Source organism: Lithobates pipiens, unplaced genomic scaffold (assembly GCF_037356315.1).
Source record: "Lithobates pipiens isolate NorthernLeopardFrog02 unplaced genomic scaffold, aLitPip1_a1.2 Scaffold_27, whole genome shotgun sequence".
NCBI classification, from domain to species: Eukaryota; Metazoa; Chordata; class Amphibia; order Anura; family Ranidae; genus Lithobates; species Lithobates pipiens.
The window spans coordinates 10687196-10802050 of NW_027507788.1; the positions used below are offsets into that span (position 1 = coordinate 10687196).

The following is a 114855-nucleotide window of genomic DNA, read 5'->3' on the forward strand; positions in this document are numbered from 1 at the left end:
CATCTGCAGATGAAGTCAGTTTAAAGCAAACTGTTTTTTTTTGTTCACTTTTATTTTTATAAACAATTAATAATTAACAAAGAAAAAAATTAGTTTGCTTTGTTTGTTAATATTTTTACACCTTTAACATATATTTACACGTTTCACATTGAAAAAAAGCGCAAAAATAAGAAAATGATACATTTATTTCATTTGTAAATAACTTTTCAATGCTTTGTACCATTGCTGACAGCTGAAGTGTAAACAGTTGCAGTAGGTATCGGTAATTGGTATTGGCGAGTACTAAAAGAGAAAGTATCAGTACTCTTAAAAAAAAAAATGGTACCAGTGCATCCCTTTTTTTTTTATCACATAGGGGACAAAAAGTCTGCATTTGCCGTTGCTGGAAGAAACCGCCATTAAGGCGCCAGCCAGCCCCCCCCCCCCCCCAAGAACGAGGTTTAAAGCCAGAGCCTCTGCTGTCTGGAGACCACTTCACCCCGCAGAATTAACGCCCGGGCGCCATCCAGTCATGCCAGACACCCAACCCAGCTATTGCATGGGCCCCCCCCCCCGCCTCAGAGTGCCCTACAGCAGTGGTTCTCAACCTCAGTCCTCAAGTACCCCCAACCCGGGCACGTTCTGGGAACTTTCCTTAGATAAAATAGCTCTGATCAATACCGCGGCATTGATATTGATTTAAAGAAGCTGTGCAAAGTGTGCGATTTTCGAGAAAAAAAATTCGTACGAATTTCCTGAAATTCGTAGGAATCCGAAATACGAATTTTTATGCATACGAATTCCGTACGAAATACGAAAAATTTCATTTACGAATTTCGGATCCAAATTCATAATGGAAATTCGTAATTGTTAGGAAAAGTTAATGAACCTAAAAGTTAAAACCCCAGGAAGTCTGCACAGCACAGGGATGGTGAGAACCCCTATGGGGAATTTCTATGCTTATGAATTTCATACAAAATCCGAAATTTCGTTAACGAATTTTCGGATCCAAATTAACAGAAACATGACTGGTGTTTTGTTCACCAATCAGAGGAACTCAGCACAGGGATGGTGGGAACCCCTCATAATGGGCACAGCGGGTGTACAGACTCGGGAACTCAGCACAGGGATGGTGAGAACCCCTCATAATGGGCACAGAGGGTGTACACTCAGACCTGGGAACTCAGCACAGGGATGGCGGGAAACCCTCAAAATGGGCACATCAGGTGTACAGACCCGGGAACTCAGCACGGGGATGGCGGGAAACCCTCAAAATGGGCACATCAGGTGTACAGACCCGGGAACTCAGCACAAGGATGGCGGGAAACCCTCATAATGGGCACAGCAGGTGTACAAACTTGGGAACTCAGCACGGGGATGGCGGGAAACCCTCATAATGGGCACAGCGGGTGTACAGACTTGGGAACTAAGCACAGGGATGGTGGGAACCCCTCATAATGGGCACAGCAGGTGTACAGACCCGGGAACTAAGCACAGGGATGGTGGGAACCCCTCATAATGGGCACAGCAGGTGTACAGACCCGGGAACTCAGCACAGGGATGGTGGGAACCCCTCATAATGGGCACAGCAGGTGTACAGACTTAGGAACTCAGCACAGGGATGGCGGGAAACCCTCATAATGGGCACAGCAGGTGTACAGACCCGGGAACTCAGCACAGGGATGGTGGGAAACCCTCATAATGGGCACAGCAGGTGTACAGACCTGGGGACTCAGCACAGGGGTGGTGGGAACCCCTCATAATGGGCACAGCAGGTGTACAGACCCGGGAACTCAGCACAAGGATGGCGGGAAACCCTCATAATGGGCACAGCAGGTGTACAGACTTGGGAACTCAGCACAGGGATGGTGGGAACCCCTCAGAACGATAAATTCATCATAACGAACTTTCGTTATTTTAATGAAAGCTTTACGAATCTAATGAAAATTCGTACGAATCCGAATTGAATTTCGTACACGAATTACGAAATACAATTTTTTTTTTTTTGTACGAAACAAAACAAATTTTTTGACGGTGCCCATGTCTAGTGCAAAGTAAAGGAAAACCTGAAAACATGGTCCGTTGGGGGTACTTGAGGACTGAGGTTGTGAACCACTGCCCCCACAGTTCACTCACCCAGACACCCAAACTGGGAAACCACTCAGTGCCCATTCTGATCCTTGTCAATGGGGTGTGCTGCTACCAGATATAGCCTTTGCCAGGCACAGGAGAAGGGGAAACCAAGCCACCTCCTATCCATAGGAAGGGACATGGAGGGCAATCTTGTAGAGATTCCAGGCAATGCCTCTCCTCTGGTCAGAGGAAACAAAAACGGACTGGCTCAGCAGAAGGGCTTCCTTTTAAAAAGTGCATTTGGTGGTGTGTTCCCTGTTCCTGTTGGAGGAGGTGCCAATAGCTTACAGGACTTGACAAAGGGGGGCATGCCCCCGAAAAATGTTGCTGTGCCAATATCCTACAGGACTTGACAAAGGGGGGCATGCCCCCGAAAAATGTTGCTGTGCCAATATCCTACATGACTTGACAAAGGGGGACATGCCCCCGAAAAATGTTGTTGTGCCAATATCTTACAGGACTTGACAAAGGGGGGGTGGGGACATGCTCCCGAAATAGGTTGTTATGCCAGAGTAAATCAAGTTTTTTTTCTAGGAGGCTGGTCTTTCCTTTTGCTGCTGAGTGTGCTGGTGGGAATTTCCTTAGCCGCAAATGTAGCTCTTTTATAGAGGCCCTGACTTCTCTGTGATGTACTGTATCTACACATGAGGCACCACGGGGGGGGGGGGGGGGCGACGACCCTTACCCCAAAGGATGGCAGCTTCAGGCGCCAGTGCACACAGTCTTGCCACAGTGTATGTCGGAGGACCACCCTGCAGCTCATCCACAGGGAGTGACACTGCTGTTCCCCTAGAGGGGCTGATTCTAGAAGGTGTGTTTCTAACCAATTTATGTATAAAGAGAAAAAGTAAAGTCCATCCACTGACAAGCACTATTAGCAACTCCACGCGACTTCACGTCTCACAACCGAGAAACCCGGCCCTCCTACAATATTGAGTTGGCCCACCCTTTGCAGCTATAACAGCTTCAACTCTTCTGGGAAGGCCGTCCACAAGGTTTAGGAGTGTGTCTATGGGACTGTTTGACTATTCTTCCAGAAGAGCATTTGTGAAGACCTGGCTTGCAGTCTCCACTCTAATTCATCCCAAAAGGTGTTCTATCGGGTTGAGGTCAGGACTCTGTGCAGGCCACTCAAGTACCTTCACCCCGAACTCGCTCATCCATGTCTTTATGGACCTTGCTTTGTGCACTGGTGCGCCGTCATGTTGGAACAGGGAGGGGCCATCCCCAAACTGTTCCCACAAAGTTGAGAGCATGAAATTGTCCAAAATGTATTGGTATGCTGACACCTTAAGAGTTCCCTTCACTGGAATTAAGGGGCCAAGCCCAACCCCTGAAAAACAACCCCCCACACCACCAAATGATTTGGATCAGTGCACAAACCAAGGTCCACAAAGACATAGATAAGCGAGTTTGGGGTGGAGAAACAGGACTGGCCTGCACAGTGAAGGGAACTCTTAAGGTGTCAGCATACCAAGACATTTTGGACAATTTCATGCCCCCAACTTTGTGGAAAAGTTTGGGGATGGCCCCTTCCTGTTCCAACATGACTGCGCACCAGTGCACAAAGCAAGGTCCATAAAGACACGGATGAGCAAGTTTGGGGTGGAGGAACTTGACTGGCCTGCACAGAGTCCTGACCTCAACCTGCTGTCTCCCCACCAGGAGAACACAGCGATTACTGCTAGCGGTTATATTGGCCACTACCAATAATCGCATGCGATATCGTGATCCTTTCAGCAATATACTTCTTGTACTGCAGTGACACCACTCGCCGATTGTCCTTTATTTGTGGAGGAGCAGCGTTGTCAGCCCAGTACAGGGCTAGAGAACAGCTTCCCCTCTCCATAAACCTAGAGGGGGAGGTTTTCTGTAGTCCTCAGAAAAATAACTATCCAGGGTTCATTAGGATTCCACCGCAATGGAGGAACAACCCAGGGTTTGAATGAAATGGTGGAGTTCCACTTTAAACATAAAAATAACAAAATAAAAAAAAACATGTGGTCCACATGTGTTTTATTATATAAAGTTTTTTTTTTTTTTTTAGCAAATTAATTTAAAACAAAACACGTATAAAGTTTTTTTTTCCCCCTCCAGAGCGCTTCGGCATTCGCCTCCTTCACAGAACAGAGACAGCGCAGCGGCCGATTGGCCAGAATTAGCTTATTCTGCGGCTTCCTCAGTTGCCGTGGACAAGACTGACGAAGAGGGTGAGACAGCTTAAGGACAGGACACCGGTGACCACGGCTTTCAGGAGGAGGGCAGTCCAGCTGCCCAGCAGGAAGATGTGGACAAAGCAGCTGCAAGGAAGAAAAAAAAAAAAAAATTTAATCAATTAAAAAACATATAAAGTAAAATGATCACAAACAACAAAATGTAAACAAGGGTACTGCACCGATTGTGGCTGCCCTCCCCCCCCTGCACCGATTGTGGCTGCCCCCCCCCTGCATATGAGATTTAAATAAATAGAGAAAGCTTTTTTGTTTGCAAAAAGCTTCATTGCAACTTGGATACATTTACAAAACTAAATCAAAGCCCATAGTTCTCTGTCGGACCCTGCATCTTCTCCTCCATCAGGGGGGCCTTAGACCCCTTTCACAGGCTTTATTCGCTCTGTCAAGCTGAGGATCCCCCCTGAATTCAAGCCAAAACAGTCAGTTTTGGGACATCCATTCCCCGTTCCGTTTGTATTTGCATTTTGACAGCGTGTCCTGTGATGGGTTCATGGGCGGCCAGATGTTAATGAGCTGGTTTTCAATTACATCAGACCCCCCCTAATCTATCCTGTCCATAGAGCTGCATGGAGCTTCTGACCGGGTCTGCCTGAAAAAAACCCGTGTGAAAGGGGCCTTCGTCATAAAGAGGTAGAAGAGAAGAAGGATAGGTGGCGGGGGGAGCAGTTCTTTGATGCGATTTTGTAAATGTATCCAAGTTGCAATAAAGCTTTATAAGCAATAAGCTAATAGCGCCAGCTGGCCTTCTCTTTCCTCCCTGCGCCAAGTGGGACCAGAAGAGTCATTGGTGTGCAAGAATTAGGTCAACCCCTCCTGGAAATTATGCCCAGCGGCCCTCTGGTCAACTGTCGTCACTTCTGGTTCAGAGGAAATGCTCCTTATCCCAGGCTGCCTGAAACCTATGCTGCCAAGGGGGGATGATAACGCTGGGTGTGTCCCTCGCTGGGCGCCAAAGGGAGGCCGGTGTGGGTCTCGTCCCACCGCATGCAAAGGAGGGAACACCACAGCTGATTCCTCCTTTACCAAAGACAGTCTTCCCAGGAAGGTGCACCACCTCCAGAACCGCAAGGAACTCCTGAGCCCACCGAGACTAAAACAGCCCTTGAGAATTGGAGTCCTCAACTTACAAAGCTGGTTCCTCAGGCAAAATCTCACCTCCTCCGGAGAAAGGAAACATAACTGACCATGCTCCTGAGGTGATGTAAAGGTTCGGGTTTATTTTATTGATTTTTTTTTTTTAAACACAAACATGTCATACTTACCTCCTCTGTGCAGATGGTTTTGCACAGAGGGGCCCGATCCTCCTCTTCTGGGGTCCTTCAGCGGCACCCTCCTAGCTCCTACTCTTCTCGAGTGCCCCCACGAAGAGCCATCCTCCCTTGGGGGATGGGGGCCACTCCCGAGTCCTATTGCTCCGTCCATTGACGGAAACAGCAGAACTCTTCTTTCCCCCCCCCCCCCCCGCGTCATTGGATTTGATTGACAGCAGCATTTGCCAATGGCTGCGCTGCCATCAATCTATCCAATCAGGACCCGAGACACCGGCTGGAGCGCTCGTCCCTGGTGTGAAAAAAAAGAGAGGGTTCAGGTAAGTAAAAATGGGTCTCAGTAGGGGTGCTGCATAACAGGAGAAGGTTTTTCACCTAAATGCATAGAATTCATCAAGATGTTAAACCCTCAAGGGTTTACAACCCCTTCAAGATCTGGTGGTAATGTGATTCTTGCCCCGGTGGGAGGCGCTCCATCTCTCAAAGGCTGTCCTACAAGATGACTGGGTGGGGGGGGGGGGAACGGACGGACTTGATGAACGGGTGACTTCCTCCATTTGAATTGAGAATAAATTCAACTATAACAGCTGTCGCTGAGAAAGGCGTCAATAATGAGATTTCCCCATGGGGAGGTTGAAAAAAAAAACAAACACACACACGTCCAACCTATGCGTGTGATTATATGTCAGTATTACATTGTATATCCCTGTATGTTGCGGTTGTTCAGGTGCTTATCGAATCGTTTTTTTTTTAAACCATCGATGCCCAATCCCCCCCCCCCCCCACTGAGACCACCGTCTGTGGAAGGGAATTCCACATCCTTGCTGCTCTTACAGTAAAGAACCCTCTACGTAGTTTAGGGTTAAACCTTACTTTACTATCTCTGTGACAACTATCAAGCAAGACAGGAAGTAAGGGGGAATCTCCTGGATTAAGTTACAAACAAACAAACAAACAATCTGTCAGATGTCCTTCAGCCCTAGTTCAGATTGATGCCACTTTGAAATCACGCTATTTCACTTGAAGTAGCGCGACTTCAAAAGTAGCAAGGTCAGTGCAATTTCAGGTGCTACTTGATAGACATCTGTGTGGCTTCATGCACAGGTATCTACTGAAGTCGCACCTGAAATAGGCAAAAGTAGTACAGAAACTACTTTTGCAAGACGGTGCGGCGCCGCAAAAAAATATATGAGGATAGAGAGATTGGTGTCACGCTGATTGAAACAGTGCAACTGCCTTCAACAGGCTGTGACGTCTCATAAGATTTGATATGTCAAATCGCACGACAAATCGCTCCAATGTGAACCTAGACTAAGTGCGATATTCAAATAATAATAATAGTTACATAGTTAGTAAGGTTGGAAAAAAAAAAAAATTTTTAAAAAACACGACACCAGTCCATCCTGAGTGAGTGTCTACAATTGTCCCTATCCCTGTGCATTGCACACTCACATCGGTCCCTACCCTCAAGGAGCCCCCAATCCAAGGTCCCCATTCATATACTAGGGGCCAATTTTGGACAGAAGCCAATTAACCTACCTGCATGTCTTTGGAGTGTGGGAGGAAACCGGAGTACCCGTCGGAAACCCACGCAGGCACAGAGAGAACATGCAAACTCCAGGCAGGTAGTGTCGTGGTTGGGATTTGAACCAGCAACCCTTCTTACTGCTAGGCGAGAGTGCTAACCACAACACCACTGTGCCGCCCAAATACTTTGATATGTATCCTGCTCCCACTTCCGTGAGTCCACGCCGTGACATCACCATGGGGCATCGTGACATCACCACGGGGCTCCCCCCCTCGCCGAGCCAGTAGGAGAGAGGAGCGGGGCCTCACGCATGCGCAGTAGGGTTCCTAGCACGAAGCCGTAAGGCTACACTGCTGGATTCCCTCACCCGCAACAGCACCCAACAGCTATTGGTAACATCAGCTGCGGTGCAGACATTGTTGGACTGCAGGACAGGTAAATGCAGCCAGCAGCTGCAGTATGTGTAGCTGCTGGATTTTAATTTTTAATTTTTGTGGGTGGACGTCCGCTTTAAATAATATCAGATAATACTCACTCCATGAGGAAGGCTTTATACATGCTGAGTCCCAGGAGAACCGTTACGGGAAGACGGAAGTGAGTAGGGAGGTCGTACCGCGTCCACATCCATACAAGAGCGGCTACGGCCATGTAATGAACCTGAGGACACAGGAGAAGGTCAACAACAGCAATCCGAGCGTCAGCCGACCACTAAAAACGGGGAGGAGAAGCCCCAAAAGAAAGGGTTATGCCGTACCAAACTGATGTTGGAATCGATGCTCATCTGGATGTATTTCCAATCGAATTCAATTCCTCGAGCACCAACCCACAGAGGTAGACATCTGAGAAGGAAACAAAAAAAGGAACTAATTTATAAATTTTATTGGTTGAACTAGATCGGGGGAGGGGGGAGGCGGAACCTTTTGAAGAGCGAGGGTCACTTAAACTGGATGTAAACCCAATAACATCCTTTCTAAACTACTGCCATAGTGGTTATCTATAAGGATATACATGGCTCCTGCATGCATCTTTACCTGTCAAATGTCTCCCCTCTGACTGTTATGAGCCCCGAAAAACTGCATATTCTGTGGGTGGGTCTGTTGTCTGGAGCTCGGTGGGTGGAGTCATGATGTCAGTAGACTCCCTGCCCACCTCTACACTCCCCTTGTCAATATGCATTTTCTCCTGTGCATTTCTTACGCTGAACTTCTGCTATGATCTCTAACATCCAGTGAAAAGACAGGAAAGTAACCACATGACTTTAGCATGCCCAATCATGCTGAGGTGGGGGGACATCCAATCCTGGCAGAGCAGCAGAAGGAAGGAGTGGGAGGGAATTAAAAAAATATAAAATTAATGCATGTCTCTTAGGCTAGTGCACGAGATATGTAAATCACCCGTCACTCACAGCAAGGGGGAGGATTTGACAAAGTTTTTCTCTGTCAAGATTTATCTCGCTGAACAATAAAAGAGGATTGCTCAGAGCTGGATTAACTCTTTGTGGCAAGACTGGGCTCAAACGATAGGAAATCTTATACTCTACATTATGACATAAAAAAAAAAAAAAGGAAAAGAAGTTTCATATTAAACCCCAAATAGGAGTGTAACATGATACATGGGAGGTTATTTACTAAAGGGCAATCCACTTTGCATTACAAGCGCACTTGGAAGTGCAGTCGCTGTAGATCTGAGGGGCACACGCAAAGGAAACTAAAAAAGCATTTTTGCTTGCACGTGATTGGATGATAAAATCAGCAGAGCTTCCCCTCATATCTACAGCGATCGCACTTACAAGTAGTGTAGTGCAAAGTGGATTTGCCTTTAGTAAATAAAACCCCCATGGTATCAAAGTTGGAGAACACCTTACTGAAGGATTAGCAGCCACTTCTTTACCACAGAGGCTTCCATACAAAAAGGCTCAGTGTGGCTCCCGAAACTCTCTGAGACTCATTAATGAAGCAAAGAAGAAGAGAAGAGTCGTTGTAGATTTCTCACCTAGACATGACGAGCTCTGCAGTTGCCCATCCCATGGCTGCCACCATTATCTTATACTCTCCTTTCCCGGCATTCCTGGACATCACTAAATGCAGCCCCAGGAGGTCCGCCAGGTCAACCGTGGCCTTCATAAACTCCTAAGAGAGGGAAAACAAAAAAAACATTCACATCAAACTGAAATTTCGAGATAGATAGATAGAGATAGAGATAGAGAGATGACAGCCAAAAAGAAAAAAAGAGGACAATTTCCACTCTGAGGATGTTTGTCTATTTCTGGAGAGCTTTTTGAAAATTGATTTTCTATTTTTCCCTCTTTTGAGAGTAAATATCACAATATTTTTAATAACTTTAACAAAATATTGTTAAAGTGACCAAAAAACGGGTGAGCACAGAGAGGAGAACAGAAGAGGATGAATGGAGGGGATAAGAGGAAGAGAGGAGAACAGAAGAGGGGAGGGGCTGTTGTCTCACCCCGATGAAGTCGTACGCTCCCACCGCTCCTTCCCATGTTGGGAAAAATGTCGCCAAGAAGAGCATCTGTAATACAGGAGAAGAGATTCTTACCTATGAGTCAGTACAAGTGATGGGACATCAATAGTGAGCCAAAATGACATTGTATCCGACCCCCTCCTGTATCCTGCCTGCGGTCTCCGACCCCCTCCTGTATCCTGCCTGCGGCCTCAGACCCCCTCCTGTATCCTGCCTGCGGCCTCAGACCCCCTCCTGTATCCTGCCTGCGGCCTCAGACCCTCTCCTGTATCCTGCCTGCGGCCTCTGACCCTCTCCTGTATCCTGTCTGCGGCCTCTGACCCTCTCCTGTATCCTGTCTGCGGTCTCTGACCCTCTCCTGTATCCTGTCTGCGGTCTCTGACCCTCTCCTGTATCCTGTCTGCGGTCTCTGACCCTCTCCTGTATCATGTCTGCGGTCTCTGACCCTCTCCTGTATCATGTCTGCGGTCTCTGACCCTCTCCTGTATCATGTCTGCGGTCTCTGACCCTCTCCTGTATCATGTCTGCGGTCTCTGACCCTCTCCTGTATCATGTCTGCGGTCTCTGACCCTCTCCTGTATCATGTCTGCGGTCTCTGACCCTCTCCTGTATCATGTCTGCGGTCTCTGACCCTCTCCTGTATCATGTCTGCGGTCTCTGACCCTCTCCTGTATCATGTCTGCGGTCTCTGACCCTCTCCTGTATCATGTCTGCGGTCTCTGACCCTCTCCTGTATCATGTCTGCGGTCTCTGACCCTCTCCTGTATCATGTCTGCGGTCTCTGACCCTCTCCTGTATCATGTCTGCGGTCTCTGACCCTCTCCTGTATCATGTCTGCGGTCTCTGACCCTCTCCTGTATCATGTCTGCGGTCTCTGACCCTCTCCTGTATCATCTCTGCAGTCTCTGACCCTCTCCTGTATCATGTCTGCGGTCTCTGACCCTCTCCTGTATCCTGTCTGCAGTCTCTGGGCTGCACAGCGCCCCCTCCTGTCAGTCGCACTGTACTGCCCCCTCACCTTGCAGAGTTGTACACAGAGGTAGGTGGCTCCGGCCTGCACACATCTCCAGAAGGCGTTGTACTCCGACCTGTAATACAGAGAGAGCGTCAGTCAGGGGCCCCTCACCCACCCCGGGGCCCCACCGCCACCTCCCCTCCTCCACTCACAGGCCGCTGCACTTGTAGGTGATGAAATAAGGGAAATAGGCCAGAGCGAAACAATTCCCGAAATGGAAGAGCGTCATGGCGACCCCTCGCTACAGCCCGTACCGGCCACCGTCCCCTCCTGTCACCTTCCGTCCCCCACCGCGCCTGCGCCGTCCCCTCCTGTCACCTTCCGTCCCCCACTGCGCCTGCGTTTTACCCCACGTGTCCTGTGCGACCGAGTGAGCAGTGCGCCTGCGCGTCAATGTGACATCATCTGGTGGCGTCAGGGAGCGCGTCACGGGACAGCGTCCACGGCTTGGAGCTGGTTGCCGGGCAACCCCGGCTGTCCTGTTCAGCCAATAGAAAGCCGGTCGCCTCCCATAACACCGTCCATGACACCTTAAAAGGGCATACCACCTCCACCTCTGTGCCATGTATGGCCCAATGAATGCCATTCTTATTTGTGCCTTCCTGTCCTGCACTGTGATTGGTCACATAGGATAGCAGGAGCACTGCCAGTGTGCCCTGTACTGCAATTGCTTTTATTTCAGCACTTATTACTGACTGGGTCAGATAACACACAAGTGATTCCAGTGTGGCCTACGCTGCAGTTGTTTTTTTCTCAGCACTAATTCTTTACTGGCTCTGGCTGGGTCAGAAAGGACATAACTGTGTCCAGCGTGGCCTATGCTGCAGTTGGTTTTATCTCAGCTGCCGTTCTTTACTGATTGGGTCAGACGGGACACAAGTACTTCTCCTGTGACCTATCCTGGCTAGGGCTGCCACCTTTTCTTCAAGTCAAACCCGAACATTTTAGTGGCGCACAGCAATTGTTTTTTATAGTATAAACTATACATATATTTTGCTATTAAATAACATTTCTAATCATATGAAGTTAATAACAAGAGTCCCCCCTTTACATCAGAGTCCACAGAGCTCCCTTTTTACATCTGAACTCGCAGAGTTCCCTTAGACTGTAAGGGGGGGGACTCTGCAGATTCTGATGTAAGGGAGAACTCTGGGGACTCTGACATAAGGGGAAATACGGAGAACTCTGATGTATGCAGAGGACTCTGATATAAGGGGAACACTAAGAACTCTGATGTACGGAGAGGACTCTGATATAAGGGGGAACACTAAAGCCCCGTACACACGAGAGGACTTATGTCTGACAGACTTCCGAAGGAGTTCCGTCGGAGTTCTGCTGGAATTACGACGGAGTTCTGACAGACTTTTCGGCTGAGCGGACTTGGCCACACACGATCACACTAAACTCCGACGGATTCGAACGTGATGACGTACGACTGTACTCGAATAAGGAAGTTCATAGACAGTAGCCAATAGCTGCCCTAGCGTCGGTTTTAGTCCGTCGGAGTAGCATACAGACGAGCGAATTTTTCGAAGGGACCGGGTCCGGCGGAGTTCCTTCTGGAAAAATTTGAAGCATGTTCCATATTCTAAAGTCCTTTGGACTTTGGCGAGTCAAAAGTCCGTTGCAGCCCACACACGATCGGATAGTCTGACGGACTCAGTCCTTCGGACTTTGGATGTTGAAAAGTCCGCTCGTGTGTACGCGGCATAAGAACTCTGATGTATGGAGAGGACTCTGATATAAAGGGGAACGCTAAGAACTCTGATGTACGGAGAGGACTCTGATATAAGGGGGAACACTAAGAACTCTAATGTACGGAGAGGACTCTGATGTAAGGGGGGAACACCTGTAACCTCTGGTGTAAAGGGGAACTCTGATGTAAGGGGTGCTCTGAGAACTCTGATTTACCTTAGTGTACTCACTCAGAGGCAGGAGAGAGAAGGGGGGAGACTTCAATCAAATACGGGGATGGATGGTGAGCTCACTCACCCCTTGGCACCTCTCATCCAGATGTATCTGAGGCTGCTTGACTTCAAATTCCTGGCCCCCACTTTCCTTTTCTGAGGCACAGCGCTGGGGATTGGAGTGTGGGCAGACACAGAGGGGTAGGGGGGAGAAAGAGGAGCGGATTGAGCCATCTTTCCTCTCCCATCTGTATGTGGGGGGGGGGGGGGGGGATTGTTAGTGTTGGCTTTGGGCAGTGTGACAGACACTCTCAGCTAACACAACTGCAGCAATCAACCCTGCTGGGAAGCCCTAGTCCAGTCTGAGTAATGTGTCCGGGCTTCAGGCAGTCTGAAACCCAAACGCATGATTCCAAACCCGAACTGTCCGGGTGAAATCCTGGACAGGTGTCAACCCTAATCCTGGCACCAATTTTATGTCAGCAGTTACTTTTTACAGTTCTGTTGCTGTGATTGGGCACATAGAACAGAAGGAGCTCCTCCAGTGCAGCCTATGCTAATTAGGATGAGAGAAGATTCCGGACAGCTGCACTCCAAAAACGAGACTTTATTTATAAAGATATTAAAAAAAATACATGCCACAGCAGAACACAGGGCAGAGGAACTGACGCGTTTCACACTATCAAACAGTGCTTGATCATAGCTGTGTGGCCTATGCTGCCATTGATTTTTATCTCAGCAGCCATGTTTTACCAGTCCCGTACTCTGATGGGTCCGACGGGACACAAGGAACAATTACAGTGTGGCCTACGCTGCAGCTGGATTCATCTTAGCAGTTTTCCTTTACTGACTGGGTCAGGCAGGGCACGAGTGCTTCCAGTGTGGCCTACGCTGCAGCTGGATTCATCTTAGCAGTTCTCCTTTACTGACTGGGTCAGGCAGGACACGAGCGCTTCCAGTGTGGCCTACGCTGCAGTTGTTTTGTTTCTCAGCAGCTATTCTTTAATGTGCAGGTCAGAAAGAACATAACTGTTTCCAGCGTGGCCTATGCTGCCATTGGTTTTATCTCAGCAGCCATGTTTTACCAGTCCCGTACTCTGATGGGTCCGACGGGACACAAGGAACAATTCCAGTGTGGCCTACGCTGCAGCTGGATTCATCTTAGCAGTTTTCCTTTACTGACTGGGTCAGGCAGGACATGAGCGATTCCAGTGGGGCCTACGCTGCAGTTGTTTTTTTCTTTTCAGCACTTATTCATTACTGTGCGGATCTGAAAGAACATAACTGTTTCCAGCATGGCCTATGCTGCAGTTGGTTTTATCTCAGCAGCCATTCTTTACTGAATCATGCATACCTCCCAACATTTTGAAATGGAAATAAGGGACACCTACCAGCAAACGTATGTAGGCACAGGACACGCCCCCCCCCGCCACACCCCCTTAAAGGAGAATTAACCCCCCAAAAAAAAGGTTAATTAAATTCACAAGCGGCTTTTTTTTACCACTACTATTCCTTTATACGGAGTTTTAAAATTTACAAATGCAGCAACTTAGAATTTGGATTAAGGGTTTAGCTCTGGGAAACACTTTTTGATAGATAAAAAGTGCATTTTATATACAACTATATAGATCAGACCAAAATGAGGGACAAATGAAAGGGACAGAGGGACATTCCTCCAAATCAGAGACAGTCCCTCCAAATCAGGGACAGTTGGGAGTTATGCTGAATGGGTCAGGCGGGACACAAGTACTTCTAGTGTGACCTATCCTGGCACCAGATTTATGTCAGCAGTTACTTTTTACAGTTCTGTTCCTGTGATTGGTCAAATGGGACACAAGGAGCTCTTCCAGTGTGGCCTATGCTGCCATTGGTTTTATCTCAGCAGCCACTAGACATGTGCGTTTCGTTTCGTAGGAATCTCAAATTCGTACGAATTTTCCAAAATTCGTACGTTTGGGAGGATCCGAAATACGAATTGCCATGTGTCCGAATTCTGTACGCAATACGAACTTTTGTTTACGAATTTCGGATTTCAGTTGTCGTCGCATCAACAACTCAGTCATTATGCTTATTATGAGGGGCTCCCACCATCCCTGTGCTATGCTGACTTCCTCCTGGGGCTGCTTATTATGAGGGGCTCCCACCACCCCTGTGCTGTGCTGCCTTCCTCCTGGGGCTGTACCTCTGCTGTGCTCATTATGAGGGGTTTCCACCATTCCTGTGCTGTACTGACATACCGAGCACAGCAGGAGTACAGCCCCAGGAGGAAGTCAGCACAGCACAGGGATGGTGGGAGCCCCTCATAATAAGCAGCCCTAGGAGAAAGTCAGCATAGCACAGGGATGGTGGGAGCCCTTCATAATATGCACAGCAGAGGTACAGCCCCAGGAGGAAGTCAGCATAGCACAGGGATGGTGGGAGCCCCTCATAATAAGCAGCCCCAGGAGGAAGTCAGCATAGCACAGGGATGGTGGGAGCCCCTCATAATAAGCAGCCCCAGGAGGAAGTCAGCACAGCACAGGGATGGTGGGAGCCCCTCATAATATGCACAGCAGAGGTACAGCCCCAGGAGGAAGTCAGCACAGGGATGGTGGGAGCCCCTCATAATAAGCAGCCCCAGGAGGAAGTCAGCATAGCACAGGGATGGTGGGAGCCCCTCATAATATGCAGCCCCAGGAGGAAGTCAGCACAGCACAGGGATGGTGGGAGCCCCTCATAATATGCACAGCAGAGGTACAGCCCCAGGAGGAAGTCAGCACAGCACAGGGATGGTGGGAGCCCCTCATAATATGCACAGCAGGGGTACAGCACCAGGAGGATGTCAGCACAGCACAGGGACGTTGGGAGCCCCTCATAATAAGCAGCCCCAGGAGGCGCAGGTGAAAACTGGACCAGCGGTGCATGGCAGACAATCCGCTTCTCCCTTTCTCATCTAATGAATTGAAAATTCATATTTCGAATAGGAAATTCTTCAACGGAATTTCGTATTTTGGATAAAAACCAAACTTCCATCAGCATCGACTGTCATATTGAGGTATATTTTTGCCTTTAAATTCATCATAACGAACGTTCATACAAATTAACGAACCTAGCGACAATTCGTATTTCGTACGAAACTAAACGGAATTTCGGACACGAAATACGAAGTACGAATTAATTTTAATACGAACCGTAACAGAACAGAACGAAACAAATTTATTGACGGCGCCCATGTCTAGCAGCCACTCCCTGTCATGTGGCTGTTTGTGCTTTTCCTTCCTCTGTCAGCCTGTGAGTTTTTTTAGAATTCTTATTAAAAAACAATAAAAAAAAAGTATCAATACGAAAATAAATCTTATATTCTAGGCCTCCTTTATATTTACAGTTGGGGGGGGGGGGGGGGGGCACATGTGCTGAAAACCATCATGGTGTTGTAAAATGTTCCCCCCCCCCGTCACTCATAGGGGTAGCGCCACAAATGGGTGCAGTGCAAATGTTGCGCTGTGTTTTTTGTTTTTTTTTAGGGGTTAATACATAGCTCCTTCCCATCAATTGCCCTCTGAAAACCAATCTACTGCAAATCGCTCTTCAGAGGATTGGTGCCAGTGTATTGTCTGTGCAACCTGATCAGCAGTGTCAGCTCCTCTGGTGCAGAGACTGGTGTGACTGTGGGGGAGGGGACATTAGATGTGACTGCCTCAGTGTTCTCTGTACAGCGCTGCGGTATATGTCAGAGCTATATAAATGTATAATGATAATAGTGTGTGACTGTGGGGGAGGGGACATTAGAGTGTAAGCTCCTCTGGTACAGAGACTGATGTGACTGTGGGGGAGGGGACATTAGAGTGCAAGCTCCTCTGGTGCAGAGACTGATGTGACTGTGGGGGAGGGGACATTAGAGTGCAAGCTCCTCTGGTGCAGATACTGATGTGACCGCGGGGGAGGGGACATTAGAGTGTAAGCTCCTCTGTTACAGAGACTGATGTGACTGTGGGGGAGGGGGCATTAGAGTGTAAGCTCCTCTGTACAGAGACTGATGTGACTGTGGGGGAGGGGACATTAGAGTGCAAGCTCCTCTGGTGCAGAGACTGATGTGACTGTGGGGGAGGGGACATTAGAGTGCAAGCTCCTCTGGTGCAGATACTGATGTGACCGTGGGGGAGGGGACATTAGAGTGTAAGCTCCTCTGTTACAGAGACTGATGTGACTGTGGGGGAGGGGACATTAGAGTGTAAGCTACTCTGGTACAGAGACTGATGTGACTGTGGGAGGGGACATTAGAGTGTAAGCTCCTCTGGTGCGGAGACTGATGTGACTGTGGGGGAGGGGATATTAGACTGTAAGCTCCTCTGGTGTTCTCTGTACAGCGCTGCGGTATGTGTCAGAGCTATATAAATGTATAATAATAATTTCAATAATAAATACAAGCTGCCAAGCATTAGCCGATTGCTGGATCTGTTTATAATCCAAGTCAAGGCGTCGAGCGTTAGCAGAACGACCGGAGTTATTTGTAATCCGTTGCCGCGCTTGCCTGCTGTGGTTGCCACGGGTGACAGCACATGGTGAAACGGTTCCCGAAGTTGCAGGTTTTTAGCATCCAAGTGTCCATCCCGGCTGTGGTTGGGACAAGTGGGCGAGCAGGCAGCAATAAAATTGAACTCGAAAGGCAGCTCCGGCTGGTTGCTATGGATAACAGCACTAGTTACTATAGCACTGAATAGCAGGCAGAGCACATATGTCCTTCCCCAAAGTTTAATTCCTTGCAGAAGGCCGAAACGCGCCAGGCCTTTTTGGATGCTGTTATTGCTGTAATGCCTAAATAAATATTTTCTATGAAGAAGCTGTCGGCCTGTACTTTCTATGGATCTTTTGTGAGCTTAATTAGCCAGAGCACCGACTACTCCACACACCAACTACACTATATATAGTGGTAGAGCTTGGGTGAGTTTTTCCCAGAGCACATATGTTCTTCCCCAAAGTTTAATTCCTCAACCGGAACAAAGCACAGTCCCCCGGCTTGATCAACTTCAACTTCAATCGCTAGGGGCAACGACTGGCAGGTTAACTGTGAACAGGTGATCCCGGACGAGCCCCCAAATGTAGCCATGCCCCCCTGCAGGAGCTGCTGAATATTATGGTTTCACCCGTCACCCTGCCCAGCCTGGCGTCCATCTCTCAGGCACTCAGAGACATAGAACAGTCCATAAGCTTTGTTTTTTTTTTTTTTGGTGTTTTTTGGAGGGGAATGAACTTGGTTGGGAATGGGAAATTATGGGATGCCCATAAAGATTCAGTATAACTTGTTTGGGACTACGATATACACTCCTGTATATACACGCCAGCACAACTCTTGCTTGAGACCTCTTTTCCTTCACTCCTCCAGCACTTCACGTGCTGAGGATTCCCGGACCAGCTAGCACCATATGGTTAGGCCTGACACTAACTCAGCTAAACCTTAGTGAATTGCCTTTTGCAGGCAGGGGCCCCCGGGCCTTGTGATGTAGAAATAGTTCCGGTGCTAACTGTCCTCAGCTCGGCTACTGATCTCAGTAAAACCTCTTTAGGCCCTGCCAGCCCTCTTGGCTGCAGCTGCCTCTTTCCACTTCCCCCTTTTACCACAGTCCACTCTTTTGTTTCTGCACCCATCTCAAACTGCAATTTCCCAGTTCTCTCAGGTGCACATTCCCCGTCCTCCCTGCTGTCCTTCACTCACCAGCCCTCCTGACTACGACTGGTTGTCTTCCCTCTCAGCAGTGCTCTCTTCCCCTGTCCTCTCATTGCCCTCTCATGTGCCTCTGTTCTAGGATCTCTTCTCTCCTCCTGGCCACACCGAACCCCAGGCCCAGGGTCACCCCCCCCCCAGACTGGGGAGCTCCCCATGGGCCCCGACAGCCTCAGCACTCTCTTAATTCATCTCTTCCACCCAACAACCCCCCCCCCCCAGCTGGGCTGACCCTGGGTATTTGAGGAGGCCTGCCCCCTACCAATCCAAGTTGGGGATTGGTCAGGGCTCCCCAGAACACGCCAAGCAGCCCCACCTTTCCTCCTCTCTTTCTAGCACCTTCTAGTAATAAGAGGACTGTGACAGTGATGCTACCTGTGAGTCACCCAGCCCTGCCCTGAGCCACCCAGCCCAGAGTGAAGCAAACAGGCCTAGCCACCAGCTAGGCCTGCCTAAGTTTTCCTACACTATAGAAAAATCTAACCTCTAGCACCTAACCAAATAGAATAATAATAGTATGTGACTGTGGGGGGGGGGGCATTAGAGTGTAAGCTCCTGTGGTACAGAGACTGATGTGACTGGCTCAGTGATCTCTGTACAGCACTGCGGTATATGTCAGAGCTATAGTGTATAGCAGTTAGGATGCTTATTGAACAGACGCCAAACAAAATGATAGCAGGAAAATAACTTTATTGCTCCAGAACAGGAAGACAGTCTTTTCTTTTTTTCTGGAAAAGCCCAAAAATTAAATGAAGGAACTCTGCATCAAACGGCCAGGAATCCTCAGAATATCACGCAGACTCCAGGATCGCAGATCAGCTTTAGTTGGATGCGATGGTCTGAGAAAACCAGGAGAGAACAAGAAAATGTTAAAATTTAAATTTTATATATTATTTTTCATTTTTATTATGTCTTCTAGGTGGATTACCATTCGCTTACTTTAGGATCTGTTGTCCCGATGAAGCGGAAGCCGCACGAAACACGTAGATGGATAGAGCTGATTTGTACACTTTACTTTGGATGAGGAGATTTTTTTATTTTTTTTTGTAACTGGTTTTATACTGTATATGTGATAAAACAGCTTTTAATAAAGTATAAATTTCCTGCCAATTGCAGTTTATATACTACTGGCAAGGCATATTAACTGCTTCCTGTCCAGCCCATGGACAAATAATGGCCGAGCGGGAGCCATTCCAGGTAGACATCACATCTCCCAGTCACGTGCTTCACGCACACGCCCTAGGGACCACACTGTAGCACAATCTGTAACCAGACACAGCGTATGATAGATTATGGTACCCGGACCGGCCCCAGTACCATGTGATTGCTGTGACCAATCAAAGCAATCATATAACAGTTGTACACAATAAATGGCTTTCATTCATCACCATTCATTGTGTACTATTGTGACGATCTCTGTGATTTGGTCAGACAAAGCCAATCACTGTGCATCTGTACCATGCGATGGCTATGGCCAATCACAGCTATCACAATAGTACACACTAGGGTTGCACCAATACCGTTTTTTTATCTGCAAGTACGAGTACCGATACTTTCAGTCAAGTACTCGCTGATACTGAGTAACGATACTTTGCGGTGCGATTTGCATCAATACGAAATTTTTTAGCAAATCACACTGCAAAGAATCACATGTGATTTGAACAGGAATGCGGTGTGATTCTTGTCTGAATCACAAGCGATTTTCCCCACTGCTCCAGTGTGTGTATGTATATAGAAAGGGAAAATCGCCACCTAGTGGGCAGTTTATTAAAAATGTTAGAACTCACAATAGATATATGGCCATATCCATATCCGGTGTCCTGGTTCCGCCGATGATGGCAAATCAGGGCCGCTGGAGGTGCTTACAGGGCTGGAGGAGAAGTTCTGGGACCCCATGGGTATTTGGCGAAGGTGATGTCAGTTTGGGGGCAGACCACCTCTGCATCTCCTACAGCCCTGTGAGCACCTCCAGCCGTGATTTGCTATCATTGGCAGGACCGGGACACCTATGTAGATTATTCTGCATGTGGCCAGATATGTACTGTGAGTGCTAACATTTTTAATAAACATAGAGATGGCGCTTTTCCCTTTCTATACAACTACAGGAAAGGAGCTAGGGTTGCCACCTCGTCCGGGATTCACCAGGGCAGGTTTTTAGGCCAATTCAAACTAGACATGTGCAATTCGTTTGGTTTCAAATATGTTTTTCCAATCCAATCCAATACCAAGAGTGGCTGCGCATCAGAAATGTCCTCTTGATATGGATCGGAAAATAATTCCTGTGACTCAAGCGGAAGGTATGTGGTGGTGGTGGTGTTGTTGGTGGTAGTGTCTTTGGGGGTGCACATAGCAGAGAGTGAAGAAGAGGGTGCAGATCGAGAGGATGAGGAGGGTGCAGAAGAGTAAGGCTGAGCGAGCCACTCAACCAAGTCTGGTGCATCCTTTAAAGTAATTGAATGCACCTTCTGCAACTTCCCACTTTGGCTCAAGCCTGTTGCTCCTGCCCTACCCCTACCACCCCTGCGGAAGGGCCTGCCTCTTCCTCTGCCTGTCATTTTTTGAATGACCCTGAAGGACTGCTGCAGTATAGGGCAGCGGTCAGTCAGCAGTAGTGCACCTCAACCCTATGTATTGTGGACTGATACCAGTCCTTATAGAATAGCAGACTGTATCTCACTCAACCCTATGTACTGTAGTACCCTATACCTTACCAGTCCTTATAAGGACTTTTGTGGACCAAGCAGGTTGCGTGTGAGTGATTAGCAGACTGTACGTCAGTCCCTATACCGATGAAGGACTGCTGCAGTATAGGGCAGCGGTCAGCAGTAGTGCACCTCAACCCTATGTATTGTGGACCTATACCAGTCCTTATAGAGTAGCAGACTGTACCTCACTCAACCCTATGTACTGTAGCACCCTAGACAGACCAAGTTAACAGTCCTTATAAGGAGGTTTGTGGAACAAGTGGGTTGTGAATGATTAGCAAACTGCAGCAGAAGGGCAGCAGTCAAGTATAATATTCTTTCTATATTTGGAAGAAAGAATATTATACATGTACAAGCCTATTACCATACCACTGATACCAGTCCTGAAAAGAACCTTTGTGGAACTAATAGTAACAGCTACTGATTAAACTGACCCTCACTGCCTGACACACTGCTTCCTGCCTGTCCCTATATAAACTGACAAAACAGAGGCTACTGGAACAAAAACTGGAATAGCACTTTTGTGGACCTGATAGTAACAGCTAATGATGATGATGATGATGATGATGACTAAACTGACTCTCCCTGCAGCAGACACAGCGTCCTGTCCCTTTCTCTAAACTGACAAAAGACACTCAGGCTGCTGCAACAATCAGTAGCACAGCAAACCTATATACACCTAACACCTATACCAGTCCTGAAAAGAACTTTTGTGTACCAAATAGCTAGCGATTTATCTCTCCCTACTCCACGCAGCAACCTCTCCCTATAGCAGTGTTTCTCAAATCCAGTCCTCAGGCCCCCCCAACAGGTCATGTTTTCAGGATTTCCCTCAGATGAAACGGCTGTGGTAATTGCTAAGGCAGTGAAACTGATCAAATCACCTGTGAAAAATAATGGAAAACCTGAAAACATGACATGTTGGGGGGGGCTGAGGACTGGATTTGAGAAACACTGCCCTATAGTGACAGAAGAAAGAATGTAAAATGGCCGCTGGATCGGGTGTATTTATAGGTTAGGGGGAATGTCCAAGTGTCCATGTGCTGTAATGTCTCAATTGGCTGTCCTGTACCCCATGATGGTTGTGTCATCATAGGTCAAAGTTCTTTTACACAGAAAACACGGAAGTCCGCCGGGCGAACGGCGGCAATAGTCCGCCGAAATTGCGGACCGCGAACAGCTGAAATTCGCCGCAAATCGACCGCCGGGCGAACTATTCAGCCATCACTATTATGTATTCGTAAAACAGTATCATTCAGGAAAAATACCACATTGTTACCACTAGATGGCACAGATGATCCTAGGAAATAAAACGTATTAAGCAAAATGATGTTAAAGATTTGTGGTGCCCCTGTGAATACATGGACCTCTTAGTGTTAGGTACTGACCGTGCTGATCCAGCTGTTATAGTCAGAGACTCTGGTGAAGACGGAGGGCTTCTTGTAGTAGTTGCATCCCAGAGATGATCCGAAGCTAACGACACCATGAAGCTCCCAGGTGCCTTGTGAATTCTGGCAGTTCAGGGGTCCGCCGGAGTCACCCTGCCGGAAAATAAAGTTTAAGTTTTAACACGGGAGAGAAGGACGATACGAACCCATCGAAATGGGGGACAGCCATGTGAAGAGTCATAAAGGAAGAGGTTCTGTGTCAACATATGTCCACAACCTGTATGTCGGGGGGGTCTTTCTGAGCAAAGGGCCAATTCACGGGCCAGCCTATGGCCATTGGGAGTAGAAATTGCCCTGGCATCAATGGGAGTATCTTTGGTAAAAGGGGGAGGAGTAGTGCCCCATTTGTTGGTGTCAGTGGGAGAAATTGTGCCCCTTCAATAGTGTCAATAGGAGGAATAGTACCTCGTTGTTGGTATCAGTGGAAGGAATAGTGCACCATTGTTGGTGTCAGTGGAAGGAATAGTGCCCTATTGTTGGTGTCATTTGAAGGAATAGTGCCCCATTGTTGGTGTCAGTGGAAGGAATAGTGCCCTGTTTTTGGTATCAGTGGGAGGAATAGTTCCCCATTGTTGGTGTCAGTTGGAGGAATAATACCCCATTATTGGTGTCAGTGGGAGGAATAGTTCCCCATTGTTGGTGTCAGTGGAAGGAATAGTGCCCTGATGTTGGTATCAGTGGCAGGAATAATGCCCCATTGTTGGTGTCTGTGGAAAGAATTGTGCACTGCTGTTGGTGTCAGTGGGAGGAATAGCACCCTATTGCTGGTGTCACTGGGAGGAATAGTGCCCTATTGCTGGTGTCAGTGGGAGGAATAATGCCCCATTATTATAAAGGAAAAAACCGCGCTCGACAACGGTGGGAAGTAAGAGAGGATAGTAATAACAGTGGCTACGGCTAAATACTAGTTATATCATTAGGTTGCTGCCACCCACAAAGGAAAGAAACTCCAAAAGGTGTTTCCTCCAAAAAATAAAACAATATGATAACCAGGGTGATTGGCGCTACCTACAAGTAAAACTCCTTATATGTATGTATATCAATATATAATTCTGAATATATCATGTATTCATCTAGAAGAATATATATATAATAAAGGGAGGCATAACCCCCAAAAAACTACCAATCTGCAATTTGAAATTCACAAGCTACTCAGAATTCCCAAAAAAACAACAAAGTTCCTACTAAAGATATGTTCCTGGGATTAACAAATAATTCCAATAAGCAACAGAAAAGGAAAAAACGAAACCAGACAACAAACTAGAAACCAAAAAGAATTTTTTGTATCTGTATCGCTAAGAGACAGTATTCCCTAAAATCGCATAAATGCCAAAGTGTGGTTTGAGTAGGCAAATTCCCAGTAAGAGGCGTATGTAAATGTGCTAGTGAGCTTATAATCCCAAACATGCAAACTGTAAGTGTAAACGCTAATATAGATACATATGCAAGAATTTTTTGCCTAAAGTCGCATTATCGCCAAGATGTGCAAAAAACCAAATATAAGGTGTATATAAATGTGCTTAATAAAATTAAAATTCACAATACAAAATTCAGATTATACAACCTATGCATGCAATATGCTAATATAAGCATATATATATGGAAAAACAAAAATATATTAATAGTATGGTATATAAGTATATAAAAAATTATATCAAAAAATATATATCAAAAAAGTGCAGCTGAAAAAACAAAGGGCAAAAAAATGTGTACAAAAAAGAAGAAAGAATATATATATAAAAAAATATATATATATAAAAAAGCAAAGGGTCTCTTAAAAAAACAGTAAATAACAAAAAATACAAAAATAGTGTCCAAATTCCCAAAAAATCTCTTCAACAGTGCAATTATAAAAAGTTCAAAAGATGTGACTAAAGTGCTCCTCGTGCAATCTCCAACGTGACTTCTGTGTTCCCCCACAAGATCCCCCACTCACCAGAAGTATCGGTAGACTTTGATTCCAAGGCGAATTACCCCTGCAGGGGTTTATTCTTCTGGTGAGTGGGGGATCTTGTGGGGGAACACAGAAGTCACGTTGGAGATTGCACGAGGAGCACTTTAGTCACATCTTTTGAACTTTTTATAATTGCACTGTTGAAGAGATTTTTTGGGAATTTGGACACTATTTTTGTATTTTTTGTTATTTACTGTTTTTTTAAGAGACCCTTTGCTTTTTTATATATATATATTTTTTTATATATATATTCTTTCTTCTTTTTTGTACACATTTTTTTGCCCTTTGTTTTTTCAGCTGCACTTTTTTGATATATATTTTTTGATATAATTTTTTATATACTTATATACCATACTATTAATATATTTTTGTTTTTCCATATATATATGCTTATATTAGCATATTGCATGCATAGGTTGTATAATCTGAATTTTGTATTGTGAATTTTAATTTTATTAAGCACATTTATATACACCTTATATTTGGTTTTTTACACATCTTGGCGATAATGCGACTTTAGGCAAAAAATTCTTGCATATGTATCTATATTAGCGTTTACACTTACAGTTTGCATGTTTGGGATTATAAGCTCACTAGCACATTTACATACGCCTCTTACTGGGAATTTGCCTACTCAAACCACACTTTGGCATTTATGCGATTTTAGGGAATACTGTCTCTTAGCGATACAGATACAAAAAATTCTTTTTGGTTTCTAGTTTGTTGTCTGGTTTCGTTTTTTCCTTTTCTGTTGCTTATTGGAATTATTTGTTAATCCCAGGAACATATCTTTAGTAGGAACTTTGTTGTTTTTTTGGGAATTCTGAGTAGCTTGTGAATTTCAAATTGCAGATTGGTAGTTTTTTGGGGGTTATGCCTCCCTTTATTATATATATATTCTTCTAGATGAATACATGATATATTCAGAATTATATATTGATATACATACATATAAGGAGTTTTACTTGTAGGTAGCGCCAATGCCCCATTATTGGTGTCAGTGGGAGGAACAGTGCCCTGATGTTGGTATCAGTGGCAGGAATAGTGCCTCATTGTTTGTGCCAGTGGAAGGAATAGTGCCCTGCTGTTGGTGTCAGTGGGAGGAATAGCACCCTATTGCTGGTGTCAGTGGGAGGAATAGCGCCCTATTACTGGTGTCAGTGGGCAGAATAGTTCCCCATTGTTGGTGTCAGTGGGAATAATAATGCCCCATCGTTGGTGTCAGTAAGAGGAATAGTGCCCTGGTGAAATGCGTTAGGGACTTGGCTTGGGAGCAGACAAAGCTGAAGCCTTTTTGACACAATTAGAACTGGGCAGCTTCCTTGTGTGCACTTTAACCTTTCACTTTTTGTACAGTAGGTTTTAGTTGTATTCATTGATTTTGTTCAATTTTTATGGCAAAGATGGAGTCCTACTTAAAGTCCAGCATTCATCACTGTTGCAGGAGGATGAACTAGCTGAAGACTTATATCTGTCCTCAAGCTGCAGTTGCATTGAAGGTACCTTGAAGTGTGCTTACACCATAGTAAAGTGGCCCCTTAACCAATATTATGTCCTTTAAGCATTCCTCAAGTGCTATATAGAACCTAAGTAATGCTAGGACTGCACGGTGAGTGAGGACCATAGAGTCTTATCTGGTAGTACGTACATAGCAGGATGACACAATGCCGTCTCCTCCGGCGCAGATCATGTTGTTCTTCACGGTTATGCCCCACCAGTCACGCTGAGAGCAGGTGTCATGGCCCACAACCAGGAGAAGACCTTGCTGCAGGGCATCTGCACCAGGTCCGTCGGCTAAAATAAAAATCCAATTTCATCGTATTAACATCAGTAATAAATCTTTCTTCTTTTTATTTTTTAGGTGTATTTCCAACTTTTTTTTTTAGAAAGAAAGAACATAGAGTCACATTTATAGCACCCCTTTTCTAGGGTGTTGTTGTGCTTTTCTGTGTCAATTTCCCTATTATCTGAACATATTTAGAAGAAAAAGAGAACGTTGGGACATTATCTGAACATATGTCTAACCAAATGTTTACAAAACTGGAAACTGTCTTCTCCCCGTACTTGTAACAGATTAATATGGACATGGGCAGTTGGGGGTGCCATCCATTTGACCATCAGGTAGGCAATACAGCCCCCCCTCCCCTCCCCAGCTATGCACAGCTGGGACCTTGATGAGACTAGCAGAATCTTTAGGTGGACTGCCATGAAGGGCAGCAGCCCCTCTGGTTGGGAACCTCTCCTCCTGGGGAGGAACACTTTCTGAGGCCCAAACTATTTATGCATGTCGGGGTTGGGCTCAGCCCTTCCTTCTTTGAGCTGGCCACTCAGCTGTCGGCTAATTGCCAGCTCCCATCTCTCTCCACAGTTATGATATCCTGCTCGTCAGTCCTGCCTACTTAAGCCATCCAATCCAGAGGAGCTCTGCCTTCACTTTGGTCACATCACAAGAAACTATCTCCTGCGGTCCTGTTTAAAGACTGGCTTTGCTGACATCCCTTCTGGCTCCAGATCCTGCTTGCTGTTCCACTACTTCGATCCCTGACTTCTGGCTTGGCTGACTAACCGTTACGGTTACTGAATTTTGGCTATGTTTTGTTCTTTTTAACTTTTATTATTGAACATGTGTGATTTAACTATACTTCTGTCTCGTTCTGATTTCATCGTTTCTGACAATGCACTCCCAAGCCACCTTCTGGGAACACCTCCCCAGGGATTGGCTGGGGTTGCATAAATATTCAGGCTACTCATTTGACTTTCTCACCCACTAAATTCTGTAAGCCTCCAGAAAACATGGGGGGGGGGCAACCAAACTTACAGCCTACAGAGCCCTGAGAAGCCCAAATTAATCACATGCTGCTCTGCTGATTACAGGAGAGCCACAGAAATCAAAATTTGCCTCACCAAACCTAGCAGCTTATCTGAGAGGGTGCTAAAAAAATAAGGTCTGATGAACCCCAAATGTCATTGAGAGAATTTGGAGGCGGAGATGAACACCGTGCCACCCTAATTTTCCTTAAAATTCACCAACAAGATGGTCAGATTAAAATCTGCTGTCTGTGATTATTAGCCAAGGAAGACAGCACATTTGACAAAAAAAAAAAGTACACCTAGAAGGAATGCAGGGCACCCTAAAGCCTAACTAGCCAGGGTCTTCATAGGACTTCTGAGGAGGTTCTGTCATGAATGATTCCACCACAAATGTTCTGAAAAACACACATCTGTGAGGCTAGGGTTAATGACCTAGGACTGAACTCATCATAGCAAAACGTAATGCATATTCCATAATTCCTTTGGTCATGGAGTTACCTTCCTAAATTGGTTACATTGATGTAGAAGGTGAAAGATGTATTAGATATTATTCAGTTAGACAATTAACACAACTATATTACAAGGTCAGGAAGGCTAGTAAGACACATTAGAGCTCCTAGAAGAACTATACAATTATGTATTTTTAGGAGGAGAGGACGGTAGTTTCAGTAAGTTACCTCTAAGTTAATTAAAGCCAAGGCTCACTTACTCTGAAGGTTCCCCCAGCCAGTGACGTAGCAGCCAAAATTGTGTTCAAGGATGACGCCAGCAGGGGGCAGGCAAGCGGACTGGATGGTGTCGCTGAATTCTACTGGCTCTGCCAGCTTAAGGAGGGAGATGTCATTCCTAGTGGATGCAAGGGAAAGTATTGACCATGGAACTGTGCAATTTAAAGGACCAGTAAAACTTTACTTTCATAACCTTTACTTTTATGTAAAAGAGAAACTGATACTATGCATAATTATATATGTATTGTAGTTTCCATATGTATGTAGAACTGGAGATGGTTGCCATTGTATAAAGAAGAACATCCCCACTATGAAGAAGCTCCTGTAGTGTAAAATCAGCTACATTCCTGTCTAGGAGTGACAGCGAGAGATGCAGACATTTTTAAAGGTCACCATGTGTTTGTAAAGGGTTAGCTGCTCAGATAACAGCACTAGTGATGGTCACTTTCAATCTGTTGGTGCTTAGAGCCAGAACAACTTAAATAAGATTTACTTTCATGAAAAAGAGCAAATTATACTATCAATAAGTATGTAGCTCTATGTAAAATTTTCTTATGTGTGTAGAACTTGAGACACTTGCCATCATTTTTCTTTTATGTTGGATAATGAAGTATACGCCCCTCTCTGAAGAAGCTACTGTAGTGTAAAATCAGTTACATTCCTGTCTGGGTGTGAAAGAGTGTCAGTTACATTCCTGTCTGGGCGTGACAGCGAGTGTCAGTTACATTCCTGTCTGGGCGTGACAGCGAGTGTCAGTTACATTCCTGCCTGAGAGTGACAGCGAGTGTCAGTTACATTCCTGCCTGAGAGTGACAGCGAGTGTCAGTTACATTCCTGCCTGAGAGTGACAGCGAGTGTCAGTTACATTCCTGCCTGAGAGTGACAGTGAGTGTCAGTTACATTCCTGTGTGGGCAGGACAGTGAGTGTCAGTTACATTCCTGTCTGGGTGTGATAGAGAGTGTCAGTTACATTCCTATCTGGGCGGGACAGTGAGTGTCAGTTACATTCCTGTCTGGGAGTGACAGTGAGTGTCAGTTACATTCCTGTCTGGGTGTGACAGCGAGTGTCAGTTACATTCCTATCTGGCCATGACAGCGAGTGTCAGTTACATTCCTGTCTGGGTGTAACAGCAATTGTTATTTACAGTCCTGTCTGACCGTGACAGTGAGTGTCAGTTACATTCCTGCCTGAGAGTGACAGCGAGTGTCAGTTACATTCCTGTCTGGGCATGACAGAGAGTGTCAGTTACATTGCTGTCCAGGCAGACAGTGAGTGTCAGTTACATTCCTGTCTGGGTGGGACAGCGAGTGTCAGTTACATTCCTGTCTGGGCGTGACAGCAAATGTCAGTTACATTCCTATCTGGGTGTGACAGCGAGTGTCAGTTACATTCCTATCTGGGCCGTGACAGTGAGTGTCAGTTACATTCCTTTCTGGGCGTGACAGCGAGTGTCAGTTACATTCCTGTCTGGGTGTAATAGCAATTGTTATTTACATTCCTGTCTAGGCGTGACAGTGAGTGTCAGTTACATTCCTTTCTGGGCGTGACAGCGAGTGTCAGTTACATTCCTGTCTGGGTGTAACAGCAATTGTTATTTACATTCCTGTCTAGGCTTGACAGTGAGTGTCAGTTACATTCTTGCCTGAGAGGACAGCGAGTGTCAGTTACATTCCTGCCTGAGAGTGACAGAGAGTGTCAGTTACATTTCCTATCTGGGCGTGACAGTGAGTGTCAGTTACATTCCTTTCTGGGTGTGACAGCGAGTGTCAGTTACATTCCTGTCTGGGTGTAACAGCAATTGTTATTTACATTCCTGTCTAGGCGTGACAGTGAGTGTCAGTTACATTCCTGCCTGAGAGGACAGCAAGTGTCAGTTATATTTCTGCCTGAGAGTGACAGAGAGTATCAGTTACATTCCTGTCTGGGCAGGACAGTGAGTGTCAGTTACATTCCTGCCTGAGAGGATAGCAAGTGTCAGTTACATTCCTGCCTGAGAGTGACAGAGAGTGTCAGTTACATTCCTATCTGGGCGTGACAGCGAGTGTCAGTTACATTCCTATCTGGATGTGACAGAGAGTGTCAGTTACATTCCTATCTGGGCGTGACAGCAATTGTTATTTACATTCCTGTCTGGGCATGACAGTGAGTGTCAGTTACATTCCTGTCTGGGCATGACAGCGAGTGTCAGTTACATTCCTATCTGGTCATGACAGTGAGTGTCAGTTACATTCCTGCCTGAGGGTGACAGCGAGTGTCAGTTACATTCCTATCTGGTCATGACAGCGAGTGTGACTGTTACATTCCTATCTGGGCATAACAGCGAGTGTCAGTTACATTCCTATCTGGGCGTGACAGCGAGTGTCAGTCACATTCCTATCTGGGACTTAAAATGGACTCCATATTGACTTTACAGGCGTTCATACATTCACTCATGACATTCCCTATTATTCAGAAGCAGTATCATTTTTCAGATTTTTTTTTATCATGAAACAGCATTGTTGGTGTTTGTTATGTAGGAGGTTACCCATTGGACAGAACATTGGGGTTCCATCTGGGATGGTTAATGAGCTTAGTGACGCTGATGGTCTTGACGTTGGATTCGGCTTGTCTCAGGTTGTGTCTTCCGAGCTGAACTCTGTACACTCTGGAGGTGCTGTAAGCAAAGAAATGATAGGATACATTAAAGATGTGACGTAGCTGGTCGGGCATCACATTCACAGCTTTGTGGCAGTGAAGCATCTGCACTCATTTAACCTTTCCACCTGGTGTCAGTTGGTCCCATAGACTCCCTGAGGAGCCATGGGCTGAGGTTCCTCCCCTGGGTACCATAACAGCACCAGCAGTAGTCTGCCCCATATGTACCTTCCTTAATGCCTTACCGTAATGGACCCCAATAGCAGACCTTTACCACACAGTTTAGTGTCCAGAAGACATTCCCATTAGAGCAGGGGCCTCCAAACTACGGCCTGCGGGCCACATCTGGCCCTCTACAAGATTTTATCTGGCCAGTGGTTAGGGTCAATGGTGTATCCTTCATGTGCACAGCTTGAGAACTAATGTCAGCGTAGGCTACCTGTTATAACCTGATGTAAGGGGGACTCTAATGGAGCCCCTGATGTAGTGGGCGACTCAAATGGGGACCCTGATACATATAGAATCCTGATGGGGACTTTACTGTAAAAGGGGACTCTGATTGGGACCACAATATAACGGGGGACTCTGATGGGGACCCTGATGTGAAGGGGAGCTCTGATGGGGACCCTGAGGTGAAGGGGAAATCTGATGGGGACCCTGATATAAGGGGGGGATTCTGGTGGGGACCCTAAGGTAAGGGGGAGGAATCTGATGGGACCCTTAATGTAAAGGGGGACTCTAATGGGGACCCTGATATAAAGAGGGGCCCTGGTGGGGACCTTGATGTAAGGTGGGACTCTAGTTGGAACCCTAATGTAAGGGGAGACTCTGGTTGGAACCCTGATGTAAGGGGAGACACTGGTGGGGACCCTGATGTATTGGAGGACTCTGATAGTGACCCTGATGTAAAGGGGAGTCTGATGGGCACCCTAATGTAAGGGGGGACTCTGGTGCCAAAGATGTTTTTGGCCCGCCAATATTTGTAAAATATACAATGTAGGCCTCATACCAAAAAGTTTGGAGACCTCTGCATTAGAGGTTAGAAGGAAGAATCCATACTTGACCCCAATATTGATGGCACAATCCTTCAGTTGTAAACAGAGCAGAGAGCCGAGTAGAGGAGCACACCTCTTAGGGGTTCTGTCACCCCATAGCCACGGGATTAGAGTGGTTCAATAGTGCTGCACCTCTGCTTCCCTGCACCCCCCCCCCCCCCCCAAGATTCCAGAAGCTGCATCCTCAAAAGATTACATTTTTGCTGTTGTGATCTTTGCACTTCTTTCCATGGCCAACCAACCACATAGACAGGCTCCTGCCAAACTAGAACTAGAGCCCTTTTCCCAAGATGCCCTACATGGGCAAGGCTGGCACTTTCTTGCTACCTATGGTATACCCCACTTACTACTCTAGGGACTTCTAGTGGCCACCTAGACACCTACATTGCCTACTCTTCACTACAGGGTTCCCAATCCTAACTATGGCAATATTTAGCAGCCAATTTGAGGAACTACACGGTACTCCTTCATACACCTTCTCCATATAATTATCTACGTACTGACTGAAGGCTCTGAGGCTGGGTTCACGACAACACTTCATTCTAAATGGCACACCAAGGAACCTTCTAAGCCCTCCACGATCGGAGATTCCGACGGAATGTGTCCGATCGGAGCGTTTTGTCGGATATTCCGACTGTGTGTGGTCTGCATCGGACTGTTTCCGTCGGAATATCCGTCGGACCAAATTTTCCAACTTGCCGGAAATATTTTCCGACAAAATGCTTCGATCGGACATACTCCAATCATGTGTAGAGAATTCCGATAGGACAAAGTGCCACGCATGCTCAGATCAAATTCCTACATCAAAGCTATTGGCTACTAGCCTGAACGTAGTCCCGTCGTAACGAAATAACGTCATCACGTTCTGAACGATCGGATTTGTGTATGCAACAGTTTCGGACAAAATCGGACGGATTTGATTGTCGGAATCTCCGATCGTGTGTACAAGGGCTTAATCAATCACAAAATTGCTGTTTTTGACTCCTTTGTTCATTGCCATGCCTTAGGTTGCCTATTCAATTGAAGGGGCTGTCTTAACGCAACACACATTTATCTATTTCATCATCTATTCCAGCCTTTCTCAACCTTTTCAACACAGAGGAACCCTTGAAGAAGTTCTCCGGTCTTGGGGAACCCCCTGCTAAAAATTTAAAATCTACAACTCACGATACATTAATGTGATGGTCAGGGGGAAGAATGGTCCTTACACTTGTGGTCATTGGGAAGAATTACCTCCTTACATACAGCTAAAAAAAACAATGGTGTCAGTGGGAACTTATCTGAGAGGCAGAAATTGCTCAATGCTAAAGGAACCCCTAGTGTAACCTCTGGAGGAACCCTAGTTGAGAATCGCTGATCTATTCCTTTAGTAACCCAACCCCAAAATGTTTAGTAAAATTTTCACAAGAGTGCATATACAGTGGTGTGAAAAAGTGTTTGCCCCCTTCCTCATTTCCTGTTCCTTTGCATGTTTGTCACACTTCAGTGTTTCGGAACATCAAACCAATTTAAACAATAGTCAAGGACAACACAAGTAAACACAAAATGCAATTTGTAAATGAAGGTGTTTATTATTAAAGGTGAAGAAAAATCCAAACCATCATGGCCCTGTGTGAAAAAGTGATTGCCCCCTAAACCTAATAACTGGTTGGGCCACCCTTAGCAGCAACAACTGCAACCAAGCGTTTGCGATAACGTGCAATGAGGCTTTTACAGCGTCCTGGAGGAATTTTGGCCCACTCATCTTTGCAGAATTGTCCTAATTCAGTTACATTAGAGGGTTTTCGAGCATGAACGGCCTTTTTAAGGTCATACCACAACATCTCAATAGGATTCAGGTCAGGACTTTGGCTAGGCCACTCCAAAGTCTTCATTTTGTTTTTCTTCAGCCATTCGGTGGTGGACTTGCTGGTGTGTTTAGGATCATTGTCCTGCTGCAGAACCCAAGTTCGTTTCAGCTTGAGTACACGAACAGATGGTCGGACATTCTCCTTCAGGATCTCTTGGTAGACAGCAGAATTCATAGTTCCTTTTATCACGGCAAGTCTTCCAGGTCCTGAAGCAGCAAAACAGCCCCAGACCATCACACTACCACCACCATATTTTACTGTTGGTATAATGTTCTTTTTATGAAATGCAGTGTTCCTTCTACGCCAGATATACTAGGACACACACCTTCCAAAGAGTTCCACTTTTGTCTCATCGCTCCACAGAATGTTGTCCCAAAAGTCTTGGGGATCATCAAGATGTGTTGTGGAGAAATTGAGACGAGCTTTGATGTTCTTTTTGCTCAGCAGTGGTTTTCTCCTTGGAACTCTGCCATGCAGGCCATTTTTGCCCAGTCTTTTCCTGATGGTGGAGGCATGAACGCTGACCTTAACTGAGGCAAGTGAGGCCTGCAGTTCCTTGGACGTTGTTGTGGGGTCTTTTGTGACCTCTTGGATGAGTCGCCGCTGCGCTCTTGGGGTAATTTTGGGCGGCCGGCCACTCCTGGGAAGGTTCACCACTGTTCCATGTCTTCGCCATTTGTGGATAATGGCTCTCACTGTGGTTTGCTGGATTCCCAAAGCTTTGGAAATGGCTTTATAACCCTTTCCAGACTGATAGATCTCAATTACTTTCTTTCTCAATTGTTCCTGAATTTCTTTGGGTCTCGGCATGATGTGTAGCTTTTAAGGATCTTCTGGTGGACCTTACTGTGTCAAGCAGCTCCTATTTAAGTGATGCCTTGATTGTGAACAGGTGTGGCAATAATCAGGCCTGGGTGTGGCTAGAGAAATTGAACTCAGGTGTGGACAACCACAGTTATAGTATGTTTTAACAAGGGGGGCAATCACTTTTTCACACAGGGCCATGATGGTTTGGATTTTTTTTCACCTTTAATAATAAACACCTTCATTTACAAATTGCATTTTGTGTTTACTTGTGTTGTCCTTGATTATTGTTTAAATTGGTTTGATGTTCCGAAACACTTAAGTGTGACAAACATGCAAAGGAACAGGAAATGAGGAAGGGGGCAAACACTTTTTCACACCACTGTACAGACCACTAGACATGTGCAAAAGGAAAAAATTAGTTTAGTTTAGTTTCATTTTAATTTGTTAATTCATTAATTTCGTTTAGTTATATTCGTTAACTTCCTTAAATTCGTTTTCGGATTTCATTTCGTTTTCTACCGAATTCGAAAAATCAGCCACATTCGAAAATATTTCAACCAAATTCGAAAATATTTCTACTGGATTCAAAATGATTTCAACATGATTCGACATTATTTCAACCACATTCTGAAAATATTTTGTGACCCGACTTTAGGGCCATGTATCTCGGGGTCACTTGGTGCTAGAAACTCCAAATTTGGATATGTTGTAGTGCCAGTACTATTGTGTTTGCATACCAAATTTGGGGTTTCTAGCTATAAGTGACCCCGAGATATGTGGCCCCAAAATCGGGTCGCAAAATGTAATTCTTTGCTCTAATAACTAATAACATTTTGCGACCCGATTTTGGGGACACATATCTCGGGGTCACTTATAGCTAGAAACCCCATATTTGGTATGCAAACATAATCGTACTAGCACTACAACATATCCAAATTTGAAGTGTCTAGTACCAAGTGACCCCGAGATACATGGCCCTAAATTTGGGTCACAAAATATTTTCGAATGCGGTTGAAATAATGTCGAATCATGTTGAAATCATTTCGAATGCGGTTGAAATAATTTAGAATCATGTCGAATTCATTCGTTATATTTCTTTCGTATTCGTTGTAATTTGTTATTTTTTTATTCGGATGCATCCGAATGTCCGAAAGATGCAAAATTCGGCCGAATTTCGATTTGTTACGAAACGAATTGCACAAGCCTGCAGACCACTAGGCCGGGTTCACATATCTCCGGCCGCGGTTCCCAGCATGGGGTCCAGTGCAGGTCCGTTTACCGATTCAGGTGCGTTTTAGGTGCAAATTTTTGCCTGAATTCGCACCTGAACTGGACGCACACAACACCCTTCTGCAACCTGGACCGCGGCCGCCCCAGACCTGTGTGAACTGGCTCCATTGAGAGACGGTCACACTTGCCTGTCAGGCGAATTGGAGTGCGGGTTTCACATAAGTGTGGACCCGGCCTAAGTCACGCAAAAGTGAAAACTCCTTTTTTACACTGGACCACCATATCCATCACATACCTGATGCAGTGACCTGCGGTCAACACCCATTCAGATGAGATGAGAGATCCACCACAGGTGTGATACCAGTATCCTCCAGAAGTGTACTGGAGTGACACCTATAAGTAAGAAATAAAGGCGCTTTGTTAATAGTAAATACCATAGACTCCAGGACTACAGGCCAAACACAGCAAAAAGAAGCCACATACAAATGTAGCGGTACCTTCCGTAGGGGCTCCTGAAACTTGTGGCCCACCTGTCACCCTGCCCAGCCCAGCCCAGCATTCATTTCCCAATCACCTCGGAGACAATGAATGGTCCATGTGCTTGTTTCTGTATTTTTATTGAGGGATTTGAAGTTGGATAGGGATGGGAATATATGGGATGCCCAGAAGAACAAGCAGTTGGTTGATTGAATATCCGTTGGGACAACTATAAAGACTTGGCTACTCCAGTCTCCTCCAGCACATCTCTTGCTTGCTAGCACAGCTAGCACATGGTTAGGCCCAACTGCCTTTTGCAGGCAGGGACCATTGTCATTGTAGAAAACAATGTGAAAAAGACAAGAAGTGCGCCAAACTAAGTGTAGTATATAACATGGACATTATTTCTGCTTTTTTGTGCATGTGTACATGTATATATGTGCATGTGTGTATATATACACATATCTCCTCCAGCACATCTCTTGCTTGCTAGCACAACTAGCACATGGTTAGGCCCAACTGCCTTTTGCAGGCAGGGACCATTGTCATTGTAGAAAACAATGTGGAAAAGACAAGAAGTGCGCCAAACTAAGTGTAGTATATAACATGGACATTATTTGTGCTTTTTTGTGCATGTGTACATGTATATATGCGCATGTATGTATATATACACATATATATATCTTATTTCCCTTGATCCCATTTTTCTCCCCCCCTTCCCCCCTCCCCCCCCCTGTTTTTTATTATAGAGGTTTTTGGACTGTGATTGATTTTTGCGCCATCTTCTTACTATTTCTCAGATTGTAGAAAACAAATTCACAATGAAATTCCATTTCTGCTCCACACATTATTCATACATCAAAATTATCAACCATGCATTTACCACATAGGCCAGGGTCCGCTCCACCGCTGCAAAAATTAAAAGCCAGCATCTAGACATACTGCAGCTGCTGGCCTTTAAAAATCGGACACTTACCTGTCCTGCAGTCGAGCGAATGTCCTCGCCGCAGCTGATGTTTCCATCAGATGTCAGGTACATGCCGCCTCCTGAAGCCTTACGCACACCTCTCAACTTTTTGAGATGGGAATGAGGGACACCTATCAGCAAAAGTACGCAGGCATAGGACACACCCCTTGCCACGCCCACTTAACCGCTTTCCGACCACCTCAGGCAGATATACTGCAGCAGAAGGGCACGTACAGGCAGATTAACGCACCTGTACATTGCACTTTAAGAGGCGGCTTGCGGGCATGCGCGTGCCCGCCGGGGGCTCCATGGCCGTGATCGCGGGTTCCCACAATACCCACCCATGTTAGTTAAGACTTATAGTCTTAACTAACATTTGAAACTTTTGCATCTTCTTAAGTAATGTAAAACCTTCCTTCTCACAAATAGGGGAAGGTGAAAACCCAGATAAAGATTCCTAATTACAAACACATTTACTTTCCATTGAAATGCTTCTGAGGTTATAACAGGTATATATTTTCACAAGTATAAAAAAAAATCTATATATATATATATATATATATATATATATATATATAATTTCACCTTATTCATACATAGAAGAGATATAAATATATATATATATTCAACTCAATTATTCTGAAAAGATCTCATCCATTTTATTCATTTGTTAATATTTGTTAATTGATGAATATTAGATTCTAACACTCTGTGGACTCTGATGTAAAGGGGGACTCTTGTGATTAAAGCGGACCTCCACCCTGAAGTGGAAGTTCCGCTCATCTGATCCCTCCGGTGCCACAATCGGCACCTTTCAGGGGGGGAGGGGGTTCAATCTGAATATGAAATTTGAGTCCTGGGACTACAATTCCCATTATGCTTTGCTCCCAGAGTCTTAGCTGGCACTAGAGGGAAACTCACTCACTGCACCAATGTTGCAGAGTGTCTTCTGATACTGAAGGTGAGATAGCCAGCTCTCCCATCATGCATAAAGATGGATATTTTTAATTGAACAAAATGTAACAAACATTTTACCGGTCAATACAAAGTCCCTATAATGTAACCTTTCAGAGTATACCATGATGTATAGATCTGCTGCTTACCTGCCAAGGCCAACTGTGTGGCACGGCGTCCTCGCCATTTACCACCCTGGATGTGGCCGGCTTGTAGGTGGGAACACCACAGCCATAAGCTGGAAGATATATAAAAATAAAAAATAAGAGTAAAATAAAATACACACTAAAAAGCAAAAACTTAAAAACATTTATCTGGAACTATGAAGCCATCATCTCAAAAAGTAAGACAAACCCCCAAATCATATAAACCGAATGCAAAACTGCGCTTTTCTCAATAAAAGAAAATAAATCAATAAATAAATAGCCAAAAAAGAAAAGAAAAAAATAAGATTAAAATAAAATAAAATACACACTAAAAAAGCAAAAATGTCAAAACTTTTATCTGGAACTATGAAGCCATAAACTCAAAGGGTAAGACAAACCTCCAAATAGTATAAACCAAATGGAAAACTGAACTTATCTCAATAAAAGAAAAAAAAAAAAAATAGCAAAAAAAGAAAAAGAAATGAAAAACAATAAGAGTAAAATAAAATAAAATACACACTAAAAAGCAAAAATGTCAAAACTTTTATCTGGAACTATGAAGCCATAAACTCAAAGGGTAAGACAAACCTCCAAATAGTATAAATCAAATGCAAAACTGCACTTATCTCAATAAAAGAAAAAAAAGAAAAATAGCAAAAAAAGAAAAAGAAAAGAAAAAAAATAAGAGTAAAATAAAATAAAATACACACTAAAAAGCAAAAATGTTAAAACTTTTATCTGGAACTATGAAGCCATAAACTCAAAGGGTAAGACAAACCTTCAAATAGTATAAACCAAATGCAAAACTGCATGTATCCCAATAAAAGAAAAAATCAATAAAAGAAAAAAAAAATAGCAAAAAAAAAGAAAAAGAAAATAAAATAAATAAGATTACAATAAAATAAAATACACACTAAAAAGCAAAAATGTAAAAACTTTTATCTGGAACTATGAAGCCATAAATTCAAAGGGTAAGAGAAACCTCCAAATAGTATAAACCAAATGCAAAACTGCACTTATCTCAATAAAAGAAAAAAAAAGAAAAATAAATAGCAAAAAAATAAGAGTAAAATACACACTAAAAAGCAAAAATATAAAAATGTTTCTCTGGAACTATGAAGCCATAAACCGAAAGGGTAAGGCAAACCTCCAAATCATATAAACCAAATGCAAAACTGCGCTTATCTCAATAAAAGAAAAAAAAAGAAAAAAAAATAAATAGCAAAAAAAGAAAAAGAAAAGAAAAAAATAAGATTAAAATAAAATAAAATACACACTAAAAAGCAAAAATGTAAAAACTTTTATCTGGAACTATGAAGCCATCAATTCAAAGGGTAAGACAAACCTTCAAATAGTATAAACCAAATGCAAAACTGCACTTATCTCAATAAAAGAAAAAAAAGAAAAATAAATAGCAAAAAAATAAGAAAAAATAAGAGTAAAATAAAATACACACTAAAAAGCAAAAATGTAAAAACGTTTCTCTGGAACTATGAAGCCATAAACTGAAAGGGTAAGGCAAACCTCCAAATCATATAAACCAAATGCAAAACTGCGCTTATCTCAATAAAAGTAAAATAAATAAATAAAGCAAAACATTTTTTAAATAAGTGAAAAAAAAAGAGTAAAATTCAATAAAATACACACTAAAATGCAAACATTTAAAAACTTTTATCTGGAACTATGAAGCCATAAACTCAAAGGGCAAGAAAAACCTCCAAATAATATAAACCAAATGCAGCCCTGTGCTTATCTCAATAAAAAGAAAAATACATGAAAAATAAATAAATAAAAGAGTGCTGTAACTTGTGTAAACCCAAACACAAGACTCATAATACACCACTTATCTCAATAAAAGAAAAATAAATACATAGCAAAAATTAAAAATAAAGGAAAAAAATAAGAGTAAAATAAAATAAAATACACACTAAAAAGCAAAAATATAAAAATGTTTCTCTGGAACTATGAAGCCATAAACCGAAAGGGTAAGGCAAACCTCCAAATCATATAAACCAAATGCAAAACTGCGCTTATCTCAATAAAAAGAAAAATACATGAAAAATAAATAAATAAAAGAGTGCTGTAACTTGTGTAAACCCGAACACAAGACTCATAATACACCACTTATCTCAATAAAAGAAAAAAAAAGAAAAATAAATAAGAGTAAAATAAAATACATACTAAAAAGCAAAAATGTACAAACGTTTATCTGGAACTACGAAGCCATAAATTCAAAGGGTAAGGCAAACCTCCAAATCATATAAACCAAATGCAAAACTGCGCTTATCTCAATAAAAGAAAAAAAAAGAAAAAAAAATAAATAGCAAAAAAAGAAAAAGAAAAGAAAAAAATAAGATTAAAATAAAATAAAATACACACTAAAAAGCAAAAATGTAAAAACGTTTCTCTGGAACTATGAAGCCATAAACTGAAAGGGTAAGGCAAACCTCCAAATCATATAAACCAAATGCAAAACTGCACTTATCTCAATAAAAGTAAAATAAATAAATAAAGCAAAACATTTTTTAAATAAGTGAAAAAAAAGAGTAAAATTCAATAAAATACACACTAAAATGCAAACATTTAAAAACTTTTATCTGGAACTATGAAGCCATAAACTCAAAGGGCAAGAAAAACCTCCAAATAATATAAACCAAATGCAGCCCTGTGCTTATCTCAATAAAAAGAAAAATACATGAAAAATAAATAAACAAAAGAGTGCTGTAACTTGTGTAAACCCAAACACAAGACTCATAATACACCACTTATCTCAATAAAAGAAAAATAAATACATAGCAAAAAATAAAAATAAAGGAAAAAAATAAGAGTAAAATAAAATAAAATACACACTAAAAAGCAAAAATGTAAAAACTTTTATCTGCAACTATGAAGCCATAAACTCAAAGGGTAAGACAAGCCTTCAAATAGTATAAACCAAATGCAAAACTGCATGTATCTCAATAAAAGAAAAAAAAAAAAAGAAAAAAAAATACATAGCAAAAAGAAAAGAAAAATAAATAAGAGTAAAATAAAAGAAAATACACACTAAAAATCAAAAATGTAAAAACTTTTATCTGGAACTATGAAGCCATAAACTCAAAGGGTAAGACAAGCCTTCAAATAGTTTAAAGTATAAACTAAATGCAAAACTGCACTTATCTCAATAAAAGAAAAAAAGAAAAGAAACATAAATAGCAAAAAAATAAAAAATAAAATACACCACTTTTTAAAATTGTTTCTCTTTTAAAAATTAAGACAAACCTCCGACAGCCAACAGCAGCAAGGCAAGTAGGGAATCCATTGTCCTTGGTCAGGCCCTTCAGGCTAACAGACCCGGAGGCCTATTTATCCAAACTATTTCCATCGATCGGTTGACATTTGGAGTGCTAAATATATCACTTATCTCCTCCAAAAAAATCATATTTATTTATTCCCGAAATATATTTTATCACAGTCCTTTAGTTGCACTGGCCTTGGTGGTTGTAGAGCAAAGAGCACCGGCTTTAACACAAGACCCGGCCATACTTCTTTTTTTTTTTTCCTGTTTGGTATTTTATATCTCTTTGTTACAATTCACAATATATTTTCAGTTAACATTTTTTATTTATTATGTATATAAAAAAACAAAAAACAAACAAACTCACTCTGTTTATTTATTTCTAACAGTATGCAAGATTTCCTCATTACCAAGGAATAACGTGTTGCCTAATACATTCAAATTAATAAGAAGGTTGATGTTTTTATACTTGTTTATATCTGTTTTCATACATCTTTTGTACTTCTCTAAGATTGCGGCTCTATTGTATAATAGATTTTTATACTGTCTTTGTCGGCTGTGGGGAGAAAAAAGAAATAACAACAACGGAAAAGAAAAAAGAAAGAAAATAAAACAGAAAAATTGGATATTACTTTGCAAAGAATTCCTGATCACATGCAAGGAAAAGTTAGAAAACAGTAGCGTAAAATCTGGTGCAAGCTGAGCATGGTAGCCAATCAGCTTCTACCTGTAGCTTGTTCAGTTAAAGCAGGAGTCCGCCGGGAGTTCACGTTTTTTTTTTTTTTTTTAAAGCCAGCAGCTACAAATACTGCAGCTGCTGACTTTTAAAATAGTGACACTTACCTGTCCAGCGCACCCACGATGTCGGCACCCGAAGCCGATCTCTCGATCGTCTCTCGGGTGCTGCCGCCGCCATCTTGGGTATGGGAATCAGGAAGTGGAGCCTTTCGGCTTCATTTCCCGGCTGCGCAATAAGGACGGTCCCCGCTGCCTCTGGGATCTGTGTGTTTCCCAGCAGGCAGCGGGGGACTTTCGGAAAGGGGCGTAATCTACGCCCCTTTCCGCAGAGAGCTATCCCAGAAGTGGGTGCAGATACCTGTACTGTACAGGTACCTGCACCCCCCTCCCCCCTGAAAGGTGCCAATTGTGGCGCCGGAGGGGGGGAGGGTTCTGATGAGCGGAAGGTCCACTTTAGGGTGGACCTCCGCTTTAAGCTTCAACCATAAATCCCCCCCCACCCCCAAAATATACAGAACCACCCGCCACTGGCCCCTAGTATGTATGAATGTGAGAGAGGGGTCTTAAGCCTCGTACACACGATCAGATTTTCTGCAGACAAAACCTCAGACTTTTGTCTGAAGGCGAGGAATTGTCAGGCCAACAAACACGAACATAGTGACGTACTACGTGTTTTATCAGCTCTTTAGCGCCACCCTTTGGGCTCCTTCTGCTAATTTTCGTGTTAGTAGAAGTTTGGTGAGTGTTGATTCATTTCGTGCTTTTCATTTAACGCTTTTCCTTTCGTGCTTTTCATTTCGTACATTTCAGTCCGCGCTTTTCATTTAACGCTTTTAATTTCCCGCTTTTCAATCCGCGCTTTTCATTTAACGCTTTTCATTTAGTGCTTTTCATTTAACGCTTTTCATTTCCCGCTTTTCATTTAACACTTTTCATTTCCCTCTTTTTATTTAGTGCTTTTCATTTAACGCTTTTCATTTCCCGCTTTTTATTTAGTGCTTTTCATTTAACGCTTTTCATTTCCCGCTTTTCATTTAGTGCTTTTCATTTAACGCTTTTCATTTCCCGCTTTTCATTTAGTGCTTTTCATTTAACGCTTTTCCTTTTGCGCTTTTCAGCGCGAGAGAGCCCTTATGGTATCATAAGTAGGCCCAAAAAGGATAATTAGCTCAAAAGGTTCATCAGTAGCAATAAAGAAAAATTATAAAATAACTTACATCTGCTGAGGTTGGGGTCACCCTAAACGGTGGAGACACGCAACCTCCAGTGTGCCAGGTGGAGAAAAACCCTGTCTCCATGCAGGAAAAGTATGATTACTCTCGATGCCATGGTGGACTCAATCCCTCCGGTGGGTGTTTAAACTAGATGAGTTGGAAGAGGTCTAAAAACCCATTGGTGGTCCAATCAGCAGAGGTGCCCCTTGTCAAATGTCTAAGGATAGGTCGGAGTTATATGGTTAAAGAACATCAAAATAGTTTATTTCACCAATAAAACATTTTGATGTTCATTAAACCAGGTGACTCCTAACTATCCGTAGCCCTTGTACACACGGTCGGACATTTCGACAACCAAATCCGTCGGATTTTGTCCGAAACTGTTGCATACACACGGTCGGACAAAGTTGTCGAAAAATCCGATCTTTCAGAACGTGATGACGTAATTTCGTTACGACGGGACTACATTCAGGCTAGTAGCCAATAGCTTTGATGTAGGAATTTGATCTGAGCATGCGTGGCACTTTGTCCGATCGGAATACTCCACATATGACCGGAGTATGTCCGATCAGACCAGTTGGTCGAAAAATATTTCCAATATGTTGGAAAATTTGGTCCGACGGATATTCCGACGGAATCAGTCCGATGTAGACCACACACAGTCGGATTATCCTACAACACGGTCCGATAGGACACATTCTGACGGATTCTCCAATCGTGTGTACAAGGGCTTAGACATGTGACAAAGGGTGCCAATCAGATCACCAGTGTTTAGTTTTTTTTTTACTTTTTGCAGCTCAGCTAAGGCAAAAGTACCATTTTTTTGTTTCTTGAATGTGATTAGATAATTTTCACCAGATTCACTATGCTTAGGGAAAATTTGCTTGCAAAGTGCAACTTCTCTTGGAAAGTAAACAGCCTATTCACCTTTAGTAAATCAAGCCCCCCATGCATCTAACTAGTTGACAGCCTCTCAAGAGTCAAAGTCCACCATTTTCATATACTTGTAGCACATACGCCATCATTTCCAAACAATCAGGACACAGGAGTTGGTGTTTTTTTTGGCTTTTTATTAAACATTTTTACATGCATTTTATAGTCTGTAGTTCAGGTTAAGGACTTTTTGCACTGCCTTTAATTAGATGCAATAGTCTGAAAAAAAAAAATACAATGTAGAATTAGTTTCACAATTGTATATGTACATACAATCTATAGTCTGTCCCATAGCCAGTCAAGTTCCTCCACCCCAAACTCGCTCACCCATGTCTTTATGGACCTTGCTTTGGGCACTGGTGCCCAGTCATGTTGGAACAGGAAGGGGCCGTCCCCAAAACTGTTCCCACAAAATTAATGAACAATCGGAATAAAAAATAAAAAAGTTCAAATATTAAGGGTTGGAAAAAAAAAAAAAAGAATCACCAGTAGAATAAAAGTTAATTGACAAGTATGGGCAAAGCTCTTTTGGCCATAATTCTCATGTGGGTCACTTATTTGTGCTCTCCTGTGACCCACAACCAGCAGACAGTGGGCTAACTGGTGTCACAGAGCTTCTCCAGTCATTGGATGTATCCCAAAATTAATGTCGGGATCCACCCAGATGCCTTACAAGCAGCTGGCTCAGCCTCTCAGCGTGCCGCTGAGAGCTTCAGCCAGCCACTTTTGCCCCCTGCACAGCCCAGTGCTACAGTGAACCCTAGAGGGGCAGACCAGACAGTGGGGACTGATAGTCACCTCTGTATGCATAGTGTGGACCCGAGAACTGGGCAATCGGCGGTGACGTGATCGTTCAGTTCTCAGGCTTGGAGCCAGCGGGGGACAGCTGCAGCATCACACCGACGCTGCAGCAAGGAGGTTAGTATGTATGTTTATTTTTCTTATATTCCCACACTTCTTATTCCAGGGGAGAAAGTGTGGAAGGCATTAAATAGTGTCCATTAGTGTAAACGACTTTGTATCTCTCTATCTCCCATCTGATCAATGTTTATAAATAATGTTACTTTGTATCTCTTTATCTCATGTCTGATCAATGTTTATAAACAATGTTACTTTCTATCTCTTGTCTGCTCAGTGTATATAAACAATGTCACTTTATATCTCTCTATCTTCTGTCTGATCAATGTTACTTTGTACAGGCATACCCCACTTTTAAGTACACAATGGGGTTTATTTACTAAAGCTGGAAAGTGCAAAATCAGGCTAACTTCTGCATAGAAACCAATGAGCTTCTCACCCTAGTTTGTTCAATTAAGCTTTGGTAATAAAATCTCGAAGATCATTGGTTTCCATGCAGAAGTGAGCCTGATTTTGCACTTTCTAACTTTAGTAAATAAACCCCATTGTGTACTTAAAAGTGGGGTATGCCTGTATCTCTCTATCTCCTGTCCAATCAATGTTACTTTGTATCGCTCCATCTCCTGTCTGATCAATGTTACTTTGTATCTCTCTATCTCCTGTCTGATCAATGTGTATAAACAAAGTTACTTTGCATCTCTCCATCTCATGTCTGATCAATGTTTTCAAACAATGTTACTTTGTATCTCTCTATCTCCTATCTGATCAATGTTTATAAACAATGTAACTTTCTATCACTCTATCACCTATCTGATCAATGTATATAAACAGCGTTATTTTGTATCTCTATATCTTGTGTCTGAATAATGTTTTTTTGTTTTTTTTTGACAGCCGCAAATTCTACAGCTGCCATGTACAACATATGCACAGCAACTCCCGGCTGTTATTTTGACAGCCAGGAACTGCCTGCAAATGCAAGTGGGGGAGTGGCAGTGGGATAGAAAGATAGGGCATTCTACACATGCCCCGTGCACATTGATGAAGCTTTTTTTGGCCATGTGTAGTATACACAGCAGCTAGTATCCACAAATAAAGCTGGCCACACACATTACAATGCTCAGTCATTTTCAAACCTTTTTCATCCAATGTAAATCAACTGCAAGTAATCACCAACAACCATTCTGCCACTCGTGACTTCAATCAACTGTGTATGAGGCTGGAACTGTGTCTTATGGTGCTTGATTGAAAGCAACATTTTATGCCTTCGACTAATTTGCAATTCCAACCAAAAAAATGGAACTCAAAGTTTGCTCGCTCTCAAATTGCCAGCTTTATGGTCCATGCAGATTTTTTTTTTTTTGAATAAACCTGTATTTTTTTGCCTTATGAATGTATCACACTGTGACATCAGGTGCTCACCGCGCTGATCCAGCTGTTGAAGTCGGAGACGCGGGTAAAGACAGAGGGCTTCTTGTAGTAGTTACATCCAAGAGAAGATCCAAAACTGACCACACCATGGACCTCCCACGCACCTTGTGCACTCTGGCAGTTCAGGGGTCCTCCAGAGTCACCCTGAAAAATACAGGTCTCCGTAAAGGGCGTGTCCATGCATGTCTTTTCATCGGTAAATATGTAAAATGCATTACATTGCTTTATTTCCTTTGAAAGTAACTGGCGATTTCAGAAGGAAAGGTCAGAAGTGGCAGCCTACGCATTTTTTTGATGACTTTCGTTTAAGTACGGTAATCCTTGGGATGACATTACTGAATTTTCTTCTTCCCCTGTGCTCAGAAGCAAGAGTACTGTCCCCAGATACTTTTTTTATTTGCACTAACAAACAATTTTTTAGGACAAGATTTTGGGGTATGTCCCCTTCATCAAGGTCCCATCCCCCAAAAGCTTGTCTTAAAAATTTGTACGCATAGTATCACGAACGGTACTCAATTGTTTTTGTCGCAAGTTCACTAATACGGCTACAATCCCCTCCATTCCAAAGAGAATTTAAAGAAATTGATAGTGGGTAATATACACTGTAACATTAATAAATAACATACCATAAAGCTGGAGACAATGCCGTCTCCTCCAGCACAGACCATGTTGGTGTCCACAAGTGTTCCCCACCAGTCAGGCTCGGTGCAGGTGTTGTAGTCAACCACCAGCAGACGACCTTGCTGGAGCGTGTTTGGAGCAGGGCCATTAGCTAGAGGAGAATAAGGTTTGTTATTAGTTTCAGGGGCTGTGTACCCCCATAAAGATTCCCCCATATGAACAGACCCCCATGTAAATACATTGCATAAAGATACATCCCGATGTAGATACACACCTCTACAGATACACCCAATATACAACCCTCTGCAGACATACCCCACAAAGATGCACCCCAAAAAGACTTGCTCATTCTTCTATTGACTGACATGCATATCAAAACCTATGACTCTCACAAATTAGGCCACCCAGTAGGATTATACATCTACCCTACTAGAAGAGTAAATATCTATATGCACCCTAGACATTTCAAGCATTGTCCGTTTGGGACTCTACAATATTGTGGACTTTCCAGCAATTGGAACTTAGGATCTAACCATTGTTGTCATTAAAAGACCATCAAGCACCTCACTGCTCCCAAGCTCTGGATACTGTCCTTCATTGTGAGAGGGCTGGTTGCTGACCCCTGGAGTCCAATCGCGCTCCATGCAGACACTATGTGAAGAGACAAAGGCCACATGCCTTACTCACTTCTTTCAAAAATCTTTAATGGTCAAAACAGTGTACATCAGAATCCCCATCTAGGAAGCCTTCCCATCTAACGCATTTCAGCCAATCAGGCTTAGTCATAGAGATATTGTTTTTATTAATTGGTGTCCATTGGCTATTGGGCTGTCTAACTGAGTAGTGCACCTGGTAGGCTTGCAATGCTGTTGCTAATTGCAAGGCAGGGGCTTAATGTCCATTGGCATGGACCATAGGGTATTTACATGGATTAAAATCTGGCTACAAGGGCGAGTTCAGTGGTGGTGGTGATAAATGGGGAGTACTCAGAATAGTCAGAGATGGGTAGTGAGGTCCCCAAGGGTTCTGTGCTGGGACCAATCCTGTTTAATTTGTTCATAAAGAACCTGAAAGATGGGGTAAACAGTTCAATCTCTGTATTTGTGGATGATACTAAGCTAAGCAGGGCAATAACTTCTCCGCAGGATGTGGAAACCTTGCAAAAAGATCTGAACAAATTAATGGGGTGGGCAACTACATGGCAAATGAGGTTCAATGTAGAAAAATGTAAAATAATGCATTTGGGTGGCAAAAATATGAATGAAATCTATACACTGGAGGGAGAACCTCTGGGGGAATCTAGGATGGAAAAAGGCCTGGGGGTTCTAGTAGATGATAGGCTCAGCAATGGCATGCAATGCCAAGCTGCTGCTAACAAAGCAAACAGAATATTGGCATGCATTAAAAAGGGGATTAATTCCAGAGATAAAACAATAATTCTCCCGCTTTACAAGGCTCTGGTCCGGACGCACCTGGATTATGCTGTCCAGTTCTGGGCACCAGTTCTCAGGAAGGATGTACTGGAAATGGAGCGACTACAAAGAAGGGCAACAAAGCTGATAAAGGGTCTGGAGGATATTAGTTATCAGGAAAGGTTGCGGACACTGAACTTATTCTCTCTGGAGAAAAGACACTTGAGAGGGGATATGATTTCAATTTACAAATACCATACCATGGTGACCTCACAATAAGGATAAAACTTTTTCGCGGAAGGGAGTTTAACAAGACTTGTGGCCACTCATTAAAATTAGAAGAAAAGAGGTTTAACCTTAAACTACGTACTGTAAGAGCAGCAAGGATGTGGAATTCGCTTCCACAGGCGGTGGTCTCAGGGGGAGCATCGATAGTTTCAAGAAACTATTAGATAAGCACCTGAACGACCACAACATACAGGGATATACAATGTAATACTGACATATACAGTATTTATCGGTATATAACACGCACTTTTTTCCCCTTAAAAGCAGGGGAAAATCGTGGGTGCATGTTATACGCCGATCCCCCGAAATTCTGAGCCTCTGGGCGGCTTTCAGCCGCCTTCGGCTCTTCAAGGCTACTTTCGGCCGCCTTCGGCCATTATCGGTGCTTTCGGCCATCTTCGGCCGTTCTCAGCAGCTTTCGGCCGCCTTCGGCTCTTCTCCGCAGCTTTCGGCCGCCTTCAGCCATTCTCGGAAGCTTTCGGCCGCCTTCGGCTCTTCTCGGCGGCCGAAAGCTGCCGAGAATGGCCAAAGGTGGCCGAAAGCTGGCGAGAAGAGCCAAAGGAGGCCGAAAGCTGCCGAGAAGAGCCGAAGGCGGCTGGAGGCCTGCCGAGAACTTCCGCATGCTGCCGAGATACACATCCGGCTCTGTATCTCGGCGGCGGCATTTTTAAAAAATAAAATAGACACGGCTGCAATGGGGGACACGGCTGCAATGGGGGACAAGACTGCAATGGGGGACAAGACTGCATAAGGCTACAATGGGGGACAAGACTGCACTGGTGGACAAGGCTGCATAAGGCTGCAATGGTGGACAAGGCTGCATAAGGCTGCAATGGGGGACAAGGCTGCAATGGTGGACAAGGCTGCATAAGGCTGCAATGGTGGACAAGGCTGCATAAGACTGCAATGGTGGACAAGGCTGCAATGGTGGACAAGGCTGCAGATGACACTGATGGGCATATAAATGTAAGTTTTTTTTTCCCCTTAAACTTCCCTCCTAAAAGTTTTTTTCCTTAAAATTCCCTCCTAAACTTGGGGTGCGTGTTATACGCCGGCGCGTGTTATACGCCGATAAATACGGTAATCACACACTTAGGTTGGACTTGATGGACTTGTGTCTTTTTTCAACCTCACCTACTATGTAACTATGCAACTATGTAATGTTTTCATCCCACTAAAAGGAAGTGCTGTTACAGGGAGGATCTCCAAGAAAGTTTTCAACAGATTCAGGCATTCAGTCAAATAAAATAAAAAAGAGATTTAGGATTTCCTTGCACTTTAAGCTCGGCAGGCAAAATGATTCATGAACAATAAAACCTCTTACTTACTTTGCAGGTTACCCCATCCTGTCACATAGCAACCAGTGTTCTGTTCTAGAATTCGGCCAGGAGCAGGCAGACAGACAGGCTGGATGGTGTCACTAAATTCTACAGGTTCAGCCAACTTCAGAAGAGAAATATCGTGGCTTATAAAGAAACAATTGAAGAAGTAATGTGAGATCTGTTAGCATCTTAACAAATAATTTATCTCTGGTATAATAGGCATTTGGCTAGTAGGACGTGCCCATTACGGTTCCCTTAAACTCACAGTTGTCAGTATTAAAATAAAAACATATAAAACATAAGCAGTAACATACAGTTAAAAGTATTTGTGAAACAGAAATTCAAAAAACAAAATGTTGAATCCATATAGAAAATATTAGTTCTTTCTCTTGAACGTCTCTTTTCATTTGCAGCATGCTATAAGTAACATAGGGCAACAATGTCTTACTTTGTTTCTAAAGTGTTAATAAATGTCTTATGTTATTATAAGGACAATGCAGTTTAAGTGTGACCTACCCGCCTGAAAGCCAATTAGGGTTCCAGTTTGGATGATTAATGAGTTTGACAACGCTGATGGTTTTTTGACCGGTTTCCCATTGGCTAAAGTCGTGTTTTCCCAACATCACTCTGTAGGTATTGTAAGAACTGGTGGGAAGCAAAGACAGGTTGAAATTTTGTGTTGTTTGAAGTTTAACAAAATCTTCATTTGTTTAGAGTGATCTGATCTATCGCACAAAACAGCACAGATCTCTGCATGGAGACACTTAACATGTTATAACTGTGTTGCATTATAATTGCATACTAGTTCCTATTAAATTCCCTGTTTCAAGTTTGTATCAAGCCTCATCTAGGCACAGCCAAACATTCATTATCATTTATGGAAGCCTGACAATATCTTTTACTGACATGCTCACTTTGTTTCTAGTGCCGCGTACACACGGTCGAACTGTTTGACGTACTTAGTCCGTTGAAACACATTTCAGCGGACAATCCGCTCGTGTATGGGCTTCAGCTGACTTTTTCAGTGTGCAGTCCGGAGTACTAAGAATTTCGGTTTTTCCAAAAATCTGTCCGTCGTACTTTGGTTTCAGCGGACAATACGGTCGTCAGTATGCTAGTTCGACGGACTAAGAATGGCGCATGCCCAGAAAGGATTTACAGGGCTTTGCTGTGTCTTGGACTTCCTATTTCTAGTCCCGTCGTACGTGCTGTACACGTCATCGCGCAAGCTTTCGTCGGACTGTTTGTGTATCCGTGTGTGGTCAAGTCCGTTCAGTGGAAAGTACGTCGGATTGTCCGTCGGATTGTATGACGGACTAAGTACGTCATACAATCCGCCCGTGTGTACGCGGCATAAGATTATTCCTCAACAGGCATCATCTAATAATATCTGAATTGTCACATGCAGTTTTGTGTATTTGATCTTGTCTATGGACCACACCATGGTGACCATGTTATAACCACCAGTTATATTCTTCTTTAAAGCCCACCTTGTGACTTTAGGTTCCCCCTCCAATGACAACTCCCCCTGGAGAACCCCTTTCCCCCGTTTGTATGATTTGCTTTTTTTTATATATATATTCATTTCTTCTTCCTTATTATTCCTTATTCATTCAAGCTGGTAACATGATACATGGGGTTCTCTTCCTCCTCAGATGTTCACTTTGAGGTGGGAGGTCCTCAATGATTTAGTCATGTCACTATTTGTCAGGAAAGGTGCATTTCTGTGCATGGAAGATTGGTCCGTGGCCAATTCGCAGGTGCGCATGTGTGACCGTGAGCGTGCACAGGCGCAAGATGGGCTGATTAAGCTGCACTATGGCCTTGGGTCCTTGCCATTTGGTCTATTGCATTTCCTGAATACCCATTACCTGTTCTTGTACTGACCCTCTGTTACCTACTTGATCTGCTTCTGACTCTTCCTGAACACTGCCTATACTGACCCCTGGCTTGTCTTTGCATTTAATCTCTGCCTGCTCCTTCTGCTTATCCGCCCATCTGCCTGATGTTACCGACCCTGGCCTGACTTCTGCTACTCTTCCGCTGACCCTGGCCTGACTTCGGCTACTCTTCTGCCTGCCGCTCGTACTTGATCTGCCTTTCTGTTGCCGACCCGGACTGCCTGACTCTGTTTACCTGCATCTGAACCTGCCGACCTGTGCCTATGTCCTGTTCTGGTCACACCATAATCCCCCCCAAATGATTTGGAACAGTGCACAAAGCAAGATCCGTAGAAACATGGAAGAGTGATTTTAGGGTGGAGGAACATGACTGGCCTGCACAGAGTTCTGACCTTAGCCCTATAGAACACTTTGGGATGAATTAGAGTGGGGACTCTGAGCCAGGCCTTCTCGTCCCACATCAGTGCCTAACCTCACAAATGCGCTTCTGGAAGAATGGTCAAACATTCCCATAGACACACCATGAGCAAACAAGCAGGACAAAACTCTGGATAGCCGCACACTGGAAAAAGACTTGAAATTGCATCTTTAATTGAAACAACGTGGGTCCCATCAAAACAAAATAAAAAAATCCACAGCAAAAGAATAACAGGGTACAGGAAAATCTGACGCGTTTCGCACCGTAATCAGTGCTTACTCATAACTTTGTGGACAGCCTTCCCAGAAGAGTTGAAGCTGTTATAGCTGCAAAGGGTGGGCCAACTCCATTTGATGGGAGCTGGTGAGGCTGCAATTGATGGGCACTGGTGAGGCTGCATTTGATGGGCGCTGGTGAGGCTGCATTTGATGGGCGCTGGTGAGGCTGCATTTGATGGGAGCTGGTGAGGCCGCATTTGATGGGTGCTTCATTAAAAAGGTGGGGTTTACATGGGCAGGGGAAAGGTGGATGAATCAGGGGCGGAGCCAAAGGGGGCGGCAAAATGAGGTTTCGCCTAGGGTGTCAAAATTCCTTGTTATATGGAAATAGTCGTGCTAATAAAAAGTGCATAAACTTTAAATCTAAAAGCAAACACACTATAATGCATTGATAGTGTATAAATCATATACAGTAATAAAAAGTGATACATGTAACAAAGTCTCTGTAAAGTGAAAAAAGTGAGTAAAGATGACTTGTGAAATAATGTCTCTAAAAACAAGGTAAGTATGTCAGATTCCATGGTGAAATGGATCTGGAGAAAGGGGAAGAAATTTCGGAATTTTCAACTGCCACCAAGAGGAAGTGATGAATCCCTCCGTGAAGCGAGGGTCAGAAGGTATAAACCCTCTTACCGGAAGATGTGGACCTCCTATTAAAGCGAGGTCATATTCACAAGCAATATAGCCCTCTGCAGGGTCTGGGACGGGTCCTGGACCAAGATGTATGAATGAGTCCTGGGCGTTCCTCCTCAATCGCTGGCCACCATCCGCCCACTTTCTTTAAAATTTCAATTTCCCAAAATGAGCACAGAGCAAGTAAAAAAATAAAATAAAAGCTCCAATAGTGCGTTATTGTTTTTATCAAACACTGCTCATTTATTGTAAAAAGGTTTTTCCGTAAAATATACAAAACAGCATAAAAGCACTTACTAAAATTACAAAGGAACACCAGCACTTACGGGGGTGTCACATGAGGCGCGATGACGTCAACGCATAGCTCCGCCCGACAATGTTTCGTCATATGTGACGTCTTCCTGGGGATGTATCTTTGACTGCACTCAAACTGCATAGATAGTCCAAAATCCAGGTTATGCTATGTGCATAGCTCACACTATTTCAGTGCAGTGAAAAAAGGGACAACAAGCTGCATTTTTCTGCACCGCAAAATGCACAGAAATGCAGTGCAATGCACATAAAAGCCCAAAGAAGAAAGAAGTGATCTCAAAAGGGAATTCAAGCTTAGAAAAAAAATGCATGGCAAATGCATGTCACTGTGCATGCATGCAAAAAACGCACAGTAAATGTGCAGTTTCTGGTTGGAATTAAAATGAATACACGCATTTAGAAATGTCTTATAAATGCATATAAAACTCGTGCCCGTGTGAATGAGGTCTAACCCTGTAAGGCAAGTAATAGAAGGGAAAAAATAATGGTGGTAAAGTGCCATCAGGAACTACAGTGTGCTTATTTACAACAAGCGACTCTTACAGCAAATCTATAAGTAGAGGCGGCATACACAGGAGGTGAGATTGGAATAAACATGTTACTATGACTTGTGTGTGTTTTTCTTGGCCGAGGAAAGGGCTTTGGAGGGGGGTCAAGGCTACAGAAACAAATGCTCACGTGTCATGGAGCAGGTGGCTCTGTTCTCAGCACATGCCAAGAGAAAACATTATTTATTTTTTGTTTTTTTAATTATATATTTTTTTTATATACATAGACAATATACATTATGTGTTTTCAGAGGCATTAAAAAAATATAAAAAAAACCTCTAAAATACTAAGGCACCCTTTCCCAACACAAAGGAACCCTTGAAATAATTTTCCAAACTCAGGGACTCCCTGTTAAAAATATATACATTATATTACCAAAAGTATTGAGACACCTGCCTTTACACGCACATGAACTTTAAAGAGGAAGTAAACCCTGATGAGTTTACTTCCTCTTTCATTCCCTGCAAAGGCAAAGCATAATGGACTACTATGCATCGCATAGTAGCCCATTATGTGTCACTTACCTGACACAGGAGCCAGCGAAGTCACCGCTGTCCCCTGTAGTCCGCCGCATTCATCTTCTCGTGGGTCTCGCAGCTCCGCCACTGTCATTCGACGAAGCCGCGATGACGTCACTCCCGCGCATGCGCGCAGGAGCCAAGACGCACGGCATTGTGCGGCATCTTCGTTATCGAGGATGCCACGCTCAGTGCGCCTGCGCGCCGCTGTCTACGGCGCATACGCCGTAGACAGCGGTGCCCGTCTTTGGGCAAATATCTCATAAACCGCATAGGTTTGGGAGATATTTCTTGGACCTACATCTAGGCTTACCTGTAGGTCAAAGTGGTTTGTAAGGGTTTACAACCACTTTAATGGCACCCCAGTCTTCGTCTGTAGGGTTCAATATTGAGTTATAACAGCTTTGCAGCTATAACAGCTCCAACTCTTATGGGAAGGCTGTCCACAAGGTTTAGGAGTGTGTCTATGAGAGTGTTTGACCGTTCTTCCAGAAACACATTTGTGAGTAGGGATGAGCTTCGTGTTCGAGTCGAACGTACGTTCGACTCGAACATTGACGTTTTGGCCGTTCGCGTCAAAATTCGAGTGACGCACGCGCGGACCACAATGCACTGCGTTGGCGCAGTGCATTGCTGCCCGATGATTGGCCAAGCATGCACTGTGACCCCACATGCTTGGCCAATCGCAGCGCCGGCAGCGAGGAGAGCCATGATTGGCCACAGGCATCCTGCCTGTGGCCAATCATAGCTCAGGCTGTGTAGTGCACGCCCCACACTATATAAGGCCGCCTTTAAGGCGGCCTCCTGTAGTGTGTTACTTTGCATCTGAAGCAGTGGGTGTTCTGTGTACCTTCAACACAGTACACACCAATCGTTTTTGGCTGATTTCCTATCTTGCTGCTGTGTAGTGGTTGTTGTCTGTGCCCTGACCGCAGTATACACCACTATATTCACCTCACCTATATAGCTAGTGATCTAGCTTTAACCACTTAACAACTGCCCATTGCCGATTAACGGCTTCAGGGCGGTTGTTTAACTCAGAGAGGCCGTTAATTAACGGCCTCCCAGAATTCTGCTCTCGCGTGCCCCGAGGTGTGCGCACTCGAGAGCATCCGTGACCGCCGGGTCCACAGGACCCGGCGCATCACGGTAAACGGCCGCTCATAGCGGCCGTTTACCACGTGATTGCTCCGTCAAATGACGGAGTGATCACTTGGAAACAAACCGGCGTCATGTTATGACGCCTGTTCCTCCCTCCCCTTTCTGTACCGATCGGTACAGCGGAGGGGAAAGAGATCGGTGTCAGCAGCGATGTGGGCTGCATCTGCAGTGCCCACATCGCTGCTCACCGAATTTAACCCCTCAATTCCCTGCCAATACTCTGCAATACCAGTGCATACTCTGCAGTACCCTGCCATTACTCTGCAGTACCCCGCCATTACTCTGCAGTACCCCGCCATTACTCTGCAGTGCAGTACCCCGCCATTACTCTGCAGTGCAGTACCCTGCCATTACTCTGCAGTACCCTGCCATTACTCTGCAGTACCCGCCATTACTCTGCAGTACCCCCAATACTCTGCAGTACCCTGCTATTACTCTGTAGTACCCCGCCAATACCCCGCCAATACTCTGTAATACCCTGCCATAAATTGCCATACCCAGCCATACTCAGAGATACCCAGCCATACTCGGTGATACCCTGAAATACCCAGCCATAGACGCCCCCCACCCCTCACCGCCCTCCGGTGCTTCTACCAACTCGCCAGTACCATCAAAGCCAGAATCTTTTTTTTATTTTTTATTTCAGGCTTCCCAGCCTAGAGGTGAGATGTGGGGTCATATTGACCCCCCAGATTTCACTGTAAAGAGGACCTGTCACCCCATATTCCTATTACAAGGGATGTTTACATTTCTTGTAATAGGAATAAAAGTGATCAAAAATATATTTTTGGGAAAAAAAAATGTCAAACTAAAATAAATAAAGTAAAATGAACAATAAAAAAATAAAATAAAAATTAAAGCGCCCATGTCCCCATGTGCTCGCATGTGCCACACATGTGAGGTATCGCCGAGAATGTTAGAGCGAGAGCAATAATTCTAGTCCTAGACCTCCTCTGCAACTCAAAACATGTAACCAGTAAAAAAAAAAATTAAAGCGTCGCCTATGGGGATTTTTTAAGTAGCGACGTTTGGCGCCATTCCACGGGCATGTGCAATTTTGAAGAGTGACATGTTTGATATCTATTTACTCAGCATAACTTCATCTTTCACTTTATGCAAACATTGGGCTAACAAGTGGTTAATAATAGAGCTTGCAGTCAGTAGTGTTAGGAGATAGTGCGTGCTGTCTGCGTGCTCTGTACCCAGTACATACCGCTATAATATAGGGCAGGCCCCTACTTTCAAACATCCAACTTACAAACATCTCCTACTTGCAAACGCAAGGAGACAGCGGCAAGTGAGATGAAAAAAGATGGACGACAAAACAAATTATACAGGGGTGATAACCCTTCCCTATGTTTTCCAAAAAGCTTAAAGATATTTTTTTTGACTGGAGCTACACTTTAAAAATGTACCGGTTTAAAATGACAAACAGATTCAACTTAACACAACAAACCTACACAGTCCCTGTCTTGTTTGCACCGCCTGTATACTGCTGTTCTGAGTATATAGGGCCTGGGGGCCACACGCATTTCCTTTTTTTAATATGGGTACAGGGTTCCCCTTAATATGCGTACAAGACCCAAATAGGCTGGTAATGGGCAGGGAGGGCTACCCATGCCATTTTTCTGAATGATTTTCAACCATATTGCAGGAACCAGATATAACATTAAAACCGCAAGCAGTTTTAAATGGTGTTATTTCCGTTTAATGTCATTTTGTGCAGGGACTGTTCTAAACACGGGAAACACGTGGCACTTCACAGGCATACTACAGACACCCCCCAGGCACCATATTTAAAGGAATATTTCACTTTTTTTTTTTCACTTTAATCGTCATTAAAATCAGTGCTCCCGCCAAAACGGTAGTTTTTAAAACTTTTTTTTGCAGTGAACCATGTCCCCTGAGGCAGGAGGCAGGTCGCCAAACCCTTTTTAGGACACTATCTTGCATATTAGCCGTTAAAATGAGCACTTTCCAATTCGAACGTTCGAGTCCCATAGACTTCAATGGGGTTCTAACGTTCGTACCGAACGCGGGGGTCGTTCGCAAGTTCTGGTGCGAACCGAACCGGGGGGTGTTCGGCTCATCCCTATTTGTGAGATTAGTCTCCACTCTAATTCATCCCAAAGGTGTTCTATCAGGTTGAGATGCAGGCCAGTCAAGTTCCTCCACCCCAAACTCGCTCATCCATGTCTTTATGGACCTTGCTTTGTGCACTGGTCCAAATCATTTGGAGGGGAGGATTTTGGTGTTGGGGTTGTTTTTCAGGGGTTGGGCTTGGCCCCTTAGTTCCAGTGAAGGGAAATCTTAAGGGCATCAGCATACCAAGACATTTTGGACAATTTCATGTTCCCAACATTGTGGGAACAGTTTGGGGATGGCCCCTTCTCGTTCCAACATGACTGCGCACCAGTGCACAAAGCAAGGTCCATAAAGACATGGATGAGCGAGTTTGGGGTGGAGGAACTTCACTGGCCTGCACAGAGTCCCGACCTCAACCCAATAGAGCACCTGTCACATTGGATGAAAAGCGACTGAGCATTGTAATGTGTATGACCAGCCTTATTTGTGGAAGGCAGCTGTGTATGTTACACGTGGCCAAAAAAAGCTTAATCAATGTGCACGGGGCATGTGTAGAAGGCCCTATCTTTCCACCCCACTGCCAGTCCCCCACTTGCATTTGCAAGCTGTCAAAATAACAGGCAAGAGTTGCTGTGCATATGTTGTACATAGCAGCTCTAGAATTTGCTGCTGTCAAAAAAAGACCATTATTCAGACACAAGATATAGAGATGCAAAGTAACATTGTTTATAAACATGGATCAGATAGGAGATAGAGAGATACAAAGTAACATTGTTTATAAACATTGATCAGATAGGAGATAGAGAGATACAAAGTAACATTGTTTATAGACATTGAACAGATAGGAGATAGAGAGATACAAAGTAACATTGTTTTAAAACATTCATCGGATAGGTGATAGAGAGATAGAAAGTAACATTGTTTTTAAACATTAATCAGATGGGAGATAGAGAGATAGAAAGTAACATTGTTTATAAACATTGAACAGATAGGAGATAGAGAGATAAAAATTAACATTGTTTTAAAACATTGATCCGATAGGTGATAGAGTGATAGAAAGTAACATTGTTTATAAACATGGATCAGATAGGAGAAAGAGAGATACCAATTAACATTGTTTATAAACATGGATCAGATAGGCCATAGAGTGATAGAAAGTAACATTGTTTATAAAATGGATCAGATAGGCGATAGAGTGATAGAAAGTAACATTGTTTATAAACATTGATCAGATAGGAGATAGAGACATACAAAGTAACATTGTTTACAAACATGGATGAGATAGGAGATAGAGAGATACAAAGTAACATTGTTTATAAACATTGATGAGATAGGTGATAGAGAGATACAAAGTAACATTGTTTACAAACATGGATGAGATAGGAGATAGAGAGATACAAAGTAACATTGTTTTAAAACATTCATCGGATAGGTGATAGAGAGATAGAAAGTAACATTGTTTTTAAACATTAATCAGATGGGAGATAGAGAGATAGAAAGTAACATTGTTTATAAACATTGAACAGATAGGAGATAGAGAGATACAAATTAACATTGTTTTAAAACATTGATCCGATAGGTGATAGAGTGATAGAAAGTAACATTGTTTCTAAACATGGATCAGATAGGAGAAAGAGAGATACCAATTAACATTGTTTATAAACATGGATCAGATAGGTCATAGAGTGATAGAAAGTAACATTGTTTATAAAATGGATCAGATAGGCGATAGAGTGATAGAAAGTAACATTGTTTATAAACATTGATCAGATAGGAGATAGAGACATACAAAGTAACATTGTTTACAAACATGGATGAGATAGGAGATAGAGAGATACAAAGTAACATTGTTTATAAACATTGATGAGATAGGTGATAGAGAGATACAAAGTAACATTGTTTATAAACATCGATCAGATAGGTGACAGAGTGATAGATGACTTGCTTGATAGACAACTTGCGACAGAAACCATTGAGTACCGTCCGTTGGTACTTTACTAACAAATTTTCTGGACAAGCAAGTTTATTGTAGTTTATCTAAACGACTTTCAATTTTTAAAACTACTCTACTATTGAATGTTATTTTTCAACTTTCCCGAAAATTTCAATTTAAAAACAAAACAAAAACAAAAAACAGGGTTTAAAAATTTCCAGAAATTTTGCATCCCTAATCAACAGTGAATGATGATGGACTTCAGGGTGACCAGATGGTGCTCTTTTGTACGTCCCTTGGACTCCTCGGTGGAGGCCGCTGCTTACTTTATTTTTTTTTAGGGAGACGGCCAGTGGGGACAGGTGGGCTCTTCTTTTGGGGGGGTTGGCAGTGAACCCCTCCCTGGTGACACGGGTATAACAGCACCCTCCCCCTGGCAGCATGGTTGTGACAGCACCCCCCCCCCTCTGCACGCGGGTGGTCCGGCACTTACCAGCTCGGTTGTACGCTTCCTCCACGGTGTGTCTCCTCTTCCGCCAAAGCTCTAGGCATCCAATAGGATTGCCTGACACTTTGGCCAATCAGGATAGAGGTCTCACGACTTGCCTCCTGATTGGCGAGGAGGAACTTTAGTGTGAAAATAGCGAAAAAAAATCATTCGCAATCATCGCACAACTGGGTGGGCTTGGAGTGCAATGCTCTGCGCTCCAAGGCCACACTATTTTTTTTAAGCCTATTAGACCCTCTGGCTCTAATCAGGTGCTTCAAAAAATCACCCCCTCAGCATTGGAATCTATAGTCCGCTGCCCTGATCAGGGGGCCGGACACATGGATAGGGGAGGGCGGCGCCCATGCGCCCTCTATGGACGGGCCGCCCCTGGCAGACGCCGCTTTGTGGTAGGGCTCCCGGGGGTTCAGTTATCAAGTTCAACAAATGCTCCCCGACTGACAGATAAAAGAATCGGGTCCAGTGCCCAACGTTCACTTTTTCTTATATTAGCGAGACAAAGCTGACAGAGGCTCTAACCCTCCCATTCTTTATCCAAAACGGAAAAAAAAAAAAGAAAGTTTGGATCTGAGATAGACTTTAAGAAGAAGAACTCGGATTATTCAGTGACTGACCTGCCATGGGCAGCTGTGTGGCACCACCTCCTCTCCGTTCACCACCCTCGCCACAGCCGGCGAGTACCTGGAAACGCCACAGCTGGAAGCTTGAAGACAAAAAAATGACAAATTTACCGTCAGAGCAAAAAAATAAATAAATAAAAATGAAGCAAAGTTTTTGAAGGTGTTGTTCCTATTAGATGTGAGGGGAATAAAGCCGCTCCGCTTCTACATTACCACATCCTGCCCGGCCTGTAGCAAAATACTGGGCGGGTGTCGGCTCTCCCGTTCTGACGGGACATCGTGTGACGCCCTTCAGAACGATCCGCTCATGTGCACCGCCCCCCCCCCCCCGGGACACGATCGGTGGTGTGGTACGTCGATTCAACACACTGCATCTCCGATCACGGTAACGAGCCTATGATAGGCCCTTTACCATGTGATCAGATGTGTCCAATCACAGCTGATCACAGTGTTACAAGGAAGCGCCGGTGTCTTGTCAAATAACGTCCTCCATCGGATAGTGTCCGCTGCATACTGCGCATGCGCAGTACACAGCAACACAGATTCCGAAAACTGCAGAGGATGAATGGCGCCTGCGCACTGAGTCCAGGTTCTATCCCTACCATCCAAGTGGACATAGAGTAGGAATAAAAAAGAGCCGAGCGCAGCGAGGCCGAGCCCGAAGTGTGGCGAGCGAAGCTCGCCCGCGAGGGGCCCTCTAAAATTCACAACCCTATGTCCGCTTGGATGGTGGGGCTACCACCTCCACTCACGGCGCAGGCGCCGTTCAGCTTCGGAGATTTTCCGAAGCTTTGTCTGCTCCGTACTGTGCATGTGCAGTACGGGGCGGACACTATTTGATGGCCGGACACTATACGGTAGAACACCGGTTATCAGCATTCTGCTATTCACACTAACAGGGTGTGAGTAGAGGAGAGACAATAAGCGGGGGGGGGGGGGGGGGTCGGGGGTGGGGGGGTGAGTCTGTGCTGATAATCAGTGCACTGATTATGAGTGCAGTCCCAGTGATGCCCACCAGTGATGCCAATCAGTGCCTATTAGTGATGCAAATCAGTGCCAATGTCTATCAGTGCACATTAGTGCTGCCTTTCAGTGCCTCCTCATCAGTGCTGCCTATCAGTGCACATCAGTGCCACTCACCAGCACGCTTTATCAGTGCCGCCTATCAGTGCACATCAGTTCTACTCACCAGTGGGGTTTATCAGTGCCGCCTATCAGTGCCCATCAGTGCCTCCTATCAGTCCTGCATATTAGCGCCTCCTCATCAGTGCCTGCCAGTGCTTATCAGTGCCATCTATCAGTGCACATCAGTGCCATCCATCAGTGCTGCCCATCAATGCACACCAGTGCTGCATATTAGTGCCACCTCATCAGTTCACATCAGTGCGCCATATTATTGCCACCTCATCAGTGCCGCCTATAAGTGCTGCACATCAGTGCCACGTATCAGTGCACAGCAGTGCTGCTTATCAGTGCCGCCTGTCATTGCACATCAGCGCCACCCACCAGCACACTTTATCAGTGCCGCTCATCAGTGCCGCCTATCAGTGCCCATCAGTGCTGCATATTAGTGCCTCCTCATCAGTGCCTACCAGTGCCCATCAGTGCTACCTATTGGTGCACATCAGTGCCACCCATCAGTGCAGCCTGTCAGTGACGCCCATCAGTGCACAGCAGTGCTGCATATTAGTTCCACCTATCAGTGCACATCAGTGCTGCCTATCAGTGCCACCTATCGGTGCACATCAGTTCCGTCCATCAGTGCAGCCTACCAGTGCCCATCAGTGCACATCAGTGCCATCCATCAGTGCAGCCTATCAGTGCTACCCATCAGTGCAGCCTATCAGTGCTACCCATCAGTGCACATTAGTGCTGCCTATCAGTGCTGCACATCAGTGCTGCATATTAGTGCCACCTCATCAGTGCAAATCAGTGCCACCCATCAGCGCACATTAGTGCCACCTCATCAGTGCACATCAGTGCCGCCTATCAGTACATATTAGTGCTGCATATTAGTGCCTCCTCATCGGAGAAAAATGACTTACCAAATTTATTAACAATAATGAAGAAAAACTTTTTTTTTTTTCATTCGTTTAGCAAAAAATAAAAACCCCCCAGAGGTGATCAAATACCACCAAAAGAAAACTCTATCTGTCTCCAAAAAAAATGCTAAAAGATTCATATGAGTAGAGCGATACATGACCGGGTAATTGTCATTCAAAGTGCGACAGCGCTGAAAGCTGAATATTGGCCGGGGCAGGAAGGGGGTGAAAGTGCCCCCTGGTATTGAAGGGGTTAAGCTACATTGGGGGTTGATTTACTAAAGGCAAATAGAGTTGCCCCAGAGCTTAGTAAATGAGGCAAAGTCTCACTTTATAAAGTATACCCAATCGTGTGCAAGAAAAATAAAAACAATATTTTTTGCAAGACACATGATTGTACAATAGAAGTCAGCAGAGCTTCCCCTCCTATACTAAGATGCCTTTAGCACATAAACCTCATAGTATCCTAAGTAAGAGGGGAGTGGCTGTATTCCCCTGATATCTCATAGGAGGAAATCATTAACAAAACTTTGTTTCATTGTTTTTGCCAAGTCTGAGTCAACGTAACATTTTCCTTACTTGGAGATCTGGATGTATCCAAATTCCCGAATCGCAATAGTAATGCATTTCAACAAATCCAAAATAAATTATAACAAAAGGAATTATACAAATTCAAAAATAATTTCGAAAATGGCAACATATAGCAATAAATAAAGTATAAAAGTGAAAAAAAAAAAAAGATAATGATTTCTACTTAGAATAAAATAGAAAATAATAATACAAATATAGAACAGAATCAAATAGAACAGAATAGAATAGAATCATACAAAACAGAATAGAATACAAAAGAACAGAGTAATAGTAATAGTATAGTATAATAGTATAGAATAGAATACAAAAGAACTGAATAAAATAGAATAGTATAGAAAAAACAGAACAGAATAGAATAGAATCAGACTGAATGTCAGGGCTGGGCTCAGCCCTTCCTGTCTTAAAGCTAGCCACTCAGCTGTCGGCTAATTGCCAACTCCTATCTCTCTTCACAGTGACTCACCTGTTGATGATCCTGCTCGTCAGTCCTGCCTACTTAAGTCCAGATGATCTCTGCCTTCGCCTTGGTCACATCTCTAGAGACGCTCTCCTGTGTTCCTGTTAAAGACTTGCTTGGCTGACATTCCTTCTGGCTCCAGATCCTGCTTGCTGTTCCGCTACGCTCATCTCTGGCTCCCTGACATTTTGGCTTGTCTGACTATCCGTTCCGGTTCCTGAACTCTGGCTTTGTTTTCACTACGTTTACCTTTTTTTATTATTAGTAAACAAGTGTGATCTAACTGTACTTCTGTCTCGGTCTGCTTCATGTTTTCTGACATAACAGAAAAGAATACAAAAGAACCAAGTAAAGTAGAATAGTATAGAATAGAATAAAACTAAATAGAAATGATAGAATAGAAGAAAAATAATAGAATAGAACACAAAATAAAAGAATAGAGTAGAATTGAATAATTAAAAAAAAATAGAATACAACAGAATTTAAAATAATCGAATATAATAAAATAGAATAGTATAGAACAGAATAGAAAATAATAGAATAGAAAATAATATAATAGAGTGGATAAGCAAAAGGAAGAGAACAGAATAGAATAGAAGAAAATAAAATATAATACAATAGAATAGTATAGAACAGAATAAAATAAAATAAGATAAAATGGAAAATAATAGAATAAAATAGAATAGAATACCAAAAGAACAAAAATAAATAGAATAGTATAGAATAGAATAAAAAAATAGAAAGAATAGAATAAAAAAAAGAATAGAACACAAAATAAAATAATAGAGTAGAATAGAATAAAAAAATAGATTAAAAAAATAAAATAGAATCGAACAGAACAGAATTGAAAATAATATAATATAATAAAATAGAATAGTATAGAGCAGAATGTAAAAGAATAGAATAGAAAATAATATAATAGAGTATATTAGAAAAAAGAAGAGATTATAATATAATAGAGAATAGAATAGAAGAGTATAGAACAGAATATAATAAAATAATAAAATTGAAAATAATAGAATAGAATACAAAAGAACACAAAGAAATAGAATAGTATAGAATAGAATAGAACACAAAATAAAATAATAGAGTAGAATAGAATAAAAAAAATAGAATACAACAAATAAAACAGAACAGAATTGAAAATAATACAATATAATAAAATAGAATAGTATAAAACAGAATATAATAAAATAGAATTGAATAGAACAGAATATAAAAGAATAGAGTAGAATAGAAAGGAATAGCATAAAAAAAATATGGGAATACAGTAGAATATAAAATAATAGAAGAAAACAGAATAGAAAATAAAATAATAGAATAAAACAGAATACAATAGAAAATAAAATAATAGAAGAAAATAGAATAGACTAGACTAGAAAATAATGAATATAGTTGTCTTCTAAAATTAGAATTTCAAATTAATGTAAAAATAACGAATATATGAAACTAATTCTGAAAACGAATCTTTGTAACATGTACATAGCTTCCCAAAAACATCACAGCACCCGCCCAGCCCCACCCACAGCAACAATCCGCTGGCATTGCATAGAGGAGTGATGACATCACTAGGTCTATTTTTTTTTCCCATCTGTGTCCCATTGCGGAGATTTCCCTTCACTTCCTGTCCCATAGACAAAACAGGAAGTGAAAGGAAATCCTGCTAACAATAAACAGGGTCTTCTATCATCACTTACCTCCAGCAACCAGCAGTGCTAGTCCTAGAAGGGAGATCATGGTTGTGCGGTGTGTGTGCAGGTTGGGTGGGAGTCCTATTTATGGATGTGGGGGGTCTTTATTTTCTGTGTATACAGTGATAAGTCCTCAGGGCCGGACGCTCTGGCTGCTCCTTTTCTCACATTATTATTTACAGAACAGATTAGGAGACCTTGTGGGAAAATAAGTGTCTACGTGAGATTCCGCACAGAGAACAGAGGGCCTGTTTATAACTTAGCGCTCGTTATGTCACTTGTTATGTCACTTGTTATGTCACTCGTTAATGTGAATTGTATTGAAGGCGGATCAATCAAATTGAATTGGCTGCCGACACCCCCCAACCTTCTCACAATCGCTTCACCTTCTCACAATCATCTTCTCACAATCATCTTCTCACAATCATCTTCTCACAATCATCATCTCACAATCGTTTCACCTTCTCACAATTGTCTTCCCACAATCGCCTTCTCACAATCGCCTTCTCACAATCGTCTTCTCACAATCATCTTCTCACAATCGCTTCGCCTTCTCACAATCATGTTCTCACAATTGTCTTCTCACAATCATCTTTCACAATCACCTTCTCACAATCGTCTTCTCACAATGGCTTCGCCTTCTCACAATCATCTTCTCACAATCGCCTTCTCACAATCGTTTTGCCTTCTCACAATTGTCTTCTCACAATCGCCTTCTCACAATTGTCTTCTCACAATCGCCTCCTCACAATCATGTTCTCACAATTGTCTTCTCACAATCGCTTCGCCTTCTCACAATCATCTTCTCACAATCACCTTCTCACAATCGTCTTCTCACAATCATCTTCTCATCAAGTTCTCACAATCATCTTCTCACAATCGCTTCGCCTTCTCACAATCGCCTTCTCACAATCACTTCACTTTCTCACAATCGTCTTCTCACAATTGTCTTCTCACAATCGTCTTCTCACAATCTTCTTCTCACAATCGTCTTCCCATCACCTTCTCACAATCGTCTTCTCATCACCTTCTCACAATCATCTTCTCACAATCATCTTCTCACAATCATCTTCTCACAATCATCATCTCACAATCGTTTCACCTTCTCACAATTGTCTTCCCACAATCGCCTTCTCACAATCGCCTTCTCACAATCGTCTTCTCACAATTATCTTCTCACAATCGCTTCGCCTTCTCACAATCATCTTCTCACAATCGTCTTCTCACAATCATCTTCTCATCACTTTCTCACAATCGTCTTCTCATCACCTTCTCACAATCGTCTTCTCACAATCATCTTCTCACAATCGCTTCGCCTTCTCACAATCACTTCGCCTTCTCACAATCGCCTTCTCACAATTGTCTTCTCACAATCGCTTCGCCTTCTCACAATCGTCTTCTCACAATCGCCTTCTCACAATCGTCTTCTCACAATCATCTTCTCACAATCGCCTTCTCACAATCATTTTGCTTTCTCACAATTGTCTTCTCACAATTGTCTTCTCACAATCGCCTTCTCACAATCATGTTCTCACAATTGTCTTCTCACAATCGCTTCACCTTCTCACAATCATCTTCTCACAATCACCTTCTCACAATCGTCTTCTCACAATGGCTTCACCTTCTCACAATCATCTTCTCACAATCGCCTTCTCACAATCGTTTTGCCTTCTCACAATTGTCTTCTCACAATCGCCTTCTCACAATTGTCTTCTCACAATCGCCTCCTCACAATCATGTTCTCACAATTGTCTTCTCACAATCGCTTCGCCTTCTCACAATCATCTTCTCACAATCACCTTCTCACAATCGTCTTCTCACAATCATCTTCTCATCAAGTTCTCACAATCATCTTCTCACAATCACCTTCTCACAATCACCTTCTCACAATCGCTTTGCCTTCTCACAATCGCCTTCTCACAATCACTTCGCTTTCTCACAATCGTCTTCTCACAATCGTCTTCTCACAATCGTCTTCTCACAATCTTCTTCTCACAATCGTCTTCCCATCACCTTCTCACAATCGTCTTCTCATCACCTTCTCATAATCGTCTTCTCACAATCGCCTTCTCACAATCACTTCACCTTCTCACAATCGTCTTCTCACAATCACTTCGCCTTCTCACAATCATCTTCTCACAATCGCTTCACCTTCTCACAATCGTCTTCTCACAATCGGTTCGCCTTCTCACAATTGTCTTCTCACAATCGCCTTCTCACAATCAATTCGCCTTCTCACAATCATCTTTGTCTTCTCACAATCGCTTTGCCTTCTCACAATCGCCTTCTCACAATCACTTTGCCTTCTCACAATCGTCTTCTCACAATCACTTCGCCTTCTCACAGTCGTCTTCTAACAATCGCTTCGCCTTCTTACAATCGCTTTGCCTTCTCACAATTGTCTTCTCACAATCGCCTTCTCCCAATGGATTCGCCTTCTCACAATTGTCTTCTCACAATCGCCTTCTCACAATCAATTCGTCTTCTCACAATCGCCTTCTCACAATCGCTTCGCCTTCTCACAATCGCCTTCTCACAATCGTCTTCTCACAATCGCCTTCTCACAATCGATTCGTCTTCTCACAATCGCCTTCTCACAATCGCTTCGCCTTCTCACAATCGCCTTCTTACAATCGTCTTCTCACAATCACTTCGCCTTCTTACAATCATCTTCTCACAATCGCTTCACCTTCTCACAATCGTCTTCTCACAATCGGTTTTCCTTCTCACAATTGTCTTCTCACAATCGCTTTCTCACAATCGATTCACATTCTCACAATCGTCTTCTCACAATCGCTTCGTCTTCTCACAATCGCTTTGCCTTCTCACAATTGCTTCGCCTTTTCACAATCGCCTTCTCACAATCACTTTGCCTTCTTACAATCGTCTTCTCACAATCGTCTTCTCACAATCACTTCACCTTCTCACAATTGTCTTCTCACAATCGATTCGCCTTCTCACAATCGATTCGCCTTCTCACAATTGTCTTCTCACAATCGCCTTCTCACTATCGCTTAGCCTTATCACAATTGTCGTCTCATAATCGCTTCACCTTCTCACAATCGTCTTCTCACAATCGCCTTCTCACAATCACCTTCTCACAATCGCTTTGCCTTCTCACAATCATATTCTCACAATCGCCTACTCACAATCGCTTTGCCTTCTTACAATCGCTTTGTCTTCTCACAATCGTCTTCTCACAATCGCCTTCTCACAATCACTTCGCCTTCTCACAATCGCTTTACCTTCTCACAATCGCCTTCTCACAATCGCCTTCTCACAATCACTTCGCCTTCTCACAATCATCTTTTCACAATCGCTTCACTTTCTCACAATTGTCTTCTAACAATCGCCTTCTCACAATCGTCTTCTCACAATCGCTTCGCCTTCTCACAATCACCTTCTCACAATCGCTTCGCCTTCTCACAATCACCTTCTCACAATCGCTTCACCTTCTCACAATCATCTTCTCACAATCGCTTTCTCACAATCACCTTCTCACAATCATCTTCTCACAATCGCTTTCTCACAATCACCTTCTCACAATCGCTTTGCCTTCTCACAATCGCCTTCTCACAATCGCTTCGCCTTCTCACAATCGCTTCGCCTTCTCACAATCGTCTTCTCACAATCGCCTTCTCACAATCACCTTCTCACAATCACCTTCTCACAGTCGCATGACCCTCTTTTGTAATACATCTCGGCTCATCGCACCGGCGTGTCCTGCAGCGTCCTACAACGCTCTGGGGTGCTCAGAGGAACGGATGGCACTGTGGCGCAGGAATGCATTTTACTTGCATGAGTTACTATATCACAAAACTATGAATCCAGCCTGGAGGTCCGGGTGGGTGTAAATGCCAAACATGAACCCCTTCAATACCGGGTACTTCCACCCCTTCCTGCCCAGGACAATATTCAGCTTTCAGTGCCGTCACACTCAGAATGACAATTAGATGCTACACTGTACACCAATTATATCTTCATAATTTTATTGAGACAAATAGAGCTTTATTTTTTTGGGGCTAACAAACAAAAAAAAGTCTAAAATTTGAAAAAAAAAATACATTTTCTTACTTTCTGTTGTAAAATTTAGCAAATAAGTAATTTTACTTCTTCACTGATGAGGAGGCACTGATGGGCACTAATAAGCTACATTAATGAGAAGGCACTGATGGGCACTAATAAGCTACATTAATGAGAAGGCACTGATGAGCACTTATAAGCTACATTAATGAGAAGGCACTGATGGGCACTAATAAGCTACATTCATTACGAGGCACTGATGGTCACTGATAAGCTACACTAATGAGGAGGCACTGATAAGCTACATTCATGAGGAGGTACTGATGGGCACTGATAACCCACATTGATGAGGAGGTACTGATGGGCACTGATAAGCTACATTCATGAAGAGGCATGGATAAGCCACATTTATGAGGAGGCACTGATGGGCACTGATAAGCTGCACTAATGACGGGGAACTGATGAGCACTGATAAGCTACATTAATGAGGAGGCACTGATGGGCACTAAGCTACACTAATGAGGAGGCACTGATGGGCCCTGATAAGCTACATTCATGAGGAGGCACTGAAGGGTTCTGATATACTACACTAATGAGGAGGCACTGATGGGCACTGATAAGCTACATTCATGACGGGGCACTGATGAGCACTGATAAGCTATATTAATGAGGAGGCACTGATGGGCCCTGATAAGCTACATTCAGGAGGAGGTACTGATGGGCACTGATAAGCTACACTAATGAGGAGGCACTGATAAGCCACATTAATGAGGAGGCACTGATAAGCCACATTAATGAGGAGGCACTGACAGGCACTGATAAGCCACATTAATGAGGAGGCACTGATAAGCTACATTCATGAGGAGGCACTGACGAGCTACATTAATGAGGAGGCACTGACGAGCTACATTAATGAGGAGGCACTGATGGGCACTGATAAGCTACATTATTGAGGAGGCACTGATGGGCACCGATAAGCCACATTAATGAGGAGGTACTAATGGGCACTGATAAGCTACACTAATGACGGGGCACTGATGAGCACTGATAAGCTACATTAATGAGGCGGCACTGATGGGCACTAAGCTACACTAATGAGGAGGCACTGACGGGCACTGATGAGCTTCGCTAATGAGGAGGCACTGATGGACCCTGATAAGCTACATTCATGAGGAGGCACTGATGGGTACTGATAAGCTACACTAATGAGAGAGGCACTAATAGGCTGCACTGATGATCAGTGCCAATAATGTACTAATAGTCTTGCTGGTTCTCCTTTCCTCACACAGATACAGCGTGGGAGGAAAGGACTGCCGATAACCGGCAAGTCTGTTTTCATGTGATCAGCTGTGATTGGCCCTTTATCGCTATCTGTGATCAGCTGTGTCCAAGGGACATATCAGTCACAGAGCGCGCTGAATGCCTGCGCCAGGAAGGTTCTGGGAGGATGTCAAGGTATTTATAATTTTTTTAATTTTTTTTTATATCTTTACGCAAATGTTTTACCTTTCATTTCAATTTTAAACTGTATGGGTTGTTTGTTTTACAAGGTGAGGGGTCACATATACTATAAGATGTGTGTCGTGTTTCCCTGCACTGTGTGCATCAATAGAAACACACAACCCTGTAGTCTAGGATAGCAAGGCACTCCCCTGCTCCTCCCTTCACCTAACACGCTGACTCCGGACTGCACTGTTAACACTTTCCTGCGAAGACTGGAAGTTAAAGTGTTACTAAACTTAGGAGCCTGCATTCACTATAGCTGGTCTCCCAGGAGCCTGCATTCACTATATCTGGTCTCCCCAGGAGCCTGCATTCACTATAGCTGGTCTCCCAGGAGCCTGTATTCACTATAGCTGGTCTCCCAAGAGCCTGCATTCACTATATCTGGTCTCCCCAGGAGCCTGCATTCACTATAGCTGGTCTCCCTAGGAGCCTGCATTCACTATAGCTGGTCTCCACAGGAGCCTGCATTCACTATATCTGGTCTCCCCAGGAGCCTGCATCCACTATATCTGGTCTCCCCAGGAGCCTGCATTCCCTATATCTGATCTCCCCAGGACCTGACATCCACTATAGCTGGTCTCCCAGGAGCCTGCATCCACTATAGCTGGTCTCCCTAGGAGCCTGCATCCACTATATCTGGTCTCCCCAGGAGCCTGCATTCCCTATATCTGATCTCCCCAGGACCTGACATCCACTATAGCTGGTCTCCCAGGAGCCTGCATCCACTATAGCTGGTCTCCCTAGGAGCCTGCATTTACTATAGCTGGTCTCCACAGGAGCCTGCATTCACTATATCTGGTCTCCCCAGGAGCCTGCATTTACTATATCTGGTCTCCCCAGGAGCCTGCATTCACTATATCTGATCTCCCCAGGACCTGACATCCACTATAGCTGGTCTCCCCAGGAGCCTGCATTCACTATATCTGGTCTTCCCAGGAGCCTGCATCCACTATATCTGGTCTCCCCAGGAGCCTGCATTCACTATATCTGGTATCCCCAGGAGCCTGCATTTACTATATCTGGTCTCCACAGGAGCCTGCATTCACTATAGCTGGTCTCCCAGGAGCCTGTATTCACTATAGCTGGTCTCCCAAGAGCCTGCATTCACTATATCTGGTCTCCCCAGGAGCCTGCATTCACTATAGCTGGTCTCCACAGGAGCCTGCATTCACTATATCTGGTCTCCCCAGGAGCCTGCATCCACTATATCTGGTCTCCCCAGGAGCCTGCATTCCCTATATCTGATCTCCCCAGGACCTGACATCCACTATAGCTGGTCTCCCAGGAGCCTGCATCCACTATAGCTGGTCTCCCTAGGAGCCTGCATCCACTATAGCTGGTCTCCCTAGGAGCCTGCATTCACTATAGCTGGTCTCCACAGGAGCCTGCATTCACTATATCTGGTCTCCCCAGGAGCCTGCATTTACTATATCTGGTCTCCCCAGGAGCCTGCATTCCCTATATCTGATCTCCCCAGGAACTGACATCCACTATAGCTGGTCTCCCCAGGAGCCTGCATTCACTATATCTGGTCTTCCCAGGAGCCTGCATCCACTATATCTGGTCTCCCCAGGAGCCTGCATCCACTATATCTGATCTCCCCAGGAGCCTGCATTCACTATATCTGGTCTCCCCAGGAGCCTGCATTCACTATATCTGGTCTCCCCAGGAGCCTGCATTCACTATATCTGATCTCCCCAGGACCTGACATCCACTATAGCTGGTCTCCCCAGGAGCCTGCATTCACTATATTTGGTCTCCCCAGGACCCTGCATTCACTATATCTGGTCTCCCCAGGAGCCTGCATTCACTATATCTGGTCTCCCCAGGACCCTGCATTCACTATAGCTGGTCTCCCAGGAGCCTGCATTTACTATATCTGGTCTCCCAGGAGCCTGCATTTACTATATCTGGTCTCCCCAGGAGCCTGCATTTAATATATTTGGTCTCCCCAGGACCTGACAGTCACTATATCTGGTCTCCCCAGGACTCTGCATTCACTATATCTGGTCTCCCCAGGAGCCTGCATTCACTATATCGGGTCTTGGTGCACAATCCTTTCATTCACACTTGTGGCCAGTGTGAATGTTCCCCTTACATTAGTGGCCAGTGTAAATCCCTCCTTACATTGGTGGTTACAGTGAATGCTTCCATTACATCAGTGGTCAGTGTAAATCCCCATTACATTGGTGGTCGGTGTAAACCCCTCCTTACATTGGTGGTTACAGTGAATGCTTCTATTACATCAGAGGTCAGTGTAAATCCCCATTACATTGGTGGTTACTTTGAATGCTTTTATTATATTAGTGTTCAGTGTAAACCCCTATTACATGGGTGGTCAGTGTTGAAACTCCTCTTTATATTGGTAGTCGGTAAAAAAAAAATCAGCATTGCAATTGATCACACCCTCCCCTCACCCAAGACCTGCCACTGATCCCAGGAGCCTTAGGATCCCTAGGAGTTTTCTGTCTATTGATGGGTCCGCTCACCACCTGAGTCCATGGTGTGCAGGCAGTCAGGAGATGATGTGCTGTAACCTCTAGCAACCAATCAGTGAGCAGTTTTACTGTACAGTAATCTGTAGCAACCAAACAAGCAAGCAAGCAGAAATCATGTGCTGTAACCTCTAGCAACCAGTCAGTAAGCGGTAAAGATATGCTGTAACCTCTGGCAACCAATCGCAATAACTGCCTGATCTGATACAGTAAACGGATTTTGAGTCTAGTTGCTATTTATTGTATGTCTCAGAGCAGGTGGAGAGCGAAATTGCATGGGGGGGGGCAGGAAAATTTTTGCCCAGGGTCCAATCAATATTAAAGACGGCCATGACTCCATCCCTCCCCCCCCCCAGTCTAAATGGCGATCTGCCTTGTTTACATAGACAGATCTCAGTTCTGTGTCCCTGCTTGATCATCGGCAGGCGCCGGAGGGCAAATCGAATACCAGGCAGCTGCTGATCGACTCCTGCTGTGTGTGATCACAGAGGAAGCGAGATGCGGGCAGCGTGCATGTGCGCCCCCTACCTGGAAGTGTCGGATCATGTCTACATATGTGATCCGATGCACGGGTGCTGCCGGGTAGCAGTAAAACTATTATAGGGCAGACTTAAAAAAATTGGTTAAATAAAGTTTTTTTTTTTTCAGTTTTGACAGAAATGTTTAGTAGCAGTGTACAGCAATACTAAGGGGCCCATGTATTAAAAAATAAAAATAAAAAAAACTAGAATTTTTGGATTCTCCCTTCTCTATATAGGCAATCATTTGTCTAATTTCCTCACAAATCGATCAAGGTAAATATACCCCAATCCAATGTACACTATATTACCAAAAGTATTGGGACGCCTGCCTTTACACGCACATGAACTTTAGTGGCATCCCAGTCTTGGTCCGTAGGGTTCAATATTGAGTACGCCCGCCCTTTGCAGCTATAACAGCTTCAACTCTTCTGGGAAGACTGTCCACGAGGTTTAGGAGTGTGTCTATGGGAATGTTTGACCATTCTTTACAGAAGCGCGTTTGTGAGGTCAGGCACTGATGTTGGACGGGAAGGCCTGGGCTGCAGTCTCTACTCTAATTCATCCCAAAGGTTTTCAAGTGGGTTGAGGTCAGGACTCTGTGCAGGCCAGTCAAGTTCCTCTACCCCAAACTCGCTCATCCATGTCTTTATGGATCTTGCTTTGTGCACTGGTGTAAATCATTAGGCGGAGGGGGGATTATGGTGTGGGTGTTGTTTCTCAGGGGTTGGGCTTGGCCTCCTTAGTTCCAGTGAAGGGAACTCTTAAGGCGTCAGCATACCAAGACATTTTGGACAATTTCATGCTCCCATCTTTGTGGGAACGGTTTGGGGATGACCCCTTCCTGTTCCAACATGACTGCGCGAAAGTGCACAAAGCAAGGTCCATGCAGGGGGCATTCCAGTGCACATGTGCGCCGCAACGTACCAGTAACCACAGCAGCCAATCAGAAATGATCTTTTCATGATGCGAACTCAGTGACATGCGATCTGATTGGCTGCTTTGGATTGCTGCACCTTTAAAACACAAGACTGTTATAACACAGCCTGCAATACAGCCGATCCAATGGAAGCAAAAATGAGCTGAGAAAATGATTCAGAGACAAGGTGGGTCCGTTTTGCACACAGATCTTTATTGGATCATAAATTCCAAAACACGAGTACATAATAGAAGAGCAGATGGAGAATGCTGCCGTCCCATTGTGGGAGGGGTCTTTTAGTTGCTGGCGATTTTCTGCAAGAAAAGGGAAAACGGCAGAAACAGATTATATCACTAATATATTATCACAGATTTTTTTAAATATTATATTATATTACAAACATAATATATTACTAAGCAATCCGCAACTGCTGTTCAGCTCTGCCAATCCCTTCACTTGCATCCCCTACCCCGCCATATAAAATTCTAAATACTGACCGCCACATACAAGGTCCTCCACAATATCGCCCCATCCCCCCACCCCCCCAGCTACATCACCAACCTCATCTCCAGATATCGCCCCACACCGCCCCCCCCCACCCCCCCCCAGTCCTCTCAGGACCCCCTTGCTCTCTAGCTTCCTTGTCTCCTCCTCCCATGCTTGTCTCCAATCCTTCTCCAGAGCCTCTCCCATCCTCTGGAACTCCCTACCTCCTTGCTCTCTAGCTTCCTTGTCTCCTCCTCCCACGATTGTCTCCAGGACTTCTCCAGAGCCCCTCCCATCCTCTGGAACTCCCTACCCCCGTATGTCCTTTAGGCGATCCCTGAAAACTAATTTATTCAGGGAAGCCTACGCCACCTCCACCTAAGAACTGTACACAAGCCACTGCCAGCAGAGAAATCCCAGCGGCTATTACCTTTTTGTACCACCTCCCACCCTCCCTTTGGATTGTAAGCTCCACGAGCAAGGCCCCCCTGTCCCTTTTGTATTGAACTGTATTGTAATTAGACATGTGCAATTTGTTTTCCTTCCGAGTTCGTTTTTTTAACAAAATTCAACAGATCCGTTCATTTGGAGGTATCCAAATTAACAAAAACCCATTTAATTTTTCAGAATATTCGAAAATTCGGAAATTTCAAATGTGAAAATCCGAAAACCCATAAATTTGAAAATCTGAAATAATAACTAACTGATTTTTGATATTTTTGTTCTTATTTTCGGATTTTCATTCTTATTATCAGATTTTCAGATTTCCGAATTTCCAAATTTCCAAACTTTTGAATTTATTCGAATTTCGATCATAACGAATGACCCGAAAAATGAAAAAAAAAAAATTAAAACAAAACAAGTAACAACAAATTGTGGTTGAACTGGATGGACTTGTGTCTTTTTTTCAACCTGACTAACTATGTAACTATGTAAAACAAAAATGAAAACGAACATATTTTTTGGCAGTGCACATGTCTACAACTTAGCAATGTTTATGCTTCTCCAGACATCCAATCAGAATGGTGAAGCATAGCTTCCTTCTCACTGCACAATCATTTTGTTGTGAGTATGACCCCTTATTAGAGGACAAGACCTTATTGTATTCTTTTTTTTTTTTTTACTCCAGCGAGATACAAAAGACACAAATTTGCACTGAATAATACAACCTTTCCCTTTTTTTTATGCAAGCAGAAGAGGAAGTGGCGGCACAGATAGGCAATCATTTGTGCCAGGAGCTGACTGTTGCCAGCCGGACTTACACCATTGATCCAGTCGATGTAGGCGGAGACTCTGGTGAAGACGGTTGGCTTCTTCTCGTAGTTGCAGCTGACGCCGGAGCCGAAGCTGACAATGCCGTGCACTTGCCAGGATCCATCACCAGTCTTAACGTTCAGGGGGCCACCGGAATCACCCTGCGGAGTACAGTGCAATCATCAGATACAGGGATTTAAAAGCAGCAACTGTATTCACCGGATTTGAAAAGATACGGAATCTATAACCCTATACTCAAAAAACAAAACAAAAAAACTATCTTGTAAGGTTTATCAAAACACAAGAAAAGGGCTAAAATCGTGTTTTTGCTGGAGAAAATGCTTCTTTGGTATCGCCCCAGTGTTGCTCATGCAATCAATAAAGAGTAAGCAGTTGATCATGTGATCTCTGCTGGATCAGAGTTCAGATAGGCTGATCCGCTATCCAATGGAAATGTACTAAGGAGAACCGCGACTTACGTTGCATGCAGAGACAATGCCGTCACCGCCAGCGCAGACCATAGTGTCCCTGACCTGCCAGCCCCACCAGTCAGACTTGGAGCAGGTAGGATAATCCACCACTGGGAGGAGAGCCTGTTGCAGGTTATCAGCGATGGGTCCACCGGCTGAAAAACAAAGCACACAATGATAAGTGACCAGTGAGAGTGGGGGGGGAGACCGATAATGATAACTGGAAGATCAGCCAAAATTCAACCTATCCTGACCGACTATAGGGGGGTGTAATGCCGGCAAAGCCGTCTCTGTAGAAGGTGATATTTAAAGCCTGACTGCATCCAAAAAATTTTTCTTAAAGTGGGAAAGATTTAGAAGGGGAAGAAGAAGAATGAAAGCAAAAGAAGAGGAAGAACGTGTAAAAAAGGATAGAAAGAACAGAAAGGAAATGGGGGGGAAAGAAGAAAAAGAAGGTAAAGGAAATAGAAAAAGAGAAGGAAATGAAGAATAGAAAGGAAAAAGGTAAAGGAAAAGGAAAAGGTGAGAAGACAAGAGAAGAGAAAAAATGTGAAATGGAGGGAAAGAAGAAATAAGAATAATAAGAATAATTTTCGTTTCATTTGTTTTGGGGTTTTTTTTCGATTTTTTGGGTCATTCGTTATGATCGCAATTTGTAAATTTGAAATTCAAAAGAATTCGTAAAAATCCAAAATCCAAAATCCAAAAACCTGAAAATTCGAAAATTTGAAATAACTAATAATAACTTATTACTTGTAATAAATAACAATAATAATAAAAAATGTATTATTATTTACTATTAATTCATTCCATTACATTTGCTTAGATGCGGCATTTGTTATTTTGGATAATTTGTAACTTTGGATAAATTTGTATTCCTTACATTCACTAACAGACAAATTTGAAACGATATTCCAATACCTATAATTTAATAATTAGTAATAGTTAAGTTATTATTAGTTAGTTAATATTAATTTACGAATTTATGAATTTACAAATGTTTTTGAATTTTTTCTAATTATTTCTAACTTATGAATTTACAATTTTTTTCGAATTTTTGAATATTCGGAAAAGTTCGTTAAATGGGTTTTCGTTAATTTGGATATTTCCAAATGAAGGAATTTGTCGAAATTCATAAAAAAACGAATTCGGAAGGAAACGGATTGCACATGTCTAGAAGAGAAGAGATACAAATGAAATGGAGGGAAGTAATACTGAAAGGAAGAAAAGAAAGGAAATGGAGACAAGGAAGAAAAAAATGGAAAAAAGAAGGAAGGAGGAGAAGAGGAGAGAAAAGGAAATCAGGAAGGAAGGAAAGAATAGAAAGGAAAAGAGGGGAAGGAAGAAAAGATTAGAAATGAAATAAAATAAAGGAAGGAAAACAGAAGGAAGTACAGAATAAAAATAAAATGAAAGGAAGGAAAGAATAGAAGAGAAATGGAAGGAATAAATAAGGAATAGAAAGGAAAAGAAAGGAAATGGAAGAAACACATAAAAAGGAAATGGAGGGAAGGAAGAAACAAAAAAAGAAAAGGAAGGAAGAGGAGAGGACAGAAACGGAAGACAGGAAGGAAGGAAAGAATTGAAAGGAAATAAAAGAATGGAAGAAAAACAGAAGGAAAACAAAAGGAAGGAAAGAATAGAAAATATACAGAAGGAAGGAAAGAACATAATAGAAATGGAAGGAGGGAACAAAGGAAATGGAAGGAAGGAAGGACGGAATAAAAAGGAAATGGAGGGAAGACAGACAAGAATAAAGGGGAAGATAAGGGTAGGGATAGGAAGGGAGGGGAAGAATTAAAATGAAATGGAGGGAAAGAACAAAATAATATAAAGGAAATGTAAGAAAGGAAGGAAAGGAAAGAAAGGAAATGGAGGGAAGGAAGAAAAAAATAGAAAGGAAGGAAGAGGAGAGAAGAGAAATGGAAGACAGGAAGGAAGGAAGGAATTGAAAGGAAATAAAAGAATGGAAGAAAAACAGTAAGTAAGGAAAACAAAAAGAAGGAAAGAATAGAAAGGATACAGAAGGAAGGAAAGAATATAATAGAAATGGAAGGAGGGAACAAAGGAAATGGAAATGGAAATTCTGCAGCCACAACAGGAAATGAAAGGAACTCTCTCCAAAGCGGAGAGGAACCCTCTATTAGATAGTTGTCACTGGAAGAGGTGTCCTCATTGGAAGATTTCCTCTCAATTTTTGCTCCAGTGATAACTGTAAAATTTGGGATTTCTTATCACTTTCTGTACCAGAGACAAGGATACCAAGATATACAGAGGGGGTGAATCTCCCCATAGGGGAAACAGCAATAACAAAAACCCGACAGAGGTTGTAACTTCTCCACACTCCATTCAAAATTAAAGGATAGATTGTGCCTTTTGGATATGCTTGAAAAAAAAAAAAGTAGCTGCCTTCCTTAGGAAGGACTTTTAATGGCTGACGGGTTCACTTTCAAATACCAGAACCATCACTGTGAATTTGAATTCTTATTTTAAGGTGAAGACATCGCTTACTGTACAGACGACCCCATCCAGTCACAAAGCTGTTTGAATTATGAGCCAAGAGGGCGCCACTAGCGGGCAGGCAGGCGGGCTGAATGTTGTCACTGAGCGGTGCGGGTTGGGACAGCTTGATCAGAGCGATGTCGTTGCTGAAAGAACACACATACATCAATCACATGGGTATTGTGGGTTTAAACGAGTAAATTGGACCCAATAAAAGCAGACGCTGTATCGTCATGTAGTACTGGAAATGACTGTAATCAGTCAGCAGCACTTCTCAAGTGATATTTTGCTTTGCAGTAATGTTCAGAATGAAGGAACCCAGCTTAGAAGAATTAAGTTTGCAAACCAGGGTTTACCAGATTTAGAGTTAGGGAGAGTATTATAGAGGGGGTTAGTGTTAGGATTACATTTTGGATTGATTGTTAGAGTTACAGAGAGATTTAGTGTTACACAGAGGATTTAGTGTTAGGGTTACACAGAGAATTGAGTGTTAGGGTGACACAGAGAATTTAGTGTTATTGCAGCAGGGGGAGGGGTTAATGTTAGAAATACAGAGGATTTAGTGTTAGGGTTAAAGAAAGGATTAGCACTGCAGTTACTTAGAGGAGCTAGTGTTAGGGTTAAAGAGAAGGTTGGTGTTAGAGTTCCAAGGAAGGTTGGTGCTAGGGTTACATGGAGGGTTAGCGTTAGATTTACAGTGAGGGCTAATGTTATGGTTATGGGTGGGTTAGTGTTAGAATTACAGGGAAAGTTTTCCTGAGGGTTACACGGAGGGTTGGTGTTAGGATTACAGGGAGTGTTTGTATGAGGGTTAGGGTTATATTTACAGTGAGGGTTAGTGTTATGGATACGGCAAGCATTAGTGTTGGAATTATAGGGAGGCAGGGTACCGGTAGCATTTGTGTGAGGGTTACAGGGAGGGTTAGTGTTATGGTTACAGTTGGGTTGGTGTTAAGGTTACAGGGAGGGTTTGTATGAGGATCACAGGGATACAGGGAGTATTAATGTTGAAATTGTAGGGAAGGTAATTGTTAGAGATACAGGGAAGCTTAGTGTTAGGGTTAGTAGGAGCATTTGTGGGAAAGTTACTTGAAGGGTTAGATTTATAGGGAGCATTAGTGTTAAGGAATCTACAGGGAGTGTTATTATTGAAATTGCAGGGAGGATTACTATTAGGGTTACAGGGAGGGACAGGTTTAGGATTACAGAGAGGGCTAGTTTAAAGGGTAGGGTAGTTTGTGGTTACAGGTAATTAGCATTAATGTTATTGGGAAGGTTGGTGGTAGGGCATCTGATGTTGATGGTGAGCACAGGGTAGAAATATGTAAATGCAGGCCATCACAGATTGGGGTTACTTGATAGGTTAGTATTAGTAGGATTAATATTAAGTTAGTGTTAGGATGGTATTAGTATTACAGGAATGGTTAGTGTTGAGGTCACAAGTCTAGCTGGGACTGAAGACCAGGACCATCAACAACTAGACACACGAGAGTGAGCACAGGGGAGAAATAAGCAAATGCAGACCATCACAGATTGGGGTTACTTGATAGGTTAGTATTAGGATTATTATTAGGTTAGTGTTAGAATTGTATTAGGATTAAAGGAATGGTTAGTGTTGAGGTCACAAGTCTAGCTGAGATTGAAGACCAGAACCATCAACAGCTAGACACACAAAAGTGAGCACAGGGGAGAAGAATGTTAATGCAGCCCATCACAAATTGGGGTTACTTGATAGGTCAGTATTAGGATGGTATTAGGATTACAGGAATGGTTAATGTTGAGGTCACAAGTCTAGCTGGGACTAAAGACCAAGACAATCAACAACTAGACACAGCAGAGTGAGCACAGAGGAGAAGAACGTAAATGCAGCTCATCACAGATCAGGGTTAGTTGATATATTAGTATTAGGATAGTATTAGGATTACAGGAATGGTTAGTGTTGAGGTCACAATTCTAGCTGGGGCTAAGGACCAGGACCATCAACAACTAGACACTCCAGAGTGAGCACAGGGGAGAAGAACGTAAATGCAGCCCATCACAGATTGTGTATTCCGAAAGTCATGTCATACTCACAGGATGAGAAAAGAGCTCCATCTTTCATGGACAATGATCTTCTCAGCGGAAATGGCAATAGAACCTTCTTCATCTGCAGTCTGCAGGCTGTGTTTGCCCAGATAAACCCTGTATGTATTTGCAGAGCTGGACAAAACACAAGTGAAATTGGATGAGTGCTTTGGAGGTGAATCTGTGCATTGGTGTCATCCAACCTATGACCTCCCCTGACATGTAATCTTTTATTTTCTGATAGGACTCTGTGTCTACAGTTTCCCTACACTGAGGTGTTACATGGACAATGATAAGCATAATAGAACACTCTCCCTAATTACCTGCATATACTGGCATTTGAGGTTGCTCTGAGCTACATTTTCCATGACATGCCATTAAAATGGAACAAGTACAGTGTGCCAGCCAGGGCACAGGTCCTCAGATTGCCATGGATGGAAGGAAATTGGATAGTAGTTCTATATAACTTGCCTTTTTTTAACACATTGTAGTTTTTCTCTTTATTGCTAGTAAAGCAGTTACAGAAAATTAATCATATGTACTAAAAATGGAAAAGGTTAATTTTAGTTTTTGGGATTATTACTTTTTTAGCTACTAATTTTTAGCATCTGAATGTTACCTGATGCAGTGAGCGGCGGTCAGGACCCAGTTTTCAGAGATCAGAGTGCCACCACAGGTGTGTCCCCAGTTTCCGCTGGATCCCTGGTACTGAAGGGAGATCTAAAGGAGACAAGTAAGATTGAATTCATTATTATTGTGCAAAATCCTCTATGTCAGCTTGGTACTGATATGCAAAGGTGACTTCAGTGACATATTAAACGGGAGGCTTTCAGGTGATTCTAGAAATGTAATTGATGCTCTCCTTAAGGAAAGAGGGGACTTCAAAGTAAATTAAATTTTACATTGTAATGAACGCCCCCCCCCCCCCCCCCCGACTTTATTTTTTTCAGAATCTCATGACTTGCTGGGCCAGAGCATGGCTCTAAAGTGATGAGCCTTGAACTAATACATTAGCCTAGGGAACATGCACATTTAAAAGCATGCACATCTTTCATAAAACTGTATATGCAGAGAGCATTTGGTCAGACAGCTTTGTGATACAATAGGAAATAATTGGAACTTTGGGTAACTGGTGACTCTAACACAGTTCTCAAAGGACAAAAAAGGAGAAAACTGGAACTTGGGTGCCTGTTGAACCCATTACAGCCCTCAAAGGACACAAAAGGAGAAAATTGGAACTTGGGGTGACTGCTGACCCCATTACAGCCCTCAAAGAACACAAATGGAGAAACTGTAACTTGGGGTGACTGCTGACCTCATTGCTACCTTCAAAGGACACAATAGGAGAAAAGTGGAACATGAGGTGACCGTTGACCCCATTACAGCCCTCAAAGGACATAATAGGAGAAAATTAGAACGTGGGGTGACTGTCGACCCCATGACAAAGGACAGCAGGAAAAAGGAAGAAAGTCAAAAGTCATATTAAAAAATGTACTTGGCATTCCTGGATATACTATAAGGATATTTTAAAAGCATTTACATGCATCAAGGCATGGACACAATCAGCCAAAACTGAATATTATTTGCACTCAAACATCCATGCTACTCTCTTTGAAGGGAATAAGCTAAGAAACGAATAGAGTGGTTAGCTATTTTTTAGTGGTATGTATTAACTATAGGGTATTAAGTCTCCTGCAATCTTTTTCTTACCTTGCTGCACATCATTATTTCTACATAAAGTTGTCAGTAAACATCTCAATGCATTGCTCTTGCCTGACTATGAATAAACTCAAAATGTCCAATCATTGATCCATTAATTATTCTCCAATCTGATATTTACATATGCATAGTACTCTAAGAGGGTCACCCATAATTAGTTATAATTTGTGTATGCATGGCTTTAACCAATCAGCAATCTGCGTTTATTGGTCTTGAGGGACTTGCACAAAATAATTTCTGCTAAAGAATATTTAAATTACTAGAATGATTTGTCCAACTAAGTGGAAATGCGTGTGTCTCAGAAATTGTTGCATTTCATCTCCTTTTAACCATCTGCAAAATGTTATTGTCTGAGGTCCTCCACTTTTTCACTACCGTGCAACTGCCTGTCTTCAGCAGCTATTCTGAAAGTACGAAGAAGTTCCACAAAGAGTTAAAGGAGGATATATTTTAAGAGAGAACATAGCTGTAAGTGTTTGTAACTTTTTGAAATATACTTCATTGAGCATACCTGCCATGGCCAGCTGTGTGGTACTGTATCCTCTCCATTAACTACCCTGGCAACGCTGGGTGCCACAGCTGGCACGCCGCAGCTGTAGGCTACAGAGAGAAAGAAAAATGAATAATAGTTATATTTACAAAGAATATATAAACACTAAGGTTTTTTTTCTCAGAGACTAGGTGCAGGAACTCCCCCTTTCTGAGTCATCCCTTTTCTCACTCCACTACCAACCTCTGATCACCGTTCCTTGGTTCCACCCCCTACCCACCACCTATTCCTGCCCTTTTATAGAATACAGAACCAAGCATTATTTTGTGGTGATAAGTAATTTGTATGGAATTTGATGATAACAAAAAAAAGCAGTAAAATTTATTTCTTGTAGCCAGTAACAATAGAGCCCCTTCCAGCAACAATAGATCCCCTCAACAACAATCATGACCCACCTAAAACAAACTCCCCTTCTCCTGGCAGCAACAACATATCTCCCTACAGCCAGCATCAATAGACTCTCCAGCAGCCAGCAACAACAGACACCTCCCTCAACACTAGATCTCTCCTAGCAATGACTGACCCCCCAGCAATGTAAGACACACCCCCAGCAACAATAGGTCCCCCACCAACAATAGACCCCCTGCAAAAATAGATCCCCTAACTAGAATAGATCCCGCAGCAGCTAGCATCAATAGACCCTGCAGCACCCCTTACCATTACATACAGTCACTGTTAGAGGTGCCGGAACTGCATTCTCCCTGAAAAAAGTCCTGTATATACTGTATATATACACTGGGTGCACCAATAGGGTTGATTATACTGATACTCCGTGCTTCTTTTCTAAAAGCACAGAAGGGTCGATAGGTCCTTACTACTAGAATTGGACTGCTACAACTGGGAACCCACTTGGTAATCCCAACACCAAAATGTAGCCAATTGGTAATCCCACTGCCAAAATTTAGCCAACTGGTAATCCCAGCACCAAAATTTTGCCAATTGGTTATACCACCTCCACAATTTAGCCAATTGGTAATCACACAACCAAAATATAGCCAATTGGTAATCCCACTGCCAAAATGTAGCCAATTGGTAATCCCACCGCCAAAATTTAGCCAACTGGTAATCCCAGCACCAAAATTTTGCCAGTTGGTTATACCACCTCCACAATTTAGCTAATTGGTAATCCCACCACCAAAATTTTGACAATTGGTAATTCCGCCACCAAAATTTAGCCAATTGGTTATCCCACTTCCAGAATTTATCCAATAGGTTATTTCACTACCAAAATTTAGCTAATTTGTAATCCCACCACCAAAATGTAACCAATTGGTAATCCCACTGCCCAAATTTACAGGCTCTTTCTGGCTAAACCTATGCCCTATCATTCAACTTTAAATGTGTCGTATTTTAATAGTATCTAGTGGAGGCATGTTATATAACAGAGTTTCCAAAAAATACACAAGGACAAGTCTTTAACTTACCGTAGCTAAGGCAGATTGCAAGTACCACAAACCGGAACATTTTGCCTGTGACTTGTAGAATAACTTGTTTTACACCTTATATACACAAACTGGCTGATTTTCCGAGACCACCTGCAGCAGGTACGATAATAGTGACCAATGGGAACAGTCCAAATTCATGGTATGGAAAAAAAGGCTAGAGGGTATTGCTCCTTCAAAAGATAAGATTAAAGAGCTAATAAGTTAAAGCAGGTGCAGGAATTCCGAGATATTCACAAGAGGCCGATACCCCCAACTACATCCGAGTTACACCTGAAGTGAACTAGAGGAGCTTATTGACACCAAGGACATCCGCATAGTTGATGCTGGAGGTGAACATTTGTTTTAAGGAGAATAGTAAGCTGGAGCTCCAGCTAAAACTATTTTTTTTTTTTTTTTATGGAGTGAGGAAGGGAGCGACAGAATCTAGAACTGAAATAACACATCGTAACATCCAAGTCCAAATGTCTTTTTTATTTATTTATTTTTCTCTTTTTTTTTTTTTTCTCATTTTCATTTTTTTTTTGTTTAAATTCAGATTTTATTGAAAATTTTAAGAAATTTACATAACAAACAAACAAAAAAAGCAAAAAAAAAAAACACATTATTCACATCCTATAGGTAATAATAAAGCACATACCACATTATAGTAAAGTATAAAAAAGAAAAAAAAAAGACACAAGGTGATACTCCAAACCAGTGATGGCGAACCCCAGACGCCCCCCCCCCCTGGCCCCACACCCCCAACGATGCCCCCACACTCTGCAGTGTAGTTGGGCATCAAGGGAAGTGTAGCCAAAGCACCAGAACATCCGGAGGGCCACGGTCCGCCACCACTGCCCATGATCACCCACATCCTTAAACCCTTATAGGAATATCCCTGCCTTGTCTTCTTTCAAATGTTTCCTTCCCACCCTGTCTAGTGGTTGTTGGTTACACCGGGGTTGATCTATTAAAAGTGGAGTGTGAAAAATATGGTAATCTTAGTAAATCAACCCCACTGTTCCTTATCAGCTGGCTCTGCAAAACGAAGTGACCCATATATTAGTATTTATTATATATGATTTTATTATTGCGTATTTTTCCCATTACTAATTTAAATGTATAAACATATGTTGTATTTCATTTTTATTCCTTTTTTTTTTATCTACAGCAGTTAAAAACAGCAGTCTTAAACCCCCCAAAAAACATTTATATTGCACATTACCAATTCTTAGATGTGGTAGCTGCATTTGTTTTCCTTTTTTAGGCTTTCTTTCTTTCGTTTTTTTACTGGTGATCCGGCAAGTAAGGTTGTTGCTTTTCTGTCCTGCAGATGTAGTAGTTAGGGTAAAAGAATAAACGATTACATTAAGACTCCAACTGACGTTTAACGGGACACATAAGAGGGCCAGGAGAGTGGTAGGGAGAACCAAGTGAAGTGGATGCACCTCCTCTCAGATTAGATCCTAATGCACATACATAAAACAAACACATGGGTGCACCTCCATCTAGGTGCAGCAATGCAATAAAAAGTATAAAAATGCACTCACTAGTTAATAGTGGATCCAGGCTTGTCAAAAACCCATGTAGCCCTCAATAGGATCACCGTGAGGCTGCAGAGCTCTGCAGGCAAGTGGCTGGCTGAAGCAGAATTCTTTTTTTTTTTTATCTTAATTTCTTATTTTAAATTTTTCTTTCCATTATATATTTTCTTATTTTTTCATTCTTATTTGTATTTATTTTTTTCATTTTGTTTTTTATTTCTATTATTATTATTTTTTCATTTTTCATTTGTATTCTTATTTTCATTTATATTTTTCACCTTGTATTTTTTTTCTTTATTTTATTTTTTCTCACATTTTTTCTTACCGTTTTATTTAAATTTTTTTGCCCTTTATTATACATACAAGGTTAACTGGGCTTAAGTTTTCCATGAACAGACTACCACACCTGACACTGTCAGGAGAGTGGTAGGGAACACTAAGTGAAGTGGATGCAGCTCCTCTCAGATTAGATCCTAATGAACATACATAAAACAAACACGAGGGAGCACCTCCATCTAGGTGCAGCAATGCAATAAAAATGCACTCACTAGTTAATAGTGGATCCAGGCCTTTCAAAAACCCATGTAGCCTTCAATAGGATCACCGTGAGGCTGCAGAGCAATGCAGGCAAGTGGCTGGCTGAAGCAGAATTCTTTTTTTTTCTTAATTTCTTATTTTAAATTTTTCTTTCCATTATATATTTTCTTATTTTTTTCATTCTTATTTGTATTTATTTTTTTTCATTTTGTTTTTTATTTCCATTATTATTATTTTTTTTCATTTTTCATTTGTATTCTTATTTTCATTTCTATTTTTCACCTTGTATTTTTTTCTTTATTTCTTTATTTCTCACATTTTTTCTTACCGTTTTAATTTAATTTTTTAGCCCTTTATTATACATACAAGGTTAACTGGGCTTAAGTTTTACATGACCAGACTACTACACCTGACACTCTTTCTGTCAGGAGAGTGGTAGGGAACACCAAGTGAAGTGGATGCAGCTCCTCTCAGATTAGATCCTCATGCACATACATAAAACAAACACGAGGGAGCACCTCCATCTAGGTGCAGCAATAAAAAGTAGAAAAATGCACTCACTAGTTATTAATAGTGGATCCAGGCCTTTCAAAAACCAATGTAGCCCTCCATAGGATCACCGCGAGGCTGCAGAGCTCTGCAGGCAAGTGGCTGGCTGAAGCAGAATTATAATTTTTTTTTATCTTAATTTATGATTTTTAAATGTTTTTTTTTTCCATGATATTTTTTCTTATTTTTTTTCATTCTTATTTGTATATTTTTTTTTCATTTTGTTTTTATTTCCATTATTTTTTTTTATTATTTTTTTTTTAGTTTTCATTTTTATTCTTATATTTATTGATATGTGTCACCTTCTATTTTTTTCTTTATTTTTATTATTTTTTTTCTTACCGTTTTATTTTTATTTTTTTGCCCTATATTATACATACAAGGTTAACTGGGCTTCTGTTTTTTGTGACCAGACTACCACACCTGACACTCTTTCTGTCCGATTGTGCGCCAGCCGATGATCAAGGCTTGTCATAAACCCATGTAGACCTCCAGAGGATCATCAGTTATAGGAGTTGTAGGAGAGTCCACAAACTATGGGATATATAGCTGTAAATTGATTAATCTTGATGTACTGATGGACTATGTAATTTCTTGAGGCCCGAAAATGTCAGGACAGAACAAATACCCCTCCCTTTTTGGAAAGTAGACAGTCCAAGGTATTTAGTAAGAGGCACGGTGAGTTTTTTTTTTTTTTTCTTTTTTTTTTTAATTGTCTAAATTTTTTGGAAAATTAAGAAATGTAATAAAAATATTTATATGTCACCAGTGCAGTAGAGCATCGTCATATGACTGGTGTGGCAGTGATCAGGGATACTGACTGGTGACAGTATTAAAACAAAACAAAAATTTTTTAAACATTTAAAAAAAAAATGTTGTATTTATTTTTAATATACGGTTATCAGAATAGGCCAAACTCGCCATAGTGATGCTGTACTACTCTGGGATTTTTTTTTTTTTTTTTACACTGTTATTGCTTACAACAGTGATGATCACTGTTATAAGCATTCGTTTTAACTGTCATGAATGGAAGCCATTCATGACAACTTGCTTACTATTGTGAGGTTGCGATTGGCTACAGCTAACCACATGGTACAGGGTGCCAGGTACCACGTGATAGCTGTGGGCCAATCAAAGCATCACAACAGTAAGCAAGCCGTCATGTGAATGGAAGCCATTCTCGGATAGTTTTTCTTACATTGTAATCATGTGATCGCCATGATTGGTCATAATGATCATGGTAACCCAGACCGTTGCGTGTACCAGGGGGCATGCCAGTGCGCATGTGCAGCGCGCCACACAATCGAACCAAAAGAAGCAAAACCAACCGAGGAAATGATTCAGAGACAAGGCAGATCTGTTTGCTCATTCAACTTTATTCATTAATAAATTCTAAGTCTCATCTATAATAGATAATAAAACAGCAGATGGAGAATGCTGCAGTCCCACTATGGAAGAAAGTCTTTTAGTTGTTGGCGATTTTCTGCAAGAAAAGGGAATGTATATCAGAAACATATTATATTACACCCTATATGACATATGCAATCCGATGTTCTTCATCTATTCAAATGCTCTTGCCGACCACCCCACGTACATGTAATACAGCGGCGAAGGGTATGTGATTTTGCATCTACTGGTCTGCGGCGTGCACTCGCGCCGCCGGCGTCCGACTCCTGCTGTGATTAGACACAGTTGGAGCCAATCAGCGAGTCCGGCGTTCCCGATGTCTGCCAGGACCCGCCGATCATTCCCGATAGAGGTAGAACGGCGGTCTGCCTATGTAAACTAGGCAGATCGATAAAGGAGGAACAAAAAAAGGGAAGACAGAGGTCCTGTGTTTCTGCTAAGCAGGAACACGGACCTCTGTGTTCCCACAGTTAAAGCACCACCCCCACAGTTAGCAAGGACTCCCTAAGGCCAAATTTAACCCTTTGATCGCCCCTGATGTTAACCCCCTTCCCTTGTCAGTGTCATTAGTACAGTGACGGTGCATATTGTTTAGCACCGATCACTGTATTGGTGTCACTGGTTCCCAAAAAATGTTAAATGTGTCAATTAGTGTCCATTTAGTCCGCTGCAATGTCGCCGACTGAATGAAGAACCGGCCTGGGTGAGGACATCGCTGGATCCCTGGACAGGTAAGTGTCCTTTTATCCCACAGTTAGTATTATGGTGCTGAGGAACCAAAGACGAGCGAAGACTTAGCCCGGGAGAGGACAGCACTGGATCTCTGGACAGGTAAGTGTCCTTTTATCCCACAGTTAGTATTCTGGTGCTGAGGAACAAAAGACCAGAGAAGAACCGACCTGGGTGAGGACATCGCTGGATCCCTGGACAGGTAAGTGTCCTTTTATCCCATAGTTAGTACTATGGTGCTGAGGAACCAAAGACCAGAGAAGAATCGGCCCGGGTGAGGACATTGCTGGATCCCTGATGAAGTAAGCGTCCTTTTATTGAATGTCAGCATCTACAGTATTTGTAGCTGTTGACTTTTAATTTCTTTGGCGGGGGAGGGAACCTCTTTAAGAAATACTGAGGATGTTCTTTTGTGATTTTTACAACTTAGCAACGTTTACGTTTCTCCAAACCTCTAACCGGAATAAAGGAAAAAACGGCTTCCATCTCAATGCACTGTCATAGATTTGTGTGCATGCCCTCTTTTTAGAGAACAAGACCTTATTGTATTATTTAAATATACTGTATACGTATATATTAAGTTTTACTCTGAGCAGATATAAAAGACACAAATGAATACAGCTTTGCAGTTCTTAATACATCCTTTCTCCTTTTTTTTAATGCAAGCAGCATCAGCACAGGTAGGCAATCGTTTGAGCTGACTGTTGTCAGTCGGGCTTACATCACTGATCCAGTCGATGTAGGCGGAGACTCTGGTGAAGACGGTTGGCTTCTTCTCATAGTTGCAGCTGAGGCCGGAGCCGAAGCTGACAATGCCGTGGACTTCCCAGGATCCGTCGCCGGCCTGTACGTTCAGGGGACCGCCGGAATCACCCTGCAGGGTACAATGCAATCATTAGATACAGGGATTTAAAAGTAATAATTGTACATGTTGGATCCATAAAGACATGTATGAATCTCTAATTTGGCGACCTATATTGATTTAAGCACTAAGGAGGACCGCGACTTACGTTGCATGCAGAGACAATGCCGTCACCGCCAGCGCAGACCATGGTGTCCTTGACCTGCCTGCCCCACCAGTCAGACTTGGAGCAGGTAGCGTGATCCACCACTGGGAGGAGAGCTTGCTGCAGGTTATCAGCGATGGGTCCACCAGCTGAAAAACAAAGCACACAATGATATGTGACCATCGAGAGCTGGGGGGGGGGGGGGACAGCTACTAATAACTGGAAGATCAACCAAAATTCAACCTATCAACTCAAGAGGAGCTACTGACTATGGGTGGGGTGTAAGGCCGATAAAGCCGTCTCTATTGAAGGTAGTATTTAAATCCTAACTGCATCCAAATTAAAATTCAAGGAATGTTTGAAACCACAAAGGGGGAGGGAGGGAAGAAGGGAAGAAGAAAAGGAAATGGAAGGAAGGGAGGACAGAATAGGAAGGACATGGAGAGAACGAAGAAAAGAACAGAAAGGAAATGGAAAGAAGAGAAGAGAACGCAAATGTAAGAAAGGAAGGAAAGGAGATGTAAGAAAGGAAGGGAAGAATAGAAAAGGGGATGAAAGGAGGAAGGAAAAGAAGATAAAGAAAATGTAAGAAAGAAATGAAAGAATAGAAAGGAGAAGGAAGGAAGGAAGGAAGGAAGGAAGGAAGGAAGGAAGGAAGGAAGGAAGGAAGGAAGGAAGGAAGGAAGGAAGGAAGGAAGGAAGGAAAGCACAGAAACAAAATGGAGGGAAGGAAGAAAACAATAGAAACAAAATTGAAGGAGTGAAGAAAAGAAGGAAGGAAAAAAAAAAGGAAAGGAAATAGGGAGAAGAAAAGAATAGGAATAAAAAGGAAGGAAGTAAAAGAAGAGAAAGGAAAATAATAGAAACATAGAGGGAAGGAAGAAAAGAATAGAAATAAAATGGAAGGAAAGGAAAGGAAAAGGAAAGGAAGAAAGGAAAAGGAAAGGAAAAGAAGAAAGAAAGAAAGAAAGAAAGAAAGAAAGAAAGAAAGAAAGAAAGAAAGAAAGAAAGAAAGAAAGAAAGAAAGAAAGAAAGAAAGAAAGAAAGAAAGAAAGAAAGAAAGAAAGAAAGAAGGAGAGAGAGAGAGAGAAAGGAAATGTTTGAAAAGAATGAGGAATAGAAATGAATGAAATGCAGGAAAGGAAGGAAAAGAAGAGAAAGGAAAGAATAGAAAGAACATGGAGGGAAGGAAGAAGAAATTACAAACAAAATTGAAGGCGAGAAGAAAAAAGGAAAGGAAATAGAGAGAGAAGAATATAATAGAAATAAAAAGGAAGAAAAGGAAAGAAGGAAGAAAGAAAGAAAGAGAGAAAGGAAATGGATGAAAAGAAGGAAAAATAAAAAGGAAATGGAGGAAAGGAAGGAAAAGAAAAGAAAGAAAATAATAGAAAGGAAGAAACAAAACAGAAACAAAATGGAAGAAAAGAAAATAGGAAAGGAAAGGAAGGATGGAAAGAATAGAAATTAAATAGAAGCAAGGAAAAAAAATTTAAGGAAATGGAAATAAGTAAAAAATAATAGAAATAAAACGGAAGGAAGGAAGGGTGTGCCTCACTGCACAGGGACTGGTTTGACATTATGGGTGGGCCATTTGATGTTGGGACAGTTGAACCGTTAGTTTAAAGTACAGGCAGGATTGTACAGATAATGGAGCTATACCATTTTTTAGTTTAGAGGGAGAATTAGAAACTGGGTCAGGCTTTGTTTGCTGTCATTGTTCCTTTGGGGGGACTTAACCCTCATTTCCTGTTCTGCAGCCACAACAAGAAGTGAGAGGAACTCTCTCCAAAGTGAAGGGAAATCCTCTCTCAGACAACTGTCACTGGAAGACTTCCCCTCAATTCCTGCTCCAGTGATAGCTGTAAAATGTTGGATTTCCTATCACCGTCCGTACAAGATATACAGAGGAGGTGAATCTCTCCAGCAGACACCGCAATAACAAAACCCAGACAGAGGTTCTAATTCTTCCACATGCCATTCAAAACTAAAAGATAAGTTGTGTCTATAGCTATGCATGAACAAAATTAGTCGCAGACACTTTGTGCTTCTTTTTCTTAGGAAGGACTTTTAATGGCTGACGGGTTCACTTTAAATACCAGAACCATCTCTATAGATTTGAATTTTTATTTCATGGTAAAGACATTGCTTACTGTACAGACGACCCCATCCAGTTACAAAGCTGTCTGAATCATGGGCCAAGAGGGAACCAGTAGGGGGCAGGCAGGCGGGCTGAATCCTCTCAGTGACTGGCGCGGGTTGGGACAGCTTGATCAGAGCGATGTCGTTGCTGAAAGAACACAAATACATCAGTCACATGGGTATTGTGGGTTTAAAGCAGTAAATGGGACCCAATACAAGCAAACAGACACTGTGTATTCATTAAGCACTGGAAATTATTGTAATTAGTCAGCAGGTCTTCTTAAGTGATATTTTGCTTTGCAGTAATATTTAGAATGAAGGAACTCATCTTGGGAGAATTGAGCATGCAAACCAGGTGTCACCAGGGGAGAGTATTATAGGGAGGGTTAGTGTTAGGGTTACAGAGAGAAATGAGTGTTAGGCTTACAGGAAGGATTAGTGTTGGGGTTCCTTCACATTGGCAGTGCTATCGCCTCCTCACCATCCACTTTAACCCCCTGATCCCATCATAGTGAGGCACAATCGCGTGCATTGCAACAGCCCCATTCACTAAAATGATTTGCCTTCAATGGGCGCTATGCCCACCTAAAGCACATGTGTAAACCCCCTGTGCAGCTACCTCTGCAGTTAAAGTGGGGGAGGGGGGGTAGCAGCCGAGGGGGCAGTAAAAGCACCCCCCCCCAATCTCACATGTGAATGAATCTTTAGGATTACAGAAAGCATTTAGTGTAAAGGTGTACGTGGAGGGTTAGTGTGGGTTACAGAGGATTAGGGTTACAAGGAAGGTTACAGGAAGGGTTACAGAGCTCGCAATATTACAGTTATGTTAGGGTTACATGGAGGGGGGTTGGTAATAGGGATACAGGGAGTGTTAGTATTGGACTTACAGGGAGAAATAGTGTTAGGATTACAAGAAGGGTTATTGTTGGGGTCACGGAGAGGAATAGTGTTAGGATTACAGGGAGGGTTAGTGTTAGTGTTAACTGGAAGATTTGTGTTAAGGTCCCACAAATAAACCTGTTGCAGGTAACAATTTTCCAACAACGGGGTTACTAAGAAATTTCCACCCAGTCTCTATAGAATAGGTCTCACTAGGAGGGCTATTGAGATGCCACTCCTGACGGGAGGTTTTGAATGTATATATTCCGATCCTGTATATGCCCCATCAGACTTTTTACGTTGAAAATTCTGATGGACCTAGAAATAGAACATGTTCTAAATATTTCCGACTAAACCAATTCCTATCAGGAAAACCGCTCGTCTGTATGCTGTTCCAACGGACCAAAAACGACGCATGCTCTAAAGCAAGTACGAGGCGGAAGTTATTGTCTACTGGCTATTGAACTTCCTTTTTTCTAGTCCCGTCGTACGTGTTTTATGTCACCACGTTCTTGATGATCGGACTTTGGTGTGATTGTGTGTACGCAAGACAGTTAGAACTCCGTCCGAAAAAACCTTCAGAGTTTATTCCGACGGGAAAACCGGTCATATGTACAGGGCATTAGGGTTTCAAGGAGGGTTAGGCTATAGTTACAGAAAGGGTTCATCTGAGGCTTATTATGAAGAAAGGATAGTGTTAGGGTTGCAGGGAGGGTTAGTGCTGTGGTTACATTGAAGGTTAGTATTAGAACTACAGGGTTGGTTAGTGTTGAGGTCCACAGGACTAGCTGGGACTGAAGACCAGGACCATTACCATTTATCCTTAACTTACACCAAGGAAGAAATACAGAAATACGTAAATACAACCCATCCCAGATTGTGTATTCCGAAGTCATGTCATACTCACATGATGAGAAAAGAGCTCCATTTTTCATGGACAATGATCTTCTCAGCGGAAATGGCAACAGAACCTTCTTCATCTGCAGTCTGCAGGCTGTGTTTGCCCAGATAAACCCTGTATGTCCTTGAAGAGCTGGACAAAACACAAGTGAAATTGGATGAGTATTTTTGCACCAGTGCAACGCAAACCTAGTATGTTCCCTGATGTTTAATCTTTTATTTACTGACATAATTCTGTGTCCACAGTTTTCTTAGCTGAGGTGTGAACAGTATACAACAATGGGTGATAAAGTGCTTGAGCAGTGGGAAACGCGTTGATTTTTTTTTCTCATTCCCCACAGTGCTTGGTTGCTGTACCATGTTGCTTTTTATACAAGATAAAACAAAGTGCAACCATCTGGATTTTTGTTTATTCCATGGCATGGCATTAAAATGAATGCAGTGTTTTTCAAAAGCAGCGAGCCAGCCAATGCACACGTCTCCAAACTGCCAAGGATGTGAAGAAGCAATTTTATAACATCAAATTTAAATTAAATAACAGCTCTATATTAATTGTCTTTTATAACATTCCTCTTTTTTATTGCAAATAAAGCAAAGCAATTACAGGAAATGTGTCACTTGAAAAGATTCACTAGAATTTTTGGGAATAATATTTTAATTTCAGTATCTGAAAGTCACCTGATGCAGTGAGCGGCGGTCAGGACCCAGTTTTCAGAGATCAAGGTGCCACCACAGGTGTGTCCCCAGGCTCCGCTGGATCCCTGGTACTGAAGGGAGATCTAAAGAATTGAAGGAAGATTGAATTCATTATTATTGTGAAGCATCTTACATGTCATCCTGGTACTGATATAAAGGTGACTTCGGTGGAATATTAAACAGGATTTTTTTAGGTGATTCTAGAAACGTTTGTCAATAATGCTCTCCAAAAGAAGAGCAAATGTTATTTTTCATAGCAGTGAATACCTCTTAAACTTTTTTTTTTTTACAGAATCTCATGGGTTTTGCTGAACCAGAGCATGGCCCTTTAAGTGTTGATCCATGAAAGCAAATTGTGAATTAGCCTGTGGAGCATGTGCATCTAAAAGAATGCCATAGATGCTTTCTTTGGTAGAACTGTGTATGCAGAGAGCACTTGGTTTGCAGACATCTTTGTGACACAGTAAGAGAAAATTGGAACTTGGGGATGACTGTTGACCCCATTACAGCCCCTAAAAGGACATAAGGGGGACAGTAGAAAGTCAAAGGTGATATTGAAAAACTTGCTTGATATACCTGGTTATACTATAGATATATTTTAAAAGTGTAAATATTCTTTAAGGTATACAAAACTGATTATTATTTCACACTGATCAAACATCCTTGTCACTGTTTTTGAAGCGATAAGAGTGAATAGTTGTCGTTATCATCAGTGACACAAGTCAACAATAGGGAATTAGGCAATCCTTGTGGTTTAGGGTGACTTTTGACCCAATTACAGCCCTTTAAAGTACATGGGGAACAGTAGAAAGTCAAAGGTCATATTGGTAAACTTGCTTGATGTGCCTGGTTATACTAATGGGATATTTTAAAAATGTACATAAATCTTTAAAACATATACACAGCCGAAACGGATTATTATTTGCACTGATCAAATATCCATGGCACTATTTTTTGAGAGATGAGAGCAGATAGTTGCTGCTATCATCAGTGGCACACATTAGCAATAATGAATGAAGCTTTTGCAATCCTTGGGGTGACTTTTGACCCCATTACAGTCCCTTAAAGGACATCGGGGGGAACAGTAGAAAGTCAAAAGGTCATACTGGCAAACTTGCATGATGTACCTGGGTATACTAAAGGATTATTTTAAAACATGTACAAATGATTTAATGTATACACACACACAAAACTGCTTATTATTTGCACCGATCAAACATCTACGATCCTGTTTTATTTAAAAGCATAAGCTGAGACACTAGAGAGAAGTTAGCTGTTATCATCAATGGCACACATTAATAATATGATATTAAGTCTCTTGCAATCATTTCCTAACCGCCATTATTTTACTGTACAGTTGATGGTAGACATCTCCATACATTCAATAGAGCAGCGCTAAGAAAAATAAAAAATAATAATAAAGGAATATATATAATAGCCACTACAATACAGGGCACTTTCGCCCCCTTCCTTCCCAGCACAATTTTCAGCTTTCAGCGCTCTAGCGCTTTCAGTGACAATTGCGCGGTCATGCTACACTGTACCCAAATGAAATTGTTATCATTTTGTTCGCACAAATAGAGCATTATTTTGGTGTTATTTATTCACGACTCCGTTTTTTTTTTTTTGCGATATAAGCGCAAAAATAGCGGAAATTTGGAAAAAAAACAATATTTTCTTTTTTCTATTTGAAAAGAAATCCAATAAAATCAAATTTTGTCATAAATTTAAGCCAAAATGTATTCTGCTACATGTTTTTGGTAAAAAAAATTCCGTTAAGTGTATAATAATTGGTTTGTGTGATCACGGACATATGTACGCAAATGATCATGTACATATGTGTGCAGGTGATCACATACATATGTGTGCAGATAATCATTGGGACATGTGATTTTAGTGGGACATATGTGGGGGACATGTTTTTATTATTAGGGACATGTGTTTTTATTATTTGGGGACATGTATGTTTTGGGGACATGTGTGTTTTGGGGACATGTGTGGGGACTGTGTGGTGTGTTGTGTGTTTACACTACACTGAAGATCAGTGAGTAAAAAGCTGTAAAAAACAGCCCATACTCACTGATCATCAGCCGGCTGCAGCGTTCTGCTCTCCTCTCCTCAGCGGTGACTTCCGTGTGAGGAGAGGAGAGCCGATTGCCTAGCAACCGGCTGTTTGTTTACATCACATGACGGCCGTGATTGGACACGGCCGTCATGTGATCAGGAGGGCCAATCACAGAGCCCTCCTGCCGATCTGAGATGTGCCGTGTCCGGGTGACACGAGCACATCGGGATCGCGCCGCTGCGCGCGCGCGCGCGTGCGCGATCCCACTACTCCTGAATGACGTTCCTGAACGTCCTATCAGGAGTAGACGGCTCCCACCCGGCCGTATATATGCATTGGCCGGGTGGGAAGTGGATAGTGATGTGAATAAAGTCCAGAACGGACACCCTCTTTTGAATTTTATATCTGTATTTGTGTGTATCTCACATTTTTTAGCAGCTGCTTTTTATTTTTAGTTTTTTTTTTTTTTTTACTTTTTTGGTATCTAGCCCAGTATTTTCTATTTATAAATCTCCATACATTGCTTTCACCCGGCTATGAACAAACTAAAATTTTCAAACATGTCCAATCATTTATCCATTAATTATTCTCTGATCTGATATTTGCATACCCATAATACAGATTATACAGTAATCTAAGGTGATCACACTTAATTAACTATCATTTGTTTTATACATACCTTTACTCTTAAAGTGCAGTGACCGATCAGCGATCTGAGTTTATTGGTCTTAAGTAAATATTTAAATTACTAGAACAATTTGTTCAATTAAGTTAAAATGCATCTCCCTGTGTCTCTCAGTTAATTAAAAAATGGATGCATTTTATCTCTTTATAAGCATCTGCAAAATGTTATTCTCCAATCTCCTCCCCTTTTCTCTGTAGTGCAACTGCCTACCTTTGACAGCCATTCATAAAGGAGTTTCACAAAGAGTTAAAGAAGGATATATTTCAAGACAGAACTTAGATGAAATTAAAATTTGTAACCTGAAGAAATGTACTTCATTGAGCATACCTGCCATGGCCAACTGTGTGGCCTAACATCTTCTCCATTAACCACCCTGGTGACGCTGGGTGATACAGCTGGCACGCCACAACTGTAGGCTACAAAGAGAAAGAAAATATAATTTGCAGGTTGTCAAATTCCAATTTTTATTCAGTTCAATCTGAAAAATATGACTGAAAATTGTTTCTACAAGTGTTTGATTTCTTTCTAAATGTAATATTGAATAATCAGATTATGATATGATTATGATGTTTATTGGCACCTTAAAGCAGAACTAAACTCTCTCAATCAACTATTTTTAATCCTCATACTGCTAGCATTAGTAAATAGATAGGAGGGTATATTATAATTTACTGGGTTTAAGAAGGGAAGAAGGAGCTTTCTTAGCCATGCACCCCCCCCCCCCCCCGCCCCCCGCCTGCATGCCTGAGCTTAAGGCAGAGAGATATCGGGATTTGAAATGTAAGGGGGGGGTTTCAAAGGGATTTCTTAGCAAAATAAGTTTGCATTGAATATGAAAAATTAATTAAATATCATTTACAGTTTGTGGAGCTCAGATACAGTTTAGTTCTGCTTTAATACTCCAGCATATTTTACATACGGGTGTCCAAGCTTCTCACAATTCTGGCTGCTGTGGATTATTACACATCTTGGCTCTTTTGCGTTATTTTATTAACCAAAGCCCAGTGTGATGGCAGGTTATGAAAAACCATACAATTGATTATTTTTGGAGGTCATCAGTGTCTGTAGCAGATTGGCAACTGGTATTTGAGTTACACATACATTTAGATAACCCATTTATTGGTGATCTCATCACCAAGATTTAGCCAATAAGTAATCCCACTGCCAAGATTTAGCCAATTGGTAATCCCACCACCAAGGCTTGGCCTTGGCGAATTGGTGATCCCACCATCAAGATTTAGTCAGTTGGTAATCCCACCACTAAGATTTAGGCAATCGGTAATCCCACCGCCAAGATTTAGTCAATTTGTAATCCCACCTCCAAGACTCAGCCACTTGGTAATCTCAACGCCAAGATTTAGTCAACTGGTAATCCCACCACCAAGATTTAGCAATTGGTAATCCCACTGCCAAGATGTAGCCAATTGGTAATCCCACTGCCAAAATGTAGCCAATTGGTAATCCCACCACCAAGATTTAGCCAATTGGTAATCCCATCACCAAGATTTTTAGCCAATTGGTAATCCCACCACCAAGATTTTTAGCCAATTGGTAATCCCACCACCAAGATTTTTAGCCAATTGGTAATCCTACCATCAAGACTAGCCAATTGGTAATCCCATCGGCAAGACTAGCCAATTGGTAATCCCCCAGTCAAAATTTACAGGCTCTACCTGGCTAATCCTATTTCCTAGCATTCAACCATAAATGTGTTTTATCTTAATGGCAACTAGTAGGGAAGTGTTTTACAAAAGTGTTCCCCCAAAAACACAAGGACAAGTCTTTAGCTTACCGTAGCCAAGGCAGATTGCGAGCACCACGAACCTGAACATTGTGTCTGTGACTTGTAGAATGGATCGATCATGTCTAACGCCTTCCTTATATACACAAACCAGCTGATTTTTTTGGACCACCTACTGAAGGTATGATAATGGCGGGCACAGGAACAGTCCAGATTTCTGGCCAGGATACAGGCTAGGGGCCATTATTCATTGAAAAGATAAGATTATAAAATGAATAATTTAAAGCAGGTGCATAAATTCTGAGATATTCACAGGGGCTAATACCTCCATCTACATCGGAGTTACACCTGAGGTGAACCAGTGGGGCTTATTTACACAAAGTGCTTGTCAATAGTTGATGCTGGAGGTTACGTTTTATTTTATGGAGAATCGTAAATTGGAGTTCCAGCTTTCCTTTTAGTTTGTGTGAAGTGAAGAAGGGAATGTGTGAATTTAAAATATGACATCACAATAGCCAAGTCTAAATATCTCCCTCTCTTCCCATCTAGTGTTTAGTTATTACATTGATCCCCATCATCTGGCTCTGCTAAACCTTATCTTTTATATTAGTATTTATGATTATTTATTGTTTTTTTATCTTTAATATTTAAATTGTGTGAACTGTTGTATTTTATTTTCATTAGCCAACTACTTTATCTGCAACAGTTATTCTAGTATTTATTATATGACAACTTTTAGAAACTTTAAAAATTGCATACACATTTTATATATGCTATTAAAAAATATATAATGTTGCGCTAAATACAGTGGTGTGAAAAAGTGTTTGCCCCCTTCCTCATTTCCTGTTCCTTTGCATGTTTGTCACACTTAAGTGTTTCGGAACATCAAACCAATTTAAACAATAGTCAAGGACAACACAAGTAAACACAAAATGCAATTTGTAAATGAAGGTGTTTATTATTAAAGGTGAAAAAAAATCTAAACCATCATGGCCCTGTGTGAAAAAGTGATTGCCCCCCTTGTTAAAACATACTATAACTGTGGTTGTCCACACCTGAGTTCAATTTCTCTAGCCACACCCAGGCCTGATTATTGCCACACCTGTTCACAATCAAGGCATCACTTAAATAGGAGCTGCTTGACACAGTAAGGTCCACCAGAAGATCCTTAAAAGCTACACATCATGCCGAGACCCAAAGAAATTCAGGAACAATTGAGAAAGAAAGTAATTGAGATCTATCAGTCTGGAAAGGGTTATAAAGCCATTTCCAAAGCTTTGGGAATCCAGCGAACCACAGTGAGAGCCATTATCCACAAATGGCGAAGACATGGAACAGTGGTGAACCTTCCCAGGAGTGGCCGGCCGCCCAAAATTACCCCAAGAGCGCAGCGACGACTCATCCAAGAGGTCACAAAAGACCCCACAACAACGTCCAAGGAACTGCAGGCCTCACTTGCCTCAGTTAAGGTCAGCGTTCATGCCTCCACCATCAGGAAAAGACTGGGCAAAAATGGCCTGCATGGCAGAGTTCCAAGGAGAAAAACCACTGCTGAGCAAAAAGAACATCAAAGCTCGTCTCAATTTCTCCACAACACATCTTGATGATCCCCAAGACTTTTGGGACAACATTCTGTGGACCGATGAGACAAAAGTGGAACTCTTTGGAAGGTGTGTGTCCAAGTATATCTGGCGTAGAAGGAACACTGCATTTCATAAAAAGAACATTATACCAACAGTAAAATATGGTGGTGGTAGTGTGATGGTCTGGGGCTGTTTTGCTGCTTCAGGACCTGGAAGACTTGCCGTGATAAAAGGAACTATGAATTCTGCTGTCTACCAAGAGATCCTGAAGGAGAATGTCCGACCATCTGTTCGTGTACTCAAGCTGAAACGAACTTGGGTTCTGCAGCAGGACAATGATCCTAAACACACCAGCAAGTCCACCACCGAATGGCTGAAGAAAAACAAAATGAAGACTTTGGAGTGGCCTAGCCAAAGTCCTGACCTGAATCCTATTGAGATGTTGTGGTATGACCTTAAAAAGGCAGTTCATGCTCGAAAACCCTCGAATGTAACTGAATTAGGACAATTCTGCAAAGATGAGTGGGCCAAAATTCCTCCAGGACGCTGTAAAAGCCTCATTGCACGTTATCGCAAACGCTTGGTTGCAGCTGTTGCTGCTAAGGGTGGCCCAACCAGTTATTAGGTTTAGGGGGCAATCACTTTTTCACACAGGGCCATGATGGTTTGGATTTTTTTTCACCTTTAATAATAAACACCTTCATTAACAAATTGCATTTTGTGTTTACTTGTGTTGTCCTTGACTATTGTTTAAATTGGTTTGATGTTCCGAAACACTTAAGTGTGACAAACATGCAAAGGAACAGGAAATGAGGAAGGGGGCAAACACTTTTTCACACCACTGTATATGTGATGCAATCGAAATTAAAAATAATTCTAATAAAAAGTGAGCATACATGAATCCTATAGAGCAGGTATATGCAATTAGCGGACCTCCAGCTGTTGCTAAACTACAAGTCCCATCATGCCTCTGCCTCTGGCTTTCATGCTTGTGTCTCCAAGCCCCTGTACACACGGTCGGAGAGTTCCACAACCAAATCAGTCGGATTTTGCCCATCGGATCTTGTCCGAAACTGTTGCATACACACGGTCGGACAAAGTTGGCGAAAAATCCGATCTTTCAGAACGTGATGACGTAATTTTGTTACGATGGGACTACGTTCAGGCCAGTAGCCAATAGCTTTGATGTAGGAATTTGATCTGAGCATGCGTGGCACTTGGTCCGATCAAAATTCTCTACACATGATCGGAGTATGTCCGACCGGCCCAGTTGGTCGGGGAAATATTTCCAACATGTTGGAAATTTGGGTCCGACGGATATTCCGACGGAATCAGTCCGATGCAGACCACACACAGTCGGATTATCCGACGACACGGTCCAATAGGACACATCCCGACGGATTCTCCGACCGTGTGTACAAGGGCTAAGAGTTTTGCTATGCCTCATGGGAATTGTAGTTCTGCAACAGCTGGAGTTCCGCTAATTGCATATCCCTGCTATAGAGAGTTCATGTTAACTATCAAGTGCTGAAATCACACTAAAAGTTGAAAAGGTAAACTCACGTGTATAGGTATTCAGAAAAAACAAATAAAGTGATACAAAAAATGCAAACGTGCAAAAGTCCCAAAAAGTGAATGCTCAATCTTTCTCTCTGGATTAAATAATGTTTCCAAATATTGAACCGTTATGGCTTCCCGGTAGCACAAATAAATTGGACTCTTACCGCAGCTGATGGATCTTTCCCAGGTGCGTGCTCCGACAAGGTCCCTCGAGCCGACAGAGCGTCCTCGTGTGCGGACAGCACCTAAAATCCCAAACAGGGCCGATACCTTCCGGAAAGAGCCGATCCCCCTCACTTCGTCTTCGGTCGTACTGAGAGGATCGACAGGCTAGCCAACCAATCTCTCCCAATTTTTAACTTAGCTTCCTGTCACAGTTTGAAGCGCTCTCCGATATGGGGCTACGCTCGGAGGCTCCTCAATAGGCGAACCTGTGATGAGACACAAACACTCGGGCCGCCAGGCCATGAGTGAAAAGGGATGGGGGGGGGGGGGGAAGACAAACTGGCTCCAATCGTGAATGTACCGTTTGAAAAAGGGATATTTATTTATTAAAATAAAGTAAGACCAGGGGTATTAGCCACCATGGCCATAATACAAAAGGCTATTATTGCAAAGACAATATATAATAAAAAAATATGGTTTAAAATAAAAACAAGTATACACCCGTGCTAGGGGATAATATAAATGTGGTGGAATCAGCATAAACAGCCCTGTTTCGCCTATTGAGGAGCCTCCGAGCGTAGCCTCATATCGGAGAGCGCTTCAAACTGTGACAGGAAGCGAAGTTGACAATCGGGAGAGATTGGTTGGCTAGCCTGTCCATCCTCTCAGTACGACCGAAGACGAAGTGAGGGGGATCGGCTCTTTCCGGAAGGTATCGGTCCTGTTCGTGATTTTCCGTGCTTTCCGCACACGAGGATGCTCTGTCGGCTCGAGGGACCTTGGCGGAGCGCGCACCTGGGAGAGATATGCTGATCCCCGCAGAGGGTTATTTCTGCCAGGGTTACCGACTCTGTATGTTTGGGAGTCCATCAGCTGCGGTAAGAGTCCAATTTATTTGTGCTACTGGGAAGCCATAACGGTTCAGGATTTGGAAACATTATTTAATCCAGAGAGAAAGATTGAACATTCACTTTTTGGGACTTTTGTGCGTTTTGGCATTTTTTTGTATCACTTTATTTGTTTTTTCTGAATAACTATACACATGGAGTTTACCTTTTCAACTTTTAGTGTGATTTCAGCACTTGATAGCTAACATGAACTCTCTATAGGATTCATGCATGCTCACTTTTTATTAGAATTATTTTTAATTTCAATTGCATCACAACTAGGGATGAGCTTCGAGTTCGAGTCGAACTCATGTTCTACTCGAACATTGCCTGTTCGCCTGTTCAGCGAACAGTGAACAATTTGGGCTGTTCGCAGCAAATTCGAAAAGCCGAAACACCCTATACAAGTCTATGGGAGAAATCTAAAGTGATAATTTTAAAGGGTAATATGCAAGTTACTGTCCTAAAAAGTGTTTGGGGACCCGGGTCCTGCCCCAGGGGACATGGATCAATGCAAAATAAGTTTTAAAAACTGACGTTTTTTCAGGAGCAGTGATTTTAATAATGATTAAAGTGAAACAATAAAAGTGTAATATTCCTTTAAATTTCGTAGCTGGGGGTTATCTATAGTATGCCTGTGAAGGGGCGCATGTTTCTGGTGCTTAGAACTGTCCCTGCACAAAGTGTCATTTGTGCAGGAAAAAAAGTCTTTTAAAATCACTTGCGGCTAAATTGTCGGCTCCCGGTAATACAGAAAACACTCAATGAGTGTTCTCTCTATTAGCCGACAATTCATTCATTCATTGATAAAAGAAAATTTAAAAAAAGCGTGGGGGTTCCCCTAAATTCAATTACCAGGCCCTTCAGGTCTGACATGGATATTAAGGGGAACCCCGTGTCAAATAAAAAAAAAAATTGACGTAGGGGTCCCCCTAAAAATCCATACCAGACCCTTTATCCAAGCACGCAACCTGGCAGGCCGCAGGAAAAGAGGGGGGGGGGACGAGAGAGCAGCCCCCCTCCCTCCTGAACCGTACCAGGCCACTTAAAATTCGTACCTGGACCCCGGAGATCCGTCGCTGGATAGCAAGAGTGGATTAGCACCGCTGGAATCTTTATTTTTATTTTTAATAAAGGAATTTTTCAAAAGTGTGTTTGTCTTATTTAACCATTTTTACACTTTCTTTGTGAAATGGTAGGGGTACTTTTGTACCCCCTTACCATTTCAAACAGGGGGGGGCCGGGATCTGGGGGTCCCCTTGTTAAAGGGGGCTTCCAGATTCTGATAAGCCCCCCGCCCGCAGACCCTCACAACCACCGGCCAGGGTTGTGAGGATGAGGCCCTTGTCCTCATCAACATGGGGACAAGGTGCTTTGAGGGGTCACAGACCCCCAAAGCATCCTCCCAATGTTGAGGGTATGTGGCCTGGTACGGTTCAGGAGGGAGGGGGGGCCGCTCTCTCGTCCCCCCCTCTTTTCCTGCGGCCTGCCAGGTTGCATGCTCGGATAAAGGGTCTGGTATGGATTTTTAAGGGGACCCCCACGTCAATTTTTTTTTTTAATTTGATGCGGGGTTCCCCTTAATATCCATATCAGACCTGAAGGGTCTGGTAATTGAATTTAGGGGAACCCCCATGCTTTTTTTTTTTTTTTATATCAATAAATGAAAGAATTGTCGGCTAATAGAGAGAACACTCATTGAGTGTTCTCTGTATTAGGGGGAGCCGACAATTTAGCCGCAAGTGATTTTAAAAGACTTTTTTTCCTGCACAAATGACACTTTGTGCAGCGACAGTTCTAAGCAGCAGAAACATGTGCCCCTTCACAGGCATACTATAGTTACCCCCCAGCTACGAAATTTAAAGGAATATTACACTTTTATTGTTTCACTTTAATCATTATTAAAATCACTGCTCCTGAAAAAACGGCCGTTTTTTAAAACTTTTTTTGCATTGATCCATGTCTCCTGGGGCAGGACCCAGGTCCCCAAACACTTTTTAGGACAGTAACCTGCATATTAGCCTTCAAAATTAGCACTTTAGATTGTGAACGTTCGAGTCCCATAGACTTTAATAGGGTTCTAAAGTTCACACGAAGTTTAGGTCTGTTCGCAGGTTCTGGTGCGAACCGAACAGGGGGGTGTTCGGCTCATCCCTAATCACAACACTCACATGTATTTAGCGCAACATTATATATTTTTTAATCTTGTTTCCATAGTGATATTTGATGGTGTTTTAGTTGCAGCTTTTTTCTTTTTTCCTAGCGCGATTTTGTTTTATTTTATATGGTATATATGCTATTAGTTAGTGCATCACATTTCTGGCATTCATTTCTATCATTTCTTCAGTTCTACCCAAAAAAGTGGAAATGTCGCTTTAAGCACTCCTCACCCCCTGACATGCCACATTTGTTTGGGGGGGGTACTTCGTTTAGAGTGGGACTTCGTGTCCCACTTCCTTCTTCGTGCTCTTGGCCGCCTAGGCGACTCCTCCATGCCAGCAATCTTCTGGGACACGCGACAGGTCCCAGAAGATTGCCTGGCCACTAGCAGAGCGCAGTGCCCGACCGTGAAGTTGAAAGCTGTCACAGCCGGGTGCCCACAGTGGCTATGACGGCCCTGAGGAGCGAGGCTTCGGGCGGCCGCATCGCTGGACCGCGGGACAGGCGAGTGTCTGTTTATTAAAAGTCAGCAGCTACACTTTTTGTAGCTGCTGATTTTTAATAAAACTAAAACAATGCGTGGAACTCTGCTACCACCAGGCAAACTAGGCAGCCACCTAGCGCACCCTGCTGCCTAGGGCGCCTGGTCACTGGTGTTCCTGCTCTCTTCTCTTTGCAGCAAGCAAGTCTTGGCATCAGAAGGCAGCTGCTGCTCTGTTCGCACAAAGTGTCAGCTGCGGAGGACTGTGTCTGTGTCCTGATTGAATGGAAGCAAGCATTCATTGATGGGCGCTGGTGAGGCTGCATTTGATGGGCGCCGGTGAGGCTGCATTTGATGGGCGCCGGTGAGGCTGCATTTGATAGGCGCCGGTGAGGCTGCATTTGATGGGCGCCGGTAGCCTGCATTGATGGGTGTTGGTGAGGCTGCATTGATGGGCGCTGGTGAGGCTGCCTTTGATGAGCGCTGGTGAGGCTGCATTTGACGGGTGCCGATGAGGCTGCATTTGATGGGTGCTTCATTAAAAAGGTGGGGTTTAATGAGGTGTGTCAAGGGTGTCAAATATCCTTACACCAGCCCACCAGCCCTGGTGGGATGCATATTTGACTGCACTCAAACTGCATGGACAGTACAAAATCCAGGTTATCCTATGTGCATATCTCACACTATAGCAGCGCAGTGAAAAAAAAAAAAAAAAAGAAGGACAGCAAGCTACATTTTTCTGCACTGCAAATCGCAAAATGCACAGAAATGCAGTGCAATGCACATTAAAGCCCAAAGAAGAAAGAATTGATCTCAAAAGGGAATTCAAGCTAAGGAAAAAATGCATGGCAAATGCATGTCACTGTGCATGCATGCAAAAAACGCACAGTAAATGTGCAGTTTCTGGTTGGAATTAAAATGAATACATGCATTTAGAAATGTCCTATAAATGCATATAAATGCACATGTGAATGAGGCCTAACCCTGTAAGGCAAGTAATAGAAGGGAAAAAATAATGGTGGTAAGGTGCCATCAGGAACTACAGTGTCCTTATTTACAACAAACGACTCTTACAGCAAATCTATAAGTAGAGGCGGCATTCACAGGAGGTGAGATTGGAATAAACATCTTACTATGGCTTGTGTGTGTTTTTCTTGGCAGAGGAAAGGGCTTTGGAGGGGGGTCAAGGCTACAGAAACAAATGCTCACGTGTCATGGAGCAGGTGGCTCTGTTCTCAGCACATTCTACCCCATTCCAATTTTTTTTTATTGAATGTTCTTTTTATAGATAATATACATTATTTGTTTTCAGAGGCATTAAAAAAAATAAAAAATAAAATACTAAGGCAGCCTTTCTCAACACAAAGGAACTCTTGAAATAAGTTTCCAATCACAGGGAACCCCTGCTAAAAAAAAAAAAAAATTATATATTTTTATATATATATATATATATATATATATATATATATATATATATATATATATATATTTTAATATATAATATTACCAAAAGTATTGGGACACCTGCCTTTACACACACATGAACTTTAATGGCACCCCAGTCTTAGTCCGTAGGGTTCAATATTGAGTTGGCTCCGCCCTTTGCGGCTATAACAGCTTCCACTCTTCTGGGAAGGCTGCCCACAAGGTTTAGGAGTGTGTCTATGGGAATGTTTCACCATTCTTCCAGAATGGTGTGGAGTTGATTTTCAGGGGTTGGGCTTGGCCCCTCAGTTCCAGTGAATTTCGTCCCTTAGACCGCCCACGAATTCGGACCACCAGCCACCACTGGTGAGAGTACATCTGGTGGTGGTCACAAGGTTTAGGAGTGTGTCTATGGGAAGGTTTGACCATTCTCCCAGAAGAACATTTGTGAGGTCAGGCACTGATGTAGGATGGGAAGGCCTGGCTCGCAGTCTCCGCTCTAATTCATCCCAAAGGTGTTCTATCGGGGTTGAGGTCAGGCCAGTCAAGTTCCTCCATGGATGAGCCCAAACTCACTCATCCATGTCTTTATGGACCTTGCTTTGTGCACTGGTGCTCAGTCATGTTGGAACAGGAAGGGGCCGTCCCCAATCTGTTCCCACAAAGTTGGGAACATGAAATTGTCCAAAATGTCTTGGTATGCTGACGCCTTAAAGAGGAAGTAAACCCTGATGGGTTTACTTCCTCTTTGATTCCCTGCAAAGGTAAAGCATAATGGACTACTATGCATCGCATCGCATCGCATAGTAGTCCATTATGTGTCACTTACTTGACACAGGAGCCAGTGAAGTCACCGCTGTCCCCTGTAATTCCGAGCGTCGATCTTCTTGGTGGGTCTCCGTGGGTCTCGCTGCTCCGGCGATGTGATTCGCCGGAGCAGTGATGACGTCACTCCCGCGCATGAGCACGGGAGCCGACACTCGCGGCATATCGCCACGATCTGCGGCTTACCCAGTGCGCCTGCGCGCCGCTGTCTATGGCGCATGCACCGTAGACAGCGGTGGCTGTCTTCGGGTAAATATCTCCTAAACCTTATAGGTTTAGGAGATATTTCTTGGACCTACAGGTAAGCCTTAATCTAGGCTTACCTATAGGTCAAAGTGTTTTGTAAGGGTTTACAACCACTTTAAGAGTTCCCTTCACTGGAACTAAGGGGCCAAGCAGAACCCCTGAAAAACAACCCAACACCATAACCCCCCCCTCCAAATGGTTTTGACCAGTGCACAAAGCAAGGTCCATAAAGACATGGGATGAGAGAATTTAGGGTGGAGAAACTCGCTCATCCACGTCTTTATGGACAGCAACCATCTGTCACTGCTTTTACCTTTAAATAGGGCATGTGGCGCCAGTTCTGAAACTGGATGCATGCATGCGTGGGCATACGTTTACTCGCAAATCAGCATGCCTAAGCAGGGTTCTGGATGGAAGGCAAAATACACGCACAATAAACTTCAGCTTTAAAAAATACTTTATTCTTTAATTTAACATTTTAAAAAAACTTACAAAGTTTCATCCATGATTGGAAAGTGCTTATGGTGAAGGAGCTCAATATTTGCCCAGAGAGAGAGAAAATGACTTCCCCAAGGATGGAAAAGGCTGACCCAATCCGAAGGTGTCCTTACACCGTGAGACACAACACAGCTGTCGGTGTGGTCAGGTCTCACGATAAGGAAGACTGTAGAAAGGAAGGACGACGTAAATCCATACACATCATTGATAAAGTCCTGTGCCTGCAAATAACAAAGCAAAGAAAATCTGAAAAAGGTGCAGGACCCTTTACCATGAAAAAAAAAAAAAAAACGGAAATAAAGCAGCTTGTATTCTTAGGATTTCCAAAAATGCATTTTGCACTGTCCATAAAATTTGTCAGCTGACTTTCACTGATCAGAGTCTAATGCTAAAAAAAGGTAGCATTGTGTACCGGAATACTAGAAACTTTTCCAGATCCTGAAATTATGGCACCAGTTGTACAGGAGCTCCTAGGAGTGTGTCAGTTAAAAGGAGAAGTTCACCTTTTATATATATAAAAAAAAAAAAAAAAAAAAAAAAATTTATATTATATATATATATATATATATTTTTTTTTTTTATCATTTATTTCAGTTACTTATATAGCGCCATCAATTTACACCAGGGCTTGACAAATTTGCTTGGAATTTAGGAGCCAGCTTAAAAAGTTAGGAGCCAGGTCGGTAACAGCGATCCGGACCTGTCCCTGGCCTGACATGGAGACAAGTGAGGGGAATATAGCGCTGCCCCCCCCCCCCCCCCCCCCCGTCTCCAAGTCATTGCCCATAGCTCTTAGAGGGACATTTTATTTATTTCTTTTTTTCAAATGACAATTTTTTTTTTTTAATTGCATTTTAGTGTAAATATGAGATGTGAGGTCTCTCTAACCCCCCCGGATCTCATATTTAAGAGGACCTGTCATGCTATTTTCTATTACAAGGGATTTTTACATTCCTTGTAATAAGAATAAAAGTGACACAATTTTTTTTTAAAAGAACAGTGAAAAAAATAAAAAAGTTAAAATAAGAAAAATATATTTTTTTTTAAACGCGCCCTGTCCCGTCCGCATATGAAAGCGGTGTTCAAACCACACATAGGAGGTATCGCCGTGATCGGTGATCGGTAGCAACAATTCTAGCCCTAGACCTCCTCTGTAACTCAAAACATGCAACCTGTAGAATTTTTTTTATACGTTGCCTATGGAGATTTTAAAGGGTAAAAGTTTGTCGCCATTCCATGAGCGGGTGCAATTTTGAAGCGTGACATGTTGGGTATCAATTTACTCGGCGTAACATTATCTTTAACACTCTAAAGAAAAATTGGGCTAACTTTACTGTTGTCTTATTTTTTTATTAAATAAATTATTTTTCCCAAAAAAAGTGCGCTTGTAAGTCCGCTGCGCAAATACGGTGTGACAGACAGTATTGCAAGAACAACCATTTTATTCTCTAGGGTGTTAGAATAAAAAATATATATATATAATGTTTAGGGGGTTCTAAATAAAGGGAAGGAGATAGGCAGGCAATAAAAAAAACAGACAGAGGAAGCTCCATTAGCATTGCTGGTTGTCACACCAACGGCCACCACAAGAGGGCGCCAGATTCCAGAAGGAATCATAGGACCGCAGAAGGCCTCAAAGCCGCGGCCTCAATTACCGGCCGCCGGCGGAACGGCCCGACGCGATCACGCCGGGGGGGGGGGGGTCCACGGAGAAAGGATACCCCCAGCTGTGCTGCCCCAGGTCGCTAATTCTAGTCGCAAATGCGACCTGGGTTTTGTCGAGCCCTGATTTACACATATATAAAAATAATACTAATATATGCATGTCTTTTTTTTTCCAGGTAAAAAATAAAATGTAAATTAATTTTAAACTGGAGCCTGTAAAGAATTACTGATCGCGGGTGCAATGCCAGGATCCTGCAGACTCTCAGTACCACGTCTGTCCTCACACCTCTGATATGTCGCACAACCGCGCAATTGTCAGTTAAAGCGACGCAGTGCTGAAAGGCCTGGTCATTGAGCAGCCAAATCTTCCGGGGGTGAAGTGGTTAAAGCAGAGGCCCTAGAGCAGTGATGGCAAACCTTGGCACCCCAGATGTTTTGGAACTACATTTCCCATGATGCTCAACTACACTTCAGAGTGCAGGAGCATCATGGGAAATGGAGTTTCAAAACATCTGGGGTGCCAAAGTTCACCATCACTGGTCTAGAGAATAAATTGGTGGGTTTTGCAAAAAAAAATGCAATATATAACTCAATTGTTTGGTAAAATACAAAAGATGATTTTACGCCGAGTAAATACCGAACATGTCGCGCTTTCAAAATTGAAAACGTGATATATGTGTACTGTGATGTGAACATGTGAATAAAGCTTTGGACCCTTTTGAGGAATCCTTGGTGTGCCGATTTCTTCAACGTTTTAAAATTGGTCACATCCGTACAACGGCGACAAATGACGTAACTCACAACTGTCAATTGCGCGGTCGTGCGACGTGGCTCCCAAACAAAACTGACGTCCTTTTTTTCCCCACAAATAGAGCTTTCTTTTGGTGGTATTTGATCACCCCTGCGGTTTTTATATTTTGCGCTATTAACAAAAAAAAAAAAAAAAGAAGAGTGACAATTTTGAAAAAAAAAAAAAAAAAAAAACACATTATTTTTTACATTTTGCTATAATAAATATCCCCCCAAAAAATATAAAAAAAACTTTTTTTTTCTCAGTTTAGGCTGATACGTATTCTTCTACATATTTTTGGTTAAAAAAAAAAGCGTTTATTGGATTGGTTTGCGCAAAAGTTATAGCGTTTACAAAATAGGGGATAGTTTTATGGCATTTTTATTAATAATTTTTTTTTTTTTTTTACTAGAAATGGCGGCGATCTGCGATTTTTATCGTGACTGTGACATTATGGCAGACACATCGAACATTTTTTGACACATTTTTGGGACCATTGTCATTTATACAGCAATCAGTGCTATACAAATGCACGGATTCCTGTGTAAATGACACTAGCAGTGAAGGGGTTAACCACTAGGGGGCAGTGTAAGGGTTAAGTGTGTCCTAGGGAGTGACTCTACCTGGGGGGGGGAGGGCGTGGCTACGTGTGGCATGTCACTGATCTCTGCTCCCGATCACAGGGATCAGAGATCAGTGAGATTGTCACTAGGCAGAATGGGGGAGATGCTGGTTTACATTACTTCCTCTCCATGAGACGATAGTGGGTATCCCCGCGGCGATCGAGTCCAGGGGAAACACGCTACCCGACTCACGGGAGGTCCCAGCCGGCATGCGCACGCGATGGCACAGCGGCAAATTTATAGGGAAGTACCTGTACGCCCATTTGCCTGTCCATGCCATTCTGTCGACGTACATCGGCGTGCCCCAGTCGGGAACCCGGTTAAAGCCTTTACAGTTTACCACTTTAGATTTACACATGGAGGTCTAGTGCCCTCATTCTGATATTTGCAGTGAGCATCAGGGGGTGGGGGCAGTTTATATATATATATTTTTTTTTTATTAATTCTTCTTTTTTTTATTTTATTTTTTTATACACTATCACTTTAATTATTTTTTATTTGCCATTTTTATTTTTTTTATTTTATTTTCTTTTATCACTTTTATTGCTGTCACAGGGAATGTAAACATCCTTTTTTGACAGCAATAGGCATGTGACAGGTCCCCTTTATGGAGACAATTGGGGGCTATAAGACTCCAAATCCCTCCTCTACTCGTAAAAGCATTTGATTATACCCAGATCGGTGTGTTTAAATGTTTTTGATTTTTTTTAAATGGAGCTGTTGACATCCACTTAAAACCAGACGTGATGTCAGGTCATTGCTTCCGAGTTACCAAAGCCAAACAAAGCCGTTCTTTATCTGGCTGTCTGATCAGCCAGTGGAAGTGCTGGCTGGTCCATTGGGAGATCCTGGTAATGCCGCAGAGAGAGCGGTGGGAGAACGTCCCCTTCAGCTGCTTGTAAAAGCAATCCAGTGTCTAGTTAGCCACTAGGATTGCTTTTACAAGCGAGTCGACAACTGGCTCTAAAATGTTTTTACTGGGGTGATGCCTGCAGCTGCAGGTACATGACTGGTTGGCAAGTAAAAAATTGTGACAGCGGGTGTGAGGAGAAGATCCCCCCTTCCACTGTCACAGGAAAGGGGAGGCAGAGGGGGAAGAGGATGCAGGAGCTGGAACAAGTTATATATTCCACCCCAAATACGGATGGAGCATTTAACGTGTTCCAAAGGTGAACTTATCCTTTAAGTCCGGAGCTGCAGGTCAATCACACGATCCAGGGCATCAATACAGAGCCAAAAATTTAAAACAAAATCTTCTCTAATCCGTTTTAAAGAAGAACCGCTTGCGAAGGAAATTGAAGTATCCGGGGATCTGTTTATAAGTTCCTTTTGATGAGA

At 42.8% G+C, this 114855-nt stretch overlaps 6 protein-coding genes across 6 annotated transcripts in view; all 6 read right to left on the reverse strand.

Moving 5' to 3' along the window:
* Nucleotides 1-4111: 4111 nt before the first annotated feature.
* Nucleotides 4112-10950, reverse strand: LOC143933504 (BOS complex subunit TMEM147). Its single transcript, XM_077456416.1, has 7 exons — nucleotides 10791-10950; nucleotides 10642-10711; nucleotides 9606-9671; nucleotides 9135-9271; nucleotides 7897-7981; nucleotides 7678-7799; nucleotides 4112-4412 (listed from the first exon to the last, which is right to left on the reverse strand). Exons 1-7 carry the CDS (start codon nucleotides 10865-10867, stop codon nucleotides 4292-4294), a joined length of 678 nt encoding a protein of 225 aa, XP_077312542.1. The 5' UTR covers nucleotides 10868-10950; the 3' UTR covers nucleotides 4112-4291.
* A 7969-nt stretch (nucleotides 10951-18919) lies between these two features.
* On the reverse strand, nucleotides 18920-41413 carry LOC143933505 (chymotrypsin-like elastase family member 2A). Its single transcript, XM_077456417.1, has 8 exons — nucleotides 41275-41413; nucleotides 38017-38105; nucleotides 35765-35862; nucleotides 30418-30546; nucleotides 27874-28010; nucleotides 26002-26147; nucleotides 22340-22492; nucleotides 18920-19085 (listed from the first exon to the last, which is right to left on the reverse strand). The coding sequence occupies exons 1-8, from the start codon at nucleotides 41312-41314 to the stop codon at nucleotides 19068-19070; spliced, it is 810 nt and encodes a 269-aa protein (XP_077312543.1). The 5' UTR covers nucleotides 41315-41413; the 3' UTR covers nucleotides 18920-19067.
* Nucleotides 41414-44240: 2827 nt separating this feature from the next.
* LOC143933352 (chymotrypsin-like elastase family member 2A) lies at nucleotides 44241-65858 on the reverse strand. The gene is made up of 8 exons (XM_077456218.1): nucleotides 65808-65858; nucleotides 61015-61103; nucleotides 53661-53794; nucleotides 50621-50749; nucleotides 50111-50247; nucleotides 47088-47233; nucleotides 46453-46605; nucleotides 44241-44394 (listed from the first exon to the last, which is right to left on the reverse strand). Exons 1-8 carry the CDS (start codon nucleotides 65845-65847, stop codon nucleotides 44377-44379), a joined length of 846 nt encoding a protein of 281 aa, XP_077312344.1. The 5' UTR covers nucleotides 65848-65858; the 3' UTR covers nucleotides 44241-44376.
* Nucleotides 65859-75454: 9596 nt separating this feature from the next.
* Nucleotides 75455-85868, reverse strand: LOC143933506 (chymotrypsin-C-like). The gene is made up of 8 exons (XM_077456418.1): nucleotides 85732-85868; nucleotides 84269-84357; nucleotides 82658-82758; nucleotides 82048-82173; nucleotides 79984-80120; nucleotides 77482-77627; nucleotides 77011-77163; nucleotides 75455-75576 (listed from the first exon to the last, which is right to left on the reverse strand). The coding sequence occupies exons 1-8, from the start codon at nucleotides 85769-85771 to the stop codon at nucleotides 75559-75561; spliced, it is 810 nt and encodes a 269-aa protein (XP_077312544.1). The 5' UTR covers nucleotides 85772-85868; the 3' UTR covers nucleotides 75455-75558.
* Nucleotides 85869-89717: 3849 nt separating this feature from the next.
* Nucleotides 89718-100745, reverse strand: LOC143933508 (chymotrypsin-C-like). Its single transcript, XM_077456419.1, has 8 exons — nucleotides 100661-100745; nucleotides 99196-99284; nucleotides 96101-96201; nucleotides 95430-95555; nucleotides 93655-93791; nucleotides 91508-91653; nucleotides 91219-91371; nucleotides 89718-89844 (listed from the first exon to the last, which is right to left on the reverse strand). Exons 1-8 carry the CDS (start codon nucleotides 100698-100700, stop codon nucleotides 89827-89829), a joined length of 810 nt encoding a protein of 269 aa, XP_077312545.1. The 5' UTR covers nucleotides 100701-100745; the 3' UTR covers nucleotides 89718-89826.
* A 12369-nt stretch (nucleotides 100746-113114) lies between these two features.
* Nucleotides 113115-114855, reverse strand: part of CASP9 (caspase 9) — a 21240-nt gene continuing 19499 nt past the window's right edge. The window contains 1 exon segment of the mRNA XM_077456420.1: nucleotides 113115-114855. This exon segment is cut by the window's right edge and continues 13 nt beyond it. Within this exon segment, the coding sequence (XP_077312546.1) occupies nucleotides 114776-114855 (80 nt within the window). The 3' untranslated portion in view covers nucleotides 113115-114775.

Bases quoted from the DNA above. Each gene is read 5' to 3' on its own strand.
- LOC143933504 (XM_077456416.1), bottom strand. From the start codon at position 10,867: ATGACGCTCTTCCATTTCGGGAATTGTTTCGCTCTGGCCTATTTCCCT. The intron at 9,272-9,605 runs GTGAGACAACAG...TCCCTCTCTTAG, and splicing joins GAGCGTACGACTTCATCGGG to GAGTTTATGAAGGCCACGGT. The intron at 7,800-7,896 runs GTACGGCATAAC...CTGTGTCCTCAG, and splicing joins TCGATTCCAACATCAGTTTG to GTTCATTACATGGCCGTAGC.
- LOC143933508 (XM_077456419.1), bottom strand. From the start codon at position 100,700: ATGTTCAGGTTCGTGGTGCTCGCAATCTGCCTTGGCTACG. The intron at 96,202-99,195 runs GTATGCTCAATG...TCAATTCTTTAG, and splicing joins CACACAGTTGGCCATGGCAG to ATCTCCCTTCAGTACCAGGG. The intron at 93,792-95,429 runs GTGAGTATGACA...GTGTTCTTTCAG, and splicing joins TGGAGCTCTTTTCTCATCAT to CAACGACATCGCTCTGATCA.
- LOC143933505 (XM_077456417.1), bottom strand. From the start codon at position 41,314: ATGGATTCCCTACTTGCCTTGCTGCTGTTGGCTGTCGGAG. The intron at 35,863-38,016 runs GTAAGCAGCAGA...TCTTACTTATAG, and splicing joins CACACAGTTGGCCTTGGCAG to GTGTCACTCCAGTACACTTC. The intron at 30,547-35,764 runs GTATGTGATGGA...CTTTGCTTACAG, and splicing joins ACCGCAGGTCACTGCATCAG to CACCTCCAGAGTGTACAGAG.
- LOC143933352 (XM_077456218.1), bottom strand. From the start codon at position 65,847: ATGATCTCCCTTCTAGGACTAGCACTGCTGGTTGCTGGAG. The intron at 53,795-61,014 runs GTCAGTCACTGA...CTATGCACATAG, and splicing joins CACACAGCTGCCCATGGCAG to CATAACCTGGATTTTGGACT. The intron at 47,234-50,110 runs GTAAGTAAGAGG...ATTCTCCTCTAG, and splicing joins AGGATGGGGTAACCTGCAAA to CTAATGGCCCTGCTCCAAAC.
- LOC143933506 (XM_077456418.1), bottom strand. From the start codon at position 85,771: ATGTTCCGGTTTGTGGTACTTGCAATCTGCCTTAGCTACG. The intron at 82,759-84,268 runs GTATGCTCAATG...TGTCTCCTTTAG, and splicing joins CACACAGCTGGCCATGGCAG to ATCTCCCTTCAGTACCAGGG. The intron at 82,174-82,657 runs GTAACATTCAGA...TGTTTTGTCCAG, and splicing joins ACCGCCGCTCACTGCATCAG to CTCTGCAAATACATACAGGG.